At 41.0% G+C, this 127453-nt stretch overlaps 7 protein-coding genes and 8 non-coding genes across 20 annotated transcripts in view; 6 read left to right on the forward strand and 9 right to left on the reverse strand.

The window, feature by feature from the left end:
* Nucleotides 1-10459, reverse strand: part of si:dkey-19b23.10 (uncharacterized) — a 14076-nt gene extending 3617 nt beyond the window's left edge. The window contains exons 1-5 of one of the 2 annotated variants that reach the window (XM_049569253.1): nt 10122-10459; nt 4044-5488; nt 3194-3435; nt 1068-1270; nt 789-949 (exon numbers count right to left, since the gene is read on the reverse strand). In XM_049569253.1, the coding sequence (XP_049425210.1) occupies nt 789-949; nt 1068-1270; nt 3194-3435; nt 4044-5488; nt 10122-10174 (2104 nt within the window). In that variant the 5' untranslated portion in view covers nt 10175-10459. Of the gene's footprint in view, nt 1-788; nt 950-1067; nt 1274-3193; nt 3436-4043; nt 5489-10121 lie in introns of both variants that reach the window. The other variant, XM_049569252.1, reaches the window with a different exon arrangement.
* A 16197-nt stretch (nt 10460-26656) lies between these two features.
* On the reverse strand, nt 26657-32336 carry slc3a2a (solute carrier family 3 member 2a). The gene is made up of 11 exons (XM_049568560.1): nt 32182-32336; nt 30896-31107; nt 30580-30764; nt 29556-29729; nt 29370-29464; nt 29106-29242; nt 28374-28483; nt 27883-28082; nt 27711-27788; nt 27406-27625; nt 26657-27321 (listed from the first exon to the last, which is right to left on the reverse strand). The coding sequence occupies exons 2-11, from the start codon at nt 31090-31092 to the stop codon at nt 27182-27184; spliced, it is 1536 nt and encodes a 511-aa protein (XP_049424517.1). The 5' UTR covers nt 31093-31107; nt 32182-32336; the 3' UTR covers nt 26657-27181.
* A 5158-nt stretch (nt 32337-37494) lies between these two features.
* Nucleotides 37495-37566, forward strand: trnam-cau (transfer RNA methionine (anticodon CAU)). Its single transcript has one exon. It is a non-coding gene; the product is annotated as a tRNA-Met (tRNA).
* A 3631-nt stretch (nt 37567-41197) lies between these two features.
* On the forward strand, nt 41198-47919 carry snx15 (sorting nexin 15). Its single transcript, XM_049569076.1, has 7 exons — nt 41198-41433; nt 42067-42223; nt 43049-43164; nt 43351-43633; nt 43738-43911; nt 44768-44965; nt 47555-47919. The coding sequence occupies exons 1-7, from the start codon at nt 41335-41337 to the stop codon at nt 47692-47694; spliced, it is 1167 nt and encodes a 388-aa protein (XP_049425033.1). The 5' UTR covers nt 41198-41334; the 3' UTR covers nt 47695-47919.
* trnal-aag (transfer RNA leucine (anticodon AAG)) lies at nt 45698-45779 on the forward strand. The gene has a single exon. It is a non-coding gene; the product is annotated as a tRNA-Leu (tRNA).
* trnal-aag (transfer RNA leucine (anticodon AAG)) lies at nt 47353-47434 on the forward strand. The gene has a single exon. It is a non-coding gene; the product is annotated as a tRNA-Leu (tRNA).
* A 7369-nt stretch (nt 47920-55288) lies between the features above and the next one.
* prox3 (prospero homeobox 3) lies at nt 55289-70012 on the forward strand. 2 transcript variants are annotated; one of them, XM_049568765.1, is made up of 7 exons: nt 55289-55642; nt 57845-57933; nt 58718-60573; nt 60677-60790; nt 62703-62815; nt 63451-63556; nt 66979-70012. In XM_049568765.1, the coding sequence occupies exons 3-7, from the start codon at nt 58720-58722 to the stop codon at nt 67150-67152; spliced, it is 2361 nt and encodes a 786-aa protein (XP_049424722.1). In that variant the 5' UTR covers nt 55289-55642; nt 57845-57933; nt 58718-58719; the 3' UTR covers nt 67153-70012. The 2 variants fall into 2 exon arrangements, with proteins under 2 accessions (XP_049424722.1, XP_049424723.1); XM_049568766.1 differs by having other exon boundaries at nt 60683-60790.
* Nucleotides 61893-61966, reverse strand: trnai-aau (transfer RNA isoleucine (anticodon AAU)). The gene has a single exon. It is a non-coding gene; the product is annotated as a tRNA-Ile (tRNA).
* On the reverse strand, nt 64425-64498 carry trnai-aau (transfer RNA isoleucine (anticodon AAU)). The gene has a single exon. It is a non-coding gene; the product is annotated as a tRNA-Ile (tRNA).
* On the reverse strand, nt 65031-65104 carry trnai-aau (transfer RNA isoleucine (anticodon AAU)). The gene has a single exon. It is a non-coding gene; the product is annotated as a tRNA-Ile (tRNA).
* trnai-aau (transfer RNA isoleucine (anticodon AAU)) lies at nt 66079-66152 on the reverse strand. Its single transcript has one exon. It is a non-coding gene; the product is annotated as a tRNA-Ile (tRNA).
* Nucleotides 70013-70646: 634 nt separating the features above from the next.
* Nucleotides 70647-76692, forward strand: tmem179ba (transmembrane protein 179Ba). Its single transcript, XM_049569052.1, has 6 exons — nt 70647-70837; nt 71344-71461; nt 72476-72672; nt 74117-74254; nt 74634-74712; nt 75402-76692. The coding sequence occupies exons 2-6, from the start codon at nt 71366-71368 to the stop codon at nt 75600-75602; spliced, it is 711 nt and encodes a 236-aa protein (XP_049425009.1). The 5' UTR covers nt 70647-70837; nt 71344-71365; the 3' UTR covers nt 75603-76692.
* On the reverse strand, nt 75801-75882 carry trnas-gcu (transfer RNA serine (anticodon GCU)). The gene has a single exon. It is a non-coding gene; the product is annotated as a tRNA-Ser (tRNA).
* Nucleotides 76693-82115: 5423 nt separating the features above from the next.
* brms1 (BRMS1 transcriptional repressor and anoikis regulator) lies at nt 82116-87814 on the reverse strand. Of its 4 annotated transcripts, none has more exons than XM_049568130.1 (11): nt 87692-87814; nt 86874-86932; nt 84916-85131; nt 84737-84827; nt 84529-84656; nt 83715-83794; nt 83150-83246; nt 82919-83008; nt 82720-82784; nt 82490-82529; nt 82116-82394 (listed from the first exon to the last, which is right to left on the reverse strand). In XM_049568130.1, exons 3-11 carry the CDS (start codon nt 85088-85090, stop codon nt 82387-82389), a joined length of 774 nt encoding a protein of 257 aa, XP_049424087.1. In that variant the 5' UTR covers nt 85091-85131; nt 86874-86932; nt 87692-87814; the 3' UTR covers nt 82116-82386. The 4 variants fall into 4 exon arrangements, with proteins under 4 accessions (XP_049424087.1, XP_049424088.1, XP_049424090.1 ...); XM_049568131.1 differs by having other exon boundaries at nt 84916-85135; XM_049568133.1 differs by lacking the exon at nt 86874-86932 and having other exon boundaries at nt 84916-85135; nt 87692-87812.
* Nucleotides 87815-89417: 1603 nt separating this feature from the next.
* ppp1r14bb (protein phosphatase 1, regulatory (inhibitor) subunit 14Bb) lies at nt 89418-118814 on the reverse strand. Its single transcript, XM_049568714.1, has 4 exons — nt 118153-118814; nt 92832-92915; nt 92704-92736; nt 89418-92570 (listed from the first exon to the last, which is right to left on the reverse strand). Exons 1-4 carry the CDS (start codon nt 118351-118353, stop codon nt 92502-92504), a joined length of 387 nt encoding a protein of 128 aa, XP_049424671.1. The 5' UTR covers nt 118354-118814; the 3' UTR covers nt 89418-92501.
* Between the last annotated feature and the right edge of the window lie 8639 nt (nt 118815-127453).

Genomic DNA, 127453 nt, shown 5'->3' on the forward strand with positions numbered 1-127453 from the left:
TTTTTTTTTTTCTTAGAGGCATAGTCTACCCCAAGATTAAAAATCCTTATCTTTTACCTGTAGTGCTATTTATCAGTCTTGATTTTTTTGGTGTGAGCTGCTGAGTGATGGAGATGTCAGCTGTGGAGATGTCTGTCTTCTCTCCAATATAACGGAAGTAGATGGCACTTGACTTGTGGTGCTCAAATTGCCAAAAAAACAATGTCTCTTTTCAGTCATCATGACATGATTTCTCAGGATAATCCATGGACCTTGTTGTGAGGAGTTCATGTATGAGCTATCTAAATATCTACTCATGGAAGAGAGGCTCGTGCAAATGATAGCGTGAGATGTAAATTTGAATGGCATCCTGGTCGGCTGAGCTGTAACGTTACTCAGCTCAGTGCTGCTTGGTGAGCCAGCAGTAGATGCATGCTTCTTTCTGCATGTTGATAAGGTTGGCAGGTGTAGTTTGGTAGAAAAAATAGTTCTTACATGAAACTTCTCACAAAAAGGTTCATGGATTATTTTGGATAACTGGATCATGATTTCTGCTGAGTGTTGACTTTTTCAAATGTTTTATTTTGGCGCTTTCAGTACCACATGCGAGTGCCATCTATTTCCACTATATTCGAGATATGGCAGATGTCACCACAGCTGATATCTCCAACACTCAGCAACTCACCCCAGAACAATCTAGACTGATAAATAGCACTACAGGAAAGAGGGAAAATATGTGGTTTTGATTTTGAGGGGAACTCTCCCTTTAAAGCTTGTGTTGGAAAGCTGTATTTTGGCATGCCTTTTACCTTGGTCTTGTAAGTTGATACTCTCCTCCAGCTTGTCCAGTGGTTTCCAGAGCAACTGTTCTCTGGGGGATTCCTCCTCTGGTGACCACTTCCTAAACCCTTCTACACCTGCCAAGCATGGAGGAAGCTCTGCCTGGAAATCATGACCCAAGTTGACACATCTGTAAAGAAGTACAGAAGAAGTTAGGAAAGTGAAAAGAAAACAATGTGTATAACAGTAACACAATACTAATTAATAAAGTAATAAACAAAAAAAGTTTCCCATAACATTTTACTCACGGTAACACAGCACACTCATCTTCCTCTCCTTTACATGCTGTGTCCTCATCTCTGTGACTGGGAGATGAGATGGACGAGTAGAGCCCCACTCCCCTACGAAGTGGATTGAGGAGTGGTTGAGGAGTGTACCGACCCCTCTTCTGACCTCTGCTGGAGTGAAGGATACTGGGAAATGGAGTTCCAGTGTAGACTGGAGAGGCTTGCTGCTGTAAGAATCCCAGGAAATGGAATTTTAAAATGTTATAAGCTGTAATAGCTTAAGTATTTAGACAATGCCCTAACAGTTTTTTTGTGGTTTGTAGGCATCTGCACACCACGTTCTCCAAAATGTAGTCTCACCCAAACATGGTTTTCCATTTCTAAGCATCAAAGTTTTCCATTTCTGTGCAAATCAAACAGAGGTAAGTCCATGACATATTTAGCCTAGCTTAGAAGCAGGAGAAACAGCTCGCCTAGCTCTGTCACAGATGAATAACATTCCTTTCACCAAACTCACAATCTGTTTCGTATACACACTGCACCTATTCAAGAAGTCTAAAAATAAAAACCCGGACTAAGACTGTGGTTTTAGAAGCAGAAATGCAGTTGAAGCTAACGTAATTTCTTGACAAACGACCATATATCCACCCACAGCTTCTCCAGCTGTAGCAAGTGTTGCCTCCTCCCAAAACCCAGTCTCTGTTGATGGAAGAGTGACGACAGTGTGCAAACCTGGCAACCCCACGGAGATAGTGTGGTTTTTGAAATGCAGTGGATCTTCACAAAGAGCTTCAAAAGCACAACGTCTTTGTTTTTACTTCTTTTTACTTCTTCTTTTTTTTTTTTTACCATGCTTATACGTTTCTGCATGTAGCCTAATTCCTAAAGCTTCAAACTGTCAACAGAATGGTCCTGCCTGACTTATAAAGAAAACGCTGAAAGAAAAAGAGCTCAGCACTAGTATGGTGCTGTGTCAGTATGCTAACATGCTCACAATGCCAATACCAATCAGCTGTTTAAGTGGTTCAGTGTTTCTAATAATAATCTCAGCTTATCATGTTAACATGCTAACATTTGCTAATTAGCACTTAACACTGAGTACTTCTTTGGTAATAAATGTATTGTCCAGTAAAAGCATTAGACATATTTTTTGTGTGGCTAAAATTACATTAAAGCGACAGTTGTATGAAAATAACCTTGCGTCATATTTGCTATCGCTATATTCTGAAAGAAGTACATGAGACAGATAGTCTGTGCCTCTAATGGCATTTGTTAGAATATACCAGGGTGCACCAAAAAACAGCCAATCGGAACCAAGGAGTCTCTAACACAGCTTTCAATCATGTCAATCACTGCTCATGAACTGCAGTCAAACATCAAACTAGGTAGTGCTGATCAAATATGAAACAAGATTCTGTTACTGCATTGCCTACCCTTATTTTCATGTTTTCAGAAACAGATTTTTGTGTACTGTTTTGCTATCAAATGAGAAAATTGATATGGCTAGTGAGTGGTGCTTGGTACTCAGTTTAAATGTATTTAACATGGCAGCCGGGTCACAAACTTTCTCATTTCGCCAGCTAAACAGCACACTAACATGTGTTTCTGAAAACATTTCAGGCAAGAAGTAAGCAATGCAGTAAGAGAATCTTGATTCATATTTGATCGGTGCTGTCTAGTTTGACAGTTTGACCGCAGTTCACGAGCAGTTACATGACTGACAGCTGCTTTGGAGACTCCTCAGCTTTGATTGGTTGTTTGCCGACACATGCTAGGGCCATTAGAAATGTTACGAGGCAATAGAGTAGGCAGAGGAGTATGATTTTTTTTTCACACATTATCAGTCTTATTCAGGGCTGTGGAAATACAGTGACAGTTTCAGCAAATGAAAAAAGTTAATCATTTATACAAGTTACCAACTGTAGCAAGTAAAAGGTATACACCACTGTTGTCTTCTTCTCTTAAATGTAGCAACCGGATCTATTATTTTTGACCAAAGCTGGATCTAAAAGTCCTTAATGCATGACCGCAAAACTGCTAATGCTTTTCTTATCTCACACTCAGCAAAAGGAAAAGACAAGTATCTTTTTTTCCAAATCTCAAATTTATTTTCCATGGTAAAAAATAGTAAAAGTGCCATACTATACCTGTAGCTGTGATTGGTTCAGATTAATTGGTCCATTCTTTACTTTCTGGGTCACAATGTAAGGTGCTATCTTTTCTGCTGCCTCATGATGGTGACCGGAAAGGTGGGATGGACGAGAGGGAAGATGGAGGGAGGGATGGAGGGATAGTGTATTGGAGGGCAAGAGGGTTCTGGATGGATGGAGGGATGGAGGATGGGATGCAGTGGTGAGGAATGCCGGTTCTGGAGACTGAACGTGGGGGGCTGGGAAAATGAGAGGGGTAAGACAAGAATAGTAGAAGTTAATGTTCCATGTTTAATTGTAGAGCTGCTTTATCATTTTGAATGCAGCAGAAAGTGAGACATAACAAGACAGAAAAAAGTCTGACGTATCACTGTGCAGACGGGAAACACTGACAGAATCTGTTTCTTATTTGGAAACACTAAACAATTCTTGTGAAAAACCCACATAAAAACTAAAAGCACACAATCGGTAGTTCAGGACAGTACGCTTGTTGTCACATGTAAACATAACATTTTTCACATGGTGTTCAATAGTACAAAAAATGTCTGTTGCTCATGGTTTTATGTGTGAAAATGTGAAAAGTGAAAATGTAATTTGCATAGGGGAAATGGGAAATTTCACAAGCTTACCTAAGAAAACCCACGTGTCTCGTAAATTTACATGTGGGTATCAACCCTTTTTTTTGTGTAAAGGGGGAAATAATTTATTCATTTAAATCATTTCACTATTACATCTCTCTACTCTCCATTTCAGATTGTTCCCCTTCTTGCACAGTTATGACAAGTTCTGGAAAACCTTTATCAATTTTAATCTTACTATGAACAGAAATGCACAAACAGTGCCTTACCTGTGATGTTGTTTCCATAGTCACTACCATGAGAAGATCTCTCGATGATGCTGGGGTCGCCTGACGACTGTGGAAAGCTGTGTGGCAACAGTGGAAACTTCCATATCATCCCAGAAGAATGGATGGACGGGAGAGACTGAAGGTGGGAGGTGAAAAACTGGAGCGTACCGAGCGAGTCTCCCCCCTGAGACACTGAATGTCCGCTGTCCCTGAACGCACTGGGAGAGTCCATTTTGGAGGGTGAGTGGGACGGAGGAGGCAGAGGTGTGGGAGGAGGACTAAGAACTGAAGACATGATGTGAGATGATGTGGGAGGGAAGGGGAAGGACGGAGGAGAAGGGTGAGCGGGTGAGGAAGAGGAGGAGGGAGGCAGATAGGTGTCTGAATCAAAAGCACAGCTGTGCCTTGACTTGACCAATCCAGGGCTCTCTCCTCTACCCACTCCAAATTGCCAGTTCTGTCCAGAGGAGTCCCCGCTGGGAATCGCAGGGAATCTTCTCTTTCGCTGGGAGAGGAACGCCTCAGAGAAGGAGTCCAGTTTCTGTGTGTACGTCCCGCTGCTGATGCTGAGAGGTGATCTCTGTGGTAGGCACCCTGAGGCCAAAGTGGTGGTGTCTGCTGTTCCTCTCCACCTGCCCTCTCCGGTCTGGCTTGAGGGGGAGACACTGAGCCAGGTTTCCTCAACCTCTGGTGGTTGAAGCTGATCCTCACCTGAGCCACAGCTGGACCCATAATCTTCTTCTTTTCCCAAATAATTTTCACTCACTCTTGAATAATCAACACTGCTGTCACTAAAGCTACCAGGCACAGTTCTGCTGTAGGAAGTAGTTTGTTTAGTAAAGTGGCTAACGTGAGCCTCCCTATTGTAAAGTGTTTCCCCTTTAGCTTCGCAGCTAACATGGGCATAATTATTATAGTTTGCTCTGAGTTTACGCCTGACTCCTTCCTCACTGCTACAATTCATGGTGTAAAAAACATTATTTGCATTACCGTAGCAATCACCTTTTCTATAAAAATCATCTGCAGCATTTTCACAACCCTCCCCATCCTCCCAAACTTCCTCTTTTTTGCCACCACCACACCAAGTGTCAGAAAAATGGACGCCTAACCCACTTTCTACGTCAGGATGGCCTCCCAAGTTAGCATCCCCTTCCAAACTGCAACCACTTGTGTTTACGAAGTCTCTGTCACCCCCATTGCTCCCCCTCCTTCCATCAGAAGAGGTGTTTGAAGTTGGGAAGGAGTTTGCGGATTCCTCCCCTCTACTTCCATATTGCTCCAGGGGGTTCAAGGCAGGCTGAGAGGACAGGTATCCCACTTCAGGACTTTGAAGGCTTGGCAAGGTGAGGTGAAAGGATGGGCGGTGGCGATGGTGGTGGAGGTTGGGGAAGGATTGGGTGGATGAATGGTTGTCCATGATGGCTCGCTGAATGTAGCTAGAGTGCCTACAGGAGACATATAGAAACATAGTGTAAGTATATATGAGAGCATTAGAACTAGGATGCAAACACATGAATATTGAAAAAAGACAAAGCTACATACAGTACAGGCCAAAAGTTTGGACACACCTTCTCATTCAATGCGTTTTCTTTATTTTCATGACTATTTACATTGTAGATTCTCACTGAAGGCATCAAAACTATGAATGAACACATGTGGAGTTATGTACTTAACAAAAAAAGGTGAAATAACTGAAAACATGTTTTATATTCTAGTTTCTTCAAAATAGCCACCCTTTGCTCTGATTACTGCTTTGCACACTCTTGGCATTCTCTCCATGAGCTTCAAGAGGTAGTCACCTGAAATGGTTTCCACTTCACAGGTGTGCCTTATCAGGGTTAATTAGTGGAATTTCTTGCTTTATCAATGGGGTTGGGACCATCAGTTGTGTTGTGCAGAAGTCAGGTTAATACACAGCCGACAGCCCTATTGGACAACTGTTAAAATTCATATTATGGCAAGAACCAATCAGCTAACTAAAGAAAAACAAGTGGCCATCATTACTTTAAGAAATGAAGGTCAGTCAGTCCGGAAAATTGCAAAAACTTTAAACGTGTTCCCAAGTGGAGTCGCAAAAACCATCAAGCGCTACAACAAAACTGGCACACATGAGGACCGACCCAGGAAAGGAAGACCAAGAGTCACCTCTGCTTCTGAGGATAAGTTCATCCGAGTCACCAGCCTCAGAAATCGCAAGTTAACAGCAGCTCAGATCAGAGACCAGATGAATGCCACACAGAGTTCTAGCAGCAGACCCATCTCTAGAACAACTGTTAAGAGAGACTGCGCGAATCAGGCCTTCATGGTCAAATAGCTGCTAGGAAACCACTGCTAAGGAGAGGCAACAAGCAGAAGAGATTTGTTTGGGCCAAGAAACACAAGGAATGGACATTAGACCAGGGGAAATCTGTGCTTTGGTCTGATGAGTCCAAATTTGAGATCTTTGGTTCCAACCGCCGTGTCTTTGTGAGACGCAGAAAAGGTGAACGGATGGATTCCACATGCCTGGTTCCCACTGTGAAGCATGGAGGAGGAGGTGTGATGGTGTGGGGGTGTTTTGCTGGTGACACTGTTGGGGATTTATTCAAAATTGAAGGCACACTGAACCAGCATGGCTACCACAGCATCCTGCAGTGACATGCCATCCCATCCGGTTTGCGTTTAGTTGGACGATCATTTATTTTTCAACAGGACAATGACCCCAAACACACCTCCAGGCTGTGTAAGGGCTATTTGACCAAGAAGGAGAGTGATGGAGTGCTGCGGCAGATGACCTGGCCTCCACAGTCACCGGACCTGAACCCAATCGAGATGGTTTGGGGTGAGCTGGACCGCAGAGTGAAGGCAAAGGGGCCAACAAGTGCTAAACACCTCTGGGAACTCCTTCAAGACTGTTGGAAAACCATTTCAGGTGACTACCTCTTGAAGCTCATGGAGAGAATGCCAAGAGTGTGCAAAGCAGTAATCAGAGCAAAGGGTGGCTATTTTGAAGAAACTAGAATATAAAACATGTTTTCAGTTATTTCACCTTTTTTTGTTAAGTACATAACTCCACATGTGTTCATTCATAGTTTTGATGCCTTCAGTGAGAATCTACAATGTAAATAGTCATGAAAATAAAGAAAACACATTGAATGAGAAGGTGTGTCCAAACTTTTGGCCTGTACTGTATGTTGAAAAAAATTCAACAACGTAATATCATATAACCATGTGACAAAGCAGAGCTGGTCCTGACCTCCCTGGTGCCCTGAGCAAAATTCTGGTAAGGGGCCCTGCTACCTGACCCATAAGCCAGGCATTTGCTATTGCACACAGTCACACCTGACATCCCAGTGCTCCCACTATAATACTCCCTGCTTTAAAACAGTTTACTCCATCTGCCAGTCTGAGAATAAGTAGATCTATACAGAGAAGAATGATGTATAGAGAAACAATATTTATAGAACAGAATATAGTATCGAATATAGTATATAGTATAGAATATAGATCTTCTTTTACACATTTTCAAATATTAAATACAGCACAGTATCACAATATTTTTGTGTGGCAATATTGTATCAATGCATGGACACCAAGTATTGATTTTGTATTACATAAATTATTAATATTAGGCTACAATTTACATGTTGCTACAGTAAGAATGACTGAAAACTTTATCTTATTTGATAAAACAGATGTTAACAAAGTTTTCCCTTGGGGACAAAATTAGCAGTGAAAAAAATTGTAATATATGTTGTGAAACACATTTAAAATTGCAATAATATTGAATCGTGACATATTGTGAGTATTGTGTATTGTGATGATATGGCATCATGGTGTCTCTCGTGATTCCCACCCCTATAAAATACTAATTATATTAACTGTAACTTTGCTGAATACTTGATGGTTATTCCTAACTTAGAGATGTGCATCCATATTGCCCTGTATGGCCGGCTAACATTTTCAATCAAGTATTTTATCAATAGGCAGTGACCATCCATTGCTTTCCATCTTGATTAATCCAAAGTTGTAACTAAACACTGACTACATACTACACTGGGGACTACATAATCATTGTTTTGCTTTTGTATAATGTCTGCCTATGAGGAGTACCATGGACTGGTTCCCACAGAGGCTGCTGCTGGAAAATCCCAAGTTTCATTTTGTGCACGCCCATATCAATGCACCCTTTCCATCCACCTATTTTTATGCTCAATTTATGCACTAAAAACCCCTGAATGGAAACGCCAAAAACACTTATGCTTGGGGGAGGTGGAAAAGTTGGTGTATCTTTAAAAGGTAAATGCAATAACCAGATTGATGACACAGGCTGCAGTTATTGCATAGGCCACTGTAAGCTCTTTGTTGTCTCTGGATGGCATATGAATGCACAGAGGGCTGTTATCCGAACTCATCTAAGAGCACATATCTGTAATAGTTATTTTAATCACGTCATCTTGTTGTGCCCTCTTCTGCAGCGGCACCTGGCTGGAGAATTAGCTGCACCTACCGCTTATCTAGAATCAATGAATCAACTCCCAGTATTTGTGACTGTGTTGGATACAAAAAGGGCACAAATTTGCATTTTATTTTGACGACTTTCTTAAAAATATTGTTAACATTTTCACGACGGTTGGATGAAAACCTGACTTGGAAAAAACTGCCATTCACCAAATAGATAATTGTTAGCATTACTGTTAGCATAATCACTTTAAAGGACCAGTGTGTAGGGCTTTGTGGGATCTCTTGGCAGAAATGGAATGTTCATTATTATGTTTTCATAGTGTATAATCACCTTCATATCCTGTTCCACAGAGCCCGACATGTTGCACTGTCATGTTTCTACAGTGGCCCAGAACGGACAAACCAAACACTATTAAATTACTTGAATGCCTCTGGGTTCTCTACATGCTTGTAAAGAGAGGGATGAGGGTAGGGGTAGTTAGCTGGTTGTGATCTGCAACCCCACTGCCAGCCTGATGCCACCAAATCCCACACACTGTTCCTTTAATTTGTACCTACAGTACAGATTACTGGTTTTTGATAGCTGTGTAATTTCAGTGTACCAAAATATATGATCCGTGACATTCTGTAACTGTAGAGGGTTAACTACGCGACAAAGACCAGGGAGTCTGCTAGATACTGACAGGTGAGACATATGTGTTCTACAGACAGACCTTTACACTCTAGTTTCAATATAATAAAGTAAGTGATAATGTATGAGAACAAATTTGCAATGGTAGTTTAGCTAAAAATCCTACTTGGGTCACAGAATCTGATGGAGCACAGAATTTGGTGAAACACCAGCTCATTCAATCTTCTGAGTACCATAACTCATCACTGTGTAAGGCCATATTCCAACATCTATAGGCATGATGTAGTTATCAAGTGTTGAGCAAAATAGGCTGGTTTCAAGTAAGAAGAGTTATCACATCTCCAAAACCCCCTGTCCATAAATGGTTTGTACAGAGCCCTGCAGGAATTGGAGGTAATTTTCTGAGAAGCCATGCACATTACTATCTGTATTTAGCCCACTAATGACTGTGTCATGTAACTACCTGAAACTGATAATACAGGCTGCAGGTTTAAAGCAATGGTACCTGTTTTGAATTTGAAATCCAGCTCCGTTTAGCCGTTTTTAGCATGCATGTTCCCGTTGAGCACTAACACAGTCTACCATGACTGACAACCTTGGGGTTTGTTTACCCTCAAAAATAGATTAAAAGATATATATTTATATCAGATGTGGCTGTCTGCGATGTAGTCTTAAAAAATGCATGAACACTTGCCAAGAAGCTAAAGAGAAGGTAATCTTGCCAGCAAATGCTACATTGTACCATGTACCCTCAAAACCAATGATTTCTCATAAGTGACAAAACCATGTTCTTTCCTGTTTTATGAGTGACATGATAGCATGTTAGAAATATACTTAAAGTAAAGACTTGTACTTGAAGTCTTCGTTGGTTTTTCTTTCTTTCTTTCTTGAAACCACATTCTGCTCTAAATAGGACAGTGAGTGAGTCAGAAAGAGAAAGAACGAAGGAAGATGAGATGAAGAGACAAATACACTGTATACGTTTTGAGGGTTGTTTTTTTTACCAGTCCTTGGCGCTTAATTTCCTTCTCACATATGTTCGTCCTCTGGTGTTCATGTTTTCTAGTCCTGTTTGTTCGTCTGGTTGTCTTCATCGTTCTCTCTGACTATTTTGTTCTTTCAGTCTCCACTGCCTTGACTGTTTGTCTAATTATTTCCCCCTTTAGATTTTCTGCTTCTCACGTAGTCCTTCCTATCTCTCTCTCTCTTTCTCTGCTGTGTATCCTTTGACAGCACACACACAGAGTCTGTCGCACATACCTAAAGCAAAATGGACACACACACACATGCACAGATACACAGACCACAGTCACTGTGTTCTTCAAACACAGACACACGCATTTACTCACTCTATTACTCACTGAAACACACGTATACACACACACACACACACACACACACGCACACACACTGAGTTTCACACTCACACACACATTCGCAGGTGTCAGAGGGGACCAGCGGGTAGTGATGCTGCCTCTCTGCCTTTTCGTCGTCGTGGTAACCACATCCTGAGGAAACAACGCTGACGGATCTCCCTCCTGTCAGCTATCTTTATCTCTCTGCCCCCTCCTCCATCTCGCTGTCTCTCTTTCCGTCTTTTTGCCCGTCCTTATCTCTCTCTGTGTCTCTTATTCTCTCTTTCTCACCGTGCGCCCAACTTTGTTTTCTGTCTCTCTCTTGTCCCGCCTTTCATCTTCTGTCTTTTACATGCTTTTCATCTCTCTGGTTTTCTCGGTCTAAGTGTGCTCCTTGCTTTTTTGTATACATCTCAGTTCTTGTGTCCCACTCCCTTAGTGGTGCTCTCTTCCTTTTTTGTAGTTCTTTCTCTGTAGTTTCTTTTTAAAGGTATTTACTGATGTTGAGTTACTAAAACACTTAGGGTTATGTAGGCTATAAAACATAGTCAGCTGTAGAAACTTTCTAATCAGTAGTTTATACACCTTCAGTCACATAAATGCACATTTCTTATATAGGTTACACATATGAAGTTTGGTTGACATCAGTAAAGTCACTGTGAAACATTTAATAAAAGTGTGAGTATGTGTGATAAATTCATGTATATGTGTCTTTCAGTACTCCGTTATGTGTGTGCTGAATGTGTGAACGTACATGCATACATCTTTACAGTTCATTTTGTGTGTGTGTGTGTGTGTGTGTGTGTGTGTGAGAGAGAGAGAGAGAGAGAGAAAGAGAGATGAGAGAGCGAGTGTGTGCAGAAGCGGCAGCGTAGATGTTTACCAGTTCAAGATTCTCCGGCTGAGTCAGCTGACAGGAAATGAGAGAGAACGAAACAGGAAGGAAGGCAAACGATGAGGTTCAGGGAACCCTCTAAACACCCTGCAGCCCCACCTACTCACCCGCCCACCCACTCACCCACCACACATGGTACAATAGCACCTTTAATGTGCCAATAAGATGTTTTCTACCTTTGGTGTGTCATGTAACTTTAAAAAACACCCACTCACACATGCACACATAACCTCAAACACGACCACTGACAGGTCCACAAGTCTGCGAGCAACTTCAATAAGCCCGCCCCCTCAAACACACACACACACACACACACACACACACACACACACACACACACACATATGCACACAAGCCAATACCACAGACAAGACAGTGAACGATCAATCAGTTTTCTGAGTTAACATCCAGCATCTTAATATATAAATGGCTCGCTATCAGTGGTGAAAAGGGTATTAAAATGTAGTACAGCAATGCAAATAAAACATTCTCAAACTCATCCAAAAGAGTGTTAAATGAATACTTTCTCTACAAATTGGCAACATTTTATTTTGTATTGTAATTGGGAAACTAAAAACCAATGCAAGTCAGCATATTTTATGGACCACTTAATCTGGAAGACTAGCTACAAGATTACCAGTCATCAGAACTAATTATTGTTTTTAAAAGTAAGTACAAAGCAATAAAAAGGACAATATTTCCCTCATTTCCCCTGAAATGTACTGGAGTAAATGTATAATGTGAAAAATATATGCAGTACCTTTATATTATACTGAAGACAAAGCATGTATGTACAAAGTATATGTATAAAATCTCACAAAATAGAAATACTCTAAGGAAGTGCCATGGCCTGCCAGTTGTACGTACACTTCACACTTCAATTAATGTACTTCATTGCTTTCTAAATTTGGAAAACTGTATGAATATTGTATCAGAAATTACAGCATATGTTTTAAATGACAGTGTCACGTCACAAATCTCAAACGTTGTTATTTAACATGAATTTTCAGCGAGCTGTGATCACCTATTCTGAAAAACCGTGTCTCTTGTTAAGTTGATACGAAACATGCCAGCGGATTGGATCCCATTTCATAAATTTTGTGACACAAGATAATTTTGTTCTTGACACATTTTCCTGTATCAAAATAAACACTATACTTGTGACCCGTGCATGACCACACAGGCCCCATGAATGTAGGTACAATTTGTGAGTGACAGTCGTTTATGAAACATAACTCTGGCACCTGTGTCTAAGCAGTCCTCGCAAAACACTTTTGTGACACGGACCCCGGTTTGCATAAAAACATGTTCAATCCTAAAGAGGTTTACAGATCATTTTAGCATATTTTAAATACAACCCTTGAATAGACAATTTGTTGGCTATAAATCAATACAGTTACAGATGGTGGATTGAATCAATTTAGAGTGTGTGTGTGTGTGTGTGTGTGTGTGTGTGTGTGTGTAGGTGATCATGTTAATGCTGAGGTCACTTTTACAGTGTGACTACTTCTCATAGCTGGAAACCTCAGCATTAATATGCACGACAGATAGTAATGTGGTAACTACAACCTGTGAGACACAATAACCTCAACATTAGCATACGTGATCACTTTGTCAATAATTTATCAATATATTGTATCATGATATTTGGGGTCAAATTAAGCTCATACAGACATCCTCACTACATTCCCTGCAACTACTTTAAATCTGAAGGTTCTATGCAAAGAGGATTAGCTGCGAAACATATTTTTGACATTAATATAAAATGTATTATCAGCACTGATATCCGAGTCATCTTCATGTTGCTGTAGGTAGGACTCGAGAATCAGAAAGACTGTTGATTCCATATTTATCATCACATGCAGCCAAATAACAGGTATTTTTCTGACAGTGTGAGTTTCTGCAGCTTCAGAGTTTTACCAGAGTTATTTTCAAGACTCCTTTTATGTCATCCACGCTCACCAAACATACAAAGTGGAAACTTAAAAATCCTCTTTAATCCCTCTCATTGCAATTCCTTTCAGGATATTTGTTAATCAAGTACAGGGAAGAACAGAAAGCACAGAAATCAATACCATATGATTAATGTAAAGAAGAAGTGTAAGAACGCATTTTTGCAAAGCTTATTCTGCACCCAATAAGGCGTTAAGTTTAGCCGTCAAAGGCCTAAAATATTATTAAAGTATTTTTTTTTAACTTTTCGGCCTCTGTATCTAAAACTCAGCACATCCTACTTTCTTTATACCATTGATTCTGACGTAGCCTGCTCATTTGTCTGTGTCTCTTGTGCGTACGCTTTTGCCTGCATCTGTATGTGCATTAAACCATGAGAAAACAAGCCGAATAAATATGTGTGAATGAAAGGACGCAAGACGATGGAAGGGGAGTGCGAAGGAGTGTGTACGGGGGAGACGCTTTTCTCGTTTTCTCTCAAATTCACCAAAAAAACCTGCGGGAGCAGAGGAGGGGGAACGAGCAAAGCACTTCTGTACTTTTTCTTTCTGCTTTTTTTTTTCTTTCTTCTCCGCCTGTCTTCCGTCACTGACAGAAGTAGTCATGACTGGCAAGAAGAAAGTAACTGAATGGATGAGGGAGAAATTAAGCTGCCAAATAACAGAAATCACTGTGTATCACAAAACACGAATCAGGCTGTCTTGCTAAAGTTAGCCTTGTTAGCATTTAAACAATGCTCATTCCCCTACGGTGACCTTGTTATTATGGGACAATTGATCCATGCTAACACTGCAGGTGTGGGGGACAGTACGAGAAAGTGTGGCGTCAACTAAAAAGCTTGACAGGTTTTATGAAATACCGAACTCGCAGAGGTGAAACTGCTACAAAACTGCAGAACTGCTAAAAGAAATAGGTAAAAGACATTACTTTTCAAAAAGGCAGTCTTTTCCTGTAGTGGCTTTTTAACTAACATTTTGAAGCTTAAAAGAAACTCTGATTCAATAAATTTAAGAAATTTACTTCAAAAAACAGTGTATCCGTATCTCAAAATGATTTGTTAAGACCTTCGGGAAAACAGTCATGAAAAGTGTGTTCGAAAAAACATTATGTCTAAAACACTGTCAGACAGTACAGAAAGATTATACAAAACGAAAGTTAAATGATAGACATAAAGTAATTTTTAATGTTTATTTTACATTCACACAGAATTTAGATTGGTACAAAGCTTCAGCGCAGTGGGGGGTGGGGGTTTAGCGTCAAACATTTTATTACCTGCATTATGGTGAATTTTTATGCGCCAGTTTATAAAGGGAATGCATTTGTACAAACAGAAAACATAAAATTTAAGAGGCGGGTGACAGTTTAAAAATATAATGGAATATAATGCAGCATGGCTCTCTGGCATTCTGTATCACTTTCAAACATCAATCCAACTGTAGGTTAACTTTTCGCATTTAATGTTGTCTCTGCTGAGTCAACATTTATGTAGGCATGATTTAGTCTCCTCCTTTGTGGCTTTTGTTTGGGGAAGTAACCTCTTTAAATGTGCATATGGCTCCTATTCATGTCATTGACATATGAATTCATTCTGATTTATTTACAAATATGTGTTGTCATGTTCATAGAATGGAAAACTTGGATGAGAAAAAAGTGGTGTCAAGAATTTATTAAATTTACCGATAGGTGACCATGCACATCTTGGAGTCATTTTAGAATCGGTCGGATAGGGTTTGTTTGTTTTTTGTTTTTGTTTTTTTAGTTTACCTTACATTCTTCGCACAATGTACATTTGTTTCTTCTATATTTACTTCATATATTTACTTTTTATTTAGTATGTTTTGTGCGAATAAAACCTTTCTCAAAGCATTCTCATTTATTGTTGCACGCTATTTTTCCCAAACATTTTAAACAAATTATGCTTTTAAAAAGTGAGAGAACCAAATCAGTCAATTTAAAAAGTGGTGCGGACATGTCCCCAGCATCCTCACTGTAAATTACAACTATAAGGTTGAGAGTTTAAGTTGTATACACATACAAACATAAGAAAATATACACACTGTCTGCAGAAAGAGTTGTAGAAAAGTTGTAAAGTGGCTATATTTAGATGTGATGCATCTTAAATATAAACAAATAAGGTTGGGTCACATTTTTCTTATGTGTTTCTATATGTGAAGGCCTGAAAATCACTTGATAGCTCAACAAGAGCTTTTGCATTTGAAACATGATCACAGGCCAGAAATTTTTGTAGAGATGTGACTGCATTTTCCACACTTCTAAAGACTGCTACAGGCTTCTTTCATGTAGAATTAATAGTCTTCACCACAGGAGAAGCCACTTTAAAGCATTTGTAAAAAGTTGATAACATGACTGAACTAGAATGCAGTCATTTGTTTTTGTTTCAAAAAATGCAATTTTGTGGTGGATATCAAAGGACATTCTAGCGTTGTCAGTTTCACATGACGGACCTTCATTTATCAGTAAGACGTGCTAAAAGTTGGGTACGCAATAGTGACGACCATGTTCAAGCTGCCATCTAAACACACTGTAGTACTGTTCTGTAGCCTCAAATGACCCATAAATCAACTATTAGAGCGCTAACAAAGTTATTCAGCTTGATTGAGAGTGACAAATTTAAGCAGCTAACACGCCTAGTATTCCAACTTCAAATTTTCTGCAGCACCAAGGTATAGAAGCGCACAACTACAGTGCAAAAGAACTGGAAACTCTAGAGTCATGTCCATCTATTTGGTTAAAGTCTGTAATAGTACAATGATTAAGTCTGATCACACACATGCACTATCGATACAGCATGACACTGATAATATGATGTCCAATATTACGGTATTTTCTCCACACAGATGTAGAAAATACCAATAATTGTAATTCTAAATCATAATTGCAAAGTGTTTAATTCTGAATACATTAACCTATTCAAGTAAAGGTCGCAGAGGTCAGCTGAAGGTGACCTGAAAGAAATATTTTATAAATATTTTAAGAGGTCTTTTCTTTTCATTAAGCTATTGCAACAGTGATGGGTGTTTTTTGACGTTCAGTATTGCAAATATATTAAAAAAAAAATATTATATTACTTTTTTTTTTTCTTTTTTTGGAAAAACATTTCCTTCACACAGTATTACTATAAATGTTGAATTGGCCGCTGACACACTAAACATACTATAATTCTGGTGAGCGGCTGAAGTAAAATGATTGACATGCAGTAAATAAATCGTGCCACTGGACTGCAGTTTTGCATCCTTCAGAATACAAATAAATTTAAGTCAATGTATTCTCCAGATTAAAAAAAACTCTCCTGAAACTGAAAGTTACAACACATTGTCGTCATTTCGGTTGTGATGTTTCAACTCAAAAAATTTTATGTAATTGCTTTCAAACATAAACCTAATCACAGTTTACAGAACAGGATATTTGAATTATTTCTTAAAGTAAAAAAGGAGTTGTACAAGTCCTAATCTGTGTGATTATTACTGCTATATATTTACCATGTTGGGCCATTCCATAATCATAATTTCGCTATTAGGCTCATTAGAGGTTTATTGTATTTCATGTTAAATAACGGCAATACAAAACCTGCGGATGAATTTAACCCTCAACATTATTCCATACTACTTTACCATAGAAAATAATACAAATTTTAAAATGCTTTGCAACTTTTTAGCCAATAAATGTGCTCCACAACAACCTCAGCCCATATAAATGTGTGTTCTTTGAAGGACTTGTTTTACTTGTTTACAGCATTGTTTTACTTGTTTACAGCGCTGATTATCAGCCTAACCACTACTAAAACTGGTACGTGAGCAGCGATCAGGCAGTAATTGGCATATTCCTATTAAATAAGATCAACGGTGAGGCGGCAAAGCAAAGTATTCATATCCTACAGTCTGCCTGCTGCTGATTAGAAAGATGTCTTTCGTTATTCTGCTCTAATGGATATGACCTCTGTCCTCGCTCTGCATTACTGAAATGTTCCACACTTTTAACACTCGACTGCGACTACGCCGCAGTGTAGTGATAAAGCAAATGGCCAAATATTAAAGAATATTAAGTTAACATAGGGTGACCTGAATTTTTCATGTATTATTTTTCACAGCTTTAAATAACACTTGGCGTAACACAAACTGATCGAATTTAAGTGCAAATATAAAGCACAATATATCAGATTTCACAAATATTTGCTCCCCTTTACTTTGACACACTAAATTCGTCACTGGTGCAGTGGATCGATTAGAGGTTGCAGTTCAATTTGAGTGGCCTTTAAACGTTGGCAGTCAATGTATGACAAGAGATTTTAGGTTACATTCACAATCCTCTTGCAAAAACTGCACCACAAAGATAACGTAACATTGCAGGCTCATCCACAACAACGTTACTGAGAAGACTCAGGGGGAAAATATCAGAACATTTTCAAGGCCCCGACTGTGTGAGCATCTGCGTTAGAAGCTGTGGAGTGAGGGAGGCCACCAAGAGGCCCACAGCAACTGTGAGGGAGCTACTCACAGGTTTCCATAGTTGAGAGGGGAGACACTGATGCCTCACCAGCAGCAGCTTCATGGCACAGCAAAAACCACTGTTGTAAAGACGTCACATGACATCTGAGGTAGTGTGTGTCAAAAAGGCATGCGGGAAACCAAGTGGAAAAAGGTTTCATGGCCTGATGGGAGTAAAATGTAGCTTTAAGGACTCTATGCCAAACACTGCAAATAAGCAGAAGCACACCATCCCGTTCCTGACGCACGGTGCAGAAGCATCGTACTGTAGGGATGCTTCTCTCCCTCTTATGATAGATAAAGCCAAAGCTACACAGAAAAAGATGCATTGGTCAAGTCAAAATTCAGGCCTTAGTCCAATCCAGAATATGTGGCAGAACGTCAATTAATTAACTTAAACTCCGGTTCGTCCACTGCCTTGATGCTGCTTAATAGAGCTGGAGCCCTTCTGCAAAGAAGGAGGAGGAAACACTGCAGCATCAAGATGTTTAAAGCTGACACAGACCGAAGTCTAAAATTGCTGCCAAAGGTGCCTGTTCTGCTTGAGGCGGTATTTGTGAATTTTTTAATCTATCGGGATGTTGGAATACTTACAGGCATTGCATAGCAGAGGCCCAGTAACTTGAAATGAATTGCAATCTTCTTCCGTTTCCTCATTTCACCTTCTCTTCCAGACAGAGTATGGAAGCCCATGAACAGTGAAGCCATTTAAAGATGAACAAGTGACTCGACTTCATTTTGTTTCCGCTTGCTTTGATTTTCATGTTGAGCAGCGCAAATGTTAATGCAGATGTTTTTAATTCGGGGCCTTCGTTGGCACGGACGCTAAAGTTATACTTTATAGCGTATAACACAAAAGCAGCTGTTGTTCCCGTTCTGTCTGCAGATGTCAAATGAGGTCACAAACTGGGAGGATGTCAAAAATAGCAACAACAATACAAACTCTTCTTCTGACATTTTGTCCGCCTCATTTAAGTTTGGATAGACTGCATATTAGATACACATCTTTGACACAACTGCACCACAAAGTAAAGCCTCCAAAATGCCAATTAAGTCCAGTAAACATCTCTGTAAAACAATTTTAATGGGAAATTACGTTTTAAAAGAACTTTTATGAAGGCAGGAATTCGTACAGGGATTCTGTTTAAGTTTTTGTTCGGCGTAACAAATGACTTGCTGAGTGAGATTAGCTAATAAATGGCTACTACGGTTACATCCTAGATTTCAAATCCAAGTGGGCCTTTAGCTGACACATCACTTTAAAATGTTTAACTGTACCAGGGTCAGGTTTACATTGAGGCGCCGGTTCATCCTATCATATCTTTTACAAAGTGATCACGGTGAAGAAAGTCAAGCTTGTGGTTTTAAGCCTCTCTATGTGAGAGCATGTTGAGTATAAACACCAACATGTTGCGGGCAACAGCACTGAAATGCTAGAAGTCATGTTGAGGCTCAGAACTCGGTATAGACGAGCTTGTCACTGTAAAATAAGAAGCATAGTTTTGAAGCTGCTCGAACAGTATGGATCTGTGCATGGACTTATCAATCAGACTGAGTAGATACTCCGTGGGAGCCCCTTTTCAGACCAAAATGATACTTTCATTTGATTGATATTTGTGAGTTTGAATAGCTTTGACTTCTAAGTTGATTTATCTACATTTACATGTATTCATTTGGCTGATGCTTGTATCCAAAGCGACATTCAAATTTAATCATTTAATCCATAAAATCCCTAAAGATGTGCAGCTGCAGATGTATACTTCACTGTTGGTTGGTAAAAAATGGCTCCCTTCAATAAAAGTAACTGTTAAATGATTCTAAAGAAGACTCAGCGGGGACAGGTGTGTTATATTAGTGTAAGAGTATGCTGATATCGCTAAGACTGAGCTAAAATCTCTCATAGCTCCCTCTGAAAAGCTCCTGCTATGTAGTGTGCTTAAACAAACAAAACAAGAAATATCTTCTTACCTGTTAAGTTGTCATTACGATGTAAGATGTGTCTGTGACAGTGAGGTGCATGGGTGTATGGTCTGCTGGTAGGTCGACATGTGTGTGAGAAAGGGGGAGGAGAGTGAGACGGCGAACTAGAGACAGACAGGGAGAGAGAGAGAGATGTAGTTTCGCTGAAGATGATCGACCACTGTCGTTCTTCAGTTGATCTTTCAGCCTTTCATCCACTGTGTCATAATGGCACTGTGTGTGTGTGTGTGTGTGTGTGCGTTACAGGCTGTGTCATAGTGATGCTGGAAACAAGAGAAAAACACCCTAGAATGTGGCTTCGACCTCATACACATACACACACTTTCAGTTTGAGTGGGTGCTTTCTCATCCCTCATTTTCTCTTTTGGTCGGTTTGATTTTAAAGGGCCACGCACACACACACACACACACACACACACACACACACACACACACACACACACACACACACACACCCTAATGTAAAACACACACACATAGAACCACTGAGAAAACTAAATGCTCATACCGAGCACATCATTGAAAATTTGAAGCGTGGTTTGTCCAGGAAGATGTGGGCTACTGTACCTTTGCACATAATGGAGGTCTGATGTCACTTTGTTGAAAGAATGCATCATACATTCAGCTTCTGGCCTGGGTAGATATTTGAGAGAAAAACTTCCTGGACAAGGTGTTGTGGAGTCCTGTTCTAGTTGTGGGGAAAATTAAACGCCTCGTTTCCACTCATGTATGTGTACAGAGATGAGTCAACCGGAATGCCATTTACTCCTGTGGGAATCTCTGTAATAGCTGATGTGCCTGCGAAACTCCTCCCCTCTGTAGTATTTTGGTCTGGAATTTGCCTCAAGTACCTTAAAAAAATTTTAACGTTTGCAGTGAATTCCAGAGAGACCATATGACAGTGTGCTAGCTTAGCTAACAGGCTGCTAACTGGCTAACGGGCTATTTCCTTCAATTCAATTGCCTGTGTTGATTGTCAAGTCAGTGTGTATGGTTAACAAGAACTTGTTTATCTAGTTTTAACACACTGTAAATCTGAGTAATTTTATTGTGCTAGAATGAAATATTTCACAAAGCATGCAACATTCCTGACAGGCCATCATCTTAATTTATTTGTCACCATGCAAAGTTGGTCCTGTTTTTGTCCTTTGGCCTTGACGGCGCCACTGGCCACACACATGTGAGTTGTTGACGGTAACAACGTGTGCGTTGGCTTCGTCGAGTGTACCAAGTGCAGTACGATGCTGGTATATGACAGAAAAAAGACGGGGACCTCGACACTTAGAGGCACATGACGAAGGCTTGCCATGGAAAGAAAGACGAGAGTCAGCCTTCAATGTCCACATTCGTATCTTTAAAAAACAGTCGGGTGTTATTAGGTGTCGGGCCCAGCTGGCCCTGGGCTCATAATTACAGTTAAAGGGATGGGCTGGGCCAGGCCGGGCTGGGCTTGGACAGAACAGGCACAGGCTTGGGTACTGTCAGTGTTGCTTTGGGTAATGAGCACGTGCCAGAAAAAATAATAACAATGGCGGAGTGGCACTATCAGTTTATTTATGTTTTGTTAGCACTGATTGGTCTAATGACCATGTTAGAAAATACACTTAGACTGTAGACCCTTTTCGGGCCTATAGACTATTGACCCTTTAAGACATCATTTTATCAAGTGGAGGCAAAACGCTGACTCACCATCACAGGGCTGGAGGCTACATAGAAGTCTTAATGTGATTTTGTTTTGTTACTGGGAGCCAGAATAGAGGGAGTCATGGCTCAAAACTTAAAATTTATCCCATACCAGCTGCCACTGCCCATCAACAAAAACAAAGACAACTACGGTTAAACGTGATGAGAGAAATTGCACGTCATATCAGGTTTGGGAAAAAAGTATTAAGTATTAAAGTATTAATGTTGTAGGGATGAATAAATAAATAAATGATCACGTCCACCTCATCAGAATTTGGGAGGTATTAAGAGGAATATTGGATTTCTCTGTAGCGCTAACTTTTTAGTGCATTAGCTAACGTTAGCTTCGAAAGCAAAACAAAGTGGAGGAAACCGTTCAAGTGTCGTCCTCCTTTGTAAGATTGGCATAATAATCAACCACGACCATCCCACCTTCAGCAATCCTGTCAAATCATCCATCTACTGAGTGAGAGCATACGGGTCGGCCAGTCTGGTCCCGTTGGTCAGTGTCAACTTTTTCAAGTCAAACTTGCGGAGAGTGAGTGATCTGATTAAGGTGCGTTCATAATTTAAGTTTGACGCTCTACACTAAGATGAGAGCCCTGTTGGTTGAAGAAACTGAGCATTATATTTCTATATAAATTCCGGTCTAGAGAGCGGATCCGGAATTCACCAAATTCACCAAAGTAAAAGTGTTCACCAAAGTAAACCTTTAAATTCTGGCGCACCATCGATTTACAATAAAAGAAAAGGGTTAACTTAATTGCTTGGAGCTTTTCTTGTAAATTATTCTTTAAATTAAAAAATTTCACCGCATTTTTATTAGCTTGATGCTTTTATTTTGATGGAAGGGCTCATCCATCGAATTCCAGATCCTGTCTCTCTCGCCCTCATTCCAGTTCCTTACCAAAACGGCCACTAAACGGTCCCAGACTAGTAAAAGGGTCTATTGCTGCACCACTTAACAGCTTCTGCTGTGCCCAGTGTAATTTGATCCAATTCAGCGTCTGCAGTGTAAAGTCTGCCAGAAAGGACAGTTTTGGATCAGACCTGGTCTAACTGCTAGATGCTGGGACAATCTTGAGAGTGGGGTTGTTCTGGATAAAGAATTCAAGAAAGAATTTTGCATGTCTAGAGCATCACTTCAATCTTTAAGTGAGCTCCTACATGGACTCAAAACTGTGACGGTTAACACTGGTTTTTGCATTCTAGTGTGGACGGAGACACACTACCACTATACAAAACACTACAGCATTAGTGTCAATTCATGCACCCCTGTGTGTGTTGAGTTTGTTACGCTCAACAAGCGCTCTTAGGACTTTCAGTCGCTAATTAGCCAATAAATAGAGTAGTACATAGTACATTAATAAACAACTGTGTTAAATGCCACAATCCAATAAACACAAGCAAAATAGCCATCAGGAACATAACTTTCAGTCTTTCAGCCCAAATCAGCCACACAGCCCTGCAGCCACTGCTCACTGCTGTGAGTGTGTGCTTTGTACTAACAAAGCTGTGTGTGTGTGTGTGCTCGGCTACTGGGTGAGCTGCTAACCAGAGCCTGTTGCTGCACATCAGCTCCTGTGGTGTGACGAACACGACACATTTTTATTTTTGCTTCACCTGGACTTTAGCCTACTCTCTTCCATGCCTAGAATTAAATAAGAAGATCAATACCACTTTCTCGGTCGTTTAGTGAATGTGTAGTTAGTTAGCTTAGCATAAAGGCTGGAAATGGAGAGACAGCTACCCTGGCTAAGCCCAAAGAGAACAATGTCCACCTACCAGCACTTATAAGGCTCACTAATTGTTTGGGGGTTTTTTTCTTTAAAGATTAATTTTTTTCTTCATTAGTTCATCAACAGTCCCTGTTCTGAAAAAAGTCAGAGTCAAGACATTGATGTTTTCATTTTTGCGCTTTTTTTTTGTACATTCCCAAATTTATTTGCATTTAATTAAACAACAGTCAGCAAATGCGAGGCCCGTTAGTGTTCAAGCCTAGTAAAACTGCACAATTCACAGAGTGGGTAAGCTATCCACAGAATTAAACAAAGCACAGAACGATGTTTCCACAAAAACACATAATGGACATAACGGAGAGTGTTCAAGCTGGCAAAAAAAAACAGAATATCAGAAGAAAAATCTGTGTATTTGATGAATTCAGGAGACGAAACACAGCCCTACCCAGTAGCAGAAAATCCACCAATTTTTCTAAAATCCTCAAATTCGTCTTTCAGCCAACACTATACTTTAGGTGGTTCTGGTGCTTTCCATTGTCATAGTATATTTCCTTTGCAGCAGAAGGGGGATTAATAGGTGCCTAGCAACTCATTCTCACTCTGGGACATCATTAATCCAGCTTTGATTAAACTAAACAGGAGTGACAATAATGCTACGATCTGATGCCCTGACAATAATCATTAGTAGAGGTCAAAAGAGAGGGCTAGAAGTTCAAAAACAAGGTACTGTCTCCAGTGTCTTAACAAATCTTACCTGAGAAAGCCTTGAAGAAGTAACAGGCCTAATATAAAGGTTACCAAAACAAACTGTAGAAACAATAATTTTTCATATATCTATAATAGTAGTATAGTCGTATATTAAATGGTTAAGTTAGTGTGAATATATTGACTGGAATGACTTGGTTTCTGATTGCTTTTTGAATGTACAATGTCTTGTTTTCACTCACAGGATTTTCCATTATAAAGTGGCAGGTTGGAGTGGATTAAAGTGCTGTATTTCAGTATAAAACATCATTTGTGCCTCTGTGGTGCTCCATGAAAGCTGATGAAAGGTCATGTATCGTCATGTCACCGTGATGTAAAAGGTGTATGTATGTATGTGTGTGTGTGCGTGTGTGTGTGTGTCAGACTCAGACTGAGAGTCAGTCATGAGTGTGCATGGCGGTGGGTGAGACGGTGGTTGGGTTTCACAGCGGCGTGGGGTGCACAGAGAGGTGCCGAGACGGGCTCTGATTCCCGGTATCAGCAACTTCAAACCTCCCCTGTGATACCACAGCACCTCGGCGGCCCTGTATTATACCAAGACCCTGAAACTCTGCTGAGAATTAGCTTTACTTTCAGCTGTTAAAGGGACTGTTTGACATTTTTATCAAAGGAATGGTTTTAAATAGATGATTTTGAGCAAGAAACTGAGAAGTTTTATATGATTACATTACACATAACAGTATCACTAACGTAACTAAAAAGATCCATCATGAGATTTCACGTTTCATGTATAAACTTCTAAGGAGACCTCTTGTGTCATTAATTTAGTTTGCTGATTTCTATATTTTATATGGAATCAAACACGCCCATCACATGCGATTATCAGACACCAATAAAGATTACACATCAACATTTGCAGCAAGATATCTTCAAGTAGGCCTACATTTTCAAATAATCTCACTCAAAATTTTGATAAATGTAGACCTAAATTATACACATAAATACTGTATCAAATGAGCAGTACTTATACAGAAAGGCTTATTTTAGAGTGGTATATTACAGGGGTGTAGGTTTCATTTCAACATTGGAGGGGGTCACAAATAAACATGGGAGTTAAGAGGTCCTCGGGCAGAAAATTTTGAGCAGCAGACACTTAATTTCTCGCATTCTGGTGAATTTTTATGCACCGATTTGTCTTTTTCCTGCAACAAAAGTCTACTACTTTCATGGTTTTATCAGAGGTAGTAGACTTCCAATAAAAAAACTGCAGGGGATGTGATGCCCTCAATACTTTTTTTTTTTTTTTTTAATTACTGATGGCTTAATGTGTGATCAACATGGTAATGTTGCAGCTGGTCAAGGTGGAGCTGATTTTACCTGTTTCGTATACTGCTGTTGTTTGAAGAGTGTATTTTACATTATTTCAAAAGCTGATTTGCATCGAAAAATTATAGGCTAATATACATTATATACTAATGTATATTGGTAATAGTGCATAAAAACAATTCTCTCTGAATTGCAATGGAGTCCTTTAGAAGTAACAAGAAGCACAGAATTGGAAAAACTCAAAGTACAAGTACTGGAAAATTCTAGTTAAACACAGTAAGCAAATGTGTTAGTTGCTTTCCACAGCTGAATAAAAGTAGAAGTAACAGGTAAAAGTGTAAAATCAGGTCGAGCAAAGACAGACCGTCAGTGTAATGAGCAAAACAACAGACTGTTGTGGTAAATACAGGTACAATCATGATGGTTTACAGTAAGTGTTAGCATTCTTTGCTCTCCTTCGGTGCTGCTCTAACCGATAATGTCAAGACTTAAAACAGAACTGAAAATCAATTGTGCGGATAGATAAAACATTATTATCATTTTATTACTGACAGTATGTAAAACCATTCTTCCTGTAGGAAGTGTCTATGTAGATCTACTGTATATGAACCCTACTCTTCTACCGACATCTAAAGCATCCTACAGCAGTAATTCATATGTACATATGCATACATACATACATATATATATATATATATATATATATATATATATATATATATATATATATATATATATGCAGTGTCACAGTCCTTTTATACACAAGAACTATTATTTATATATAAAAGCAACTGTGGGAAATACAGTACATACAGAGAGGAAGTATTAGTATTTCTCAAATTGCTCATCCATCTACTCAATTTCGTCAAAGCTGATTCATCTTACAGGAAGTTTGTTTATAAATCACTGAATTTAGCAGAATGGTCTCGGAGACCACGATCAAACACGCTGTGAAAGGAAACTACATTTGTGTTTTTTTTAAAAAGGTATATTGAAAGTTATCTGGGGTCAAAGTGTTGCTTAGCATTAAAAATTAACACATTTGCTTTGCTATGTTTTAAAACAAGACATATTGTTGAGGTTTTTGGACAGTAGTTAATTTAAGAGTCAGTGTTTAACCTATTTTGTGAAACTTGTCGGCATGTGCGCTGCGTACATTTTAGAGTTATGTGTCATGAGCTGATATAACCCATCTGAGGATGTTGATAAACTCTACATGCTTCCTCTGTTAACATCTGTGACACACTTACACACACCTGTACGGACTGAAAATGGTGAACATCTCATCTGATATTATCTTCGGCAAACAGGAGCACAAGACAGCAACACACGACACAGAACCCACTCCTACAAAGCTGTTGTCACAAACAGAAATAAACATGGAGGAGTACACAGGAGTCGGTACAGAACTTTCTGTTTATTCATCTCCAATTCAGCCTTGATGCAGCTTGCAAAAACAATTGTTTATGAGCACTCTTAAAAGACCTTAAACCAAGGCACCACACAAATTAACCTGTTTTCCTGTGAGACAAATGCCGTTGTTAGAAAAAAAAAAAAATCCATGAAAGAAAATAAAACTGTCGCTAAAACAGAACTTCTTCAAATTTATAATTAAAAACCACCAAAAAGGACTGCTTAAGAAATGCCCGAAGAACAGGAATGGAATGTCTTTCACATAATTGGACAGACAGTCAACAATAACAAAATAAAAAAAGGATTAAAAAAAAGAACAAAATACTCAGTGGATGAGAGTCTGAGGGGTCTGAATCTGTTTTTCTTCTACAACAAAAAAAGACAAAGAGAAATGTCCTGAATCTTATGGATATGTGCTCGTATTTCTAAGGATTCGGACTGACTTTCTAGTTTTCGTTTTTAAAAACATGTCTAATCTGTGGGTAGCTTTCCTATTGTTTGGCTCCATCTTTAGCCTGCATAGGGGAAGTGCAGCAGCACCGCTTGTCCAGGTGCTAGGGTGATTTTGTCCAGTTCGACCACTGAGTCTACCTCCTGGGCTTTATCAGTTGACAGCTTCACCTTGGCTCTCTCTGGCAACTCTAGTCCTTCTGCAGAAACAAAGATCGTAGTGTTAATGTAAGTTATTGCAGAGGACACATTATACCTTGACTCAATCCTTCTGTTGAACTTGCCTGTCGGTGCCAGTTTGAATTGGAGTGTCTCAGCTGATGCTCCCCAGTTGACAGCTGTTAGAAATCTTTCGCTCTGGTCCCACACGCGCAGAAAAGAGAGGGAGGAAGTGGAGGAGGAGAGAGGATAGTAGTCGCCGTGGAGGAGAGAGCGCTCTTTGCCACGCAGGTCGCTGAGGGTTTTAAACCACGTCTTCACAGCGACGCGTTCCTCCCGCTGAGCCTGTGAACAAGAGAATCGGAAAAGGTTTTAAAAACACAGAGGAAATCAATAAGGACACAAACACTCGCTGTGAACACACTCTTACCTCAGCAGTCTCATTGACAGCCTCTCCTTCAGCTGGTTTCTTCTCTATGTCCCACACCATCTTAGGAGATTCTGCACCCTAATAAGGAAATGAAAAGGGGGGAAAAAAGGTTACACTCTGGAACAGCTGTAAGGTCACTGAAACATTTTTACATCTCAGTTTCATAGCTTACGACTGCCTGAAGGCCGATCTCATCTCCGTAGGTAAACACTGGGGTTCCAGGCATGGTGAACAGCAGGAGCTGGTAGAGACGAATCAGAGCCGGTGTCGCCGCTTGTTTAGACAGCTGGTCCTGTTGAGCGGCACCCAGACCCCATCCCAGACTTCTCTGCTGAGACTGCAATGCGTCCATGGCCATGATGCGCCCCTTACCTGCACATATTTAGGTAAAATTCCATCATGCACTGCACCAATTTGCACCAACTGGTTGGTTTTCACACACAAATTAACTTTTGTTTCAGTGCAATTGATAGCTCCTGATTTACACACTACATAATCATAAGATAAAATAGACAAAATAAGTAGCAATGGAGTTAAAATTAAAAATAATGGATGTAGTTTGTCAGAAACATCCTGATGTTGTGTTTAAATAATAGCCAAAAAATTAAGATGAACACTTGACACACATGCAAGTACGGCAAAAGAAACGAGATTCCAACATACCTTCTTTTTTGCTGCTGAGCAGGTCAGACAGGACCAGGTCTACACCTGTGGTATTGATGAGCTGAGACACCTCTGCAGGCGAAACACCTTCAACAACACCCATCAGAGCCCTGTGGAAAAAGAATGTGCAAAGGTTAAATCACATAGACTGCTGACACTGTATTTAGTTAGCTGAAAGTAGAAAATGTTAAGTTATGGCATCTTGAAATACCCCATCGAATGTTAAAAATTAGACTGTCATTCCTAAAACCCGCCACAAGGTGTCACTTCACCATGAGAGAGTGTAAAGTGCCATCTGCCTGGAAGCCTGCCTTGTTGAGCCATCTCCCCCTGACCCCCTCCCACAGTCCCCCTGCAGCACTGGAATGTTTTTAATCTCCACCTTCTCTCCGGAAAGACTGGCAAGGTCAACATCCTGACATTTTACTCATGCGCTGAAATTACTTTGCCAGCAAAGAGCAGTCCTACAAATTCTTTACTTTAAAATCTTCTGTCCCAATTAATTGGTGGAAGCCATTTTTTTGTTCTCTTTTTTTGCCAAAGTGAGCTTCTTCTAATACCTAATGTTCAAATAAATACCGCTGCAGTCTTAGCTCAAAACTGCTTTCTCTGTATCTGTGGGCGATAGCTACATTTATTCAGAAATCTTGCAAATGAAACATCCTGTGTCACTGCACTGACTGTCTACTTGCGCAGAACCAAAGAGAGACATAAAATGGCAGCCGTAGTTACCTGCTCTTGGTGTTGTCAGTGCGGTTGCCCTGTACGGCTTCACGCAGCTTTGACCAATCAAGAGAGTTGGTGGCAACAGTGAGGTCGGATACCCTGATGCCATCAACACCCAAATTCAGCCAGTGCTCCGCTGCAGCCTGAAAGATTCAGCAACAACAGAATCAGGGATAGTTCAGTGACATGGATACTTTCAATCAGGCAACAGTTTCACACACTTAAAAGTTACTAAATGAAGGACCACAGGACATAGTGAGTGTGTGCTACCTTGACTTTATCCATCACATCATCAACATCACCCGCTGTAAACCAGGGAGAGGCTCCCCGGTAGTTTGGAGTCAGGTCAAGCACCACAGAAATACCTAAGGGGAAAAGCAGACAAAAGCAGTTCACAATCAGCATCCAAAACACAGCAAAATCTGTCTTGCTTTTAATTGAGAATGAGCCCCTTACCCTTCTTGTGGGCCTTTTCTAGCACAGCAACTAGGGCGTCCTGATTTCCCTGGGTTGGGTCGATCTGTTGCAGATTAAGGGTGTTTGGCTGGTCTTCCTGAACGGTGTGAAGAGGGCCGAGAACAAGGCCTTTCACCTTCAACTTGTTGATTTCATCCAACTTTGCCTCAACACCTAGAGACAGACAGAGGAACAGAGAGGAAGAATGAAATGTTGTGTCAGGGTGAATTTCACATTGAGCAAAGACAACAGAGAGTTGATGTAGCAGGGTGAGAGGGGTGGAAAGAGAGGGCAAATGTCTGGTGAGACATTTTGATGGTTTAGGAGAAAGCCCAGTGAAGAAAGGTGCTGCTCTTTTTGCTAGGTATTGACTCAAAGCAGGAGCATGTGAATGACTCCCCCCACACCCTCTGCTGGCCATGTGAAGTCTGAGCACAAGGAGGTCCTTTATGTGAAAACTCCACCATGTCACGTGTGGTTGTTGGAATTCTGCCCAAGGCCTTTTGGAAACCCGAGTACTCCCTACTTATTCACTCTAAGAACAGCAGAACAACCTGCCCCCCCTTCCTACCTCTTAAAACCAAAACAGGAAAAAAAAGGAAGCCTAATTGTGAACGTTGTTTAGTGGCATTTGACAAAGAAAAGAAAAAATGCTTGTTAGACAAGTTTAATCACTTTTGAGATTCCAAGTGAAGACACTTATCTGCAAACCACTATAAAATGTACAAGATTGCTCAACCTTGATCTCAAAGCTGAGTAAGAGATATATGAAAGGAATGACTCGCAGGCTTTTTACGTCCTTTAGACCTTGAGTCACTTGTTGTCAGCCTTGTCAGCAGGTTGGTATCTGGCCAGCTGAAATAGGCCACGCAGAACTAAGGAAACCCAAGACCAAACCACCTTGTATAGATAATCTCAATCCTTATTTTGGGAGTAAGGATGGCACAATAGGCAAATAAGATCATGCAAACAGTAGCAAGAAAGGGCATCGCTATAGACATTAAAAGTCTGAAATTTAAAGTACCTTTCAATCCCTCAGAGAAAGCTTCAAGGTCAGAGATCTGGTACAGAGGGCCTTCGTTCCACCAGTTCATCTTGGGGATGGGTTTGCAGGGAGGGGCCTGGACTATGATCACTATGGCTCCAGCCAGCATGCCTACCCAGCCCAGCCAGAACAGGACAAGAAGCACCCAACGGGTTCGCACCCATCTAAACACAAAGGATGAGATTGGGGGATAAAAAAAAAAAGTTAAGATGACCAATGACTTTATGCCACACACCAATACAAGACCTGTATATCTTAAAACATTGTTCAGAGCAACTCTTTTCCAGTGGCTTACCCTGGAGTGCCAGCAACCTTCATCAGCTCCTCTTTAGACAGGCCGGTGAATGTAACCTCGTCCTCCGGAACCTTCAGCTTGACACTGCCATTTTTCTCCCCGCCTGCAGCCTGGCCATCACCAGTCATGGGCTGCTTCTCAGGGTCCAGCTCATTGAGCTCCACTTCTTTCATATCGATCTCTGTGTCCTTATTCATGATTCAATCTGATTTCTGTAGAGATGGAGGTACAGAGGAGTGGATAAAGAAAGGAGGAGGAAATAATGGACTGTCACGTTAATTGGTCTTCATGTGAGGAAGGGTGTGGGTCTGAAACACTTGTGCTTAGCAATAACAGTCTTATTTCACTGGAAAATACAATGTGACCAAACATATGGACAATGATGAGATAGCAAAGAGAACAAAGTTGTTAGTCTAACACCTGTTGCATACAGTAACGTTACCTCACAGTTAAGACGTGAAAACAAATGTTAGACTCCTAAAACTAGCTAGCGAGCTAATTCCTAAAGCAGAAACCAAATGGGCGTTGCTAATTAACACTTGCGTCAGGTAACAGCCTCAAATTTTTAAGCAAGTAACTGATAACAAGCTCAACAACACATAAAACCAGAGATTAACTTTGTTTACTTACACTGCACTTTGTAATTACAGCATTTGTTGCTCTAACAACAATTACAAGGGGCAGACAACCCTTGAAATGTTCGTTACGAGTCGTGTGTTCAACAGTTGACTGATGAAACAGCGGCCGGCAGTTACAGGCTGCGTTCAGCGACGCACAACGGAAACAATATTCCTTCACAATAAAACTATTACATTTATCAAAGCGGTGACAGGAATAGTTAATATTTAAAAACCATTGCCATCCTTTTTTGAGACCACTTCTAGGAACAATGTTTGACATAAAAGATTTTTTTCCATTTCTATAAACTAATTAATTTACTCGATCGGAAGTACATTAGTTAGCCGGTTTCTTCTAGTCAAGTTAACGTTTCAATTAGTTTCACATAAATTATTCGACGAAAATACCAGCCCAGCTGTTAAAACAACTAATTCAAGTAAAAACGGACCGGTCGAAACCAAGAAATGTTAAATATTTGTGTAATTTGTCTTCTGTAAAGATGATGAAATCAAGTTCATCGCTACGTCATCTTCTGGTGCACGAGGCTCCGAACAGCTTGTACTTTACTTTCCAGTGATGGTGACCCCATAAAAGCGGTTTAATTCAGAGTTACACCACCATGAGCTTGGCCTGTGGCTGTAAACTCAAAGACGTACATTCAACATTACCTGTAAAAGCCAACGTATAGTCCGTCCGGGTTTTCTCCCCCTCTTTCAGTCGATAATCCTGTTTCCTCTACTAATCTTGTTTCAGACCGGCCGGCTCGGTCTGTATATGTAGCAGCCCTGGTTTCTCCGCCCACCAGGGGACGAGCCAGTAATCTCCCCCCTCCTCTCTGTCTCCGTTCCTAGGAGTAAATGTTAGGCTACACCCTGTGCTCCAAATCAACATTAATTTTAATACCACATGTCCAGTCTATTAGAGCACTTATTTGAGCCACATTTCTGTATTGGGTCTGTCCTTACACTGTTTCAGCCTTTGACACATATGCCTACAGAAGACAAGACATGCACAACTCTGTTTGTTTTTGTGTTTTTATTCCAGACTGAAGTAAAATTCCACCATAAATAGGGACTAATAGAGATGACATGTGGGTACCTAACAAGTTAGGTTATGCAAACACTTCCTCAAGATAATACAATCAGTTGCGTAAGCCATGTTGATGACCCACTGATTGATGGACTGACTGCACACTATAGGCTCATGCTGAGGCCTTTCGTCTTTTGATTAGTGCTGATTGCCTCTCTGCTCCTTATTGATCTAATTTAACCCCCACTTCCTACCACTTCTCTCCCTCTGTGACACCACACAGACTTCATTTGCGTCACTTTTTGGCTTCCATTAACATTTGACAAGCACTCACTGAGTAATCTGTTCAGTCTGATATGATCATGTTCTCATTTTAGTGCTAACTTATGCAACAAAGTAAAGTAATCCCTTCTTGGCTGAACTGGACTTGCGTGGCTTTCCAGTTTTCTCCTGGTAGCTGAGCAACAGTGCTGCTGTAGTAAGCAAATGATTAAAAAATGTCCTTTTATAAATGTCACATGTGTGTCTTCCTAAGTAGAACATTTCTTGTACAGAAAATAATCCGACACACCAGACTCTCCCACTAGAACTAACAAACCATACCACCAAACAGTACCACAATATATTATGTTTAAGACAAGAATAATATCACAAATTATTCCAAATCAGCTTTCAAATAATACAAGACCTACAAAATTGATGCATTGAATTAATATTGAATTAATATATTTTAGACAGAACACCCACATCATGTCTTGTCTGAGTGTGGCTCTGAAAATAGTTGGTGAATCCCCTTCTTAAAATGTCAGTTTGTTGACATCACTGCTGTATCGTTTAGTTTTGTCGTTGTTTCCGCCCATGCTTGTGCTCCAAGACCTTCCCAGCTGTTGTTGATCTTCATTTAACAGCGGACTTCTAGGAAAAGTATCCACAGAATCCCACTGTCAAGTACATAAAGTACATGTACATGTACACAAAGCTGTGGGCTACTTATGAGAAAGCACATAAGTTTTATTATTAATGAGTAAATAAGACACAAGATACTGTTCTGTTGTAACTGTTCAGAGGGTAATATTTTTGGTTTCGCAATTTACAAACTGTTGTCTTTTTGTAACAGGTAACTTCAGGAACACGCTCCACCACGTTGCTCTGGTGTAACTGTGCCTTTGCTTGTATGTGCTTGTTTTGAACACCTGTATGTTTTCGTTCAGTCTCTATCCTATCGCCCTGAGGGGGCAATCAACGGGGAGCCGCATTTTCATTCTGTTTCTTTAAACAACCCCCATGTTATTTTATGTAAGTGGATCCCAAATCGTGACCTGTGTTCCTACAGATTATTCCTCCTGCAAATCAAAGGATATCCTTATTTTAACAGGAATAATACCACTGAGAGAAAACAAGTTTATTCACTCTAACCCCTGCTACAGTACCATGTGCTGTCAGACAGTTCAATGTAAACACATTTACAATAACATCTTTCTAAATGCAGGCCTTTCTAAACTTGGGCCTGGGATAAAATTAATCCAGTGGGGGTGTCCATGCTGCTACATTTCTATTTGTGGATTTGTGACACTGCAACCTTCCATGACCCTTTCATGTAACCTTAATTATTGATCCAGGTTTTGGAAATTATAACAACCCGATGCAACTAGGAGTACTTCTTCTTCAGTATAGAACTGGAAACCTGGAGACTTAATCTAATGAGCATATAAATTTAGCCACAGACAAAATGTGGGTCCACAGCACGTGTTTGGAAGCTATATGTCTCAATGTATTGTTGGAATGGTATCTCTCCTAGAAACAAGCTCAAACACACACCATCTGCTTCTGTTTTTAGCTCGGCCTGAACACGTGTGTGTTTGGCGGAGTCAGGCTGTAATGGAGCTGTTGACTGCCGGCCGATGTGAATACACACTGTGCTGTTGATCAAGGAAGGATGATGGACCGACGCTGTGAGGAAAAACAGCGAAGGGATGTTCTCCGTTTCTGTGATATTCATCATACCCTCTGTTTTTTCCTAACTTTCCTGCATTCAAAGATGAAAGGCGATGGCAAAGGCAAAGTGAAAAACAAGGAAAGAGGACGAGACAGACCACTGGTTTGCTCAGGTAACATGAGTAACAAGGCGTGGCCAAGAGAGCAGGAGGAGTCAGAAGAAAGAGGAGAAAGGGCAGACATGAGAGGGGAAGAGAGGAGGGGGCAGAAATATGTAAACATGTTTGTGAGCTGGGGGTGCAGCAAAATTTGGAACAAAAATTAGAGCAACACTGAGCAACACTGAGCTATAGTGAGACTTCTCCAAAGTGTTTTTCCACATAACAGGTCAACATCCAAGCAACATTTGAAACTTTGTGTGACAGTACATTGATTCACATGTTTTCCAAAGTAGTGACTTTGTCAGCCACCAACAGCAGAGATAAGTTGGATAAATGGAGGACACTGATGAAACAACTCACTCTGAGACATGTTCTGTTGTAAAGCAAGCTGCTTTGTTTGTGCGTTTGGCTGTAGAGGAGGGGACAGTATCATTAAATTCATCAGCAATCATGCACACACACACACACACACACACACACACACACACATGGACAGGAAAGAGAGAGAGGAAAGGAGGGCAAAGTTGCTGCATGGTTTTGTAGACAAGAGAGGAAACAGGCAGGGATCATTGTACATTACACTGTTGCCCGCAGTTCGGAAAGACAACAGTTTACAGCAGATGTCAGGCAAGTTATTTCAACAGCAAGTGTTGTATGGTCATACACAAGTATATTGAATGAGTAAGTAACTGACACAAATGCTGCTGTGTGGGTCTTCACATAATCGATAATTTGGGTATTCATGTAATTTTTTTCATCCTCAAACAACCAACTTGCCATAATTAATAGCATTACATGTCTTCAAACCACAGATGTATTACATTTGTACGTTATTATGTAGCAAATAAGTTGACAATTTACATCTTTGCATTTCAACAATGCTGTGGCTAAAACGGGTTATGTTAAGGCACAAAACCACTTTGTTATGATTGGGAAAAGATCATGTTTTGGCTTAGAATACCTGCTTTTGGTGGCACTATCTCAGCTGGAAAAACAGTGATGTCTCGGTAAAAAACAACTGGTTTTCATGGCACTATCTCAGGTGGAAGCATGGTGATGTCTCAGTAAAAAACAACCAGTTTTCATGGCACTATCCTGGCTGGAAACACAGTGATATCTTGGTAAAAAAAAAAAACAACCACTTTTCATGGCACTATCCCGGCTAGAAACACAGTAATGTCTCCGTAAAAACAATCACTTTTCATGGTGCTATCCCAGCTGGAAACACAGTGATGTCTCAGTAAGAAACATTCACTTTTCATGGCACTATCCCAGCTAGAAAAACAGTGATATCTTGGTAAAAACAACTGCTTTTCATGGCACTATCTCAAGTGGAAGCATGGTGATGTCTCGGTAAAAAACAACCACTTTCCATGGCACTATCCCAGCTGGTAACACAGTGATGTCTCAGTAAAAACTTCCACATTTGGTGGCTTCATATCTACTGGAAATGCAGTGATGACTTGCTAAAAAACAACCAGTTTTGTTGTTTGTTTGACTTCAGTAGCTGTCTATACTGTGGTTTCTACTCCCCTCCACATCCCAGTGACAAAGTAAGCCAATATACTATGTCATTTTAGAAACATTGATATATGAAACTTACATATGCAACATATCCATGGTTTTCAGAAATTAACAATGCCTAAAATCCCTATAAGTTTAACTTTTAGTGGTGCCTGCAGGTCTGTGTATTGTTCTGTGACAAATCTATAGTCTGGAGGAACACTCACACACAAATACACACACAGGGCCTCACTATAAATCCTTGTCTGATCCCTCTGAGAGAGTTTATTTTGCAAGACAGCGTGAGCTTGAAAAAAAAAAAGCCACAGCGGTGCAGACCTGGACCAGTTTAAACCAGTTTGGCTGCTGCGGTCTTGTGCTTTTATCTCATTGTCTCAGGCTCAGCGCAGTATGCAGTCCGTACAGTTCAAGATGAACCCATAGACCACTATGTTGCACTGATAGTTGGTGAACAACTTACAGAGAAAATTGTAAGCAAAACATTTTATTAGTTTATGCTACAGACACATTCAGTCATGTTGGTCGTACTTCATAGGGACTTTGTCATATTGTGTAATGTTAATGCTTTATGCTCTAAAATCAATGTAGGTGTATTTTCCTCCAGTCTCTCTTCTCTTTCATTTGTCTTTCAGTCTGTAATATATTTCCTCCTATTCTTTCTTTGTTCCCGATGTGTGGCCTAGTTTTCTCTCACAGACAAAGGGGAGACTGTTTGGTGCGGAAAGCCTCCCTCTGTAACTCTCTCCTGGCATGAATGGAGAGCTAATATGGACACAGCAAACACTAATTAGTTCATCACAGTGCAGTCACCACAGAAATGCATCGGAAATATGTAAAGAATAAAACACACAGAGTACAGAACTAGCATATAACAAGGAACATAATGACTCAGGACACATCCTGCTTGTATGATATATATAGACAATAAGAGTTTAAATTAAAATAAGTGATCTTTTGTTGAAGCATGCTAAGATAAACCGTACAAATAACATTCTTTCAGAGACAAATTAAAGAATCTCATTGACGTTTTACCATATTTTTCTCCTCTCAGTCCAGTGTCTCTACATTTCACTTCTCCCTCTTTCCCAGTCGACATACATCTCTTTCTCATTCACACACTCTCTCCTCCCCATCCTTTATTGGCCCGCTCTTATGTTACATTTGTTTTTCACTCTCTAAACCTTGTTCCCTCCTCTCAGGCCCTTTCTTTCCCCCTAGCAGCAGGAAACAATGGCTGCACATTATGTAAGAGTGCACGTTTCTGTGAGGAGAATGCCAAACAGTTCACAATTCACAGATGAAGTAGTCTTTCTTTCCCCTCCCCCAAAGTGAAGCAGAGTGGCGCAGCGGAAGCGTGCTGGGCCCATAACCCAGAGGTCGATGGATCGAAACCATCCTCTGCTATTTTGCACAGATCGTCCCATCATTCTTGTACATACATCTGAGCTGACTGTGAATTCGGTAACTACACTCAATCACCAATGTGTGTGCAGGAAGCCATCCATCTATATACCTCTGTGTGAGAACAAATAGAAAGACGTCAAGTACTAATGCTGAGAGACGAATTCAGGTACTTGAGCAACTGATAATACATGGTAAGAATGCTCTGAGACACAAAAAAGTCCTGCAAGTAAAAGTACAAGTGCATTGGCGTCAAAATATGCAGCAGCATACTGAATATTATATTACTGTAGTATAATCATTGATGCATTGTGTCCGTCTCTAATGTTGAAGCTGGTAAAGGTGGAGCTCATTTTAATTACTTTATACACAGTCGGGTAGCTTGCCCCTTTACACCCATTATATTTTGTATTACTAAACTAAATCTGCAAAGTGCTGAAGTTATTAAATAAATGTGAAGCATGGAGAACAATATTCCCCCTTGAATTGTAGTGGAGTAGACGTACAAAGTAGCAGAAAATGGAAATACCATATAAAACTGTAGCCTGAACACAACAGGTTTGACTTCTATCTGTCACTGAACTTGTTAGTTTTCTGTCAGTAAAGCCGACCCAGCTCAACAGGTTATCTCAGATTAAACAGTGACCTCATTTTTGTTTGCCGCACATTTTCCCTTCAATTTAACAAGCAATTACCAGAGAGGACAGCAGCACCTGCGACCTTTGAGCTACAGCCTGTTAGGTATCAACTCACACTCAGGCTGCCTCCTGTTCAAGGCCTTGACAGGGTTTTGATTATGTTTTGATTGCATTTACTTGAGTTTTTGTATAGTTTAGTTTGCATTATAATACTTGTTTATATTGTTTATTCTTGAATTTTTTGTTAAAATAAATTACTTATTTTTATGTAACTCCCAATGTGTTTCCTTATTTGTGATGGTCTTAGAGCTGGACCATAACAGATATAAAACTCTGATATGAGGAACATATTGATCTTGGGGTCATTTCAGTGCCCTCATGAGTCTGTGAATACGGTAAAATAAATAGAGCAAGGTTCTCTGATCTCAAAATGGCCGCATAAAAGATAAGAGTTGGGAAATAGATAAGAGCTTGTGAAAGAGCTGGAATGTATTGTTGCACAATATGAATGCACAGCTGGAACTTCCTCAGCATTACAGTAATGTCTGTTGTTGCTCTCTTTGTTGTATTGTCTCAAACAGGGTAAGGCCTGTGCTGTTCTTATTTTAGCATCTTTGACACTGAGACACAGACAATGTGAATGCAGATTTGCATTGGTTATATCGAGAAGCTATCATCATACAAAAGTCATTTAAAAATATGTTACAGACATTTTCATTTAATGTAAAGTCCCCTTTCCACTCGTCGACGTCACCATGTAAATTACATGAACTTTTAGCGCCCCCTGCTGCATTCTGATGATCCTTGCAGAGGTTTAAAAATCTTGTGTAATCGGCAGTTTTATGATTACACATAATGTAATACAATTTGCATATTTTTATGATTTTGACTTCCATTTCAATAAATCACTGTTCCTATGTGAATTACTTCTTAGGTAAATTCAAGGGGTAATGCTCGGTTTTACATACAAGTAAACATTGTACTTACACACAGACTTTCTATTCCACGTGGCATTTTAATTTTAATCACTTTGAATTGAATCTCTTTCCTTTTTTTTTTTTTTTTTTTTTTTTTAGATATTTAGAAGAGGTTAGCTGATTACAACATTAATGTACACACTTGTAATTTAAATGCAGTATGTCAAGGCCTGGTATTTTGTCTTGATTAATCCATATCATAGCTTTATATGAAAGAACAAAATATAATTCCATTGTTCACAAAGAATTTCAATAGCATTTAAACTGTAAAAACGCACAGAGCACAAGCCTCATGCTACCTAAAGATATTGGAGTTGGTGATATATTCCAGTCAGAAAAAGACAGAACATAACCTGAAACCTAATTTAATTAGTGCCTTGCCATTATGATTATTAGAATAAGGCTAATTAGGCTAAAAAATGGTGCTCCTAGATATAATCTCAACATCAGACAGCAAAGAAAAAAATATATTAAAAATATACAAATAGCTTATCACTGCTACTAATTAGAATGAGATTAACAATAAACAGAAATATTTGAATTGAACTGAACTGATTCTTGCATGTCATAGTAGGTTTTGACATGGAGAATTATGAATTGAATTAGGTTCTTTTTACTTGAGCTGAATATATTGGATATTTGAGATTTGTCACAGGATATTGAGAATTTTTGTTTGGAAATGAATAAAGTAGCAGAGGATAGGGCATGTTAACTTTTAAACCACAAGAGTTCAAAGCAGATGGGCAAAAACAGAAACAGATCTACCCAGATGCTACTAGTTTACTGATGACGACCTTAACCAGCTCCAAGGTCAGGAAGCGAAACCAGCCTCAGCAGCAGAAGGCAGAGAGAGAGGGAGGTCACATAACTTGTAACTGTTAGGGCTACAATCCTGAAAACCACCTGCTGGTTTCCAGAGTATTGTCAAAAACATATGGTGGAAGACATTCAGGAAGTGTAACACTTGTCAACCTGGAGATTCAAACCTTGAAACTCTGTATACTCAAGCAAATGACCTACTCACTGTGCCACCAGGAAGACACCGCTTCCTGCTTATCTTATGACTACTTGAGCCGATGATCATGTGCAAACTGGGATTTTTTTTGTGTATGTGTTTTTCGGTTTAAAACACTTACAACAGCCAAAGTGTTGGTGATAAAATTCTGAAAATAAATAAATAAAAATATCACATCATTCTGCTGGTTTCAGGTGTTTTGTCAAATATTTTGGTGACATTTGGTTAAAAATGAGATGAAACAGAAAATACTATGCATACAGTACAAATTACATCAAGATATGAAATATATCTGTGGACTCACCATTACACTAACACATTAACATTAACACTATTTGGAACATATGATATATCATATCCAAAGAATGTCTTTTTCAATTTTGGTTGGATTTGAATGAAGACGTGGAGATATAGATGGTGATTCATTTTGAATATTCTTAGAAATATAAGTAACGGGCGTCTGAACTGACTACAGGTTGCAGTTATTATAAATAACTAAATAAATGTTGAAGCTTGGGATGTGAAATGTCATGAAATTTAGATTTATTGTAATATAGCCATGCCTCTACTGAGTCATGACCCTAGATGGTACAAACTGAATTTTGCTCGAATCCTTGCAGCTGATTATGAGAACTTCACTTTCTGAAACTTTACAAAGTTGTGGCGCCGTCTAGTGGCAGAGAATCCCAAGACTTTTTAGCAAAGCCTGGACAAAATCATCCACGCATGTTCACCAAGTTTGGTTACAATTGCTTAAGCCATTTTTGATTTCTAAGTATTTATGTAAAATTGAATTTAAGACGAATGTTTGAAAATGTATAACTACTTTTTGTGGCTGAGGAGTGAGTGGAATTGCAACCCACCTGTCAATTATGGTGAGAATTCGTCCTGCAGTTTTTGTTGCAGAAGAAGAAGAAGAAGGAGAAAGAAAGAAAGAAAGAAAGAAAGAAAGAGTGATAAAATAATAAGAGTTGCATCGACCTTGACGCGTCTACATACGTAATCACGCAATTCTACGTCACCAACCAGGAAGTGAGCAAAGAGGAGGGACAGGAGAATCACAACAGAGCTACTAAAGCTTTGACAGCTCTGTTTTGTGCCGCTGAAACACGCTGTTTGTCTTTTGTTACCGTTAACTGACATGTCGCGAAAACCCAAAGATGAATTCTACCGTTTTTTTTCCGTTAGCGACCCACGCACACACGAGAAGGGGTACACCGAGTACAAAGTGACAGCGAGGGTTGGTTTACTCTCTTTCTCTTTCTCATACAGTGTGTGATCTCTCTTCTGTGTTAACATCATTAACTTATGGTTTGCCTTCATGTTTTGTTTCTCCTAAGTGCGTAACACATGCATTGTTTCGTGTGTTGTACTATTGTGCTCTTTGCTCAGTTACATCAATCAGAAGTAACTTTGTGTTGTTATTCGATTATAACACAAAGGAGTCACACCAGTGTTAGTCATAAAAAAACAAAGGCTCTGCAGCTAGCTCAGTCAGACTGATAAATACACAATGGGCCTGTTATTTGAGGCAGTGGTGCACAGTGAGCACTCAAGTGAAGCAAAGCGAACTTGTGATTCAGTTCATGAGCTCCAGCACCCCCATGACCACACTAATAACCCGTGGTCTACACAGGCATGCACACAAAATATAACTGGATAATATCTTTATAGATGTAAGCCTCCATCACTATCCCTTAGATGTAGCTGCCTTACTTCTCTGTTCTGTTAATCTTTTTCAAAACATGATGTCACCCATAATTTCGTAAGAATGTCCTCTGATTTGTGCGAAGATGCTAAAAGCTGACCTGACATTTAATGTTAAACATGTATTTGATGACACAATCTGTCCTCTCGTCTCTGTGGTTTGTAGTTTGTGTCCAAGCGTCATCCAGAAGATGTGAAGGAGGTGGTGGTGTGGAGGAGGTTCTCAGAGCTGAAGAAGCTCCATGGGGAGCTGGCTTACACTCACAGGAACCTGTTCAGAAGACAGGAGGAGTTTCCATCTTTTCCCCGCTCACAAGTCTTTGGTATAACGGGCAAAGAGTCTGATACATTGTAGATACACCCAGTTACAGAGTAGTCACCAAGAGCTACGATCACGGATTAATTGCGTAGTTTGATGTGCTACAGGTAGATTAATAACAAAAATACCTCGAAATATTAGAGGTTGTAATTCACCTCAACTTTTTTTTAAAAAAAAAGATAAGATAAAACTTTTTATATCAAGAGAAAATTGCTGTGCAGGAGTAGCAAGTAGCAAAGTGAGAAGAGTGCAAATATAAAAAATTTGAGATAACAATAAGGTGCAAATCCACAAATATATAAATATATACAACACGCTTAGGCTTTAGTTTGTAGCTGTTCTATGCAAGTAGCCTGTTGAGTGTCTTTCAGTCATTTCTGGTGGCGATCTACTTGTTCCAGTGTGCCTGTTTTTAGCATCTCTCTTCACTCTTGTGACACTTCCCCTCGGCCTGTTGCACTATTTTTCAGTGGTTACAGATTCAGAATTGCAAAGGCAGCAGCACAGTTGAGTCATATGCCAATGGACTGTCACCACTTAGATTGACTTTGAAGCTGCCATGCTGCATTGTTTGCATGCACAAAGGCAAACTACTTTGGCAAAGAGTAACAGTGGCTCTAAACCATCACAATGTTGGGCTGATGGGATATATGTTAAACAAAACTGTAAGCTACAGCCTGAAAATTGACAAGCAATTTCAATAAACACATCTAAAAGTCTCCCCAAAATCCAGCACTGTTAGGTTGACCAGCTGGGTTTCCATTTCTGCTGTTTGTTTCTGTCATTTTTTCTTAGCATTGTCGTATTATATTGTCTGTCTCTGTTTCAGGAAGGTTTGATGAGGCTGTGATTGAAGAGAGGAGAAATGCTGCAGAGGCCATGCTTCTATTTGCCACCAGCATACCTGCTCTCTATAATAGCCCACAGCTCAAGGACTTCTTCAGAGTAAGACACATTTGCATATAGACAGTGAGACAGATATGAAAGAGCCATGCACATCTGCACACAGGAAAACATGCCAGACCTGGAATAATAATATTACTGGACTCCTTGCTCTCCCTGCTCTCCTTCTACCCCACAACACCTATTTCTCTCCCTACATCTACCAAATTCTCCTCTCCCCTTTCTCAGGGTGGTGAGGTCACAAGGCCTCTGGAGGCCACCCCTCTGTCCACTGCAGCGTCTCTTCCTCCCCCTCTCATCCCCCTCCCCAAGCGGAGGGACTCAGACTGTGAACCTGCCGAAGAAGAGGAGGGAAGGGAAGCTCCCGCTTTACCCCAAGACCTGGGCACCAACCTGGGCTTAGAGGTGGGAGAACCGGAGGTGGCGGCTGAGGCTTACAGCGAGATGGGAGGCTCTCCCAGAGAAGAACAAGAACAAGAGGAGCTTAGCGATACAGAACTGGATGACAGAGGTATGACAGGGACAAAAAAAATCTTCCAAAAATTCACACTGGTGTGCACTTTTATTTTATTATTAATCATGTTTTTACCTTTTGGTCCACGTTTCCACCTCCAGTTCCATCTCTCGACCCGTGCCCAGCCAGAAACTACCAATCACAAGAGTCCCAGGAAGAATTTGATTCACTGTTTGACTCTGTGGCAGAAGAGCAAGTCCCATCCCTGAAAGAGGATGGTCCACCTCCTCTGACTGATAATGACTTGGCTGTCTTTGATCCCTGCTATAAACAAGGTGACAATAAATGTGAATGGATACACATGAAACAATAACAAATTTGTCTTAATCTAATTACAACCTGTTTTCGGTGATTTTGTCAAAAATGTTTGCGTCTTGTGCAGATTCTTTTTACTTCTGACCCTCCTGCTAACGTACCTGAGTCTAAATCTGATATGCAAATGTAAAACTGATAATATTGAGGCTTCTCTTCCGTTGTACTGCTGTGTTTCCACTTTGTGAAAATAGGTCTGTACTGTACAGGCTGAGTGGCTTTGTGAAGTTATGTTGAGCTAACACTTGCACATTATGACATTATGAAATAAGTTAATACATGGAATTTGCTCTGAACTGATATGCTTTCATGGTGTTTGGTTGATAATTGTATTATGTTGTAAGTAAGTGTTTAAAGTAGTAAGGAAAATACATAACAAATGAATGGCAGCTCGGTGGAATAAATATAATTATTACAACCCTTAGAACTTGCTGGTGTGTTAGCTGCTGCGCTCTGATTCAGAGCAAGTCTTGGCAGAAAAAAGCTGAGCCGCCCTTGCTAAAGAGATGTCTGATAGTGAGCTCAGTGCCTCTTGAGATAGTGTGGCTGAGTGGTCCAAGGTGCTGCAATATGATTCATTTTCTTCAGGGGTGTGGGTTCAAATCCCACTCCTGACATAGGAAAATATTTAGCTATAGTGTGCTTTTTGAATCATGCTGCTGTCAAGACATCATGTCATGTCTAAGTAGGGCTACAACTAGCAGATATTGTCATTATCAATTAACCTCCTGATTATTTTCTCGCCAAATGTATTATTAATATAGCTTTAAAACTCCCAGACCCCAAGTTGACTACTTCATGGTGTTTGTGTTGTTCCAGATAAATCCAATTCCTCCAGCGACCACTCAGAGTTGTTCTCTCTGCCGCCTGCCAGTCTGGATGAAGGGGATGCGGGTTACCTAAACCAAGCTGGCACTGAGCTAACGGCTGCGATGGAGTTGGAGAAGGAGGGAGAATTTGGTTCTGCCATTCGTAGATACAGGACGGCGGTGGATATACTGATCACTGGAGTGCAGGGTGAGAAGATGTATGAAGGGATCGAAGGAGATGGGTTGGTGGAAAAGGGGAGAGGACGGAAGGAGGAGGGATGTGGTAAAGTCTTTAGCTCAGTGATAGTCAGGTAATGCTCCCAAAATAATAATCACAGACATGCTAAGGAAAAGGAAAATGGTAAACTTAGTGATGAATAAAAAGTGTGCAGTGGTGTGCACCTGCAAGCACTCTCATTTTTGGGGTTATTCACAATCTTGCATGTGAGTCCTATTTCAATATGGCATTTTACCTGAATGCACTCTATCATGCCCATTCCTGCATGAATCATGAGCCAGCTTTGTTGCTATAGTGACACACCATCTACTCACTTGCGAAAACTGCAAATTGCGTGACCGTGCTCCATGTGCAAATAAGATAGTACATCAGCACAAATGATATTGTGCATTTAACTATGACATCTTGTTTACCACATTTACTCTGCACTACATATTCTGATGTGCTGCTCACACGCTACCACGCTGACAGATGCATTACACACAGCTGACACACACGTACGCACAGAGGTAAACAGACACCGCACAGCAGAGCGTGTGTGCCATGTCAGCATGTGACCTCATCGTAAAATCAACACTGCTATTTTGTCCTCGTATTTACTGTCCTGTTTTAGCAAGGGTAAACTGTATGTTACTCTGCTAGATCACTAATGGGTGACTTATTCAGTCTTCTTCACTGTTGTGTCTGGCAGTGTGTTGTATGGGTAGCGTGGCCGAGCGGTCTAAGGCGCTGGATTAAGGCTCCAGTCTCTTCGGGGGCGTGGGTTCGAATCCCACCGCTGCCAATAAGCTTTTCAGCTGGTGTTCCCTCTGAATAGCTGGATCATATCTGTATGGAATGGATTTAATCTGAGTCATATCAGAAATCTTATTTGTGTCTGAAGACTGTCAGTTATGCAGTATTTAATATCCAGAAGTGTTAAGAGTCAAAGGCAACTGTCTGTGCATGAGATACTCGAAGATATTTTGCCTTTCATCCAAAATTCGTCTTCATTTCTCATCTAATCACATTCACGAAAAGACACAGAGGTTTTGAGTGCTGGAGTCAGCTTATTTTTTTCCTCCTAGTAAACAATATTGATCCTGATTTTCTTTCCTGTGAGATTGAACTCTGTCTTCTTACTTTGCAGCATGGCTGAGTGGCCTAAGGGGCTTCGAGACAGAAAAGCAAAAAATTATGTAAACCTGAAGACCTCTACAAACAAACTGCTTCAGAAACTTGCTTCAGAAGCTTCATACATCCCTGAAATGTATTTACTGTGATAAGCCATTTTACGTGCACGTAACAATCGATCACATAGGAGGCGGGGGATAAATTTGACAGTTTCCAGTTGTCTTTATTTATTTATTTATTTATTTATTCAACTAAGAAAAGGATGAGATTACCATTTGAAATCAGCACTAATTGACCATCCTGATCGTGCACAGTGAGGGGTTAGAGGGTTTTAGAGATACGCAGTCAAAACTGTCTAGCAGGGCCACTGAAAATGAATGTTACAAATTGCTTCTTTGAGAAATAAGCTCGATTGTGTAAAGGACAACACTTTAAAATGATATTGCCTCATGGTGCAGTGCCTGCTTAACCAGTTTACCTTGCTTTCTCAGTTGTCAGAAAAAGAAGAATCTTATTTTATGTGTTAATCAAACAGAAAATTAACTGTGCAACGTCTAGGGTGTGGAGGACAAAAAATGACTTAAGTATCAATAAATGTATAAATAAAAATAGGAATAAATAATTAAACATGGGAATGAATGTAAAATACAAATAAATGAAAAAGAAATACTGAAATCAATACAGATATAAATAAATGCATCAATAAGTATTAAATAATAAATAAATAAAAGTTGATAATTAAAAAAGACATAAATAAATGTAGTAAATTTATTCCTAACTTTTTGTACAACTGCATAAATATATTTTTGTATTTCTGTCTTTGCATGTTGAGGTAGAAGGTCCTAACCTCTGCATTTATTTCTTGATTTATTCCTTTATTTATATTCCATATTCTTTTATGTATTTGTCTCTGTATCTGTATTATTTCAGTATTTATTTATTTATTCTTGTATTTAAAAAAAAAAAAAATTTGATCGATTGATACTTAGTTATATTTCATCCTCCATACCAGTGTGCTGTCTACAGCTAACTGAGTTCAGCAGAGATTTAAGTGAACGTCACAGACTAACACAAGTATGTGTGTTATCTGCTGCTGTGTTATCATGTGACAATCTTGTAATAGGTTATCTGGGGTCATTTTGCGCCCAGTGTTTTCTTCTTTTACACAGTCCAGATCTATTCTTGGAAATATTGACCCGTCTTTCACCATCCGTTATGCAACAGTAATATGAGCAAAGTCATGAGGTAGCGTGGCCGAGCGGTCTAAGGCGCTGGATTAAGGCTCCAGTCTCTTCGGGGGCGTGGGTTCGAATCCCACCGCTGCCAGTAATCTCTTGCAGCTCAAATATCCTCAGTCGACTGCTCTCTTTTTTAGCACTGCTATTTAAATAGTTAGATAAGGTAACGTAATCATCTCCCTGTTTATGTGTCTGTCTGCCCTCTCAGGAGACCCAGATCCGATACGCAAGGAGTCTGTGATGAGGAGGACGGCCCAGTATCTGAAGCACACTGAGATGTTGGTTGACAAGCACTCCTCGCCCACACACACTCTCACACCTACACACACAAACACACAGGATCCTTAGTAGCACATGCACATTTTTGTATACACTATTCACACATGAAGACTGATCAAAGACAAACAAGCTCAGGGTTGTGACATACATAGGCACACACATACATTTCACACACACACACACCCCCACAACCATACACTCTTGATAAAGGTTCACATAAGCATACTCACACAAATGCAAAGTTACATACAGTATGTTGACACATAGTGAGAACACAGAACTCAGAAATACATTCAGGCACTACCAACACACCACACACACATACATGAACACACTCCTGAGGTACACACTACACTGCAGACTGCTGCTTTAGCTGCCTTTGTGTAGTAAAAAAAAAACTGATTTACTAAATCGAAAGTAACTGCAAACATCATGCATTAATGGATAAATAATCCATCTCTCTCTTTCTCTTGTTTGATTTGATTTTTGATTTTTACCTTCTTTTTACAATGTTTCCTTGTTAAATACAGTAATGTGTGTATATCAGTAATTTGCATTTTGCACAATGTTTTGTTAATAAATATGATTTTAACTTAAATCAATATGATATCTGTGGGGGTTTTTTGTTAAAGCTTAAAAGGAGCAGGTAGTTTGCTGCAACCAACACTGTTTGGTAAGACTTCCTAACTGCAGCTTTTGGATTACATAATCAGATGGTCAAAATAAATCACTCAGCTTATATCAACAATAAATGCATAAAATTTGCTCTGATGACAAATGGTGCTCTTTAGGAACCGCAGGTACATTTCTCTTTATAAGTGGCAGAAACGTCCGATTTGAGCTGGTATAGGCAGCCTTATACCCTTTCAGTATACTGTGATGATGCATTTGAGTATGTAGTGGTGCTTTTTTCTTTCAAGGGTATTTTTTGGCATGCTGTATTGATAGTGAGAGAGACAGAGATATATTAAAGGAGAGAAAAAGGGGAGGACCTGCAGCAAAGGGCCCTGGGCCAGACTAGAACAGCGGACTCAAGCTGCAGTAAGGACTCAGCCTTAGTGGTATACACTCTACCCAGTGAGCTAAACAGTACTTTAAACGGTGTCATCATAACAGAGCAGTCTGTCAGTAGTCAAGTACACAGTGGTTGCTCAACAGAATCATTAAATTCTCTTAAAGGTTTGCAGTTGCGCAGCAGTACCTCTGAGGGGCGCTGTTGGCTATTAGATCGTATCAATTATACTAGTGCAGAAACTCTTCATTCCCTGTGTTCTCCAGCTATAAATCTGCTAAATCTTGCATTTGTTTTTCTCAGAGTAGCAATTATGACAGCAAAGCAGTTTAGCTTTGCACTCACTAAAATAAGCTGCAGGATCGTTGAGGAAACTAGAACTTACCCTGTGGATGAACTCTCCTGTCTTCAGCTACAATGATCAAATGGAAACAGCTGCTACTAATTCTGTTTTTTTTCTCATGGTAAATAACCTGTGTGTACACCCTTTCAGTGCCGTCAGGTAGACTGTTAAAGAGGTGATGTACATATTCATACCTTACTTTAATAATAATAATATCACTCTGTAACTGAACTGCTGCCATCTGGTAATCGTTCACCAGTCTGTTTGTATGCCAATTTACGCTTGTGCTACTTTACCTCCCCAATTCTCTGTCTTCTCTTCCATGCCCAGTGCTGTACCTGGTTAAAGATGCATCAGAATTGTAGGAGTTTCACATTTTTAAATAAAATTGCAAAGAATTAGACCAACGTCCCTTTTAAGCTTAAGTTTAAGTATTTTTATCCAAACAATAAAGGAGAAGGGATTGATTGAGAGAAAAAAGAGGAGGAAGTGGGATGCAAAAGAGAAGAGAAAGAGGAAAGAGATCAGCACCATACAGCCCAATCCCTTCTCTGGAGAGGATAGTGGGATGGAGGGAGAACTGGAAGGACAAACAGATGGAGAGGCGACAAAAAAGGGAGGCCGGCGAGAGGAAAAAGGCTACCCTTTTTCTCACCAGATGAGCAAAAGAGGGGTTGCGGGGAGCGAGAGATAACAGAGAGGGACGGAGGAGAGGAAAAAAGAAGGGACGTGATTAGAGGATAAGCAGAGATCATCCCTCCATTGTTAAAGGGATGGAAAAACTGACCCTCCCTCTTCCTCTATTTTCATCCTCCCATACCTCTTTTTTTTTTGCATGCTTTGTTTTGAGCATTGTGGGGAGCTTGAAGAGGATGGAGTGATGGCAGAGGAAGCGAGAGATAACATTGCTCCATCCTGTTATATATCCCTCTTTCCCTCTCATCTCTCCACCTCTCTACCTTTCTGTCCATCTCTCCCTCTTTCTAGTGCTGCACCTGTGAAATGCAGAGGATGTGAGATAGAGAGGAAGATGGAGAGACAAAGAGATGGATGGAGGGAGGGAGGGATGAAATCAGAGGGGGCTGGGGGGGGGGTAGAGCCTCGCAACATTAGCATGCTGAGAGTGTCAGCACTCTCCTCTTTTTCTCTCCCTCCATCCCCATCCCTCTTTCCATCCCTCCCTCTGTCTCTTTCTCCTCACTGGTCACTGCAATTATACCATCAAAACACTCCAGCCTGAGAGCATAATAGCTCCCCCCTGTGTGTGTGTGTGTGTGTGTGTGTGTGTGTGTGTGTATAAGAGAGCGAATGTGTGTTGTCATGAGAGATCAAAAGAAAGAGATGTGTGTGTGTATTTGTGCATAATTCAGTGCCATGCATGGTGCATTACATGTGCATGTATGACATGAAGGGCAGCTGTCGACGTGTGTGAGTGTGAATGCCAAAAACTGGATTTGCAGCATGTGTGGGTGCACATGAGTGTGTGTGTGTGTGTGTGTGTGTGTGTAAGTATCTATTGAGTCCTACCGGCTAGAAAAACTGCTTCTCCAACCTCTGACCAAACACACTCTTAAACGTACGCTAAGAGACCCACTTTACATGCGTGTGTCTAGTGAGTTTCTATTTACACACACATACACACACATGCTCACACACTAATGGATGCACACAGGCATACAGTCATGGCTTCGAGACACAAACCGTTATGACCTACATGCCCAGTGGGTCATCATTAAGCCAAATAGCACACTCTGACACCTTCGGCTGTCCGCACACACACGCACTCTCTCCCTGTTTTTGTTTTTGTTCCCTCAACTTCCTCTATCCCTCTCCCCTTCCGCCCTGCGTCTCTTCCTTTTTCTCTCATTCTCTAACACACACGTACACACACACACACACACAATCCCCCCTCTATGAGCTTGTTATCCCTCTCTGTCCGTTCGTTTCTCTCTGTCACCTTGCCCTGAGCTATTTGAGTACACTTCTGTCTCTCCCTCGCACTCCCATCCCTCTCACACACACATAAACACACTCATTCTCTTTCTGTCTATCTGTCTCACCCGTATGCTCTGTTCCAACCTGTCTCTGTCTTCCTGCTACTGTCAGTCTTGACGTATGTTGTGTGTCTCTCAGTGTCTGGCTCAGTTTCACTCAGGGGCCTGATTGTGAGCATCTGAGCATCTGAATACATCTGCATACAAGTAAGTCAATCAGCACCTAATACAGTTTACAGAAAATGAATAGAGCTGTATACAACATTCAGAGCATATCTATGATTCACAGTCTGACTCAGGTTGTCTGCACAACATAGAGATGGCCTAGCTGGCTAGTAGTTAACTGTGTTAACTCCATGAACAGTGCTAACAACAGTGCTGGTGGGGACCATCAGCCCACTCTCATTCCGAACTCATTGCTGCTTTGTCTGTGATCTGTGTGTTACCAACACACAAAAGCACCTTTCATGGCAGTATGATATGCCCCGGACAGCAGCAGTTGTTGACACAGTGCCCACATACCAAAGTTCAGTCAAGACCACTGTAGTCCAAAAAAAAAAAAAAAGAAACCCTCAATCTCCATTTGCAGTATTATATTTGACAGTAAGGCTCTATTCTGGGGCCTCTATGCTTTTCATAGGTCTACACAGAAAGCCTAAGGCGGAGAGAGCACACCTCTCTGCCCTTCCATGCACCTAGACGGAAAGCCTAAGGCAGGGAGAGCAGCAAGGAAGACACCCTGGGAACAGAACAGAGCAGCATCATTGACTAACAGAAATGATATGAGTCAGACACAGCATGAAAAGGAGGAGCTTGGGTGGAGGCAGGTTGCAAGTTGGTTTGCAGAGGAAGCGGCAACAGTAGACAGGCTGAACGACATAATGTAAGGAGCTGGAAAGTCCCTATAGGGTGGGCATGAGGGGAGGTGGATGGGTCCAACAAACCTTTGATTTACACCCAGGAGCTGGCTGTTTACTTCCCATGTGAATGTTGAGCCAAACTATGACTATAAAGTTGTGTTCTGTAGTCTCATTCATCCACTTGTTAGCGACCGCCTTTCTAGAGATACATAGAAGCTTCAAAGTTTATGAGTGGGGTAGGCCTATTTACTGACGTATTTTATGTCGTAGAACAAAATGTGATAATCTCTTAAGATTGCGTTAACCACAAACAACTGACTTTGAAAGAGGGAACCATAAGCGGTAAAACGCTAATACATTTCTGGGTTTTTTGAACTGATTCCTGTCAGACTTTATTAATGCTCTGAATGTTGTATAGAGCTTCTTTTGTACACACACAAAGTTCAGTTTACATGTCAAAAGGTTTACGCAGCCTGTTAAAACAGTTGTGTACATCTGTTGTGCCTCTGGAGGGATCTTTCCAATGTTTGGGAAAATGATGTCGTCAGGATTATTTCAGATTGGGCTTGAGACACAGTATTGTCAGAAGACAACATGTATTGCAAACTTTGGGTTAGGGGTTTGAAGTAAGAAGGCAAGAAGGATGCAATGAAAGATGCCATTGAGCTGCACTGTGGGAAATGGAGGATCCAGTGTTTCCTGTAGTGCTTGACCATTTTGGCTGTTCTTTTTTAAAAATCTGTCTCTTGTTAGTCTCCCCAATTAATGGAAGAGAACCACTAAAATACAATAAACTGAGCAATATTTGATTTTGCTTTCGGCCTTGTGGGGGCAACAAAACGGTTATGGCTAACGTGTCTAGCAAGCAAATTTACACATCCATAGCTGAGAGGAACTACATTCTCTGTGGCTTTATTGCTATGAGTGACCCCCTTCACATTGCACACAGTCATTTGACCCATAGCTAATATAAGTATATTGATTAACACAGCTTTAATTAGGTCTCTATACCTCACATTGTCCCTCGCTTTATAGTATTGCTCTGACTTGTTTGCTGTTTCCTCTTTATTATGGCTGACTCTCCCCTGCATCTCTCTGCTCCCTGCTTTTTATATCCTCCCTCGCCCTCCCTCTCATTCCATCTTTCTCTCCCCATCACTCTCCCCCCTGTAAGTAAATCAATGAACATACACTTTATGCCATCTATTGATTCTTTCATATCTATCTGTCCTCACCCCCTCCTGTTCTTGCCCTCTCTATTTCTCTCAGTTTTTCACTCTACACTCCCCCCACATCCTTTCTTCTCACCCTTTTTGGTCTCCCCTTTGAATTTATAATCTCTCTCCCCCTCCTCTTTCTCTTTCTCTCTCACCCCAACAGTCCCCTTCTCTTTATATCTCTCGCTCTGGGACGTCCTATTTATATGGCTGGCACCTTCACGCTTGTGCTGAAGTGTGTGTATGAGTGAGAGAGAGTGTTTGATGTTGGTCTAAGTGGTTAACATAATATGAGCCCTCAGAGAGATGGTGTTCCCGCACTCACTCACACACACACACACACACACACACACACACACACACACACACACACACACACACACACAAAATTTTAGGCTTTTTGGTAGGCTTTTCTGTGAACAATTTGTGCTTTTTAGTATTCTCTAGCTTGTGCAGCAGATCCATGTATTATCTATCAATTGCATTCTCCCACTCTGCCACTCTGTCCAACACACACACACACACACACACACACACACACACCTTTGTGGCTCGACCGCCTTCCTAGAATGACAAAACCCGGTATTATCTTTTGTTATTTATTATTGCAGATGGAGCCATCATTTCATGACCTCGCCGTCTCTCGCCCTCCTCCCTCTGAATATGTTTTTATTTATTCAGACCTCTCTCACTTTCTCTCTTTCCTGTCCTTTCCTCCACTCTGCATGTTTATCTTTATTCAGACACATCTCCCTCTTTTTCTCTCCATCTCTACCCCCTTTCTCTCCCTCTGTACCCATGTGTCCAGCTTTTGTTACCAGCCTCGTTTCCATAACAACTGCGACCTTTCAGTCAGTGCCTAACCATTTTTAATCAGAAGTAGAGAAAGACAGAAATGAGATGAGACAGAGAGAAAGAGAGGTGGAGTGAGTTTGGAAGGGGAAGGTTACTCAGGTGATGCATTTGATGGAAGATAAAAGAAATGATTTTCCAAAAAAAAAGAGATAATAATAAGGAGGTCTCAATAAAGTTAGGAATGGAAACTGGCTCTGGGCTCCTGGGGAGACCTTGTGAGCACTTTGGAGGCTGGCTCTGAAGGGCAACATTCCCAGCAACAGGTGGCAAAGTGCTGCTCAAGGTCAAGCATCAACATTATTGTTTTCCTTGAAACTGGTTGATTTAAGCAAAAAGGTTGAAGTAAATCATCAAAGACAGTTCAAATCGGACTTCACTAAAATTGATAAAGGCTTTGATAAACGGGGTATTTTTCCTGTGTTGCGTTAAAATATGGTCCATTTACTTCTGTTTACCTTCAGTCATTATGGGATTGACTCCAAGACTGGTTTTATTTCAATACTGTGATATCTTGAAATAATGTAAGCATAGAATAGCTACCTATATTTTTGTTCAGGAGGTTTTCACCAGGAGCCGAATTATCCGCAGACGTCTCCTTCCCTCCAAAACAAACTGACCAGGTGATTAAAATCGATAAAAACACTGAATAAAGCAGTTTCACAATACAAATCAGTGTTTCTTCCACCCTGTTTGACATATCACAGATGGCCTGCTTGCCCAGCACCTGCTAATGTGTGCTTACTTATTTTTTCTGCTAACTTAAAGCGTGCTCGCCTTACTTCTGAACCAGATGTTGGTGAGCCAAACATTGGTGAGCCGACCTTTAAATTAAGTATTACTTTTGGCTTACAAAGTTCTGCAGTAACTCTTTAGTGCCTTAATTCTGGATTTGTTTTGTTTGTGCTGAGTCAAATTAGGGATGTATTGTCAGTTCTGTGTTAGTTTCTGTGCCTGGTTTCATAGAAAATACTTGTGATGAGATAAAACTGTTAATGAATGACCTGACTTTCATTGGTGAATATAACCTTACAGTACATGAGAACATGCTGCTAAAAGTCTGTCACCTCACTGTTGTAATGCAGCAGAAGCTCTACAGACTTTGTTGGGCTTTAGAAAGGCTGCTCAGTCTTGGTCAACTTCCCATCTCCATAGCCTACCTGTGGGTGTGTCTGTGTGGAGAACAAGTAGCCATCTGCAACAAACTGTTGCTATCATGACTTATCAAAAATGCATTAATCTGAAATCAGTTAGCGTTACTTCTGACTATTTAAACCAGCATCTCTAGTGTGTGTGTGTGTGTGTGTGTGTGTACTGGGGGTCATGCCAACATGGGAGGGACCGGACCATCAAGTGGCCAGCTCTCGAGCCCGCCCGCCCACCGCGCGCCACTCCACACCGGGAGCAGCGCGTGAGGATGATGCCAGCCAGAGATAGATGGGTTGGCGAGGGAGGAAAAAAAACCTGCACAGTGACACAACTCGAGTAAAGAGGAGGCGGTGGATGAGTGAGAGTAAAACTGCGAGAGTTACGGAACAAAGGACAAATAAAGAGCAGAGGAGAACAGGAAATAGCCGGAAACTCGCTGCTGGCTGGTTCTTTTTCTGCCCGCACCGATGTCCGAGGCCCGCCCGGTGCCAGCTGAAGACAGTCGACCGAGGCAGAGCGCACAGGAACGGCCACTGGAGTGGGAAGCGTCGGGGAGCGGACACCGCTGGAGCTCCTCTCTGTGACTGAGAGTGAGTAAAATTTTTAAACTTCACACGCAACATAATGTTTGACATTTTCCACGGTGAACAAGCTACAAGGGTCAGTGTCTGTTCTACTGCTCTCTGTGTGTGTTTGTTTTTTCTCTTTCATACTGCGACATTATAGTCCACCGCTGCCAATTAGTCACAGGACGCACCGCGGGCGCGCGCACACATAAACTGACAGCTCGTGCGTCAGAATGGCCAAAGCGGATTCCTCTCGCGTGGCAAAACCGGCAGATGTTGCCACGCGGAGGCTTCAAACATAAGCTTCAAACATTATATAAATTATTCAAAGTGGCGGTATTTCCACCTGCATAGATAGATAGATAGATAGATAGATAGATAGATAGATAGGTATGGGCAACATACATTAAATTAAATATTTTAAAATAATTTCAAAAATAATTTTAAACAAAGTGATAGATAAGCCCAGACAAATAGCTCACCCATATAATGCTAATGGAATTTATTTGAAAACCATACATATTTAGCTTTCCCTTTATAATACAATTAGGCCACAAATATATATTTTTTAATCAGTGTGAACTGCTTGGATGCAAATAGGCCCGAGGGCCTAATAATTGGGGTAACCTGTTGGCTTGTGTGTTTTTCTTGTGTATTACAACATGCTATCAACACATACACCCACATTAGAATCTCTAAATATACTTTATATAATACCAGTGACTTGTGTGTGCTTTATTTAGTGTGCATTCCCTCTCTTGTCAGTTTTCCCAGTGCCAGCCACAGCAGTCCAAGAGTACCATTCTTAAGTCTAATCTAGTGGTTAATAGCTTTCATTTTCATTGCTCAGTGTTCATATTTTGCGCAGCTTTCCGCTGGCTTTGAAAAGCTAATCTGTCCCTGATATAAGCGCATTGGCTGGTTTGCCATCTGGGCTGTATTATAGTAGAGAGGACAGGGCATTTGAATAATTGATATTTAGCTATTTATAGTAGGATTATTCTCTTCATGTTGCACAGGGGACCTATGCACTGGTCTATCTATCTATCTATCTATCTATCTATCTATCTATCTATCTATCTGTGGTCTAATCATTTTTAATTCCAGCCACTGACAATCAAGTAGCTCAGTCGGCTTAAAAAATAAAATACTGTCTGTGTTCACATTTCGTCTGCCTACTACACCTCTTTTAGTCTGTCCTTACATCTGTCCATTTATCATCCATCCATCTTTCTGTTCGGTGAGCGGTAGTGTATCCATCTGAAGTGGATTAGGGGTGTTATCAATGCTAAGTAGGACTGCTGTTCACACACACTCTTGCATATGCACACACACACACACACACACATACATGCTGCTCTCACTCTATTTCACTCCCCAAGGACCATTGACCATTGTCAGCCCTCTCTCAAGCCTCTTTTGCTTTTGTGTGAATGTGTGTGTGTGTGTGTGTGTGTGTGAGTGTGTTTGACGGTAAACACTCTGATCAAACAGTGCTTAACAAGCTGCCTGCACTGATAACAGAGAGAAGAGAGGAAGAGAGGATGAGAGAGGGATAGAGAGGAAGGAAAAAGGGGAGAGGGGTGTCGGGACGGAGAGGTTACATACTAAAAAAAAAAAAAAAAGGAATTGGGATGTGTGTTTTTGATCTTGATTAAATAGTGAAATGTGCTGTTATTCATAAGCCCAGCATTCGCTTTTTGGTTTTATAAGCTTTTCCAGGTATTGTATGGAGGCTGCTTAGAAGTACCCACTGTCAGTATTTTAATTACCCACATTTCCCAGCAATAAAAAAGACATTTTCCAGCAAAAATGCTCTGCAGTATTTTAGCACAAGATCATCATCCGTACACAGCTGTCTCCCGCCATTTTGTCACTTTTTTTTTTTGTTTATAACATTTGTGCTTTCTTAGACAGCACACAGTTGAGAGAAACAGGAAAGATAGTTGGAAGAGAGGTAGCTGATATGTGACAAAGATCATCAGCCAGATGTTAACCTACTGCAACACCAGCAACTAGCCTGGTACCCGGTCTGTTGACACCCTCTCTCTCTGTCTTCCATTGGATTTTGGTCATTCTGTAAAGTGCTGTTCCTCCTATGTTAAAAAAAGGCATGGAGGTGGATTTTGACCCTTTGAATAACTGTTTGGACCACTTGGGAATTCATCTACTCTGTGCTTTCCTAAATTCTTCAACACTGTTACAATGTGTGCTTCTATTTTGCAGCTCTGTGCAAGGACATTTGCAGCTCATTGTTATTACAAGTGGAAGTGGCTGTGTGCTGTGATTGGCCAGTGACCTGTTTAGCTATCCAGGTAAGCAGAAGTCCTCTTTGGCAGCACCTATGGCAATAAGCTGTGATTGGGGGTGTGTTTTTGAATCTCACTTCCCAGAGATCAAAGCAGTGTCGCCAGTGTGACGCCATTCTTTTGGCAGTTGGCACCTGACCGTTGTAACAGCTTACATGCATCGCTATAGCAGAGAACGGAAAAAACAATATTCTACTTCCCACACAAATTGAAGAGGCAGTTGGTTGCGTTAGCTCCACCTACCCCCTCTGGCAGACCAACCACTGCTGAGTGATAAACGTGTCACTAACTGCGCCACTCGTGATTTTTTCAGAGGGTTGGACACTACTGTTACTTCATTCAGAAGTAGATAATGACTTAACAGGCATTCATTTAAATGAAAATCTTTAAGGTTATTACTTGAATACAGAAAAGTAACCCGTGTGGCTGTTATAGCATTATATATTATATCATTTGATTGTTATTGCTCATGTATTTATATCAAAGCAGCATTTTGCTGTTGCTTAAGGTGGAGCTTAAACTGTTTTCTACAGGGCTGCAACTAATGGTTATTTTCATTCTAGATTAGTCTGATGATTTGTTTTATTAATAGACTGATTGTTTGGTTTGTAAAAATTTGTAAATTCAAATAGAGAGAAAAGCCCATTACAATTACCCAACGCCCAAAGTGAAACCTTCACAATGCTCAATTTTGTCAAACCAATATGAACCCAAATCAATCCAGTTTAATCACTAATTAAAAAAAACAATCATTCTTTTTTTCTCCTTCCTCCTCTGTCTCTCTCTGCAGTGATGGATTCCCCCACAGATCTTTTCAATGACTCTGCTCCCCAGATGCACGCATTTGCTCCCACTCAGGGCTCTACAGATCTCCCTGGAGTTCATCCTCAGCCCAGTGCAGGCCGCCCTCCTCCTGCCTTCAGACCTCCTGGCTTCCCCCTCATCCACCACCTCCTCCAGCCGGGAGGAGCCCCCAGGAGGATTGGAGGGCAACTCAACACAAACCTGGGCACACATAGACACCTGGAGGACAGAAATTTGGAGGAAGACAGGGGAGAGAGGGATGGACAAGTGGAGCAAGGGATGGATGGAGCAGAGGAAGGAGTAATGGAGGGAGAGGACAGCTTGTTGGGAGTTAAGAAGAGGCACAGTGATGCCGCCCTCGCGGCTGAGTGGAGTCAGGACGTCTTAAAAGTGAAGAGGATGAAGCTGGAGAGCCGGCCAAGAGATGGAGAGGCAGAGGAGGGAGGGAGGAGGCGCGAGGGAGGTAGGGAGGGGAAGAGAAGAGAGAGGGAGGAGCTGAAAGAACAGCTGGAGGAGGCAAGAGAGAGACTGCAGGCCCTGCAGGAGAAAGTATGGAGGGCTTTTGGGGAAAAGCACATGGCAGAGGAGGAGAAGAAAAGGAGGTGCAGAAACAGAGAAGGAGGAGAAGGAGATGCTGGGATGATGGAGGAGGAGGACATTGCAGAAGGGATGTATGATGAAGAGGACATTGACGGTGGAGAGATGGAAAAGGAAACTTTCTCCCTTCTTTCCGTTTCCCCTTTTGACAGCTTCCACAAACAGAGAGAGGAGAGGCAAAAAGACAGAGAGGGGAGGACGGAGAGAGGGAGAGGTGGAGGGTTGCACCTGGAGGGTGTGATGGAGGGAGCGGGGTTGTGGTTGGATTGTGGAGGGCTGGTCAGAGGAGACTGGCATGGAGGGATAGAAGATGAAGGGGAGGAGGGAGGGCAGAAGTTTGCTCAGGCTCTGAAGCTGGAGCTGGGCAGCGCTGTTGCTCGAGTCATTGACCGAGTTCTCCGCCTTTACACCGAGATGACAGATGTCACTCCCTCCTCTCCTCCTGCTGCCATCTCTTTCCTCCCCGCAGACACGGGGAATGATGACGGGAGGGAGAGGGGAGTGTGGATGGGACTTTTAACGAGAGGAAGAGGGGAGGAAAAATTAAGAGGTAAGGATGAAAAGACAGGAAGGCAGGATGGAGAAAGAGAAAAAGAGCTCCAAAAGAGGAGCAACGGGAGCACCATGCCTCCTGGACAGCCTCATCGCACTGAACCATCAGATCTGGCAATGCCATTGGCTGTTCAGAGGTCACCTGACATACGAAAAGCCCACCCACTCCTCGGCCCACCTCTCTCTACTCACCTGAATCCCTCTCATCCGAGCCTCTCCCTCCATCACCCCTCTCTACCTCGCCCTCCTCCTCTTTCTCATCCTCCCCTCATGCCTCCAGCATCACAACCCAAAGACCTCTCCTCCACCTTCCATCCATCCTCCTCCTCCTCTTCCTCTTCCTCATCTTCCTTCCCGGCGCCTCCCCCTCCCCCTCCTCCGCCTCCTCCCCCTCTCCCTCTCCCCCTTCTCCACTACTCCATGCAGCAGCTCTTCTCTCGCTCCCTTCACCACCCTCAGCTCCCCCACCTCCCCCCGTCCCGCAAGGACTATTTGAACTCCGACCCTTTCTTGGAGTTCTCGTCTCACCCCTCATCTCACCCCTCTTTCCCACCGCTCCCCTTGCTCGGTCACCTGGACGCCTCCCTTGCACGCCACGCTCATGGAGGCAGGGAGAGAGGGATGAGGGGAGATGGGGGGATGAGGGGAGGAGGCGGGATGGATGGAGGAGAGCTCTTCCTGACTGCTGGGGGAATATCCTTTTTTTTCAGCAAGGGGGGAGGAATGAGGGAGCGATGTGTGTTTGTTCATGAGTGTGTGAAAAAGGACATATGTGTATCTCCTTAACTGGCCTCATGTATACACCCAGGAAGGTTTGTCTCCCTGCCATCTGAAGAAAGCCAAGCTCATGTTCTTCTACACACGGTATCCCAGCTCCAATACACTCAAGACTTACTTCCCTGATGTCAAGGTGTGTGTACCCCATCGCAGTGCTGGATCAAGGTTTCTTTAAACTATAATAAAAGTCGGATAATGACATAGCAGCCAAAATTCATCTTCATTCAACATCCACAATGTAACAAGTAATTATAGCTAAGTAATAAAAGCACAATATTTCCCTCTGAAAAAAAATAGTGCATCAAATTTAAATACTCAGGTAAAGTACCTTGAATTGTGCAAATACACTTAGCTACTTTCCACCTCTGGTTATATGTGAGGCACAATTTTACACTTCAATACAACACAAATATAAAAATACTCAATACCTCTTTGAAAAACCACTGCAAACAGAAAAGAAAGTCCTAGGTACATGAAAAGAGATGGATTTTTTCTTCTTTTTTTTGGAACAATCTGCACACAGTTCTGGTACAGAAAAGTCACTGAACACACACCCACAGTCACGTGGTGGGTTTGTTGCATAGAGAATGTTGTATCAGCCACAGGTTAAAGATCAGTTGATTTATTTAGCCTATGTGCAGTAGGCTATTGGGTTGCAAATCTGATTGTAGATCTTTTTTTTAAATTCTTTATGGTACTTTCACTACTGTCAAATGTATAATTAATGGAGATCGTATCCTTTTCAACAGAAAGACACTGAATGCTAGCCTGCTAATAATAATAAATACAGCGAAATATAATGTAATTGGTACAATTTCTATTTTCTTACATTTCCCCATGCCTGTCTTCAACTCACTGCCAGCCAGGCAGCATCTCTCATGCGGGGCACTTTGTATTTTTCAGAGCCAGTATCATAGATTTTATGGCATGTTAAACACAATGACAATCAATCTCTCCTCCACACATACTTCTTTCACCACAGTTGAACTTCCGAAGATGTAATTTTGCCACCGGAAGCAAACTTATACGTATACCCTTCTACTTGCACTGATTGGAAATGAGGATGAGGTGAAATGTGTCAGAGCTATTTTAATTCATGAGTGAGTATAGCAATGGTTTTTCAAGGTGCAAGCTGTGGTTGTGAACACAACCTACCTACTGTATATTGTTTTTTGTCATCACAATTATTGGTATTAGTAGGACTATGAAGAGTTCCTGTTCATATGAAAACATCTTGGCCCGTACAGGGATCGAACCCACGACCTTGGCGTTATTAACACCATGCTCTAACCAACTGAGCTAACAGGCCACGTTTATGTATGAATCACATGGCCATCAGATCGGAAGTCATCGTGATGTTAGCCTTTCATATTACTGTATTTGTTTATGGGCAACCCTACCACAAGCAATTTTGGGAATTTTTAAAAAGCAATAGATTGAAGTGAAGGAAATATTCCAGTCAGATAATTTAGCTTGAACTGACTGAGCTCTAAACTGAAGTCAGAGCGGGGACTGCTTTGATGAAATGTTTGGGGTTGTTTTACAACAGTCTTAATAGCTGTTAGAAACTATTGGAAATACAATTATTCATAATAATTGTATTGGAAATACAATTATTATGAATAATCAAAGACAAATGACAATATTTTGGCTCTGACAGGCAAAATCAAAGGTCATATTTACATAAAATTTGAGTTTGGAAAAAAATATGTAATTTGTGTTTGAATATCTGTTAATACCCATACATCTGTAATAAACTAATATCAGCAGATCAAGTGCAGTCCAAGGTGGAGTTTACAAATAAAGAAAGAAATGTTGTTCTCATGTATTATTATGGTATTAATTAGTGAATATTAACATTTTCCATTATGAAGCATCAAAACAATTTCTCTCTTTCTCTGAGCTACTGGCTTTTAAAACTCTCTTTGAAGTCAAATGTTTTTATATAATTATTAATGCCAAACGAAATCATCTAATAAGCACCCCTCTCTCGCTGTCCTCACCTGCTCACTTCCTGTCCTGCTGTTTTCCTGTCCGCTGTCTAGTTTAACCGCTGTGTGACCTCCCAGATGATTAAATGGTTCAGCAACTTCAGAGAGTTCTTCTATATCCAGATGGAGCGCTTTGCACGACAGGCTGTCCGCGAGGCTCTCACCCGGTTGGTTTGAGTTGGCACTGGTTCACGTCAAACTCATTTGCTGCAAAACTTCCATTGTTTGACTGGGTTTAGGAGCTTGCATGTTGGCACTGGGCTTTCACATTAGCTGACACTTTGTCTGATTTATGCATCAGATACTGTGCATATGCTGTCCTACACATTTGGTAATTTGTAGAGAGAAAGAATTACAAAAACCAGAGTGACAAAACTTTGTTGTATCATGCTGCAGGCTTTCCTGTTTTGTGCAACAGTGTGAAGCGCCATCGCTTCCTCTCTGACAGTCATGCAGTTGTCCTATTATCAGCCAAGCAAAGAGATGCTTGAGGCAAAGAGATTACAGATCATATTTTATATTCATGAGTTATATTAAATGTGAATTTCCATCAGTTCCCACCACTCTTCCTATTTATGACAACAATTATCAGTGTTGGGTCTGGTTTACAACTGTTAGTGTAAGTGTATATGAAATTGATATTTTGGTTTAAGTGGTCAACATTCGCCATAGTGCATGCATTGAACACCCTCAGGAATTAAATAGGAATTAAATAACTAGGACTTAAATTCCACTACTAATAATACTAGTTGAATAATACATTCAATATTTTAAATATTAATATATTTTTTGTGCAATCCAGGGATGGTGCACCTCGTCTGGGCAGAGAGAGTCAGCTGCGAGTGGGCCGTGACACAGAGCTTTACCGCATACTGAACATGCACTACAATAAAAGTAACGTCTACCAGGTAAGGGGAGTGTGTCAGTATGCAGCATGGTTATAGTCCTTGGGTGGATGCTTTAATACCGTATAGCTCTGTCAGTGTGGGGAGAGTGTGCCTGGGTACCTTGAATCTGATTTGCTCCAAGTTTTATTTAATGGCAGTATGTCATTTTCCGTAAACACAAGGACACCCCAAGGTATTTATTTTATAATGTATGAAATAATATATGAACAGGATGTACATCACAAACTCTAACTGTTGTCTATAATGACACGGCCTTGGTTTATCCAATAAAGAATGACTTGTGCTGTCTGGGATGTTATATTTTCACCATAGCTGACAAGCTGATGTCAGGGAAAGACAAGATGAAAGAAGGGCCAATCAATTTTTATTTTTAACTTACTACCTTGAGAGTTTCTGTCCACATACATACAGTGTTTTTCCTGCTCATTTTAGTCTTTTCATTAAATGGAATGGAAACTAAAGCTGTGTTTAATTCATCCTCCTCAGGCTTAGTTGTCTTAAATCATCACTATTAAAGAGTTAAACCTTGTTTAAATGTGCTTGATGTATGAATGTCTTTCAACTGCTGTGATATAAAAAGCCCATTTATGGTAGTCTCTGCACAGGCATGTGTGAAAATGTAGTAGCTATTGCATGCACCTGTTAATGTTAGGGTGCACACTGTGCAAATGATGGGGCAGGAACTGTGTTTTTGTTCTCACTAATGATATATGATAGTGTTTTCAGATGTACACTCTTTTGTGTCATATGTTGAGTGCACCGTGCACTTACACTTTCTTGTTTTCCTGATACACAATGAATGTGTAATTCTGGATCAACAAAGATGAAGTGCTACTTAATGGGCACCAGATGTAAGTCAAAAGTGCACTGGCCCGTACGGGGATCGAACCCGCGACCTTGGCGTTATTAGCACCACGCTCTAACCAACTGAGCTAACCGGCCATGTTTTTAATAGATCAATGGCCGTCCCTTCGTTAATTATTATGATAACAGACATTGCAATAAGGATCTTCTGTTATTCACTCAATATCAACCATGATGTATGGTTCATTGTAAATGATAATTTGGCAAATAGTGTTGTTCCAGAGAATGTGGCTGAGATGGACAACCCCCACATAGCTAGTTTTAACATTCTAAATAAGTAATTAATTTAAAGATATGCATTTAATAAATAAATAAAAATAAAATACCATAATAATAATAATAATAATAATAATATAAATAGGCTGGTTAAATCTCAACGGTTAAAATGGTAAATTTGTTCAATTTCAAATTTGTTTCTCTAAACCCAAGTTTACTTAAAAAGTCGGCCTGAGAATATTTTAAAGATTAAGTGACATACTGCGCAGCACATGAATTCGAACTTTGTGCTAGTTTCTATTGGGGATATATTAGCATTGTGTTTTCTTTCTGTAGTAATGGGAGTATTTGTTCATCAGTGTCATTATACCAAGTATCCATTCTAAAATCTTTCTGGCCCGTACGGGGATCGAACCCGCGACCTTGGCGTTATTAGCACCACGCTCTAACCAACTGAGCTAACCGGCCATGTTTATTACTTCACAATAGCCGCCTGCTGGCGAATTATTATTCAAACAGACGTTGTATGTTGATAATCTATAAGCACTACTATAATTTGAAATAGGCTAGAGACTGAAATGAATCAAGTAATTCAGACACTGAGAATTTAACTCTCCCATCAGCCAAAGTAAGGATTTTTGTCATTCATTCATTATCATCATTTGATGGATAACCCCTCCATTGCTAGTTTTAACATACTCAAACGAATATGAATGTAAAATAAATAATATATTAAATACATAATTAAATTAATGATAATAATAGGAGCAAAGTAGTGCTAAAAATCTTATATGAATGTGTCAGTAAAATCTCCAGAAAGGTTAAAATTTGTGTTGATGAGTGTTAATGTCACATTATGAGGGCACTGCAAAACGATATCATTATATTATCATATACAATACTGACACTCCCAGTGAGCAACATACTGAAATGAAGGAGGCAATACTGACACTTAGATTCAGTTTGGAGTTTCTGTCCAATATACCAAGGATTTTTGTGATAAATCATTATCAATAATCACGACGTATGGTTCGTATTGATTGATGGTTTCGTCATAGCTAGTATTAACACTCTTATGAGTCATTTATTAGAGGAAATATGGATGTAATATTAATGAAAACGACTATAATAGAAATAATTATGTTATTGTTATTAAAATTTCCATAAAGGTGAACATTGTATTTTTCCATTTGCCTTGACGGAAATTCACTTCAAACACTGCCATTGAATACTGAAGGTATTTCATAACACATTACAACACCTTTGGCAGACTTATGAGTTAAGCTCATCAGTTGCCTATGTTCGGTAATGGTTTCTATTGAGTCTATTCAAGAGACTACTTATATTACCGAAGTCGGAGGATGTTTTCCTTTCATGATGATGGTGGTACTTGGATGATGAGTATTCAACTTACTTATCATGATTTCACTGCAAAATCTTCCTGGCCCGTACGGGGATCGAACCCGCGACCTTGGCGTTATTAGCACCACGCTCTAACCAACTGAGCTAACCGGCCACGTGGTAAGAAATTTGAAGACAATTTAACACCGACTAAATATGAAGTAGACCAGTGGCAGTAACACTAAATCACCTCTGCCGTGTGACGTCATACAGCTCATTATGAGATTCCAAAAATACAGTTGTTAGGGTCTGTGCTCACCCATACAGGTGTTAGGAGTTTACTGGCTGATTACACCTCTGCTCAGGCTGAAACTGTGAGCTGAGCTCCACATATTCTGACATGTCGTACACCAGGATGAGCACAGGTGTAATTAATAACCTTAATTATGCCCACGCTCCATTAACAGTTCCAGGGCCCAAGTATTATGCATGCCTTTTCACATGACATGGCTTTCGGTGACGCTTAATGGAATAGAGCACTCATTAACGTTATTCTTCTTCTATCTTCTTGCTACAATATCCTATCACGTAAGGTCACCAGATTCCACGCACGGATAAGAAATTGCATCTAACAGGAGAAAAGGGGTTATATCAATGAGGTGCAGTCTGTATACTCCCAGAGAGATCCAATCAGTGAAATTGTGAAAACATCTGCGTGGGTGCACTGTAGGTGTGAAAGGACTTTAATAACAATGATGCTAAAATTCTGAACAGCCATCATAACATGCGTTGTCATCTGCTTCCTATTGAGGTTATAGAACCATTCACTGCCCTGTAAATCTTGTTAAAATAAACACAAGTACAGTAGCTTATATGAGATAAAATAATAGGATAATTTTAGTCTTGCAAGATTAGATGTATAATTGTGTTCAGAATTTTAAAGCCCTACATCTGTAGACCTTGAAGTATTTATCCTTTGACGTCCATATTTGTGTCTGCAGGTCCCAGAGAGGTTTATAGAGGTATCAGAAGTGGCTCTGAGGGAGTTTTACTCAGCCATCTGGACTGGGAGAGACAGCGACCCCTGCTGGAAGAAAGGAATCTATAAAATCATTTGTAAGCTTGACAGTCCTGTACCAGATGCCTTCAGACTGCCAGGTTGTCCTGTTGGCTGATGATTGATCCACATGTATAAGAATAAATGCATAAACACACAGACTCACTAAAAGAAAGGGAATTGTGTTAAAGCATTCACAAACTGTGAGAAGTGGTGTGAAGGAATCCATTCAGTTCTGCAATTCATTCATAATGCATTCATTCTGAGACAAAAAAAAAAAGATAATTTTAGATGATAGAAGTATTTTGTTTGACAGTGTGTGCAGGGAAAGACACACAGACGCTTAAATGAACAGACACTCACAGAGAGAATGGTATTCTGACATCCTCAGTGCTGTGATAAGAGTCTTGTGACTGCACTTATCGAGGAACGTGACCATACCATTGAATTAAAACGGACAGAGCAGGAATTCCCTTTCCCAGCATTCTTCACCAGTCAGCTGACTTGTGAAATCACAGTGCTGCTACACTGGATTGACAAAAACTGTCGTGAAAATAAAAGTTGCTGCAGGCACAGAGCTGGGATAGACTGATGGACTGGATTTAATAACAACTTCACGGAAATATGCATACTTGTTGTGCATTATGTGTTACCATGAGACCACACATCATTCATTCACTTGAAAAGATAATATGCATTCCTTGGCAGTCCCTTGCAAATGATTGCAATTCAGAAAAAAATGCCATACTATGCATCCCCTCAGTAATCAAATGTACTGCTGATATCTGTTTACCAAGCATGGGCACTGCACAAATATACGTTTCAGATACTTGCAGACAAAGAATCCACATACCAAATTTTCTTAGATTAGATGCCCTACTTTCCTCATTGTCACTTAAACTGTGAGCAGAGCACGCAGTTCCTACAAAGAAAAAAATCCAGCTTCCTGATAAATATTGTTTAAAAAGCAGTAATATTGCTCTGTATTTGTTGGCAATTTTGCACAAGCAGCACCCAACTATCACCCAAACATTTACCCACTGCTCTCCCTCAGGGGGTGTTCACAGTTTTACATTAGAGTCTTGTCAAAACGTTGAATCTGACTGTTTGCTAGAAACTCACTGTAATCGCTGCCTTGTGTGTGTAGGCTTCCCTGCAGGGTCACAAGTACCTTTTTGTTCAGTGTGCCCTGCAGCTTTTACAGTTTCTCCATAGCTGCAGAGGCGCTTTCCTCTTTCTTTTGTTTGCTTGTTTGTTTGCCCCACCAACACAAAGCTGTCATGTATCCAGCAGAGAAATCAATCTTGGGAATCTTTAAAGAAAACATGAGGACCAATCATAACTACTGTCACCTAATATATTGCTGTTGTTTGAGAGAAATTTAAGGGCAGTGGTTGATTTATTTTTGCCTGTATTTCCATCTCTTTGTTCAATAAGGAATTATTATAGCTTTTGTACATGATGGCACAATGTAATCAAAATGTAAAGTTCTGCCAAGAGGGACATTATATTGAATTTAAAATAGTAAAATTAATGTTTTGTTGTTTCCTTGCTGTACTCTTATTGTTGAAATATTCACTTCTGTTTTTGTATTTCTTTAACGTGATGTTAAACTAAATAGGCCAGCTGCACAGTTAGTATATATTGACATTTGTTTCCTGGAAGTATTGCAGAAACTTTCACTCTATCTACTGTATATCATGACTCTGACCCAGAGGGGACTTCTGTTCATCAAAGTGTTGCTCCAGATGAAGCCTCCTCTGGCTTAATCACACCTCTGTGAGACCGAGCCCGTGTGTGAACTATTTGTGACGTGTTTTCAGGTGCATGTTTCCTATATTTGCATTACATTTTGTATTGTAATCTCTTCTGTTTCTCTCACGGCTCTTATCGGTCTCTCTTTTATATTGTACATATTCTTTAGATCTGTGCCTCATTCGGACTTTGGTGAATTTTGGTGTTTAAACTTATCAGTGAATTAAAGTGATACCAGGCTTGTGTTGTGATGTCTGGATTCACACCACACACACGAAACACACACACACTCTCTCTCCTGGTAGCCAGCACTAATACCATCATACTTTAAGCCTTTAATCTAACAACACTACCGCACTAAAACACACACATACACACATTCTCACTAACACTAATGCTTGGATGATGGCTTTGTAAGAGGCTCAGCCCTGGACTAAGTCTAGCCACCTGAGACAGCAGCACACACACACACACACACACACACACACACACACACAGAGTTTCTCTGGTATGCTAGCTATGTATCCAAACCACAGTCCTGCGGAAAAGCCTGTTTTTGACTAACAAGCTGGACAACGGCTCTTGTCACAGTGAACCTGGTTAAACCTAGACACATGCTCCACACATATTAGCTTTAGTTTGGCATTTTGAAGGAAGGCATTGGTGTCACGACACAGAATATAAATGCAAACATTCCCCAACTAACTTATTGTTGACTGTCAACACTTGAGAATAAACCAGGTCAGATTTTAGCCATCAAAATCAGCAACACGTTCTTGCTATTATTAGCTGGTCTCTATTTATTTTATAATAAAATCTTTCTGACACCAGCTTTATCATACTGCTGTGACTGATGCTGAAGCTTTAATGGCTTCTTTGAGTATCATTTTGCCATCTCTTTGTGTGCTTCCCCTTCGGACAAATCAATCGCCTGTGGAATCAGGAAAGCACCACAACAAGAACGCGCTCACAGTTTTCACAGAACTCCTCAAAGCACAAAACATCTATAGAAGTCTTCAGTGGCCTGACACAGAATTGGCACACATTACAGACTCTATACAGCCTATTTGTGTAAATCTGTAAAAAAAAAAAAAAAGAAAAAAAAAAAAAAAGAAAAAACCTGCTCTAAATACTGTAGTGATTAGCTCTGAAGGGAATCTGCAGTAGCTTTATTCTGCTTGCAGAAGCCTTTGCTCACTATGTGACAAGTCTCTTGAAAATAGAAAATAAACCACATAAAAACATCCTTACAGCAGACTACTGTTTCATTTGTGCAGTCTGAGGTCAAACATATTTCTTGTGCAAACTTGAATGATGCAACACGCTCCCAGTGGGTTTGGATGTGTGTCAGGAATTAGTATTTCTACTGCAGAAGACTTGAAAATTGTGTTACATATATCCACCCAGCATGGATCATATGACATAAGTCACAAGGTTTGATTAAGCACTTTGGGGATGAAGTGCTACTTGCAGCCATCACTCTCTCTCTCTCTCTCTCACACACACACACACACACCCGGGTGACATGCCTTTAGATCAAGTAGCTTAACCTTTGACTGAGTCTAGCCACCTCATCTTTTATTACACTCAGACTGCATGTGACATCCTGCTTAGAAATATGACTTTTGCATAACACTGCAGTGGTGCATCATCTGGATTACAGAAGTGTAATGTTTTGACATTTACATCAATAAAAAGCTGATGCGTCATCCCTTCTTTCTGTTTCCCACAGCTTTAAGTTTATCTTTCTGGGTCAGGATCAGTTGAAACCAGCTGCTGACCCGAGGAAAATTGCTCTGTATGACAACCAGTGTTGAAACTCCCCAACCCGTCAGTGTGACAAATATACGATTTTTACGCATTCTGCTGGAGCTCAAAAGAAACTCCACTGAATCTAAAACCTGGAGGGAATCGTAAAGGGTGGATTGTCGCTTCGAGCAGCTGGACTGTAGGGACGCAAAAACAGCCAAAAATAACGCCGGAAATTAAATACTCTTATCTTCAAAATTTAAGCGTGGCATTTCATACACTGCATTAGGAACAGGCAGGTGAGTAGTGCGAGTCAAATGGCTTCATCTGGCTTTATTAACAGAATTTTGAATAATGTTTTTCAGTCTTTTCATAGCCTAATACAACAACTTTCAAGACAATAAGATTGAAAGATTTTGTTTTGGATATCACATCTTTATGACTGTCTGTTTGCTCCTCAAGGATATTCAGTTACACAGTGATAAACGAAACGACTGCTAAAATACGGCCTTAAACTCCAGTCAGTCATGCAATGAAAAACATTTAATTGAATTAACTGTGTAGAATATTTTCTGGCATATCGTGAACATTTAATTGGAAATTTTAATTGATTTATCCACTTGTGTTTGACACCAGCCCGCCCTGTTTCTACTGCGCACTCTTCAAGACATGCTAATTATTTCCCCCTTACAAGCTCAAGTCAATTAACGTTTTATCGCTTTTATCATCCAAGATTTTACTTTGAAGGATCATACCGGAAGTTATTTATCTAACTGTGGCTGCCTTTACGCTGGTGTCCTCCCAGACAGGAACCTGGCCGCAGGACGATGGCGTTAACGGGGCTGCTGCTGCTGGAGTTGGGTCTGTACGCCTGCTGCTTCGTCTGTGGGATTGTTGCCGCCGCATCCGTCACCATAGTCCAGGTGACTTCATCCATACATTAATAAACCAAACTAATCCTTAAACTTCTTTTATCTCCATCCTCTTCCGGGTAGACTCACTTTTTCAGTGCGCGCGTGAGTTCCAGAACGTGAAAACGGGCAGTGAAAACGGAAAAAATAACAACATAGAGGCTGTATTTGTGCCATTTATTTTACTGTATTCAAAGTTAATTATGTTTTCGATATATCTCGGTTCTAAAATGAACACAGTACGCTACTTTTGGGGGCCAAAACAAATGTTAATCCCTTTTTACGCTCGTGCGCATCTTTACATATTTCTGTAGGCTAAATGTTACGTAGGCTGTTAGTAATGGGGCGAGAGCAGCTAAAAAAAAAAAGACGCGCTTTCACTGTCTTCTGATTTCCTGCTAACTGTGAGTGTTGTAGGAAGTCTCAGACACATCTTTATATTATATCTGTGTTTTTAGGCTAGTTCCTACATCACAATGTGTTGTTTCCTAAAGGGAACTACTTTCCTTATCAAAAACACTAAAGAAAATTACGAAAACTCTCTTATCATCAGCACGCGCAGTATTGTATCACTGTGTGTCCAATTTATTCCACTTAATTTAATGAGCTGCACTCATTTCACGCTTCTAGCTAAAGGCACAGTGAAGAATAACATTTATTTTGAGGCTTAACATCCCTTTAACTCCACTTTCTCTATCAGGAAATACATGAGCGTGTGAAAATGCGCGTGCACCTAATTGTTTTGATGTGCGTGCGCGCGGGGGTAATAACAGAGTCATGTGTCCAGATACTGTTCTCATCATGTGACCAGATGGTCCTCGTGCCCAATTATTCTCTCCACTCTTTTATAGAAGTCAGATGCTGCACTTGATGTGTGTTGTATTTTGTTGGTGCAGTTACAGCAATGTGACAAAATGGAAGTCACGGGAACAATGTGATTAAACTGAGACTGTTGAATGAAACAAAATGACAGAAAAGAAACAATAGAAGTACAAAAATAAAATTTAAAATCTCTTTATCTCTCAGGGTAATTTTGGAGGTCGGTGCATGCTGTATGGACTCGTCAACTACAATGCTACAGCAAGCCTCATTGATATCAAGTCCTCCAGCTCCTCCTCTCTATGCTACTTTGTGTCAGCCATATCAGTCCTGGTGGCAGTGTTGTGTTTCTCACTGTCTCTGTACTGGCTGTACTCCTTCTGCATCGAGGGGGAAATCAAAAGGTAATTGCACATGTGTTTGTGTATGGCATCAGAAACCACTAGCTCTCAGTGCCCTGATAGAGGAAACAGCCATTGTTTGTGAGTTCCTCTGTCTTTCTGTTGAATTTTGTTGCTTACTCTGTTGGAATCCTTAAAGCAGGGCCAAACCTTGTGTGACCCAACCGTTAGGAGACATTTGTAGAAACTCACCAGCTAAACCAACTTCAAACAAAAATCAATGAGCAGGGAATGACTGAGTGCCTTTTTAGGTGCAGCACGGGGGAAAGTGAACATACTATGTCTTTTTACGACTTTTTTATATTATTGTTTATGACATACCAACTCTTTATGAAAACTATAACAGTGATATAGCCTACATAACACTCATATTACATTTTAGTTTTACACTTTTAATACATTTGAAAGTAATGAAACAGAGAGACAGTACAGTTTTTGACAGTGATTGTACCTACTGCCCACAGCTGTTGAGCAAAAGCTGGTATGGCAACACCACTTGAGCAAACCACACGCAAAACAGATTATTTTGGACATTGGTGCATGCTTGCCTGTTGTAGCGTTGCAATTTTTTTTCCTTTATATTTTTTATCACTATATTGGGGGGGCTTGGTCCTTTGTTAAAATGGGTTGACTAAAACTGAAACTTCTGTAACTCTGTAATCATCTTATATTTGAACTTTACTATTTGCCAACTAAGTGAACGCAAATGTTACACAGCTTGTAACAATCTTAATTGATCACACAAGAAACTTTTAAGTGATAAAAGCTGATATAAATTCAAAAAATTGGCACTAGTCAATGTTTCCACTCAAAATCGAGGGCAAAATGAATATCATGTATTAAAGCTGATACTAATATCCCATACAGTATTTTCCCACCCATAACAGCCATCTCAGCCAGGCATGTGTAAAAGCATTTTACTATAAATGCATATACAGAAACTGTGCAACTGCACGAAAACAGAAGTGTCACAATTCTCGTAATAGCACAACTGGCCCAACCGGACTTACAGTATGCTTGTTTTAACTTCTACTAATCAGCCATTACACTGTCCGTCCCTACTCCAGAGTTGTATCCTTGTTAGCATGAAACAATGAAACAACGTCAACCCACACTTTTAAACTTATTTTGGGTGCGTCAGCAGGATGGTTTAATTAGGTTTTGCTACAAGTTTTACAGACTGAATGGCCTCTCTGACACTGGTCTAACAGTTCAGGCTGCAAAACGGGCAAGGATGGAAAAACAAACATGGAGCAGAAATCAAAACCTGATCACAGAGGACATGCCATTGTAACATAGTCACATGTTACACACAGTAGCTTGACGTCATTTCCTCATTTGTTCAGAGGTTGAGATAACACTTTATTCTTCCATTTCTGTTTTCCATCGCTTCAGAGAACGCGCACCGCCGTTCTCACCCTCGTTCTGTTTACTCTGTTCTCCACAGGGAGCGCTTGGGGATGAACCTGATTATAGCTGCGAGTGGCTTCTTCCTGTTCTTCCTGCTCATCTCGGGGTGCATGTTGAAGATCGGACGCGACTCGCTCTGCAAGTCGGTCATAGAGAGCGTTCCCAACATCACAAGGTAGCACAGGCACACACACACACACACACACTCATACACTCCTCGCAGTGCGACCGCAACATGCACAGGCTTGTCCACACTAAGTCAGAAATGAAAGTCAACACAACATTTGAAACCCAGTGAGCTTTACCCTCATGCTTGCTTGCTTTTTCGTTTTGTACTCAGAACTGTTTTACTGTCTTTATCTCTTTTTTACAGCCTTATAATTATACTTACTGTATAACTTTTAAGCCTAAGTGATCATGTTTGATATTTCGTGATGATTTTGAAGGAACTTTGGCAGCCAGTTAGCTAACACCTATTTGATAGGACACAAATGTTGGTTTGAAATGTTATGATCAGTAACTTTCGAACATGCAATCTATTTCTGTCTCTGAAGATGTGAAGATGCCCAGGCCAAGAATTGGGTCAGTCCACTTAAAGGGGAAAGGTTCTACAACAGTCTATATAAAGCTGAGGTCAGTAGGCTTCCTTTGTTGCTTTTTATGGGTACAGAACCAGTTCTTGTAACTCTTTGCATTATGTTATACTACATGTTATATACCCCAAATGTTCCTTTTAATAATATACAGCAAAAAAGAGCTATGAGTTGCAGTATGGTCATTGTTCTTCAGTTTAATGAATGGAAGAGTTGCCTAACATCTGCGGGAATAAGAGAGTTTAAAAGAAAAGTGATCAGAGAGCTAGTTTTTACAAGATGTGTGAATGAATTGGACACAGCTTATAAAGCTGCTTATGTTAAGCGATTGATTCAGTCAGCACTAATTCTTTAAACAGCTATGAAGAACCACTAGTGCAGGGATATTCAGCTTGCTCTGCCCGGGGGCCACTTTTGCAAAATGACAGGAGACAAGGAGCCCGTTAATAAACTGTTAATTGCTGTCCTCACTCATCTTTGCCAAGAGGCAAATCCAGCTGCAGCAGCCCTGCACAGGTCAGGTGTACACAGGGTTGTTTCTAGTATTTAAGGACATTCAGGGCTTAGCAGGGACTATTATGGGGGCGGGGGGAATACTTTTTCAAATGAAAGTTGGCACCTTATTTACATCCAAAGAACAAAAAAATGGGTAAAAAAAAAACTGTTCAGATTCAGATGAAAGAGCTTCAAGTCCATCTTGTGTGTCATGTTTCATCTCCTCCTCCTCAGACGGCAGTGTGGGTCAACTTCTTCTTCTGGCTTATCATCGGGGTTCTGGTGCTCGTCCAGAGGCGTCAGAGCTCAGGGTCAAAGTTGATTCCAGGAGGGTATGGAGGGTACGGTGGGCCGGCCGGGGGGCTTTTTGGTGACGCGGGGGTGACGGCTGCAGAGACAGAGCCATTTTTCAACCGTCCCGCAAGACCACAGTGAGGACAGGCATGGAAGATGACTTACAGAAACACATACATTAGCACAACATGATTATGTGGGAGTAGATGTGGAAAACAGGTAGACGCATTCAGTGTTATTCTGTTTGAGGAATTCCAGTGAACATATTTGTCACAGTTATTTATTGTGTTTAACTTTATTTGCTCCTGAGCGTTGTGATACAATAGAAGCATTGCACGTCGACGAGGATGGGATTCGAACCCACGCGTGCAGAGCACAATGGATTAGCAGTCCATCGCCTTAACCACTCGGCCACCTCGTCAAGCTGGTATGCCTCACTAAAACTGTCAGGGTGTATCTGCCACAGACTGAGCATATAATCCAAAGTTTTAACTGCTGATAAGAACATTTACCTGTTTCCCACATGTACTCACAAAAGCCACTTCAAATGTCTGACCACTGGATCACACAGAAATATATCTATTTGTTTACATAACAAGAAGCAGGAGAATTTTTATTGCAGGCATTCATTTTTTATATCAGTGTGCTACAATTTTGTATTTTTGATTTGACTGGCAGATGTGTCCTATGTTAAAAACATTTTCACTCATTTTATAAATATTAACACAGCCCTCAAAAGCCTAAAGTCATTTTTTTTTTTGAAAAGTTCCACTCTGTGCCCACTAATTTTATTTCTATAAGTTGCCTCTGTTCTTTATTTATAATTAATTATTTTATGTGACATTGAGGCTGATTGTCACTTCTGTTCATTTTGTCTGGAAATGTTTGCCATGTGATCTCGGATAGTTCAGTCTGTCACACTATGTGAACATAACCACTGCTTATACAAAGACTTGCTATGGCTCAAAACAGCCACAGCAACACTATATTAAATTATGCAACACATAAATGGATTTTTACTTTTAGGTATGATATTTGCTCCCACCATAACTTTTACATCTAATATCCTGTCTAGGTGCTCATCAACAGTGATACTGTGTTTGGGATATTGCACCTTAGGAGTATATGTACCTTAAACGCCTGTATGTCAAGATGTCAGCCACTTGGTTTGTAGTGATGACACATGGTGTGCTCCTTTTTGAACCAATAAACCAAAGAGTTAAAACACAAAGACCCAAATGTGTGTACTGCAAATGTTTTTCAATGGGAATGGAGACATGGAGACAGATATGATGAACTGTGTCTCCCTCTGCTGGTTCCTAACAAGTTAGGAATTACTTGTACCAGGGATACATGGGTGTTAAACTGAGTATATTTTGTGTCAATTCATGCTCCTCCATTGCAATTAAGCTTTATTTTGGCCATCCAATTCAAGTACTAATCAGCAGGGATAGATTCAAGACAAAACAGCGCATTTCCTCCAGAAGAAATTAGCACAAAGCATACTTCCTGTTGCCTTTTTCCCTTCCATCAGAAGCCTGTTTCTGCTACAGCCTCACAAAACCAATAGGTCCCACCAGTTTATTAATTTTGCCCAGGACAGCTAACCCCAACAAACCACTGCTTGGCTGTGATATTCATCAGTGATTAGCACCCTATCACCAATCTTACCAAACCCAAGACTGGTCTATATCAGAAAACCCCAAAATAAATTCAGACCTTTATTTATATTGGTAATAATCTAAATGCACCATGAAAAATGCATTCACTTGTTAATCTGTGCACAGGCAGTGAAGTAAAACATACTGTAGCTGCATACTGACAAATATTTAATCAATATTCAACCATCAGACTCGGGAGATTTCTTAAAAAATTGAACGAGGTGTGACTGAGCGAGTTCCCAGCAGTCACCTGACAGATCAGAATAGACAGCTTACTCCTGCTATTACAACATGACTCCTGCTCCTTCCTTAAATGTCTAATCTCTGTGGATTACCTGACCTCACTTGAGCCCTGAGGTAGAAGATAATAATCACTGGAGGGAGAGAGGGAGAGACAGGATTGGAAAGAAGGAGACACATGGAGACAGAAAACGGAGATAAAACAATATAGGGAAGACATACTGGCACACTGGAGGAAGAACTTCACTTGGTCTGTAAGTCAACTTCCAAAAGCTACTTCCACAATCTACATCTAAATTAGAATCCAAACCTGGAGTTACTGTATGTTTTTTCTTAAATATGCACAGGAAGTCTAAAGGACAACTATAAAAGAGAGAGAACGCTGGAGAACATCGAGGACTGTCTTGAACTCGAGTCCCAGAAGAAGACCACAAAGGTTGTGATTAATTTGACTTTGGAGCCTCTGGTAAGACCTTTTCACACCTATTTGGCTGTTCTATTGATCTACTGATTTAAAATGAGCTGTGTGGATGCAAACATGTCCGAGAGGAAAAAATAAGAGTAAATTAAATGAGAAGATAAAAAGAGACTGATGGAAGAACAGGGATAAAAGAGGAATACAGAGAAGAGCAGCAGTGGCCACTGTAGCCTGAGCTAAGCCATGATAAGCCTCTTTAAGCTACTTCACTCTCCACAGATCAAATGTTCTGTTTAAAACCTGTTGATCTGTGAGACTTCTGACTACGAGCTATTGATTCACTTCATCTAATTTTTTTTTTGGCAGGATAGCTGTAGTTTGCTGCCAGATCAGACAAAAGAGCAGAGTCCTGAATAAAGAGCCTTCCAACTGGACAAAAAGACTCTTTTCAAGCATCTGTCTGCTTAAATGTCCTTCAGCTAATCAGTGTACAATGTCTAGCTCGTGTTTTGACCTCTGACCTCCATCCCCTCCCTCTATCTTTGCACAGAACATGTCTCTGAACCAGTGTGAATCAGTGGCAGTGAGCGTGGAGTCCCTTCTCACTGACGCCAAGAGGATGCAGATGCAGTGCCGTGAACGCAGTGAGCAGCTCTCCATAGCTGCCACGCAGCTGAGGGTGGAGTCGGCCGCCCTGAGGGAGCAGTGCGAGTCCACCCAGCTCGACATGGCACGAATCCGCCGGCAGCTGGACGAGCTGATGGATACCAAAGCCGCCTTTGAGGCTAGGGAGAGGCAGGCGCGTAAACTCAGCAAGCATCTGTGAGGGGAATGAGGAAGAGAGGGATGGTGATGGTGATGGTGAACACTGGATTTGCACTACAGGTGGAAAGTGGGGGTGAGGAGGTGAGAAGAAGGGGTTTCAGTCTAGAAACTCTGAGGGGAGGGGGAGAAATGGATGAGGGAGGCAAGGAAGACAGAGAGAGAGAAGGAAGGGAAAAGATGCCCAGTGATGGGAGTCAGAGAAAGAAAGAAAGAAAGAAAGAAAAAAGCACTTTATCAATACTGACAGCTCTTTCTTGTTCCTATTGGCTGTGGCTGCTATGTAAAATGTGAATACGCACAAGAACTTGATCCCTCTCCTCTTTCCCACTTTTCATGTCAAATAAACACTGTCCAAATACACTCTTGTCTCTTTCTGTCCTTGAACATATCCCCTCCTCATTAAGCTTGATTTAAACTCAACACTATCATTAGGCATGTGAGGTAAGTGGCTTAAAGTTGATAAAGAGCAACCGATGTCTGTTGAGGAATGACATCATGAACTAAATGAGATAAGTTTTTTTCCCAACATTTAACCTGGTATCCCTGAATGCCTCACATTGCTCCCTGATTTTGTTCCCATGGAAACAGGGAGCCAGAAACTGTTGAGCACAGACTGCTAGCTAGCTGTAGCAGCTATAAAGATAAAAACAAAGGGAGCAAATAGGTTAATTAATATTTAATCTGTTAAAGAATGACAATTAAAAATGTTCAAATATCCAACTGATGGAATAAACATTAACTTAACTGACCCTTTATTAAACAAAACTGATGTACTTTTATCATTGCACGCAGGACCTGAAAAGCAAACAGCATCTTTGTTGACAAGTAAACAGTAACTTGTACTTTGAGTAATTTATTAACCAGGTACTTTTTACTTTTGCTTGAGTAGGTTTCTCAAATAGTACCTTTGATGTTTACTTGAGTCTTCTTTTTTAAAGTAAATGTAATTTTACTTGAGTATAGAGTTTCAGTACTCTACTTACCACTGGAGACAACTACAACTGCAGCTACTGCAAGCCCAGCTTCAGGTATCTGTCTCAACTATAGCTACACCAGTTCTCTCATACAGGAGAGAAACCACACCTGTGGAACCTGTGAGCAAAAAGCTTTCCAGTCTCGGCACCTGGTGCAGCAACAGTACACTCACTCTTTAGAAAGAGAATTACTTTATTCATCTCCTTGGGGGAAATAGAAACCAAGTGAAACCTCACCTGTGCAGCCAGAATGGGAAGTACTTCTACAGAGCTGACTGTTTGTCAAGCAATCCCAATCCCCTAATCACATTAAGGGGGGACCTGCAGCTGAAGCTTTACTTCACAGAGATGAAATTCCACTAAAATGTTCCCATGGTAGAGACACGCTAAAGACGTGATTAGAGTAGCAAAAGCTACACCTGGGCTACACAAACTGTACACAACTGTGCTGGGCATGTAGTGTACAGTGGGTTTTTAAGAGTTGCTATACAGTAAACAGCTGCCTGCTGTGGCGGAAAACAGAGTTGGTCAGAGCTGTGGGAGTGAACCAAGAAAGTAAAAGGTATCCTGTGCAGTATTTGACGGGTGGAAGTAACAAATTATATTTTCACTTGTTACAATTAATCAATCAGCCAAACTTTATTTGTACAGCACCTTTCATACAGGTAAATGCAGTTCAGAGTGCTTCACAGATGATTGAAGTTGATTCGTTACAGTAACAAAGTTGTGTTTTTCTGTGTACCTGTGCTTTTCTGAGTATTTTTACAAACTAGTTTTTCAGTACTTTTTTTTTTTATCACCAGTCACATCCAAGTAAAGCAAAGGTCTGGTGACACTGACCTCAGCTGACACTCCACAAGTGATTTGTTTAAATGTGATAGTTCACTGTCCGATATCAGGAAGTGCAGAACAACAGTAGCACCTGCACACTAAAAATGACCCATTTCACACATGATATATTACCTCAGTAAGTAATTTCCTCATGAGTTTGCTGATATCAGTCACTAGTTTCAAGTCTGCCCCAAGACAGCACTATGTTTATTTTGTAAAGTATGGTCCCATTTAGAATAATATAGACAATAAAGCAGGATATGCTTTAGAGCAGGGGAGTCAAACATATGGCCTGGGGACCAGAACAGGCCTGCCAAAGGGTCCAGTCTGGCTCAACAGATGACTTTGTGCACCAACACTGATGCACTTGTGAGGACTAAGAAGATCCAGGAGCAGTTTAAACAGTCAGCAGATACTTGGTTCAGAGGCTTTTCCACCCTGACTAGAATACAGATGAAAATACTGTGCAAAATATTGTCAACCAGCAGCTTCAGTATAACAGAATCTGCATCAGACTTCTATCTTCAAACAAAATGGGTGGAACCTTTTGGTAAGGCACTGACAAAACTTCTGGGGCCGTATTCACAAACGGTCTTAGAAAACTCTTAGAGAGCTCCTAACTTAGCCTAAACATTTTTAGTAAGGAATCTAAGAGGCCGTTTACACGTACACGGTGATTTTGATAAACGGAGACATCTTCCTTCGTTTGTGCCCTTCGTTTACATGCAAACGGAGATTTCTCCTCTGAAAACGAGTCTTTCTAAAAACTCCGGCCAGAGTGGAGATTTTGGAAAACTCCGGTTGCGCGTTTGCATGTAAACTGAGATAAACGGAGTTATGGGCAGCCGACGTCACAGTATGCGCTGTAACTTGCGCCTGTGTCAAAAGTGCGACCTATGTTGCTATGGTGACAATGGATACATGGAAGGTTTGAGCTTCTCGTTACACTGCCACCTACAGGTTTGGCGTGCTCTTGTGTATATATACACGGGTAAGTGTAAACAAAGATCTTTTTGTAAACGGAGACGGTGAAATGTCCGTTTATGAAAATAGCCGGCAACGTGTAAACGGCCTCTTAGCTTAGGAGTGATTTAGGAAAGTTCTCAGAGCAACTCTTACTAAGGAAGGGACAGAAACTTTTACGTTAGTGAGGAGGTGTGGTTGACCCTGTTGCTAGGTGTGACACATTCTTTTAACAGGTGTGATTGGTTGTCACAGACACACCCTTTTGTGAGCCTGCAAGGTGTCGACACCCAGTGGAAATTAAATGATCCATCATTTTCTCCTCTGCTTAAGAAACTCTTAAGCCTCTAAAAAGTCCTCTTCCTTACTTCTAAGTTTTTCACCTTAGGAGCTCTTTTAAGGTCTAAAATTTTCTGTGAATAACTTTATAAGGACCTTGTCTTAACTTTAAGGGGAAATTCTAAGACAACATCCCAACTCTGTAGAACTTTTTTAGAATTTCCTCACTTGGAGCAACTCTTTGTGCTAGTAAGTTTTGTGAATATGGTGCCTGGTGTGTGATGTTCCACTAATCATGTATACATTGACATTTATATAAGTAAATTTACATCATGGAGTTTATTTTGGAAAATATTACAGTTGCCTAAAGAAACATTTTCATCCTTTCACAAAAGCCTGAATTTGTGTGTGTGTGCACTCATAAACACCTGAGAAGGAACTGATCGCACAAACAAGCAAACCCTTGTGTCACAAAAGATTAAAATTTTAATCACCATTATAAATCATTCTATAAATACATAGTCGCCATATCATTAAGAACTTATTTTAAATAGCAATAGATAATAAACAAGCAATAGGGAGGTTGGTCGCCGGGGTCAAGGGTGCAGGAAAAACAACAACACAGTAATCTTCTGGGTGATGCAGTGGGGACTGTTAGTGGAAGTAGCTGGGAATGTGTGTGTGTGAGAAGTTTGGTTTCTTTGCCATTGGTCTTCGGTAAGATCTTCCTACTATCACCGCTCTGAAAGACAAAATGAGAATGGGTTACAGAGAAAATCTCCCAGTAAGTAAACAGTAAGGTGTTTGTACATGCAAACAGGTGACAGGTAGACTTACTTTCAACTTTCTTTTTTAGTGGCGACAGTGCTGCTTTTGCCTGAAATGCACACAGAGAAATCACACATTTAGCTGGTTTATTTGTTGGAGTGTGTATGTAGTGTAGCATTGTGACTATCAGTTACTTATTCATTGTAATTTAGTGTAATGTCAACACTGAAATGATAGTGTAGCGCAACAGCTGAGACACGTGGGAGCTGAAATGGAGACATAGCTAGTCATTTTTTTACCTTCTTGATAGCAGTCCAGTCTTCAAGGATGTCAATGTCTCTCAACATGTAGACGATGAAAGGCCCTGTGAGACAGAGAGGGAGTACTGAAGTGAACCGTACCGAACTGCTTGGTGGAAACGGGGCTTAAATGTTTTTGAATGAAAGGTAAAAGGGGATGTTGAGGTAGGGGGGAGCGCAGAAAAAGGGGAAGGTTTACCTGAAACCAGAGCTACTTTCTTTTTCCTCTCCGACCGACCCAGCAGGTTCTTCCTTTTACACTTCTTGCCCCTCATCTCATCGCTCCACTCTGGAATTAAATACAGCATTTATTACATAACTTGCCTCACTGTTCAGATTCATTTCTTAACAATGGCAGCAAAAGTACAGTAGATTTATGGTGTTCTTCACATCAGCAAGACTAATAATGATAATGACATCTTAGCTGTACCTGAGGTGAGGTCTATATTCTGCCTGTCCTCCTCCAGTCTTCTTATCTTTTCCAGCAGTTCAGTCTTCATGGTATCGAACAGCATCATCCGCTCACTCTGTACCACACATACAGTACAAATACACAAACACAGTTTTAGTAATGTGTTAATTTTGCTCAGTGACAATGGCTAATGTGTACCAGTGTCCCTATGCAGTGTACAGCAAGGGTGTCCAAACTTTTTAATGGAAGCCAGATTAGATCATTTGAATACTTGGGGGCCAGCTGCTGCTTGCATCATATGGTTCATTTTTAATCATTGCTAGGTAACCAGATGTTTACTTGTTTACTGTGTGTGTATGAAAACACATTAGTTCTGCCCACGTGCATGCCTACAATCTATATGATAGTCCTGTCATCATGAGGTGAAGGGAAAAAAAATGCAATTTAGCTAGCTTGATTAACCAATTTCCATACAGCCTCGTATATTTTGAAACAGCAGCCATTTAAAATCCACCTGCAGGTCACAATTGGCCACCGGGCCAGACTTTGAACATGCCTGCTGTACAGTATGTTTGTTAATTACCTCGAGGTGCTGCTTTGCTCCTTGTTGTTCACACTCGTACTTGTGCTTGATCACCTGCAGACACAGCTCTTTGTACACTCCTTCAGACAGAGACAGAGAGAGGATGTTTAAGACAGAAAGTGGATATTTATAGATTTTTTTGTGGTTTTAGTTGCTTTTAGAAGTTGACAGAAACAAACACAGCCTGACCTTTATGATACTAGCATCATTTAACGCCCACTCACTAATCAAAGCAAAGACCAAACACAGACCATTTCTATATGAACACAGCTAAAGAAACTATAATGGGCAGAATACAACAAGACATTGCTGTAGGTGTAGGAGTAAGAAATTCCCTTTAAAGTGCCCTTACATAGCATTTGAAATCAATCAAATCATACTTTAGGCTACAATCACCCTCCAGTCCGCAGATTATATTTAGCACAGGGGGTCTTCTGGAGTCCCATCAAGCTGCCTGAGACATTGATGTTTGTCAAATAGCCCGACCTAGTGGTCAGAAGCTATATCATGCTACGTTAGACTTGAGAAAACACATACACCTTGTAAAAGATGTAAAGTCCAGTTTGTGTGCTGGAAAATGTATGACAAAAGTAATACAATGCAAACTGTAACAGATCTCCTGTTAAATTTTTCAGGTCTGTTTGGGATGCATATTGTGTGCAGGTGACATTCATCCAAAAAAGTCACACATTAGCTATAAATTTGAACATCATTCCACTGTGGTTAAAGGAAACTGTAGTGTACGCCATGAGATACAAGCTCGGGCTGTTCAAAATCTGAGCATGTCGGGTTCCGTGTGTGTGTTTTCACTTACCAGCTACTTGTGTCCGTATCTGCATGCTGTCCTGTAGTGCAATCAGTGGTTCTCTGTATTCTCCAGCCTTCCCTGTCAGCACCTCGTCCAGCTTCACTTTCACTTGGTTCTGCCGCTCCCGAAACAACCTGCAGTTACACGGTGCAGTCAGTCTTTCCTTCTTTTTTTCTGCTTTTCTTCATACTACTGAGATTATGTTTCAACTTACGTCTCTTTCAGCTCATGAAACTGTTTTTCCAGATCCATCATCTCATCAATACATTCTCCTCTCCTTCGCTCACAGTCTTCATCGTCCATCTCTTCACGAAGGAGACAAGACACAAACAGTAAAAAACAGAGACATTGTATCTAATCAGGCAACAATTCCGCAAAGCTCTTGGATTTTACCCGAACTCTCCTCTTCTTCCTCCTCTTCCTCATCTTCACTATCATCCAAGTCGCTCTCCCTCTCTTCTGTGCTCTCCTCCATGGTCTCCTCTCCTCCTGCACCTCCACCATCCTCTCTTGGTTTCTCCACCACTCCGTTGGCCTCAGGGAGCTGTACCTCTCCTGCTGCCTCCATCTCGTCCTCCGGCACCGTCACAGGTGGTTGGGTGGACAGGCCTGGCTTTGAAACATGTAGACACACATTAACTATACCACAAAGGTAAAGGTTTATAAGTCAGCCAAATCTTGATCTTTCTCTTGCTGAGCTATTCCATTGATTATTGAATATCACATAGTACAAAAAATGTTTACCATTAGTAAATATTCTAATTAAGATCGCTTGATTACATTTATTATTTTTCTTGATAATTTTAGTTATTTTAAACAACCCTCCCAAATGCTTAAACTCAGATTTGTGATGTCATCAAATATAAAGTCTGGAGCTGCTCCACAGACTACAAATTGGGAAAGATGTTATAGAGGGGAATGTTCTGAGTATATGAGTACATCACCTGCACATAAGATAATTTTATGCGTTATGTTATTGGTGCGGATACCTGTAATGTTGCTGTTTTGACATAATGCTGCTCCTAATAGTTAAATAAGAAGTGCAAACAGTGAGGGTGAGAGTGGACATCCTTGTCTGGTGCCTCTACAGAGTGTGACACTTTGTGAAATGAGGTTGTTAGTCATAACTGCTGCCCTTGGAGTGTTGTAGAATGTTGTGATCCATTAAATAAATGATTATTAAAAGTCTGCCTTTAATAAATTCTGTTTGGTCTGGGTGAACGAGGGATGAGATAACTGATTCAAGTCAGGTTGCCAGTGCTTTGCTGATGATTTTGATATCTGTGTTAATCAGGGAAATGGGTCTGAGACTAGTACAATGAGTAGGGTCCTTATTTGTTTTAAGCAGTAGAGAAATCAGTACTGTGTTCATATGATATGGGATGGATTTGTTTTTTTAATCTCATCTGTCATTCTGGTGAACAGTGGTGATAGTGTTTGCCAAAAGTGTTGGCTTGAATGTGAGCATGAATGGGTGTCTGTCTCTCTATGTGTCAACCCTGTGACAGTCTGGCGACCTGTCCAGGGTGTACGTCACTTCTCGCCCAGTATCAGTTGGCATACACTCCAGCCCCCGGCGACCCTGTACCAGGATACGCAGTTACAGATACTGAATTAATAAATGAATGGATATAAAAAGAAAACACACATTCTGTGGGTCCACAAAATCAGTCTCTTATTCATTGTCCATGGGGCAGCTCCAGTCTTTATACTTGATGACATCACAAGTTTGACACTTACTTCTCTGGTTTCAAGCTGAGAGAGAGAGTAGCTCATGTTCACAAAAACTGATTGAACTTTCCATGGAAATAACATATTGAAATTCTTAATTTAGGTAATGTTCCCCTTAAAGAATGAAGAAAGGCGTCTTTGCTGATTTAAAAAAAAAAATTAAACACCATTTTGTTTTGGATGTCCTTATTTAAAATATACATATAAACACACATATAAAATAGCTGCATGAGGAAGTATTGCCATTTATATCACAGTTGCAATACTTGTAAAATAGAACAATGTATGTGTCCACTACTGGAGAAATGCAGTGGGAGCCTAGATTTAAAATAGCTATTTTAGGTTCTTCTTCTTCTGTACACAGAGCAAATTTAAATGAAATGCAACCGTCTTTACCGACAATGTTGATTTCCTTGATTTCACGACTACTACTTACTCAATATGGGTGACACTGGTAAATGACAACACTGCAGCTGGGTGGCAATAATAGTAACCAATGCCACATGAAAGCACACAGAAAGCAGACAGAGGGGAAAACATATTCCCATGTTGGTCTGTTCTCGTTTTATTTGTGACTTGTAGCTTGTTGTGCAGACAGACATTAATGTGAATATACGTACAGTGGAAAGCCCGCGGGACACCGAGCTACCGTGTGGCTTCCGTATCTCTGTCAAGTCAGCTGGAAAAGAACACAGCACACGACCGGAAGTTACCCGACTTTGTTTGATGAAATGCAAAAGAATAAGCAAAACATATTTTACCTTACACAACGTTGGTGACGCTCTATGTAAAATAATTAAAAAGCTGAAAATACAAACTGTTTATTTTCTCCGAGATGTTGCTACACTCATTTACAGGGCTTTTATTTTTGATACCTTACCGGATGACTCATTTTAATCTGCGCACTTGACCACTGGCAGCTTCCGTGATGTCATACAGTAAGACGGTGAACGTTATGAACCCGTCGGTGTATTTACACCAAACTAACGTCCTGAGCTGAGCCTGAAGCCATTTATCCTGTCAGTACATTCACATACAACCCCCAAGAAATTAACCGAGACTCGTTGTTGCGTTTTCATGTCAAATTAGCGGCAAATAAAGCCCAGTGAAGTCAAGTGCAACACTAGCTAACAATTGAACCCGCACAGCGAGGGAATGACTGCTCATCACATCACACTGTCACAATGTTTAAGTTTATTCAATGGCAGGTATTTTCTCTGCGTGTAGTTGGATGTTAACAATATAATACGCGTTTAAGTGCCATTATGTACGCTGAGGCATCACCAGAGTAGCTTTCACACTGACCCTCTCCTCCAACTGTACACGGATTAATAAGTAACGTTATCCGTCCATGCAGACAGACAGGCAGGCGATGCTGTTTGTAAACACATAACGTTTCCTTTACCGGACAACACAGTGACCACAAGAGCCCGCTCACCTTCTCCTTCCGCTCTGCTGTAGAAAGTTAAAGTATCATTTGGTGTATTTCCATTTTAAAAAGTACTTCCTCCTCACTTCAATCTTCGGTTCGACACTTTGCCGGACTCTACAGCCCGTGAATTCAACCAATCAGCGCTGAGCCGGACTGTTGGAGTGGCCAATAGGAGCGACGATCCCAAAACATCGCTTGTCCAATCAAAAATGCTGAAGCGTATCTAGTAACCAATCACAGTCCACTTTGGCGCTGCAAACCACCAGAATTAGCCAGTAGAGTAGACCTTATAAAAATACCGCGCATCTTCATTTTTTTTTACATTACATTACATTTTTACAACATACATAACATTAAGATCAAAACAAAAACAAAAACAAAAATAATACATTTTAATACAAAATAAGAAATCTATCTTTCAGAGTTATTATTAATGATTGATATTTATTTATAGTGGCCAAGCTGACCTGATATTGAGGATGTGAATTAAGGCCTCTGTGATGTAACAGAGAGTTTTTCTGATCTTTTTATTCATAATATGCATGTGTAAAACACCTGTTGTGTTACATACATTTCAAGCCAAACATCAATAAAAAGATCCAACTACGGGCAGATGATGAGACAATGGGCCCCTGGGCACAGATATGCAGAGGGACCCACCACCTCTCCTACACAGGAGCAAGACTTGCAGACTTTGTGGTGGTTTTGCGTCTCTTTGTAGTTGTTCTGCATCTTTTTATAGTAGTTGTGTGTCCTTTTTTGTTGCATTGTGTGTAGTCAGTTTGTGTCTCCTTGTGGTAATTTTGTGTCTTAATGGTGTAATTTTGTGTCTCTTTGAAGTAACTTGTCTTATTTTTGTTTATGTGTGTCATTTTTCTTAGACATTTTGTGTCTCTACTTGGTTGTTTTGCCTGTTTTTTTTTTTTGTTGTTGTTGTTATTTTGTGTCTTTTTGAAGATATTTTGCATCTCTTCGTGGTTATTTTGAGTTTCTTCCTGGTTGCTAAATATTAATTTGACATCTTAAATTTTGCAAGTGAAGGCCATAGTTCCCCCTGAAACTGTGGGCCCCTTGGATCCATCCATGGATCCAAGCTGAGCCCTTAACTCCTCCTAAAGTTGTTACTCTAGCAGTCATTATATTAGCGATGTTAAGCATCATTCTTACATTGACTACCTTGTGATCAGAACATCAGACTATTCAGAGACCACTCCTGCTTCTCAGTAGGGTACAAATGTGGTGTTCGTACTGCAATTAGCCACAAGATGGCACCAACGTAATGCGAAATGTCTGGAGAGCCACACAAATGATAATGGTGGAATTCGTATCATTTGGACAATAGGCCTTTTCATGGCAGACATTTTGGCATGTCACTGCAGGAATACCACAGGTGGAGCTAATAATATTAATTATATCTGCATTCCCTTTCCTCTGATTGTGTGTCACTGACTTACAGTGACACTTAATGGAACAGAGCCAATGCTCTTTTTATGAATTACACCTGTGCTTAACCTGCTAAGTCCAAATGTCTTCCATGCAAAATACTATAAAGAGTTTATTTGTGGGGTTAAGTTAGTTTAGTGAATAAATTGCACACTGATGAATATCAAATTTAAAAGGGATGTTCTGTTGAACATAATACAAGCAAATATACTGCGGTGTGATAATCTATAAGGCTCTCTAGGTCATCTGAAGCACACAACTGACAAACCCAACAAAGACAAACAATAAGTCCATTTTGCATGTTTTTATTAAAGTTGCATAAAAGTGTAACAAAATTGGGCAAAAACAAGACCTGTTGTTGATATTGCTACATTTGTTTGTTGGTTTGATCTAATCATTGTCCAAAAAACACCTCCCCTCCTTCAATCCGCATGGTTTAGCTCTTGTATTTAGCCTCAATGATGATAATCAGTATATATATTTTTTTGCAATTTTCCCCAACAGTAAAAAAACAGACTTCTCAATAACAGTCTAAGAAGGTATAATCCAAACCTGGATTTAGAAATGAAAATCCACTCGAATTCACCTACTGATTGAGCTTGCCTGGTACAATCCCATGTTTCCAAAGAAAATGCAGACCGTGCTTGATTTGGAAACACTGCCAGGAAGGCAAAAGCAATCGCACCAATGTGTATCTGAATGGATTTTTCGTTCGACTACATGTTAATCCAAGGCCTGGCATCAAGAAGTGTCATGATCACAATAAAAACAGAGCAGTATTCAAATGGTAAATGTAAAGAACATTGTTTTATCTAAACAAAATCACTGTATCAAGGCCTAAGTATTAAACACTCCTAAAAAAACAACAGAATCTCATTTTGTTTTTCCAAAAAAAAAAAAAAAAAAAAAAGCGACAGAAGATCTGAGATTCTCCATGTGCCGCAGTTCTGCTCAGTAACACAAGTGTTTGTGTTACCTTTTTAAAAATGAATGTCTCCCGTTTATTTGGTTTGTGTAACATAAATAATACCTAAGGCAACATCTGTTTTTAAAAAAGGGGGGGGGGGCTGAAGAAAGGATAGAGGGAGGGAGGGTGGACAAAAGGATGGAAAAGGGTGGAAGGAGGAGGAGAGAGGGGATGCCAGGGAGAAATGACAGAGCAGCAAGATGAAAATGGGCCAGTGTGTGTGTTGGCACTGAGAGAGGAAGAGACAGACAGTGGAGGTCTGCTGTCACCGCAGGTGTTAGCAATTGGTTGCAGGAATCATAGCAAACGCTGCTGCTTCTCCAATTGGCCAATGGGCTTCGGTCTCAGCTCTGATTGGCTCACAATGAGAAACAGATGGCTTACTCTTGGAGATGATTGGCAGCTGCAGCAGGGAAACACACAGTTCTTGTGACATCTATGGACCTGTCTGTCTCTATCCCTTCATCTCTCAGCACTTGGAGTGTGTGTGTGTGTGTGTGTGTGTGTGCACATCTGTGTGAGAGGCAGCTGTGTTTACTAATGTGTTTCCGTTTTCCCCGCCTTTAGGGTGCCTGTGTGTGTGTGTGTGTGTGTGTGTGTGTGTGTGTGTGTGAGTGAGAGAAAGAAAGAAAAGGGTGAATGCATTTAGACAGCTTCAATGTAAAACAGTGGCCTCCCTCCCTCCAGCCGTCCCATTCAGACGTCTCATTGGTGGGTCTACTGACAGGCAGAGGGCAGCACAAAGTCTCAACAGCAACACAGAGCTCTGGAGTTTCCATGTGCGGGTGACTACTCTGAATTGACATCTGCCTAACACAGAGCGGACTAAATAATTTCTAAGCTAAAAGGAGAGAAGTGAGACGTATGGGGGGGGGGAGATACAAAAAAACAAGGCAGCTTTGTTCTGGGTCCCCCTGTCGGACTGTCAGTGTGTGTGTGACAAAATGCATTCTGGAAAAAAACAAACAAAACAAAACAGGAACCAGTCCTATCCTAATAATCAAGTTTGTCGTACAGAACAGCAGAATATACAGGCCAGGAAAAAAACCACTCCTATTATGAATGTTGCTGTACATTATGTAGCAACACGTAGCATTTAGCGACACACAGACGCACAAACGTGTGTATGTGCAGGCTGGACAGCAGTGGCTTCTGAGAAGCCTCTCTTACAACTGCACTACGCATTTGAGGAAAGAAAAACACTCTTTCCCCGCCCCCCCAAGACTTGGATTTCTATTCACGCACACCCGACCTAAGAGAACCTACTTCTACTCTAGCCTCAAAGGAAGATTTTAAGTCTAAAATTAGTTGGGCCGTACGACCACCACAGCCAACCAGTGACTTTTTAAAGGTTCAACCACTATTTCCAGGGATCAGATTTCCCTCTTTGTTGCTAAAGATACACCACACATTATTCTTTGTGGTCAGAGGTTCTGATTTTCTTCCCAAAATGACATAGTGCAGATTTTTCAACAGATCCACACACACAAAAAAAGACAGTCTTTAAATGCACCACTGTAGCAAATGCCTCTGATTAAAGGGGGGGGGGGATTATCTGAAAAGACTGTACTGACACCCCCCCCATAAAGTTAACTAATTAAAAAACTAAAGTCAAGTGAATATCCCCACACCCTCAAACTGAACTTATCAAAAGAATCATGGTTGCTAGCAGGATCATTTACAAGTTTAACCCCCTTCACGAATAACAAAATAAGGAATCTCACTGGTAGAGACATAAGCAATGATTAGGCCCTGCTTCAAGCCGATTGGCTGTTTCCACCTTCGTCGTTCACCCTTCCACTCTTCTCTTGGCTGTTGCAGACTTTCTCTCTCTCTCTCTCTCTCTCTCTCATGTCTCTTCCCACTCTCAGCCGCTCCACTCTCAGTAATTATGGGACTCGGCTCCTCTTCTCTTCCTCCTCAGATAGATGGAGGGTGATATGAGGGAGGGTGGGAGGATGAAGAGCTTGGTGAGGAAGAGGAGTAAAGCCAAACAAAGGGTGAAGGAGGAGCAGGAGTGAAAAAAGAGAGAGAAGGAGAGTGCCTGGATTCAAACTGTTGAATCGCTTATTGCTGTTTTTTGCATTCTTTACTTTTCCTTCTTTAATGATGTTTTTTTTAAGAAGGAGGTCCAACAAACAGCAAGGGAAGGTCACAAAAAATGAAAAGTAAAAGCGATTTATGTAGCTGGACCCAGGCAAAGAAGAGATTAAAAGAAAAAAAAAGAAAGGGGTTTTAGCATGGAGGGTGTGCAAAAAGAAGAAACAAGGTTTAGTTAAAGTATTTCATGAGGATTCGCGATGGAAGACGTCAAACTAAAAAGATGGAAAGCACGGTAGGAAGACGAGAGGTGAGGGCTGAGGTGGATGGGAGGATGAGGGGGGTTGAGGATGAGGAGGGACGCCATCATTTCTTCTGAGGCGTGGAGAGCTTCTGCATCCCTCGGATCTTGTCGAGCAGCTCTGAGATGAAGTCCTACGGGGAGACAGGTGGGACAAAACACATGAGGGGGATTCAGAGAACAAAAAATCCACAGAACATAGATACAGAGGTAAAGTGTCAGAGGAGGAGGATGGGAGACAGGAAGGAAGAAGGATAAATCTCTTACCTCAGTAGGTTTAAAACAGTCAACCAGTAAATCCTGTAAGAAAGTGAAAGAAGGTATTAATATATATCTGGCGTTTTGCATCTGTGAGTCCTTGCATGCTTTGACACAAGCTTATGTTTGTGGCCTACCTTGACCCTGGCTCCCCGTTCAACGTCACTGGGCATATCCAGCAGCTCATCCACATCTATCTCCAGCTCGGGAATAGCCTCCTCCTGTAACAGCAAAAGAAGAAGAGAAGAGAGCACATTAAGAGACACAATTCCAAATGTATTTACAAAAAAAGTGATCATGTTTGGTTGGGTAACACTGCTGGACTCAAGTCACATGACTTTGACTCGAGTCAGACTCGTATCACAAACATGATGACTTTGGACTACACAGTATCAAAGAAGACTTGCACCTCTGCTTGGACTTTTAACAAGACTCTACTTGGACTTGAGCCTTTTGACTTGAGAATACTTAAATACCTTGCTCCAACACCCAGAGATAAAAAAGGATGTTGTTTAAAAAGTGTACCACGAATCAATTCATTTCCTGAATCAACTGACATTAACATTATTCATTCAAAGATCCACTCTGTTTGAACCAAAGAACTACATTACTATGCGGCAAATGATACCAAAGATAAACTGTTTGCATGCAAAAAATATGCAGAGGTTAACAAAAGTTGAATTGCAGTATGTGAACTAGCCGTACAGCATAGTATCACAATATTATTGTATGGCAATATTGTATCGTCGCAAAAAATGGCCGGTGTGAGATGAACAGACTGAAAATTTTGTCTTATTAGATAAAACAGATGTTGAAAAATTTTTCCTTTGGCGAAATAATTTGGGACACATTTGTGACTTGGGACATGCCTGTCTTGACTTGGGACATGAGACTTACTTGTGATTTACAAAACAATGACTTGCTCCAGCCTCTACAGCTCACTGTCAGAGTGCTCACACATTTTAGTGAATCCCATATTGTATACTTTTTCTTTAAACTTTAGGTAAGTAAGAAACTGTTGCATGGAGTACGCATACAATTGGGACATTTGTGCTTGCTAATGTATCCGTCTCAGTCTGTAGTGCGAACTTTGAAGTAATAAAAGTATGCAATCTGAAATATGGCAGATCTTAACGTTACCTCAGAGATGCAAAACACAATTTGCTGAGCTTTGCTGCCATTTTGCAATGTTGGTAGTTTTAACTTTTATGTGATAACTCCATACATTGTAGACTCTAACATGCATGACAACAAAATTACGTGTTCCTCTGACATCCTTATGTTGTTACTGTTAATCTATATGATTATCTTATGGCTTCCGTCAGCTGTTAGTGAGCTGTCATCTGTCTGCGACTCAGTGGATTTGATGTATCTTCCGCTGCACAGAGGACTGCGCATAAGAATAGCCATAAAAGCATGATGGCTTGCATGAATCAGAATGTGAAGCATTACATCCTGGTATTTTTGTATTGGGACATACTAAATCTTTTTCTGGTATACTAAATGGTATGGTAGTATTGGCACATGGATGCAACGATGGATATAAATCCTCACCATTCTTTCTATTCTTAGTCCCTGTGTTTATGTTATGTGGTTGTCTGCAAATTGACCAGCACAGTCTTTTCTGTCTCTGTATGACGTGGTGCGGTGACTGATGAATGTCCATTTGTGAACACTAGAGGGCGGTGTCCTTCCATTACCCAACATGCTGACCGTGACAGAAGAGAGGAGAGACAAAGAAACTAGACTTTTTCAAACAGCTAATATTTTTCAAGAATGTCCACTTAAATTCAAAATGAATTTGCCCACATGCACACAGTTTGTGAAAATGCTTGCTCTGTAGAAAGAAACCAGATTTCCGTTCTTCACTTTTAATAACCCACCCACGTTTGCAACACAAATGACAGCTTCACTTCAATGTTTAAAATCCCACTGAACATCAGCAGAGGTGGGGTGACTGTGTTTCAACAGGGGTGCTACACTCTGATGAACTACATTAGGCCTGCATCTCACAATAAACACTATAAATTAATCCGCGGACCATTTTCTCGCTTAATATTTTTGTCCAAAAATTTGTGAAAAATGCCACAAGTTTGAAGAGTCCAAGGTGATGTCATCTAATGCCTCATTTTGTTTGACTAGAAGACAAAGAAAACCAGAAAATACTGACATTTGAGAAGCTGGAAATCTTGAATATTTTTGTATTATTACTTTAGGAATTCCCTTTCTGCATTTAATCAATATCAAAATATTTTCTGTCACTAATCCACTAATTGATGCAGCTCTATATGTTTGTGCCATGACACAAAGGCACACAAAGACGCACACTTTAAACATTAACAGAAAAGAGCAGGACTAAAAAAAATATGGTCAATGCTGACACATTTGACTCTATTACTGAAACCACCCATAGTAGGTATTTTAGGAAACACATTTGCTTTCTTGCTGTGAGTTAGATGAGAAGATAGATACTATTCTGATGTCTGTCGGTTTCAAATTAATCTACAGCCAGCAGCCGCTTAGCTTAGTTTAGCATAAATACTGGAAGCAAGGCAGATTTTATTATCCTTGGACAGAGCCAGGCCAGTTGCTACCACTTGTTTCCAGTCTTTATGCTAAGCTCAGCTAACCTCCTACTGGATGAAGCTTTATATTTAGCAGACAGATATGAGAGTGGTATTGATCTTCTCATCTCACTCTGGGCAAGAAATCAAAAAAGCGTATTTCCCAAAATGTCGAACTATTGCTTAATACTACGGCGAGAACATTATTGAGAGCTTGCCTGTAATCTGCTGACTGTCACGCTGCTGCCTAAAGTGAAAACACGCTGCTGTAAATCTCAAAAGGGTCAAATTTGCTCCTTTGAATCATTGAAGCTGTTTAGTGGAGAGAATTGGCCTGTACTTCACGTTTAAACAGAAATAGCTGTAATAAAGGAAAATGCACACTAATGCACTTTTAATTTCAGCAAAGCAATTATCGCCTGATACTGATAAGCTGACCTCTAATATGAAGGTTAAGAGCACCCCTGCCTCTAGCGTAGAGATATTTGGCTTATTAAATAAGTAAAAGTGAAAAGTGAGTTCATTGTAAGTTCATCTTTGTCTCTTTCCTCCCCCTTCTCACCACGCCCTCTCCCTCAGGCCAATCAATTCCTTTTTCTGATTAATCTGTTGCTCTATATAAAGTGGTTTAATAGTCTCCCTCTCTTTCTCTGTTTCTCCATCTGTCTCACTCAAACACACTAGCTCAGTGTGTGCTATCAAAGCGGTTCACCACTGGCAACAGCACACTCACACACACACACACACACACACTCGTACAAACACTCGTTTCCCCCTCTTTTGCAGCTCAATTGCTACCCTATATTCATGTCATTCTCTAGGAATCTCGCCCTCGCTCTCGTCCTCCCCCTCGGTTAGAGTTGCCCGCACCAGCTGTCTCTGCACCTGCCCAACTGCCCCCTACTCCATCTCACACACACACACACACACACACACAGTCATGTACACTCACAGACAGACAGGCACAGCATGCTGTGTGTGCACATTCGTGTGTCACATTAACCGAATGGTGCTTTTTTTTTTTTATTTTCAAGTGGCAAGTCCTCAACATCACACACATCCTTTCTGTTACACACACCTCACTCACACACACATGGATTAAAGAATTATAAAAATGAGCATTAATAAGTCTGAGCTGGATGAAATGTGTGTGTGTGTGTGTGTGTGTGTGTGTGTGTAAAGGGTGGGGTACGAGGATTTAATTCTGAGCAGGACAGCCTGTGTGTGTGAGATAGAGACTGGAGGTGACAGACAGACTTACTGTCAGCAGAGTTAAACACACACACAAATGGACAAGTTGACGCACAGACAGCAGCAACGCAGGAAAAAATGTGCAAAAAATACTCACACACACACACAACACAAAGTACACCCAAAGTACACCATTAACACACTTACTCACAGACATGCACACACAAAGACACATAATCCGGTATTCTTACAGAATTTAAAAATTAAAGCTCCGACAGACAGACAGACACAAAGGTGCACACATGCTCGCACTGCAGACATACTGACGCTGTCTGTTATTAACACTCACACACATACAGGCTGTTAAGTCTGACACAAAGACTGATCTGCACAACATGTGGGCTCCATGTGCTACCACATGCAGTAAAGAAAGCTATGGCACAAAGCATGAGAAAGGCGTGAAGACAAAGGAAACGATACTGGATTTTTTTTTATTACTATAACTGCTCAGTCATGTGGTGCTGATAAAGAGAAAATCAACATTATTTTTCAACTTTGTAGCTCATCATTTGTCATATTAACAGCATTTGATTTCTACTTTGTATCTCTGTGGCGGTCTCACAAGGTAAATGTAATGTACTAATTGCCGTTCCTGAAAAGCAATACACTTTGGCTTCCATTTAATACAGCTTACTTGAAAATGATTTAAGAGACAGACTGTTAAAACTGCCGGGGGGGGAAGGGAAAACCAAGAGGAAGGAAGGTAAGAGGTTAAGGAGCACATCGAGAAGAGGGAGCAGCTGAGTGGAGCGAGGAGAGAGGGAGAGGGAGGGAGGGAGGGATTTTGAAAAAGGCCGGAAGACGGGCTTCAGAGAGGAGACACAAAGAGAGCAGGGAATCACGAGGGAGGATTTCCAAAACAATCTTCCAGACTGACTTACTGAACTAGTCTGGAGTCTGGAGGGGGTTTGTGCTGTTGGCTGCAGATGTGATCTGGACTAAAAAGTGCCTACGAGATATTGGCACACACTGCGGGGTTGTAAACAAAGCAGTGCAGTGTGGGACTGTTCAAAGAGGAAAATCTGATTTACCCTGAACCAGGAATCTTCTTAGTACAAACACAAGACATCAGCAGTTTGGATGTTTGATACATTAAACACATCACTGTGCAACTTTATAGGGATACATGTGCAAGTAACAGATACAGCTGGGAAGGAGACAAACACAAAGAGTACGGTGTTGCTCTACCAGGAGCCTCCAGAACACCGTCAGTGCTCCATGATATGTAGTCTTTAGGTGTCTGAAACTGTACCGGAGGAACAATACTTATTCATAGCTCTTCTTTCAAGGTACCAAGGTAGATCACCACTGTAACGTATGCTGCATGGCTCTGACACCTGTTAAAGTTACGATGCACCTCAGCTTCAAGTGATTTTGTTTACAGGGAAAAACATTTTCAGCATCATTTTTAGTGTAAGTGGAATTAAACATCACAACATTTTACTCAGCTTCAACCACCTGCATCATCTGAGAAACAAACTATAAACTGCCATACAGACTCCCTTTACACCTTGCACATAAAATGTGTCATATCCAGGTTGTATCTAGATATGATTTAACATGATTACATTTACACCTGGTATAAAAATGTTTCTCCAGAGTCCACACTTAGATTTGATTGAGATTCGATCACTCTGTAGGACTTAAAAAAAAATGAACGGTTGTAGCTGTTCTCCACCATTTGCTCCATCGCAATATAAATTGCCATTTTTCACTTGTATACTTTTGTCAGACCAAACTGCAAGCAGACACTTGATCGCATCTTGACTCCATCCACGAGAGTCATGAATATCCATAAGCTTTGTTGCTGCTTTCTTGCTAGTAGCTTAGCTCGCTAACTGGCTAATGGTCATGCTGGTTTTTGAACAGTTGGTCAGTGGTTGTTGTACGTAGATTGAAAAACACAGTTGCATTTACACTTGTGTTCAGTGTGTTCTTATTGCGTTCATGACCACCAGGGGTGGTTTGGCCAAACTCACAAAATGTCCAGAAAGGTAATATTGTTACACCTTGTTAAACAGAAAAATACAACTGTACACCTTCTGATTTGAGGGTTCTTTCTTTCACCTGACTAGGACTGGTTTAATTGCCTTGTTATCTCATCATAAAGGTGCTCACAGACTCGGGCATACTATAAGCGGAGCGGACTCCGCGAGGAATGTCCGCAGTCATTTGGGCTTCCATAGTCAAGCGCACTTCCGCGTTGTAGTTTCCTGTAAAAATGTCTGTGAAAAATCCCCGCGATGTGAAAAATACATGCCGAGCAGTCTTTTGTGTACACTGGTGCGCGGAGCGGAGTCCGCGCGGTCGTAAAATCTGGGCTTTGCGCACACAGGGCTTGCGGACGTCCGCTTTTAGTCTTGGCGGATATCCGCGGAGGCTGCTCCACGTTCTGCCCGAGTATGCTTGGGCCTTAAAACACACTTCTTTTAAACTAAACAAACTTTTTTTTGGTTAGACCTTCCACTGTTCCAGTAATCACCAACTCTGGTTTGGTCAAAATAAACCCTTGAAGGTGTAGTACGCAGGATTTAGTGCCATCTAGGTTGTAGATTACAGCCAACTCAAACTTCTGCTGTGTGCCAAGTGTGTAGGAGAACTATGGTGGCTGACGCAAGAACGTGAATGACCCTATCTAGAGTCAATGCTTGGTTTGTCCATTCTGGGCTACTGTAGAACAACATGGCGGACACCGTGGAAGAGGACCCATGCTGTATGTGGATAAAAATGGCTCATTCGAAGGTAATGAAAATACAGTGATTGATAGTTTCAGGTAATTACACTATAACAAAGACATAGTTTTGAATATTAAATTCAGTTTCTGCCAATAACCCCCCTAAATCCTACAAACTGTATCTTTAATTCACAGAGTTAAATGTGAAAATATGCTGGCGATACATGCTGTTTTTCTCCGCTGTCTCTCTTTGCCATTGCTGGCAGCAGCTCTCGTTCTTTGGAGGCAGACCATTGAATTAGCAAAATAAAATGACAAAATTTCCCCCACCAAAAAAACAACCTGCAGTGTACTCAGCCAATCTCCAATAAAAGATATTCTTCAAATTGCCCAACCCTAATATAGATCTATTTTTCTGTGGTCTTTAAACTTAATTATACTCTTACTGACAAGCTTGTGAATATGATTCACACAACCACAATGAGGCTGAGACAGCGAGAGAGCAACAGACAGACGCTCTGTCTGTCTGGAGGCTGCCTGCAGAACAGAGCAGAATGAGATGTGACAGTATGAGAGCGTATTTATGTGTACGCGTAGGTCATAGTACTATCCCTCTCACAAGGGGCTGTGTACAGCGGCTGCAGGCTCGGACAGATCAAATGCCAGATACAGCGGCCTTACAGGAAAAACATAAGCTACACACAAACAAGTAGGTCAGCGTCCTTGTATTACAATAAAAAGGCCTATCATGGCAACTGTAAATGTCTTTGGAAAGGGAAGTGATGCGGGAGAGCGCATTGAAGCAAAGTCAGGGTTTCTCCTGGGAAGTCTGGTCAGAAGCTAGAGATAAAATCTTCATTGTGTGTCTACTGCTTTTATTTTAGACTGGCTTGATTTCACAGTACTCTAACTGACTTCTACTCAGTTTAAAACTTCCCACACTGCAACTGTGATTTACTTGTGAGACACACATAATGCAGTTACAGGCTACACACAGTGAAAGATGAACTATGCAGATATAAAAAGAAAAAAAAGGGGGTGTGGGCGTAAAACCAGAGAAACAGCCACCAGACAAATGCAGATAGGATCATGTAACTCTCAGCACATATAGACACAGAGCTAATGAAATGATAATACAGGTCCATACTGGGTATAATAAGGTGGATATAAGCCAATGTCTTTTTAATGTGGGGAGCTTCACGTGTAAGTAGGTCACAGAGGCCACCTACAGGGATTACACAGCATGTCCTCCAGTGATAACACACTACATAGCTGATTCCTGTGATAGGATCTGTGTAAACTGTGTGTGTAAGTATGTGTGTGTGAGTGAGGCCAGAGAGAGACGGAGATGGAGAGGAAAGTGACTGAAATGTAAAGGATTACAGAAAGGCTACTGAAAGCTGATGATGGATGATAAATAGCCACTTTTGCTTTCCTACTGCCGCAGTAACAAACAAGGATAAAAATAGTCCCACTTCAGGATGGCTACTCGCCCGTTTTCCTACAAAGACAAAGACAATGTTTTGGCTGGGTATGGTGCGGGGGATGAAGAGGGGGGAAAAAGGAAGTTGGAGACAGAGGGAAGTGATGGCTGAAGCAGGCAGGATGGAGGAAGGAGGATGAGGAAGGAATAGGAAAAGTAGGCCGCGTGGCGCTGAACAATGTCACCACTCACTCCAGTTTCCTCGTGTGTGTGTCCCTGTTTTGACTGAATAAACCAGACCTTTACACTCCATCTACCTCTTCTTTTATGTTTTGTGCTTGTGCATCTGGGTGTGAAACTACTTCAGAGTTTATCAATAAATGACATTGTATGGGATTGGTGCATAGACTTGTGTACTCGCCGATATGCTATCCAGCATTTTAGGTGGTATCGAAGACATTTCTAAAACTGGTATCAATATTGGAACAACTCTAATATTAGCACAAATAACTTGGTTGACTTTCAGAATGGTCTCCTGAGTAAAAGTCCGGGTTTGTTTGACCCATCAGCCACCACTCCCACTCGCCCTATACAGACTTTCTCACTCTTTATGCTACAGCAGTTAATCAAAGCATCAAAAAATGTCTTCATCTGGCGCATCTCATATCACAGCTAAAGGGTGCCTCGGTGCATTGATATCTGTTGCCAGGGGCCACTAACCACGTGTCAGCATTTGACAAATGGAGAGTGAGACTGGCTTGGGTTTTACTGTATTGAGGTCAGTCCAAGCGGGAATGTGTGTTTTTGCTGAGTGGCTATATGTGTTTGCATTATAGAGTGGATGAGTGTGTGTTTCTGTAAAATGTGTGCGCTCCATTAAAACTATTACCCCATGCTGGTGGACTTGGCACAGTGACACAGGTACAAAATATGTGCAATGACAAGTTACAGACACACAAACACACACACACATCACACACCACTAGGCAGGAAATGTGAGCACAGGCATAGCTGAGATTGTTTGGCTGTTAAAGTGTTTCGGTTCTCACAACTGAGAGAGAACATAATGTCCACACAACATTTTTACAGCTCCAAATAACTGACACCGGAGCAAGACGGTGCTGGTATCAATAGGTTTTAATTAGTGTGGATCAATTTGTCAAGAGCTAAGACTAAAAGGCCTGAAACTAAAGCATCTACTTAGATTTTCTGCCTATTTGCACCTAAAAAAGGATGACACACATCTTTAATGGAAAAAGCTGGATTGTGTTTTAATCATCTAATGTCTAATGGTCCAAATCAAATGGCCTGAGCAATAAATCATTCAGTGCGTTGTCGATAGAGCTCAGCTATTGTAATTAGTTGAGAATGTGAAAAAAAGGATTATTGGTGCATCACGAACAGAGAGTCACCCACTGAGGTGAGCTGAAGGACGGGCAAAGTAAAGAGGTGGGAAAACAGAAGCGTGGCTGAAGGCCAATAAAAAAAAAAAAACATTCAAAGATCAGGACATTTTGATAAAATATTTGGCTGTTGCCTGGGTCTGAAAACATCCAGGCAAAAAAGGAAAATGGACAAAAGACAGGAGATAGTAGAACAGCTGACAATCAATTTTAAACAATCATACACTGATAGAACGAGTATGGTCTTGCTTAAGCAACAAAAAAGTATATTCCTGCATTGCTCAAGCTCAGGATAGCAGTGGCTTTAGGACGAAACATGCTTAAGCAGAGATTCACATAATTATACTTAACTAAGAGCTCACAAAGACTCACAGATGAGCCGATAAGCACACATTTGAGTTCACACGTCGCAGTCATGTGCAGGCCTGTTTCTTAAATAAGCACTGATTTAGCCAGAAAGATTTAGTAATAACATTAGAGTTGAGCAAACACCCAGACCTCAAAATGTGTTTCATAGAAAATTATTAATAGGAAAATTCCACCATTACAGCAAGTGGAGAAGTTAAGGTTATATTGCCAGATATTGTGCAAATATGTGCAGGGTATGGACATGCCAAGATGGAAACATGTTATTTCATAAGATGACTAAGTGGCCTATTTAGAAATGAAGGACACTAAAAAAGTTAACACTCTTTTATTGTCAAAGTAACAAACTAGAAATATCGTCTTGTGGTTGTATGCCTTGTATGCTTCACATTTATATCTGTCATTCTTGAGTCCAATGGATATTTGTGCCAGATCTTGAGGAAATTCTCTCATGGCCTTCTTAAAGCGGGGTACACACATAAAGATAATCAGGCTGATTTTGTCCCGATTTTCCCCCTTCCCGACCAAGGACGGCAAATGCCTGATCATCTTATGTCTCATAAGATTATCCTATAAGATTATCCTGTGGTGTGAGGTGTGTTAAGAGTCAATTTGTCCCGATAATCGTAAATATTGAACTTGTTCAATATTTCCGATCAAAAATCCTGTGTGTGGGGAAAGTCGAGTCCTGACTCCATGAATTGTGACGTGGAACAGAATGTAGCCAATCAAGAAGCAAGCTGACTGAGGAACAAGGAAGCAGACATAGTAAATAAAGAAATAAGCATGTCGCAAATACAGTAAGCATGGCTGACCCGAAGCACAAAGTCAGGTGGACGTCGGAAATGGAAGACCAGCTCGTAGAACTGGGAAACCCACAAGTGTTTATGTGTGTCACAACAGGAACGACAAGGACAAGAGCTGGCAAGAAGGTAAGCTAATGGCTAGCTAGCTAACAGCTAGTCTTGCTCCAGCCAGTCGTTATGTGTGTGGTGTGCTGTGTTGAGAATATCGGAGCACACCACACACAGTACGATCAAAACTGTTCAATCCATGATTTTTTATCTTCATGTGTGGGGGCTCTCACAGATAAAAAAATCTCTGAAGATTTATAAAATCCTTATGTGTGTACCCCGCATACGATATGGTGTTCAGGAGAATCAGTCAGATGCAATAGTAATAGTAACCTTTGACCACTAAAATAAGTTCATCCTTGAGTCCAAGTTGACGTTTGTGCCAGATTTGAAAACAATTCTCTCAAGTTTTTTGACATGTTGTGTTCACAAGAAAGAGACAGATGGGGTTACAGTGAGCTTGACCTTTTACTACCAAAGTCTAATCAGTTCATCATGTCAAATTGTGTCAGATTTGAAGAAATTCCCTCAGGGTGTGAGATACTGAGATATTGCATTCACGAGAATGAGATGAACAGACAGACAACCCCAAAACATAATGCCTCTGTCCATGGCTATCGCCAGTGCAGAGACATAAAAATATTTGACGTTAAAAGCTGAAAAGTTGCCTGCAAGCCATCTCGAGGTGGTAATTCATGACACCCTTGTGACTGGTAACCAGACGTCAGTAGACAAAACTATCAGATCACAGACGCACACTCACACACAGACACTCGGAGGATGATGGAAATAGTGGAAAAATACTGGGCTTGAACCTGCTTCCTGTCATGCTCTCCCCTTCTGTCTCTTTATCTTAATGTCTCCTTTGATGCCCTTCCTTCTGTCAGACTTCCTGTCTGGTTGACATTACCACCCTGCGCTGCTGCTTCTATAAATCACTCATGGTGCGTGTAATAGGGCAACTCATAGCGTTGCTGTGGGCACTTATGAGTGAACGGGAGCAAGAATATATGAGAGAGAGAGTCAAAGAGGGGTCAATGAGGTTGTAGGGATTAGGGATGCATTGTGTCAGTCTTCGCCTGCTGCTTACCATCTTCTTCCTATTTCCCAAACACGATTGCTTATCAGGAATCTGCAGCTCTTTCAATAACAGACACTGTTGGCTACCCTCCTCAACACTTCTTTTCCTTCCTCCCACAACCAGCGGGGCTCACAAAATGTGTGACCCCAGAAAATAAGTTTCAAAAGGTCTGATGCAAAGAGGGGGTTAAAACACCAGAGCACCCAGCTACTTCCTGTCTGGGCACGTGACCTTGGGAGATAGCCGGGGGGAGGGGAGGTAAAGCCATATCTGTGAGAAGTGCGTGGCTGAGTGTGTGTGTGTGTGTGTGTGTGTGTGTGTGTGTGTGTGTGTGTGTGTGTGTGAGAGAGAGTTTACAGAAACACTTATAGAGGGCAGAGTTGACGGTGTGTGTGCGCGTGTGTATGTGTGTGCAATTAATCTAAGTGGTGATTGGCTGCTGTAATGAATATGTGGCCTCACAACCATAAACCACAATCCATAATCAATACAATGCAATGTACTTAATTTAGTCTGGGAAGTGCATGCAACATCGTGTGTGTGTGTGTGTGTGTGTGTGTGTGTGTGTGTGTGTGTGTGTGTGTGTGTTATTGTGCACCTTTTGTTTGTGTGTTTACATGTGTGTGTGTGTGTGTGTGTAGCTGATCTTCATCTCTATTGCACGTCTAATCAGTTAGATGTACTTCCTCCCAGGAAGAATATGATGTCCTGTTTTGAATCATACGAAAAACAGAGAAGAGCCGCAGGCAAAACAGTTAAACCAGACTACCCTCTTTATAGCCTGCTTAGGTAATATGACTTAAGTGTCATAAATCATAAATAAGTCATAGTTTCTTTACTCTCTCACACCTTGCAGTGCAGTAAATGTCCGGTTTTCAATTTCCAATTTCCAGTGTCTCGCAAATACACCTCTGTGAAAGTAGGGACGCATGCATTTCCTTCATGTTTTTGTTCTATTTAAAACCCCCTCTTAAAACAACATGCACCCCTCAATGAGTACATCCTACCAGAGGCTCCATATGTTTCGACTCTGCAGCCCTGTCAGCCTTCCTGCTATCTCACTACTGATAAAACAGATCTGTCATGTAAAGTAAAGGGAACCAGAGCCTCCAGAGTCTGGTGGTGGTGGTGGTAGTGCTGTGGGCATGCCATTGTGTCCCTGTGTGTGTGTGCGTGTGGGGGTTGCTTCAGACTTATTGCAGGAGAAAGCCAAACCAAAGAGGCTCCAAGTACACAGGACGGATCTTCATATGATGCCAGGAAACATTCATCACTATAATTAGGTGAAGGCACAGTAGTTTTGGCAGTTCTTACGCTGCAATTAGGCAACAATAGCATATATCTGTATATAGCATTAGTAGAGTTGAATGACATACATAATATAGAGTTAAGTTATATATTAGTAAAGAAGGGAGTGGCAAGCAGAATCTGAAGATGCTGATAGACATGGATTGGCCTACTTGCACCCAGACACAGACAGACACACACACACACACACACACACACACACACACACACACACACACACACACACACCTAAAAAATCTATTTGGAGAGTTAAAATGTAGAGTGTCACCCAACCTTGACCACCCCAAAAGCTGCCCAAAGTCATAGTAGCTGGCAGCACGGTTGAATGATTCACACATCAGCTTGTTTGGCCTGACTGAACGGTTCAGTGGTTTCAGTGTGTTGACTGGACATGTCTGTGCTGCAGCCTCTCTAGGGGGAAAACACTCTGGCTGGTCCCTCAGGGTCACAACCAGCCTCGGGAAGACTTGTACTGGCAACCGCACCGTGCCGCCAGGGCTGGAGGTCTGCCGCTGGATCACGCTTACAACGGCTACATGAGGGCAACAGATTGCCACTGCTGCTGTTCAGTTTCACTCCATTTGCTCTAGCTGTTCATTCAGCTGTGATGAAAAAATAAAGCAAAAATGGGCAAAATATTTATATTTGACTATTGCCACTGACTACCATTTAACGCAATGTAACAGCAGTGATTTAAAGAAGCAGTGTGTGGGATTTAGTGGTACCTAGCGGGGAGGATTGCAGCTGAATTATCCACAGAGGTCTCTTCCTCTCCAAAACAAACAGACCAGGTGACTTAAAGCGGTAAAAACAGTGAATAAAGCACTTTCACATAACAAATCTCTGTTTCTCCAATGCTGTTTGGCTTGTCGGAGATGGGCCGCTAGCCCAGCACATGCTAATGTGTGCTCACCTTTTTTCTCTGACAACTTCAGAACCAGATGTTCAGAGGGTTTTTAGCAGGAGACAAATTATCCCCAGAGGTCTTTTCTTCTTGTAATGGAAAATTGCCATATAACTGTACAACCCATCACCTGAATTACCTTTGCTCGAACAAATGCCTTATGTAAGTTGCTCACTGATAGAACTCTCCAATGACTGTCTCCCATGTAATTTGAAAATGCTCACACAATCAAATACCATACAGGATTTGTAATGTTTGTTTCATTCTGTTCAAGGCTAAGTCGACTTGTTGACCACAGAAACGGTCCTAGCCGGTTGACGTCCTTGCAGGTGCGCATACCTTCTTATCAGTTGCCTCCCTAACTTGTCTATAAGGGAGTCCCAGCAAGGATACCTTTTGTCTACACTCTGCAGACTGCCTGCTGGCTGCCACTCTATATGACTGTCTGACCCTTTGCGCAAAGCATTAAAAGATTGAAAGACGTCTCTGGTGTTTCAGAAATCTTTTTTTTAGACTCTCACAAGCTAATAAAGTGCATATATTTTTGGAAACCACATTCTCTAAAACAGCTCAGCTCATCATGGAGGGGCTGCTAGCTATGGTGGCTGACATGAAAATGCAAATGGCCCTATCTCTAGCCAGTGTTTGGTTTGTCTGCTTTGGGCTACTGTAGAAACATGACAGTGCAACATGATGATCTCCATAGATGAAGACCTGCTCCTTATGTAGATATAAATGGTTAATTCAAAGGTAATGAAAACACAATTCTTATTTTCAGGTGATTATACACTAAAGAAAACATCCTTATTCTATTATATTCCATTTCTGCCAATATATCCCCCTAAATCCTACACACTGGACCTTTAAGTTAGTGCATTCAAGTTTTTTTCCCCCAATTTGCCCTAAATCCTCTTAACAGCATACTGGTGACACAGTGACATGCTTAGAATTGATTGAAAGGTTGGGATAGGTGGAAATAGATACCATAGCTAGGCAGGCAAAGACTATAAACACTCAAACTTTGTCAAACGTAAAAACCCAAGTGTAAAGAGATGCCAGCACAACTGGTGTGATCAACAGGTGATCTGAAGGAAGAGCAAAGGCAGCACAGGAACAACTATTCAGCCAGGTGTTGAGGACCACTTCAACAAAGTTTTGTAATGTTGTAAAAATTAAAACAAATGTAATGCATTTGTGTCAGCTAGGTAAAGGCAGGTACAGTAAATATATATGTCAGACAACCAAACTTGGCAGTTGGGGGGTGCCAGAAGGCGTGCTAACTTTTAACCTTTGCTTTAAATTTCCATACCGCTTTTAATAATTTGCATAAAAAATACAGCTTCTATCTGCCCCCATTCTCTCTCACAGACACAAAGAATATCCATTTCTCTTGTCAGCCCACTCTAATTACTAAAAGCCCCATCTGAAATATGTGATCCAGGCAGCATCGTGAGTGCCCGCTTCCACCCTCCACCTCCACTCTCCATCTTCTCTTGAGTCTGTCATTTCTGCAGCAGAGGAGACCTCAGGAGAAGAACATAGCGCTCTCCTAATTCACACACACAGGCTGATATCGATGTGTGCGCATGCATCCGGGGAACATTGGGGAAAAAGTCCTCTGGGGTGTTCTAACAAATTGATTTATACTTTTCTTCCATCAATTACTAATTATCATGGGAGCAAACAAGTAAAAACAAAAAACCTAGGAACAAACACATACAGGAACAGAGAGTGAGGAAGACCACACATACACGCGTACACACACACCTCCACCACAAGCCTGAGGAGTCATTACCACTACAATTGGGCTGAAAAACCAGATTACGTGCAGATTAAATTAAGAATGCGTCCAAACAAACAAGGATTACAACAGATTATCATTATGTCATTCTTGGCGAGTACTACTAACACAACCAAAGAGCTCAACATTCATTTGTTCATTTGCCATGCCACTGATTTAATGACTCACTCCCTTATTCTGGCAGTTTCAGGCAGAAGTAAAGTTTGGCAGTCCTACAAACTCATTCAAGTCCCATTTAAATATTTTTTCCATTAATTTCTTACCCACATAGCCAAAGACATTTCCATATTTATTTGTGGAGCCCTTTAATTCATTCTGCCATTATTGAGATGTAATCCCTGTGGATTTCAAAAGGGATTAGAGAACGCTATAATTCTTTAATACAGATCAATCATCGACACAACCTCTGACTTCCTGAACACTGGCAACACTCTGGGTACTTCAATACGTGAATGCTTTGAGGAGCAGATTATCACATACAAACAAAAACAGTCAGACAAGACAAGGTCTGACACAGTAAACCTAAAAAAAAACTAGCTGTCCCAACATGATCATTCATCCATTTCAATAACTGATTTATTCATTTAGCCACCTAATAAATCATTTACTCCTCTGAACATAAAACACACACCCCTGTTGGTTTGAGGGGTGGCAGGAAGGAAGTTACTACGGACGTGTTGGTCAATTTTGTTGTCATATTTTATAATATGGAACAGGAACAAGTAGTGAATGACTGAACACTTGTGTTGCTTTGTTCACTGAATGCTCCTAATTCCAACATCATGAGAGTGCGTGTGAGTGAGAGAGATTAAGAGACCCGACTCCCTTCCTGATGAATCAGTAACTTGTAAGTCAGACGCCCAAATATGGTCGGATCTTCCTTCCTGTTTAGTGACTAAATGCAAACTACAGAGTTTGCTTGAGTCCATAAGTTAAAGGGATAGTTCAGATTTTTCTGAAGTGGGGTTGTTTGGGGTGTTTATCCATAGTCAGTGTATTACATACAGCAGATGGTGGTCGGCACGTCCCAAGTTTGGAGAAGCAAGCGGGAATCTCACATGGAAACTAAGCAATGTAATGCTCAGGATGGGTGTCAGCAACAAAATGTATTTTAACCGCCTAAAAAAAAAAATCAATATAAGTTCAAGTACAAGTATATGCTATATTGAGAATATATATATATTTTATTTTTTTTTATCATTTTGGCTTTTTGTCAGACAGTCCACTTCAATGGGTAAGCTGTTAACAGCTTCAATTCCTCATCTATGCGCTCGTCAAAGCCACCAGGCTCCATTCACAAAAACAGTAATTTTAGCTTGCTGAACAAAGGAGCTGCTGGTCTACTGCTGCTTTGATTGGTTAATTCATTTGTGTCATTGTATAACTTTGCTGAATCTCATTTAACCCTTATAGACACCAAAGAAACACAATAATGCAAATAAAAAAATTCTTAAAGGCAGCAGTAGACCAGCAGCTCCTGTGTTCAGCAATGTTAAATCAGCATTTTTCTTAAGGGAGTCTGGCTTTGAAGAGAGCAATATAACGACTTCATTTTACGGCTGGAAATCACTGTCTGACATTAAGGTAAAGCAGTGAACGTATTCTACATATAGTGTACACTTAAACTGATACTGATTTTTTGTTTTTTTTTAAGTGGCTATATTTTGTTGCTGATCCCTCCACAGCAGTATATTGCTTAGCTTCCATGTTGGACTCCAGTCTGCTTCTCCAAACTGGGGGCGTGCTGACTGACATCTACACTTTCAATGGATAAGTACCCTATACAATCCCACTTCAAAAAAATCTCAACTGTCCCTTTAAGATCACACATGCAACACACATAGTATGAAAAAGTAAACTGTAATCTCTTAATGATTCACTAATTAACCAGATGGACAATATAAAACTACATAATTAGAATTTCTTACAATAAATGAGAGAAGTGACTGGTCATATTATTCCTCCACCTCATTCATCTGTTTGTCTATCATCTCTATTGCCAGTCTATTTGTCGCTCTGCCTCCCAGCTGTCTGTCCATCTGTCCACACATCTTTCATCCATCCACGTCTTCCCAAAGCCATTTTAACCAGAGCAGTTTTCATAATCACACAACAATCCTTCCACATGACTTCTTGTACATTATGATACTGTGAAAGCTTAAGTTGGGTTTCACACAGCGGTGACATCATGGAGAACATATGAAGCCAACATGGCACCGGTGCTCTCACCTGGCAAACTCTTCATCAGTGCCTGCTAACACAGTGCTGCAGCTCTGAACACAGCCTGTTTCTGTGAACCCATCTGACCGCACGCCGTTTACTACCTGCTGGAAGCTATAACATTAAAAATCACAACTCAAGTTTGACATCATCCATCAACTTCTCTAAATATACACTATAAACAGGGAGGACATTGTGCACAGCTCCTGTACAGTCTGTTATTGGCCTACAAACAGTACAATAAACACATTATACACACACAACACAATCAGAGACAATGAATAAAGCCTATGCTTCCCTGCAGTTAACAAACAGCCCAACTGGCGTCTGCTCTAATACACCTCCTGGGACGAAAATACACTCCTGAGTGGATCTGCGTTACCTCACTCAACCTGCAGGCAGTTGGCGTTTCTTACGAAGAGACTTCATGATGAGAACAACTCCATAACAAAGATGTATGCCAGCTGCTGCCAACTCTAGTCGCAACTGTTAAATACTGGGGTAATGGCTTCATTGTTTTCATATGGTTTCAACATGGAGGCCAATTAAAAAACGCATCACCAAAATCTCATTTTCATTTCTCATCTAAAAGCACTGTTAGAGGAACAACACCCTAGAGTGACATACGGTTATAGCACTGGCCTGTGTACCAAACTATATCACTATTATACCCATGCTCACTTTAAAAAGCCTCCTCAAGGGTGCTGGAGCTTTCTCAGCGCAGCTATCAAAAGCATACGTACAGTTTTATAATGCATTAATTAAAAAAGGACAGTGAATAGCACTTTGGGTTTGGACCGGGAAGAGTGTTTGTAGGAAACAAACTGTGTTATACATTGCAGCTCATTCAAAATAATGAGCAGAGGAGCAAAGGGGTACTTTAATACATCACAGTCATTATCTTTATGGAGGCAAAGATCTCAACAGCTTGAGTATTTACAGGATGCCCATTAAATGTGCACACACAAAATACACAACTGTTTAGCAGGAAGATGTCAATGAACAACTGGCTTTTGAGTCTGTAAACTGTCTCATGGCATTAAACAAGTTACTGCTTGCTATTAGAGTCTCTGCGAGCAGCCGAGTTTCGTAATCGAACTCTGAACCTCCCCTGCTTGACTTGTGATCGTTAAAGTAAAATGGTTTTGTTTAAACCTTTTGCGGTTGGCTGACAGCCCCAGGTGTGTGACAGAGGATGGAATGACAAGCTCATCAGGCTTAGCTAGTACTGAAACATGATACTGAAGGGTTTGACTTGGTGGAAAGGTGTTAGACAATCAGTACTGTATGTGCAGACTATGCTGGCTGACACATGACAGAGCATGTGCCAAGGATTGTTGCAAACAACAAAGAGACTGAGACACAAGAATCATGGATCCATACACATGAGTACACACATTATTATAACAATAATAAGCCATTTTTTTGGAGTACGCTTTTAGAGCCAGTAGCGTTTACATCCATATTTGCTAGCTGGCAGTCTCTTTGCTTTCATGCCTGTTGCTGACCCATTGCTACATTTCTTCCTCCAGTTGTGAAACATCACTAGGAACTTATATCAAAGTGCCAAAATTCTCCGGCAAATGCATGTGTGTTTTTGTGCATGTGCACCGGACACAAACAAAACAGGGACCTGCACTTCAAAACATTGCTCCACAGCACTACTAGTGGTCAAAAACTCCACAGGATACCTCAAAGTAGCCCCTTCATGATGTTGCAGTTGCATCACTTAACGCAAATTCAGCCAATGTGACCCTAAAATTTTGTCCGATCACCACAGCTTTACTGTAAATTTGACTATTTAAAACCTTATTTCATGGTAGTGCTGCATGTACCACGCTGATTTGCGAAGCCCCTCCTTGCCCCTCTCTCTGTTTCTTTCTGTATCATGAGACTACTGCTGCGAGAGTGTGAGCTCCATGCCTGGAACTTAAACACAATGACATTGCTAACTGTTAGCATCACACAGCTAAAGTTACCCAGTGGTTATTTATGTGTTTACCACATTTATGGTGTTGGTGTGGGATTGTTGGAACCATTTCACGGCTCGGTGTCGGATGTTAGCACCTGCTGCTGTGTTAGGTCGTGCAGAGTGAGCAGGAGGAGAGCTGCTCACAAGGACAATCCATCATCACTGTGTCGAATCGCAGCAACAGCTGATTGTCAATGATCAGCTGTTGCCAGGCCCACCCCCTACCATCACAAATAGATACTAATTCTGCGGGTAACACTGATTGTTCACAATAAAAGGATCCGAATCCCAGACAGCATTGCGACTATTTTTACAGTTTTCACTTCCCCCTACAGTTTCACTGCAAAAAAACATTAAAAACATTGCAACATGCATTGCAATATTTTAGAACAGCTGCTATGAAATCAGTCACAATAATCCCAAAAAGGCTGCAAAATAGTGTAGGGACTACTTTAGATAATATACTGTATATATCTGAAGATATTCACAATATGTACCAGGCTGCCAGACTAGTTGTTTCCAGCTCACACATTAAAATGTATTATGAGTGGTAGGTGATAAACATGATCTGATGTGTATTTGAATTTTAAGCAAAGACATTTGGCAAAAGCATGCGCTATAACAAATGGGAGGATTTTGACATCCTGGTGTTCTTGTCAGCTTCAATGACAAATTGGCCATCAGACCTACCCCCCACGCATGAGGTGTATTACAGTCCCTTTTCTCTTATCTTAACATTAAGCAAACCTTAACCTCAAACCTGACTCACATGTTTTCAAAGTCTTTGACAGCAAAATGTGTATTCTTGATCATTTAGAAACCCTAAAGTATGCACAACACAAGTGCACTTAACCAAGACAAACATGTGAGTGTGCGTTTGTGTCAACAGGTGTGTGCATTGACTGTACACTGTACTTTGAGGGGAAAGTGATATGTTAATATTGTCCATTTTTCTGTGGACTCTTATGTGTTTGCCTGTCACACACTTCCTCTCTGACAACATGCATAAACATTCCCCTTGATGACTCACATCCCTCATTCTCTCTCTACATCCCTCTTTTTCTTCATCCATGCCTTCTCTCGCCTGGCGTCCTTTACTTCCTTCCGATCTTACTCACACACTAACCAAAACACGTGCTCAGCCTCCCTCGCTCACAACATTCTCGGCCGCCTCCCTCCCTCCTCTCTAGATTGGTTGATTTATTCACTCGGTGTCTTAAAAGAAGTTCACATGGTCAGTCAGTGGGTCAGGCTACAGTACATGCTGACTCACCCCCCAATCAAACAGGAAAGAACTGTTCAACATGTAAAACCACATGTAAGCTATTAACACGATGTGTGCATGTCTGTGTGTGACTGTGTGTGTGTGTGTGTGTGTGCGTGCTGGTGTTGGTGTGGGGGGGTGTTTACAAAGACACACTGGAGTCTTTCACTCCCGCTGTGTAACAACCACTCTTTGTAGTCACCCTCTTACGCACACTGAGGGAAATAGGGTAATGCTGATTGGTATTCCAACCTTTAAGTGTCAGGTTTAAGCAAATGTTGCAGAGTCTGTGTGTGTGTTTTGGTGCATGAGTTGGCTGGAATGACTTACACAGACATACAACACCATGTATACATGTTGTGTTTTTACCTGACTATAATGATCCCTTCTTTAACAGTCTGTTGTTTGAGACAGACTGAAAATACGGCAACATAATTAAAGAATAATCCATTTACAAACTTCCTTTGCTGTCATGCTCCTAATTTTGTTCATTTATTCAGCTGTCAGAAGTCAAAATATTGTTTTCAGTGCTGCTGCAGTCAAATAAGAAGACTTTAGGCACTATTATATTAAAGCAATAGCAAAGGACACATGTTACAAAAACACTTTCTCCCTCTTTGACATCCCTGCCTCCTCCTACTACTTTTTCCTTCTCCTCTTGCCATCCCCTCAGTTTTTTTTCCTTCTCTTCCCCCGTTTATTGCATTCCTGCTCACCAATCCTGCCTCTGTTCTCACTCGTATTCCCATCTGTGTTTATGTGTGTGTGCGCGTGTGTGAGTGTGTGTATCCATGTGGCCACGTAGGGCCCTGGAGTTTGGGGATTGGACCGCCCACTCGCCCCACTGTTAACTATGTAGCTTCTGGTCAGCAGTGTTCTACGAGCAGAAAACAAAAGGAACCGGCACAAAATTATTCTTTACTGACACATAAACATTTAACAGCACAGTTGCCATGGAAATGATACCAAGGCTGGTGTGAAATTTGATCATTTTTACTAGAAGTGGAGTTGCGGACTCGACGAGCGTAACCCCCACTTTCCTTTTCCCTAGTGTAAGCAGCTCAAACTCACTTAGCACATTATACACAAAGCCAGTAATAGAGTGGAAGCTCAATAACAACAAAGAAAGTGTACACAATTTAAAAAGGCATCTCTCCTTAAAGAGACACTCACTCATTTTGTTATGTGCCCCTTAAATCCTAACACTTCCTGCCAGCTCAGTGTTTATGTTTTCAACCTAACACAGTTTACAGTTGGGTTTATTATATAAACTGTGAGACGGGCTGGAATTGTGGGATCTGGAGGCTCCTTTTTTTTTTCGATGTGCCCCAAAAGCCACATAAGATGAACTCATGTAACCCCTTCACCTACACCCTGGTTGAGAATTACCACTCTACTGGGCACCCTATCAAAACCAGGCAAATACAACATTAAAATCGACGTGCAGGAATTCACTAAAGCCCTGCTAACATAAGAACTAAATGGCTCTAATTATAATCTTGCATTAAACGAACAGAATAAAAGCAGGGGCTTTTTGGAAATGATGGTTTTACTAAGCTTTCTTTCACTAAATGGGCAGGACCGTTATTTTTTTCCACTGTATGGTTAACCAACATAAACATTTAACCAAGCCTTGTTGCCATGGAGCCATATTAAGGCTCGGCTCCTCGCTATTACCCATAGCAACTCTGACTGATAGACTGACTAAGTGGCTGGATGCATATCTGACAAGCTGGCTGGCAGAAATGACTGGCTGACTGCTTGTAGCGTGTTTAAAGGGATTATATGAATGGGGGAAAATAGCTCATTATGAATTCCCTGTTGAACAAACTCCATGTGGTTGTGTTAATAACAGAAATATGCATCCAAGAAAGGAGAGAAATAAAGGGAGATGGGAAAAAATGGAGGGTGAAAAATGAAAATACGGATTACGGCATGAGTCAGAACATAGAGGCAAACACAGGCCGGCAAGAAAAGGAGGGAAAGACGATGTAGGAAGGTGAAAGGAAAGGAGTGAAATCCCAAGCCACATGCGCCATATCTTTTGTCAGTGTACAGGGTTCTCCCAGTAGCCTCTCTGCTCTGTGACCGGCTAAAGCTGCCTCTCCGGTTACACTGTTTAGTAGCACGTGCTCCACATTTCCCCGTCTAAATGAGCCCAATGTCTCTCCATCAGTGAACTGACTGTAAATTAATCTCTTTGTTGTCTAACAGCCTGGGCAGAGATGAGATCAGGACAATGAAAAGGGGGGAAACCACTATGAATGAGAGGAAAAAATAGGCATCATTACTAGAGATGAATGAGATGTGTGTCCAAAAATGTGGAATAAATCAATATCCTATTTACATGAGTATAATCTGATGTGCCTGTGATCTGGCGAAATCATTACAATCCAAGTCTCACTGTCAATGCGACACCTTAGTGTGAGGATTTTGGACTCTTTGTGACCCCGTTTGCTCCAAAAAACAGCTGACTAACAATAAAGCATCAGTGCATTAAAGCATGCATGACTAAAAAACTGAGTGGATTAGTGAATGAGAGATGGATGTGAGATGGGTGAATGAATCTACATTGAGAAAATCCTCTGTCTACTATCATTAACCACTTTGATTGTCTTCTAGTGAATTACAGAAAGGTCACAACTACAACATGGTGCTGCAAAGATTTTCTCCTGAAAATGTACTTTTGTGACTCTGCAAGGTTTTAATCCAGAGCATATTAATCCATCGTTGGCAGACAATCAAAGCACATTGATTTTAAAATCCTCCCTAGGCCATTTAATCGCCCCTGCTGGTGTGTGAGTCTCCGTAGTATCCCTGCTAACTTTAATATGATCTGTGTGTCATGGGATATCCTTGTAACTGTCGTTACAATCTCAATGAAAGTAGGATACAATCTGGTGGTTTTCACACCAGATGATATGGGACGTATCAGTTAACAACTCTCCTGTTTACCAGTGGCTGTGAATAACATCTGGTTACAATTAGTTACAGTTTGTCAGTGGGTTGGATTTTGGACTTCCATGTGTAAATGTGGAGACGGCCACACCGCCTGTAGCACCTCTGATGTTAATGGCCAACCTGTCTCCAACAAGACAACTCCATCATGATAGCAACATTCAGTCCTATCCCTTCATGAGTAGATAAGTAGAACATTCTGAAAGTTTTTAAAAGTTTTGCTGTGCAACAACAAAACTTCTTATCCCCTGTAGAGCGTGTGATTTTGCTTCCAGCCTCCAGCCTCCAGCACTCCTGCCTTTTCGTCCCCTACTAGGAATTCTCCAAACCTGTTAAGTCGTTGTATTCCTCCCGCTCGGAATAGAATGTGGGTCAATGCCAGCTCAGTAGAGTCGACATGAGCTTACCAACTACTGACGCCAGCAGCCACACCACAGCTGCCGCCAGGTTACATTAGGACCACGCGGCTCTCCCTCTGGGTCACCATGACCAAGGGTTTGATGTGCAATAGTGCAGGGAGGGACTCTAAAGTTAGCGTCCGCTGATGGTTAGGCTTAGTCATTATTACAGCCAGGGAGGTTATTATGAGGGGCCCTCCCTTACATGACTGAACAGCCCGCGCAGATTCATCAGTATCACCTCATTTGTCCACAATCAACGTTCCTTGAACAACAAAGTAACACCTTACTTTTGCGTACTTAAAAGTTTGCATTCAGTCAAAATCTGACAAGTTGATCTTACTTTAAAAATTTAGGACACCAATTGTATTGAAAAAAGTAAGTAAACATAACTATCACACACAACCACACAAAAAGTTTTCCCCCTAATTTCTATATTGAACTATTGCTGTTAAAAAATGATGCTGCCGACTTATTTTTCCACCCAAATAGCAGAAATAGTCTGATTTCCATTCAGCCATTCATACTTGATTAAATCAGTTCACAGGTGTGCTTTAAAACAGCTCCGGCCAATCAGAGGAGAGAACAGAGGGAGTCTATTTCATGATAAGGCTATAAAGCTGCATCAGCTACATTTAGCCTACCTGTGGGTGGGGGGTCTGAAGTTAAACCACAAGGCTCTTCCTCTGACTTAGAAATGTCTGCCATGAATAATTTGTTTCCTGTAATGGTCACACTCTTCCCCAATTCTCCATCTTCATTACCTCATCTATACTTAGCCTCCATATGGCCCAGATACTATGGGCTATAGAAGAAGCGAAGCTAGGCCAAAAGCAGCGACAAAGGGCCTATTAATGTTTCTTTATCAACAGTTTGCTTCCGGCCTGGACACACAGACAAGCCCCAGAGCTGATACACTGACTTATTAGGCTATACTGTAGGGCTCTATTACTTAGCACGGCCGCCTGATCAATACATTCGATCGGTTTCGAGGCCGGTTATTGTTCGGGTCTTTACCTCACAGTCGTAGAGGTCCGTTAGCTGGTCGATAATCCACTCCTCCAGGTTCAGTCTCTTCCTCAGCTCCTTACGGTCGTATTTGACGGTTACGCGTCCCTGCTTCCGAACGGGTGTCTCCGGTTCCTCCGTGGTGCCGGCCGGCGTCTGGAAATACACCCGGGGTTGAGGGCTCGTCTCCGGGCTTGTTACAGCAGCCATGGTCGCTCGGTTAGGGGAAAAGAAAAAAATCGCCCCCGGGAGGTGTGGAAGTGTGAACGGGGCGACGGAGAGGAGGCGAAGCGGTGTGTGGACGTCGCTTCTCCGCACTGAAAAATCCCGACTGATAAATGAGTGACTTGGAATCCCCCCGAAGAAGAAACAACGTTGGACCTGATGCTTTTGTTGTCCAAAGAAAAATCGCTCAGAGGGACATTGGCAGCAGCCGGTCGCTTCCACAACACAAAAGACGAGCGAGGGTTACGATGAAACGTAAAGTGTAACCGGCTTATAAGGCTATTTACAGCATGCAAACTCTGCTTATATAAAAAGAGAGGTGAGCGGTGGCGGAGCCGGCCTCAACTCTTCATTCAGTACAAAGAGAAATCACACGTCTTTCTCTCTGTCCCCACGAGAGGTGCGTGCGCGCTCTCTGGCTGGACTCGAGCGCATCCGACGTAGAGCGACTAAAAAAAAGAAAAAAGCAAATGTTGATTTTTTTTTTCCAACTTTGAAAACCAGCTCACTCCCCCTTTTCTCCTCTTTTCTCAAACACATCCCCCCTCTTTCCCTTAACTTTCACATGTGGCCCCCTGGAGCCCACTGCCCTCATTTTGACTCAGTTAAACTCACTTGGCACAAGAGGAATATGCTCTACTGCAAGCATTATCACATTTAAACAGCAAAGACAGACATTTTATTGTCTGTATGCTCTTATCCCACTTTTAAAAACTAAACTCCTTCTCCACAGTGGTCTATTCAGGCCTATTCAATAGCCCAACCCTTGACCAACTTTTTGACTTTTTAAATGACCTATTATCAGTGCCGTACCCAGCACATTTGGTGCCCTAGGTGCCCTGGGCAAGTTTCATCTGCCCCCCCCCCCATAAAAAAACACATGTTGTATTAGTAGTAGTAGTTGCTTTACATGACTGTATTTATAACAAGAGCTATTTAACAAGAAAAACTAAACTGACAAACAACAATAATAAATACCATAAAACTTCTAAAACTTTTACTAGCCTGGTGTAGCTACACATTTTGACAAATAAATGCCTATCTCAATTAGACACCTGGTCTGGTTGCCAAGCAGTTTATTTTTATAATATTTCTTTTGATTTATAAAACCAGATTGCACATACAAATTTAGAGGTTTAAACTTTTGTCAATCAGAAGATGCTACACATCGTTCAAATAAACAATTTGATAGTTTTTCATCATCTTAGCTGAGCAACAGTTTTGCTCAAAGGGAATTAAAGGCCTCTCCCATGTAGACGCCATTCCCAGTTATAAGCCTGTTGACTTAAGTGATTTGAGCAAATAATAGCCTGGGCTATTAATTGAAGTTTTCATTTTTTATTACTCTAATCTACCTTATATTCATTTTTTTGAGTGTCTAAATAAATAAATATATAGATAATGGCAATATTTTGTCATTGTGCTCACCATCAGAGGCAAACTGTATACAATACTACGCTCGCAGTGCATTGTGCAACACTTTGTCCTTACACAGTATTTACACAACTACTGTTTAACTACTTTAAACACTTGGTATTTGAATGCTCATTTGACTAGTTCATAACAATATCTCCTCTGGAATGTGTGAAATGTATACAGGCAAAATTTGACACCTCGATTTCACAGTTTATCACAAGATAAGCCTATGATTCACAGTTTACAAGTATGATTATTGTATGCTTTCCATGTTTGCTAAATTTAGCTATTCTCTTCTAAGCTTAATTTAAGAGGAAAGCAGCTCATTTTTCTAGTTTGGGTTCAGTTTTGGAGTTTAACTTTTACGCTTCATCAGAGATAAAAACCACTGGAGGTGTTCCATTAACAGGAAACCAGTCCCATTTTTTCACAGCCTGTCCATTGTGTTGTCACAGCAGGGAACCCCACACCCCGGCCAGGCTGGTTAATAACAAGAGTTTTAATAATAATAGGAGTGTGAAGTGAAGGGGGAGGTAGAGAGAAGGAGAGCGAATTCATAATGTCTGACTCCCTCTTTTGGAGCGTTTATGGGGGTGTTCACATCTGTCAACATGCTCATATTGGTGCGTGTGTGTGTGTGTGTGTGGTGTTGGCCCAAGCAGCCATTTCAGAGACAACCATGGCAACAAGACATAAAAACGTGAATTATTCAGTGAGCATGTCTGAAACTTACAGTTGAGTAAGCACAGACAGACCAACACACACTCATACACAAACGGTAACTGAAACAATCACGTGTGCTTGCATATAAAAATACCCACACACACACACACATAGTCATGCAGTCGCTGCTACACAAAAACACTTGGCACAACCCAAATGTGTCACCTGGTAAAACAATAAAATGCATATGCAGACTCGCTGTGTGCATCAGCGCCAGTACACAGGCTAAGTGGACTTGCAAGACCTGTCAGTGATATTTGGGTCTTTTCCACTTCATGTCAGACACAGACCTCTGGAGAGGAAGTCGGTATAATGTTAGCATGCAACATTGACACTGTAGTGGCCTCGGGGAGAGTGAACCGTATTAGGCCAGTATATATGGTATGATACATGTGTGAGAAAACATCATGAGCTCAAATAATCTCACTAAGAACCTCAAGCTTGCAAACAGCCATAAAACTGAGTTTATTAGATTGTATAGTGAATGCCCCTGGGCTTAAGCACTGTGGGAGACTTATACATGACACAGATCCGCTACTGCCTTACACTTATGTAACTGCAGTGCTGATCAGTCCATGGCTCCACGGTGACATAGTTTTGTCCTATGGGCAGCTTGTCAGCTCCTTCATTTAACTAAAGTTCTTTTTCTTGCGCGGATATTGTGATCTTTGAGAACTGGCAGCCACAGGGGTGGAGTAGGTTTTCAGGTCCTTTACTAAAGTGAAAGCAGCAATACTGCAATCTGAAAAATAAAAACTAAACTAGTCTCCAATCATTTGAGTGAAGTGTTGCAAAGGCATGTACAGTAAGAACATAAGTGAAAGAAACAAATCCCGTGGTCTACTCTCAGTCTCAAGTTCCTCTTACTGTGCAACCATACAGAATGTTAACCTGTGTAGCTCATACTGTACAGCTTGACACAGTAAACCAGACTCTCACCTGCTATTTATGTATGTATTTATTTGGATTCATGAAGCTTCATATAGAGAACTGCTTTCAAAAATACAGACCTCTTTTTCTAACAAGGAGCCAGGACAGGAAGTCATCCGCCCACAAGGGGGAGCTATCGAGCCGTTTCCACTGAGATGTCAGCTCTGTGAGAAACAACCTGGAGTGTTTTGTGTCAGTACATTTGTTTTCACCTACTCATTGCACACTTTTTTCCATAAGTAAGAATAAGGTTACACTTTGTTTATGATTGTAGGCACTTTCTTTTTACTATATCCTTCTATCACAAGGAGGTCAGAGGTCAGAGTTAACTACATCCAACACACCTAGACCACACCAGAATGTGTGACATCATACATTTCAATTGTTAATTGACATATAACATGATAGATGAAACAAATAGAAATAAATACTTAAACATATGAAGTCAGCAGGGCTGGACCTAAGGCCAGCTTCCCCTGGTGCCCCCTCCCCATATTGCATTCCTTCTTCTTCTTCTTCTTCTTCTTCTTCTTCTTCTCATTATTATTATTAGTAGTAGTAGTATTAACAAACCAACACAAATAACTTAGGTAACAACAAATTCAAAGAATATGGTTTGTGCAAATTTGTTACTTAAGTTGTATTGTTTTACTTTGTTTGTTTGTTTGTTTGTACTGCCCCTGGATGGCTTTTGCCTTTTAATTTTCTCTTATTCTAATGCTGTCAACATACACTCCCTTGTGTTTGATTGTCCTAAGTGTATTGTAAAATACTTTGATTTAAAAAGTGTCTTGTATTATACTCTATTCTGTGATTTCCATCTTCTTCACTGTCATTGTTTTAGAATGGAATCCAAATCTGTCTGTCTCTTAGTCTTGCTTTAGCCTATGTTATTTGTATGTGGTGTGCTACTGTATACACAGTGGGTTTACCCTGATTCACTTGTGCAAATACACTTAACACAGATTGCTGTGGTTGACAGGTGTGCACACACTCAGGTAGCCTACACCCCTGTTCTCACAACAGAGGAACTTTAAACTAGTGCACTCACATTCCTAACTGTTGCACAATCCACCCAGCACTGCGCAAAGGGGAGGGTAGTGTTGCCATGCAACCACTAGATGGCAGTATAGGATTATGTTGCAGACGTGGTGATGGAATACAAATCTTGGGTTCAGTCCCCCCTGTGGAGCATTTTCATGCTGCAGGCCGTGGGGATTGACAGCTGGAGCGAATCTCATTTGGACAGAGTGGACTGTGATGAATGGAACTATCATGAAAGATACTTTGGTCCTCGGTCATCACATCCATCTGCATTGTCTATGAATGCCTCTTCTGGGGGAAAACTGTAATCAGCACTTTGCTCACATGCCCACACCATAGCTCTTTCTCCACAATAACCGTGCAGTGTTATGGAGACAGATGGGTCCAGTCTCCAGTGAACCGTCAGCGACTTCAGGCCAAACTCTCTGCAGTGCTGTGAAGGGTAATCTGATCAAGCTTTTATTGCCACTGTTGACTGAGTCAGGCCTTTCTTATTAAAGCTGGTGTGTGTACTGTACATGCTTGTGTGTTTCTGTGCGTGCAAATGTGTGGGTGTGTGTGGAGAGAGGGCAGTGTGTGGTGAGACAGTGAATATGCCTGTGTGTCTTCATACAATGTGTCTTTGTGAGTCCTTGGCTTTGCGTTGGAGAGAAAGATCTGGCTGTTACTAGAAAGAGAGAGAGAGAGAGAGAAAGAGAGAGAGAGAGGAGGAGAGAGAAGGGAGTGGTTGGGGGTCTTCCCTTTCTCCACAACATCTTTTCCATGTGTCTCTGTCCTTCACTTTGTTCCATTTTTAACCTCTGTTGTCCCTCTTTTGTCTCTTTTCATAACCCTCTTTATTACCAGGCCATTATGAGTTCTCCTTTTATTTTCTTCTGGCAGCCTACACTTATTCCAAACTCTGCAGCCGTCCTGCCTCCCTGTGGCCCTTCTCTCACTCTTTCTTACTTACTTTATTTATTTGTTTCCAACACTTGTATGCCACTGTATGTGAAAGGTAATAGGAAAAGACTTCCTTGTCAAACTGAACACAAAAGAGTGAATACCTGAGCATGATAAGATCTCACGTTCATCCTGTTACATTTCCCATGAATGTAAAATATCTCTGTCCCTATTCCCCTCCTTCGCCCTTAAATCCTCTTATTTTGTTTTGTTCTTTTTCAAATTGAATGATCTTCCCTTCGCTCTGCTTGTCCTCTTTTGCTCCCATTTCTGTCTCAGCTTTACCCCTTACTTTAGTGGTCTTATGGAGAGGGCTTGTGAGGACACTGCAACTGTTTTGATGCAGCCCAACCAGTAGTTGTCAGGACATGTCACTGAAAACCAAAAATGCTAACCTGCTGGTGGGGCTAGAGGAAACACCAGGGTGTCATTTAAGGCTAAGTCTTGCAAGCATGAATTCCTGAACAAATTTTTGAGAGTTTTCGCAGATTAAGTTAGAACTTTGACCTGCTGGTGGCGGTAGAGGCAAACTCAGAGAATCACCCAAGTCGTTTTTACCCCTTTTCACAAAAAATTTAGCACATATATGTGGATTTTTTTAAATGTGGGAAAACCAGCTAAAAATGGGCGATAGACTGCTTTCCCCATTGCCAGTAGACCAGAGGGGTGTATTCCTTTATCTATTATTTACTTGTGTCACATTTGATGTCCAAGATGAGCCAGAAAACAGGGTTAGAAACAGCAGAAAGCAGCATGGGGGCTGGTAAAGATGTTACAGGGGTTACTTAAGTCTCTTTGAAACTCGCTACTGACTAATTTTCAACGATGTTCGAGTGCTGCTAGGTCGGAGATGGATGGTATGTTGTTGTGGCCTGTTATTGCATCGCATCGGAAAAAGGTCGAGAATTAGCACATTCATGGGGGTGTCATATTTCCATTGACATTGATTGGAGCCAATCAGCGCTGGAGCTGCGAAATACCCATGCCTACTGCAAAGTCATTTATCTGGGAATGAATGCCAAATGTAACTTTCCTCATCAAACACAAAAGCCAGATGTTTGTGGGTGTTTGTGTTTCTTTATCCAGTGAAAAAGGGGCTTATGGTTCATCCTCTGGGGACCATGAATCTCTGTACCCCATTTCATGGCAACCCATCTGATAGTTGTTAGTCTGGAACAAAGCTGGGGAGTGACAGACAAAAACAAAAACTCAAAACCACCGCTCATACACTCCACAGACACAAACTCCAAACACACACAGTCACTAAGTTTTAGTGTGGACACGGTTGTGACTTCTAGAAAGCAGGGCCACAGAACCCTCAACAGAGGTAGATCTATTCCTGTTAGAGTTAGAGAACCTCCTGCATGAGAGAGCTGACTGGACAGGAGTCAGAAATGTACTGGGGAGCCAAAGCATTCAGAAGAAATATGAGGTTGATTCTGAGAAGAGAGAAACAAAAAACAAAAAGCCTGCTCATCTACATTTACTCTTTCTTCAGAGTGCAATATGTGTTATTGCCTATTTTCATATTTATTCAGATGAGCAGCTTGCACATCATGTCGCATTAACCAATGGAAGCTGGACACCTGTTGGAATGAGAGAGCAGGAGATAAGGGAAAAACACAGAGGAGGAGAGAGGGAATGTTTTTATCTTGGACGGAGAGACCTAAAGAGAGATTGTGTTTGTAAAATGAGAGACAGAGTGGTGAATGGAGGGAGGAGGCTGTCTATTGACACCACAGGTGCCTGCACTTCAAATGCAGCCTTCAACACAACATGGTCTAGCTCGAAAGAAGTGCATTTGTGTGTATTAGTGTGCATGCATTTTATTATGCACCAGAGAAACATAATATCCCCGCTTATGCATGTGTGCCGTGCTGCTGAAAGGATGCATATGCATGTGCCCATTTTCTATTTGTTTGTTGTCATTTGAGAGGTCATGTGTGCGTGCATGTGTCTGTGTGTTGTGATTCAAGATCAGATTAATCAAGTCCACCTGGACTCAGTTACGGCCCAGACTCAAACACACACAGCTCAGATATACAAAGACACACACACAACTACATCAATGTCAATCTGTCTAGCTGCTGAATTGTTTAACAGTCTATCTCCCACTGGATGTGTGCACCTCTTCGTGGTCATGTAACACTGGCACCAGCACTTTCTAGAGACAAATATGGACTCTGTGTTCATGATAGATTATTTCTGATTGATTCTTGTGCATTTTCTTTGGATTTCCTCTTCTTCACTTTGGTTTTGGTCGAGGAAAAACACACCGTCTGCAGTCAGCAGGCTGCAGCATAGCAGACATTCCTGCAGGGTGTAGTTAGGGAGTTGGAGAATGGCAACGGTTTCCAAAAAAGCTGTTGCTCCGTAGGTTTTTTTTTATGAGAAGTCCAAGTTGTAATGTTGCTTGGCAGCAGGATTTGGACGGGATTGTTACTGTGCAGCCTCCTTTGCACTCGTGCTTCTTAAAACATGATACACTGCCACTGATGAGGAGGAGGCAGAGGAAAGTTACCTGATGACTTTCAGTGGCTTAAATTACCTTACTGCCAAATCCTCTCAATTATCTCCTGTCTCTGTGATGCAGATTTAATATCATCATTTATAAAATATACCCTTAATCTCACAATCTGACAAAGTTAAAGTTACCTCTAAACTCATTACTGTGTATTTCCAATAACCATGATAACTGCTACCATATTTTTAATAACATTACTGGATGCATAAGTAATCTGTCACTGTCAGCACCGGGGAAAATCATTTAACGCAATTAAAATCAAAGGTACTTTGAAGAATTAAACAGTCCCTTTGCTTCCTGCAGACTACAGTAAGTAGGAGACTACTATATATTTCTCCAGGCATGTATGTGTGCCTGTGATATTAAATAGAGATGGACCTTATACCATTTTTATCCAACCTTTTTGGTTTGTAGCCCCTCAAAGAAGCAGTTGGACATTTTGAGAAATATATTTATTCACTTCTTTGCCAGGAGTTAGATGAGAAGATTGATGGGTGGATTTTGTTACCTCGTGCTGCCAGCTCTCAGCAACAAAGTGAATTAGCAGTGCTGCTGCTTCATATTTCGACTCTACTCCATTTACATGAGTAATATTGTACTTTTGCACCACTAAATTTATTCGGCATCTTAAGTTACTGATTATTTCGCATGCCAAACATATGAGGAGCTGCTGCAGTGTTTTACTGTACTTTTAAACTAACCTCTATTTCAATCCAGACTAGCCATCTCCCCCTGCTTCCAGTGTCTAACGCAACCAGCTGTTGACTGTAGCTTCACATTTAGCAAACAGACATGAGAGTGGCACTGATCTTATTATCTAGTTCTCATCAAGAAAACGCTGGTGCATAGTTCCCTAAATGTTGAGCAATTCATTTAAAACAAAACAATGTCTTCCTGTGCCCAGTCATCAACGGAAATTATAGAAACCAAAGAGTTGCTCATGGATTCTTTTAACTGAGGGTTGTTAAGACGCCTGAAGAGGGGAAGGTGTCTAACTGAAAAACAAAAAGATAAACAACAAAAAAAGGAAACATTTTCCCATTCTTAAGCCTTTTATTACCTTGTACCTTTACCTACCTCAAAATAAATTTAGATTTATACTTTTATTTAGCACTGTGCTACAGATCATGCAAGGCACAATACACTTCAGTTTCATATCTGTGCTGCTGATGGCTGCAGCACTTGGAGCTCATCAAAAGGACACTCCACAGATTTTACACATCAAGGTCAATGTAGTCGAAATGGGAAGTAAAAGATTCTTTGTTGTATAATTTCCTCATTGTCTCCAGAGAAGCTGTTAGAAAAAATGACCCTTGTGATGTCCATGGATTGATTATTGAATGGGCCTACTGGGCACAGGCCCAGGGGCCAAAAATACAGGCTGCCTCCTGCAAAATGTCACTCTAATTAACCTGTACTGACCAAAAGGACACTTAAAATAACCACAAAAAGACACAAACAGACCACAGAGAGATGCAAAAGAATCGCAAAGAGACACAGAATAAC

The sequence above is a fragment of the Epinephelus fuscoguttatus genome, linkage group LG23 (assembly GCF_011397635.1).
Source record: "Epinephelus fuscoguttatus linkage group LG23, E.fuscoguttatus.final_Chr_v1".
In the NCBI taxonomy this organism is placed as follows: domain Eukaryota; kingdom Metazoa; phylum Chordata; class Actinopteri; order Perciformes; family Serranidae; genus Epinephelus; species Epinephelus fuscoguttatus.

Excerpts from the sequence above, each read along its gene's own strand:
- slc3a2a (XM_049568560.1), bottom strand. The coding sequence starts at position 31,092 with ATGAATAAGGACACAGAGATCGATATGAAAGAAGTGGAGCTCAATGAG. Across the intron at positions 29,243-29,369 it reads ATGTGATGGATAAAGTCAAG|GCTGCAGCGGAGCACTGGCT; the intron begins GTAGCACACACT and ends TGAATCTTTCAG. Across the intron at positions 27,789-27,882 it reads AGATCGGCCTTCAGGCAGTC|GGTGCAGAATCTCCTAAGAT; the intron begins GTAAGCTATGAA and ends TTTCCTTATTAG.
- snx15 (XM_049569076.1), top strand. The coding sequence starts at position 41,335 with ATGTCGCGAAAACCCAAAGATGAATTCTACCGTTTTTTTTCCGTTAGC. Across the intron at positions 41,434-42,066 it reads AGTACAAAGTGACAGCGAGG|TTTGTGTCCAAGCGTCATCC; the intron begins GTTGGTTTACTC and ends TGTGGTTTGTAG. Across the intron at positions 43,165-43,350 it reads AGCTCAAGGACTTCTTCAGA|GGTGGTGAGGTCACAAGGCC; the intron begins GTAAGACACATT and ends CCCCTTTCTCAG.
- prox3 (XM_049568765.1), top strand. The coding sequence starts at position 58,720 with ATGGATTCCCCCACAGATCTTTTCAATGACTCTGCTCCCCAGATGCAC. Across the intron at positions 60,574-60,676 it reads TCTTCCTGACTGCTGGGGGA|GTATACACCCAGGAAGGTTT; the intron begins ATATCCTTTTTT and ends AACTGGCCTCAT. Across the intron at positions 60,791-62,702 it reads CTTACTTCCCTGATGTCAAG|TTTAACCGCTGTGTGACCTC; the intron begins GTGTGTGTACCC and ends TCCGCTGTCTAG.
- tmem179ba (XM_049569052.1), top strand. The coding sequence starts at position 71,366 with ATGGCGTTAACGGGGCTGCTGCTGCTGGAGTTGGGTCTGTACGCCTGC. Across the intron at positions 74,255-74,633 it reads AGCGTTCCCAACATCACAAG|ATGTGAAGATGCCCAGGCCA; the intron begins GTAGCACAGGCA and ends CTGTCTCTGAAG. Across the intron at positions 74,713-75,401 it reads ACAGTCTATATAAAGCTGAG|ACGGCAGTGTGGGTCAACTT; the intron begins GTCAGTAGGCTT and ends CCTCCTCCTCAG.
- brms1 (XM_049568130.1), bottom strand. The coding sequence starts at position 85,090 with ATGGAGGCAGCAGGAGAGGTACAGCTCCCTGAGGCCAACGGAGTGGTG. Across the intron at positions 83,795-84,528 it reads GATACGGACACAAGTAGCTG|GAGTGTACAAAGAGCTGTGT; the intron begins GTAAGTGAAAAC and ends CTCTGTCTGAAG. Across the intron at positions 83,009-83,149 it reads GAATATAGACCTCACCTCAG|AGTGGAGCGATGAGATGAGG; the intron begins GTACAGCTAAGA and ends ATTTAATTCCAG.
- ppp1r14bb (XM_049568714.1), bottom strand. The coding sequence starts at position 118,353 with ATGGCTGCTGTAACAAGCCCGGAGACGAGCCCTCAACCCCGGGTGTAT. Across the intron at positions 92,737-92,831 it reads AACGGGGAGCCAGGGTCAAG|GATTTACTGGTTGACTGTTT; the intron begins GTAGGCCACAAA and ends ACTTTCTTACAG. Across the intron at positions 92,571-92,703 it reads ACTGTTTTAAACCTACTGAG|GACTTCATCTCAGAGCTGCT; the intron begins GTAAGAGATTTA and ends GTCTCCCCGTAG.